Source organism: Delphinus delphis, chromosome 10 (genome assembly GCF_949987515.2).
Source record: "Delphinus delphis chromosome 10, mDelDel1.2, whole genome shotgun sequence".
NCBI lineage: Eukaryota > Metazoa > Chordata > Mammalia > Artiodactyla > Delphinidae > Delphinus > Delphinus delphis.
The window spans coordinates 85,779,270-85,923,448 of record NC_082692.2 but is presented as its reverse complement, the minus strand read 5'-3'; the positions used below and the strand labels follow the sequence as shown (position 1 = coordinate 85,923,448).

General features: G+C 44.7%; 1 protein-coding gene across 1 annotated transcript; it reads left to right on the top strand.

Annotated features, from left to right (window-relative positions):
- The first annotated feature begins 40,482 nt into the window (after nt 1-40,482).
- Nucleotides 40,483-112,300, top strand: RYBP (RING1 and YY1 binding protein). Its single transcript, XM_060022914.1, has 5 exons — nt 40,483-40,529; nt 41,274-41,399; nt 110,923-111,099; nt 111,194-111,292; nt 111,735-112,300. Exons 1-5 carry the CDS (start codon nt 40,498-40,500, stop codon nt 111,985-111,987), a joined length of 687 nt encoding a protein of 228 aa, XP_059878897.1. The 5' UTR covers nt 40,483-40,497; the 3' UTR covers nt 111,988-112,300.
- The last annotated feature ends 31,879 nt before the right edge of the window (nt 112,301-144,179 follow it).

Sequence of the window (144,179 nt, the reverse complement as noted above, 5' to 3'; positions counted from 1 at the left end):
CTGACTTCCAAAGCTAAGTCATAGAAGTCCTGGCAGTTTCTCCTCTGCTCTCTCTTGGATCACTTGCTCTGAGGGAAGCCAGCTGCCATGTCGGGAGAACGCTCAAGCAGCCCTGTGGTGAGGTCCATGTGGTGAGAACTCCAGTCAATGGCATGTGAGTGCACCATTGTAGAAACATCTTCCAGCCCCAGTCAAGACTTCAGATGACAACATCCCCAGCAGATATCTTGACTACACCCGTCCTGAGCCAGGACCTCCAGCTAAGTCACTCACAAATTCCTGACCCACAGAAACTGTGTGAGATAACACTTATTTTTGTTTTAAGCTGCTGGGTTTTGCAGTAATGTGTTCTGCTGCAAAAGGTAATTAATACATTCACCCTCCTGTCTAGAAGGCTTACTCCTTTCCTTTCCAAATTCCCTCTCCCTCAAGGCTGAAGTGAAATTCCTCTTTCTGCCTGGATTCTCCAGCCCAGAGGAGTCTCTCCCTTCTCTATGCCCGACCACCATGCCCATCCTCCTTCTTTGGCCTTAACCAGAGTTAGAAGGAAAGACAGCTAAAGCCAAGCCCGACACCTGTTGTGTCTTTGTTAGTAGATGGCGACATAATGTATCATCTATACCGAGACACTTCTGAGCGTGAAAGGGGGTGCTATTAATAATGATCCTGGGAATCAGCAAATCCAGGACAGTTCTAGGGCAAATAACAGCATTTGGTGACCCCATCTGTAAGAGGTGCCGACACCTCCCCAGAAATAAGAGAGAGAAAAAATTGTTTAGCAGAGCTGAAGTTTTACTTGCCCAGTGCTTGGACGTACCCCCCCCCAAAAAAAAAGCTTGTTTACTTTTATATAATAGATGTTTCCCCCCTGCATATCTCCACCCAGCTAGATAGTGAAGGAGAGGAATATGATTTTATACCAGCCTGATAATTTAAACAGTCTCTGAGCCCTTCAGTCGTGACATGGCAGAGCAGAGGGAGTGTACAGCCGGAATTCCTAGCCCCATCTCCCCACCCCCATCGCTGCAAACTCCCCTCCCACCTCACCTCTGAAGGTGAAAACTTGGGCATATGGGGGATGAGTAGGAAGTCAAAGAGCATCAGGGTCTCCTTTAAAGAATGATTGGTCTGAGCCACTGCCTGCACCGGGGACCGCCGAGGGGCTCTCTGTCCTCCTAGCTTTCTGTAGCAGTGTTCTGGCACTGGAGCCATCTCTAACAGGTGTGGGCCTTATGCCTTGCCCAGGTATGCCCACAGAGGGGCTGAAATCTAGCCAGCGCTTTACTAGGCGAGCCATGAGCCCGGGGGCTGTGTGTGTCAGAAGGAGGCTTTTTCCAGTTTGCACAAAGGCATTCCCTGGGCCGGGACAGACCCTGGCCAGCACCCAGAGTCCAGGGTATTTGCCCAGGGCTCTACATTCTTTGCTTGTGGCAGCTTGTTGGTCCTGATCGCAGGCCAGAACCGATTCCAAGTTCTTTTGGCACTTCCCTGACCCCGCGTCGGGCCCGTGGCAGAGTTTAGGTCACCTGCATGCACTGCACAGGCCACAGAGGGTCAGGGCGTCCTCCTTAGACTCCTCTACACACTCCTCACACCACCTGCACACCATTGCTGCTGGCCCCAGGGACTCGTGGCTTTAAGTCAGAGATAGGTCCCCACCCCCAGGTCCTGCAGACTTCCTTGCACAGTGCCTGGATGTGACCCGCTTACCCTGCTGTTCTCACACTTCTCCCATCATTTTCTGGGTGTTTCTAAATCTCCTCTGCCTAGAGATATCTGATTTTATCAATGGTCTGCAGGTTCTTCTTCCTTCCGCTGCCCTCCCAGGGTAGCATGAACAGGTTTGGGGTATTACTGGGAGTGACAAAACACAGTGATTAAGAGCCATAGCTCACCAGCTCTTTTTCATGCGCTATAGCACACATCATATAGGAAATAAGGTGTGGAGCGCAGTGGGTCCCGGAGAGGATCTGGAACCCCGGAGGGCTGCTCTGGAGGACTAATGGGGTCCCCAGCCACCCATATCCTGCCAGGCTGTTCTGAGAGCAGAGGGGACCAAGTCTCCTGGGGCATTCGGAGGCACTCTGGTTGAAAAGCCCTTCTTAGAGCCGTCAGCCTGACTTTGGTGAGCAGGGAACTGAGTAATTGAGAAATACCTGCCCCCCTCCCAAGAGCCTGACTTTCAAGGCCATTGTGCCCCTGCAGAGGTCAAGAACCTCAGCTTAGAGACTAATGCTGATCAAGGGCCTCTTTATTCGAAAAGATCTTTCTCCTTCCCTGGGGCAGTAAGCCTCCTGGCTCAGCCCTAGTGCTGGGCAGCAGCAAGAAAATAGTTTCCAGGATAAACAACGAGGTCCTACCGTATAGCACAGAGAACTATATTCAATATCCTGTGATAAACCATAATGGAAAAGAATATTTAAGAAAAAGAATGTGTGTATATATTTATAACTGAATCACTTTGCCATACAGCAGAAATTAACACAACATTGTAAATCAACTATACTTAAATTTAAAATTTTTTTTTAAATTTTCTTTAAAAAGAAGAGAAAGGGACTTCCCTGGTGGCACAGGGATTAAGAATCCGCCTGCCAATGCAGGAGACACGGGTTCAAGCCCTGGTCCGGGAAGATCCCACATACCGCAGAGCAACTAAGCCCGTGCGCCACAACTACTGAGCCTGCGCTCTAGAGCCCGCGAGCCACAACTACTGAGCCCGCGTGCCACCACTACTGAGCCCACGAGCCACAACTACCGCGCCTTCAAGCTAGAGCCCACCAGCCACAATTACTGAGACTACATGCCTAGAGCCCGTGCTCCACAACAAGAGAAGCCACCACAATGAGAACCCCGTGAGCTACAACGAAGAGTAGCCCCCGCTCGCAGCAACGAAGACCCACCGCAGCCAAAAAATAAATAGATAAATTTATTTAAAAAAGAAGAAAAAATAGTTTCTAGTGGGAAACTAAAATGTACAGGCATAACATTGGTGAAATAGGATCCCTGATACCGTGGTGATGATGGGACCTTCTCTGGTAGTGGATGGGGGAGCAGGGGTTTGGGGTTGTTGGGTGAGACCTCAAGGTAGCAGCACCCTAAAGTCCAGCTACCTTGTGGCTAGACTGTCTTCTAAAGGAGCAGATTCCTGTTACCTCCAGGGCTTTTGTTTTGCTGAGTGGTTTATGCAAATGAGGGGCCAGCCCGGGGGCTCTGGGTGCCAAGGGGAGAGAGCCGCCCACTCCCCGCCCCTCCCACACTCTCTGCCCCTTCCCAGTCAATACTCATGCCCACATATGAATTTTGTCTGTTCTTGAGCTTCACCTAAATACTACAGCATGTACGTTTTTGTGTTCTGTCGAGTTTCCTTAACTTTATGTCTCTGACACCCATCCGTGTGGCTACGGGTGGCACCAGTCTGCTCTTTTTCCCTCGCTGTGTAGTATTCTGTTGTAGCAAAAGACCCTTAGTTTATTTAGCCCTTCTCCACTTCATTTGGATCGTTTTAGCTCTCACACACAAAAAGGCTGCTCTGAGCATTTTTGTTCATGCCCCTTTGTGGACCTCACTCATTTCACTCCTTATGTGGGATTTTTTGAAAAGCATTCTTATTAAAATAATTTGTTTCTGATAAAAGTCATACATGCTCATTTAGAAAATGGAACATGCAAAAGTGCAGAGTTTTAAGAAAGTCATCATCGATGTACATTCAATCTTGTACTTGGCTGTTTCATTCCAGGTACCCTGAGCATTTTTTTCACGATAGTCTGTGTGAAAGAGGCTTAGCCTCTTTTTAATTCCTTCTGGCCTCATTCCTTGTATAGCCATCAGCTGACATTTGCGATGATTCTGAGAAGGTTTTGCCCAGGAGAGAGAGGAGAGACTGCAGACACCTGCCCTGTCCACCCCCAGGTAGAGGCAGGCTGTCTGTCTAAAGTGAGAAAGCGCTGGGTCTGCAGAGCAGATGCTTCCCTCCATCCCCAGCGGACTGAGCTCTCACAAGTGGACCTAACAAGATGGAAGCACAGACTGCAAACTGGGAAGAGAATGAGAAGTGTGGCTGTGAGACCGGAAAACAGAGTGTTAGCAAATAGGGGAAGCGAGCGAGGAGTTTGGAAAGCTGTGTCAGTACCCTCACTGCGCTGTCTTGGGCAGCGCAAGGCACACGTGAACCATTCCAACGAGTCAGTTCAGTAGGTGCCACGGAGTCACGTTATCCTAACACAGAAAATGACAGGGCAGGCACAAAGCTAACGGTTTCCGTGTCCCTTTTACTCTTAGCTCGTTTCAAATATTGGCAAACTTTTCTCCATCTCTTGTTTGCACTCATTTTTGCTGCGTGTGTTTGATCGTAAACCTAAGCTTCTTGAAGTACCTCTCTGAACTTCTGTTTCCTCCCCTGTAAAATGGCGTGAAGGGTCATTCTTATCTCTTAGAGCAGGGTTTTTCAACTTCAGCCCTCTTGATTGACATTTTGGGCCAGAAACTCTTTGCTGTAGGGGCTGTCTGGAGCATCATAGGATGTTTAAGCAGCATCCCTGGCCTCTACCTACTAGATGCCAGTCAGCACCCTTCCCTCCCCACAGCTGTGACCAGCAAAAATGTCTCCAGATATTGCCAAATGATCCCTGCTTGAAAAGCACTTGTTTAGAGTATCACGTGAGATAATAATACAGGGAAAACACTTGGAAGTAAGGGCTGCCAGGTAAGTGCTGGGTGACCCTTAGCCATCAGTGCTGATGAGAAGGTCCTGGAAAGGTGTGGACTTACGGCTGGGGCTATTTCACAAGCCAGTCTGCTTGTTTATTTATTTCATCCTTATTCCTTTTTGCATCTTCCGTTCTCCCGTCCGAAAGTGCGTGGTTTAAAACGCTTTTTTATTTTTTATGAAAGGTGCCTTTCTACAAGTACCAGAAATAAAACTCAGAGGGACTGGCATTGGTAAGTGGCTTTTGAAACTGGAGAATGTCAGAGAAATGTAAATCCTACTCTTCCAGGAGCATGTGTCTATCTTTTCCTAAGACGTTTCACAACCATTAACTCGTTGGACTCCACCACAGAGTGTTGTAGCTGAGCCCGAACCGAATTCCGATCGTTTCTGTTTGTGGAAGGGCTGGGCTGGTGGGAACTCACAGAGTTAGTATGAGGCATTGGGGTTGGCGTGGGGTGTGTCTTTGCTTATTTCTGGCTGATGGAAGGGAGGACAATATTTGGTGGACTTTGAGGCCTGAGGGACAGAAGATGAGGAAGAGGTGGGATGGTGTTGGTCCTTTCATGTGGCCTTGAGGGATCTGAATGATGAGAGCGGGGTGAGGGGAGCTGGGGAGGGGCATCCTCACCACATGCCCCTCTGCCTCAGACACGGCCAGTTGGGGCTCCCTGAACCCAGGTGCCTTCCAGACAGAAGGGGTTCAAGGCGTTTCAGGTCACCCTCATGCCGGACCTCACTGCCACCAGCAGCAACAGAAAACACCAAGGTGTGTGACTGGGACCTCTTTTCTGATCTTTCCCCAGGGCCCCTAGGGCCTGTTCTCACCTTTGGCTCAGTTTCTACCCAGACTCTGTCTAAAGCTCTACCTGTTTGGGGGACCAAGGGCACCATTCCGAGTTCTGCCATGGGGCCCCTGAGAGCTGAGGCCAGTCAGCCAGTCAGTAAGGACGCCGCTGAGGCTGACAGCCACGCCCACAGCCTGTCCCCTCCTCCACTATAGCCACGCCCCCCCCGCTGTGACCACGCCCGCCGTCTGTCCTCCTGCTCCAGTCACGCCCACTGCCACCGCCCGTGGCTGAAACCGCCCGCCTGGACATTCCTCCTCACAGCTGCCTTCAGCCAAGTGGCTGCCACCAAGTTCCTGAGATATGAGTCACAGGAGACTGTAACTGGGGGGGAATCTCGTGCCAGCTTTATTTGGACGTTGCAAAGACCGTATGATGAGAGGCCAACAGAGCGGTGTACCTGAACTCTAAAGCTTTCAAAACTCTGCATTTGCAACTTTCCACTCTCTAGGCTCTGCGCTCCCCTCTGCGCCCTCCTCTGGGACCTGTTTGTTCTCTTTGAGTGGAAGACAGGCCAGCCGTGAGTACCTGGCACTGTTTTATACCTCAGCGTGGCATTGGGGAGGGCACCTAAAAGACCGCTGGCCCTCCAGATGTAGCTGAGCAGCCCAATGAAACTTAATTGCCCATTCTGTCCCTTTGTCCCTTGGATCCTCACCAGATGCTACGTGCCAGAGCCAGCTCAGCTCTTGAGAACCGTGCCATGCCCCTTGGAAGCCCTCAGTAGGATTTGGACTGGCTGGCCAGCTCCTCCCTCTAGAACATGAGCTCTCCAAGGTCACAGACTGTGTCTGCTTAGTCCTTGTTTACAGGACAGAAATTATTAGCATGCAGGTGTTCTTATGTCTTCTCTCTCACCCCTCCAGTCACAGCCTTGTAGTTGACAACGCATCTCATCTCCCTCTCGCTGAAGGGGAGGGATTCTTTCAGGTTGGTGAGAGACTAGGTTGATCCATCTAATAAAGAAAGTGAGAGAGGAGGGGAGAGGAACGTGTATCAGTGAGTGATTCTCAAACCATCTGCATTGGAACCACCTGGGGATTTGGTTAAACTGCAGACTCTGATTCAGTGGGTCTGGGCTGGAGCCTGAGACTCTGCATCTCTGACAAGCTCCCAGGTGAAACAGATGCTGCTGGTGTTCAGACCACATGCACAGCAAGGGTGTAAAGGAGTGGATAGCGGGGAGGTTTGCACAGAACTGGAGAGAAAAATTCTGTGGAGCAGCTTCCGCATGTGAGAGAAATGGATAGAAGAGGAAGGACTTTTTGGTTTTTTTGGTTTTTTTGAAATAAGCGTTATCACAGCCTCTGTATTTAGCTCTCATCATTCTCAAGAAATGCAGGGACATTTGTTGTTTGTCAGCTGCGTCTATTCCTCAGCTAATAGCTCTGCAATGTCCTCCGTTTGAATGGTGAGCCAGGTTCCGTCCCTCCCCAGCACACGACCGCCAGCGAGGCCAGTGGGGGCTCCTGCTCAGAAATCTGAATCACGGATTCAGGTCCAAAACAGAGAACAGTTGGAGTATTCTCATTCCAGCCGAGGCAGCTAAGTGAGATTTTTGAGCATTTTCTGCTGCCAAGAACCTTCTGGAGTTGCTGGGTGCCTGATGGCTGCAAGCCTGAGTCTTTAGCCTTCCCTTTGCTCTAGTGTACTCTCCAGTATCCTTCCAAGAAATTATCTTTTTTGCCTAGATCAGCCAGAGTCCGTTTCTGTTGCTTGCAATCAAAGCACCCTAACAGATAAACTATTTACCAGCATAAGATTTTGAGTTGTTATTTTGAAATGATATTTCATTTCCTGAGTCTCTGTGTGTGTGTGTGTGTGTGTGTGTGTGTGTGTGTGTGTGTGTGTTAACTAGAAGACCACTTCATCACTTAGGCTGAACCCATGGGTGCTGCCTTTACACAGCTTACATTTGGGGTCCACGCTGAGTACTGTGCCTGAGAGAAATGCAGTAGGTGCTTAATGAATGGGCATGGAAAGAATGAGCAGTCACTTCACAGCGTCTGCGCTGACCCCTGGCATCTGTCAGCTGCCCCTGTGCCTGGGGACATGTTAGATGGCCACCAAGCACTAAAATAGCAACAGCTTATAGGAAAGCGTGTGCAAGCTTGCAGCAGCACTAGCTAATAAACTGCTGACCTTTCCCTTGGATTTTCTTTCTCCCTGTATTTTTTACAAGCAAAGAGCTACAGAAGGTCAGAATGGAGCGAGGTCTTTGTTCCGTCAATATGTGGTGGTTCGATTAAAATATTCCCATTTAAATGAGTAGCACGCCAGCAGTGGTTAAGAATCCTCCTGCCAATGCAGGGGACACGGGTTCGAGCCCTCATCTGGGAAGATCCCACATGCCGCAGAGCAACTAAGCCCGTGCGCCACAACTACTGAGCCTGTGCTCTAGAGCCCATGAGCCACAGCTACTGAGCCTGTGTGCCACAACTACTGAAGCCTGCTCACCTAGAGCCCACGCTCCACAACAAGAGAAGCCACTGCAATGAGAAGCCCGTGCACCGCAATGAAAATCCAATGCAGCCAATCAATCAATCAATCAAATAAAAAAACAAATGAGTAGCACGCCAGTATTTCCACTGTGGCATTTCCAGTTGTGGCAATTACTGCTAAAAAGAGGCAAACACTGTATACACTATAAAGCCCAGCCTAGCCTGTGGAGGCAAAAAGATTTTCATCCAAGTCCATCCCAACTGTGCTGTGGACTAGCTGTCCTTGGGCAAGTTATGGTCTCAGAGCCTCAGTTTCCTCATCTGTAAAATGGGCACAGATGGTATTAGCATCTTCCTCAATGGTTTGTTATAAGCACTGAACAAGGCAATGCATAAAAGGATTTATGTTCCTTAAGGCAATGCATATAAAGTGCTTGGAATGATGTCAGTACTCTGCAAGTGTAGCTATTATTAAAACACATTTTTCACTAAAACCAGCATGTGTAATCCTTCCCTCCCACTCTTAAATAGAAGTCTTAAAAAAAGTTTTTGATCCAATTATGGTTAAAAAAATTATCATATACATGGGGAAAAGACAAAGAAAACATACTACCATTTTAATGTTTGTCTATGGGTGTAACATTATATATAATTTTTATTTTCTTCCTTCAGCTTTCTGTGCTTTCCAGGTTCTTTGGCAATGAGCATGTACATTACTTTTATGACCAGAGGAGAAGCCCTGACAAAGGCTGTCTTTAAAAGAGAAGAAAAATAACTGAAGTAAAGTGCAACATGATTTTGTAGGAACTGGGTGAAAAAAAAAAAAATTCCCAAGTTAGATGGAGAAATAGATGTTTTCTGGTCAAGAGCTTATTAGGAGGGAAATGACATCAATTTGGGTTCACATCAGCTCGAGTGGCAAATCATAATGCAAAATGAAAGTACATTCAGCGGGGCTGAACCCACGCTGGGATTTTGTCTCGTGAATCACCGAGCTAGAAATGACCTCAGGAGGACATGTGACCCTGCCCCCTCTCCTCACCTTGGGAAAGCCGGCCCTGCAACTTTTCAGGACAGATGAGCAACGGTCCTATTTATAAGCCCTCTAGGAACTAACTCTACATACATTACCTTCCTCCTAAGCTCCAGGCAGTCTTGATGTAGCCTCTGCAGGTGTCCCCAACTAGCGGTCTCCACCCCAGTTCTCCTCCTGCCTGGGAGAGGCCTGGGAGTTGGCCCAGGTCCTTCCTGTTCACCATGGGTCCTTGCACAAAACCTAGTCCCCCTGGAAGTGCATTTTGACAGCTGTATAGCAGGGATAGGAAGGACTCGAGAAGATAAGGCAGAGGTGGGAGTTAGATGTTAAATGGGGGAGGAGCGGGGGGCATCTCTTCCGGCCTCAGAGCCCATGTGTTTTATCATGTCTCTATTACCCTGGTGGGAAAAGTGACACATAGCGGAGGTAGCCTGTCTGCAAAAAAGGCGATGGGAATTTGGAGTTGGGGGTTGCGAGCCAGTGAAAAGGAAATGAGGGGGGCCTGGGGAGGGAGGAAGGGAGGGATTGAGGGGAGAGGGTCCAGAGCGGTATAAAAAGCATCTCGGAAGAGCAGTGATCAGCAAGGGCATATGCAGAGCAAGAGAAACCCTGACAGCCGAGGAACTCCAGGACCAGGCTGCTGGAGATTCCCTTTTAGCCGATGCGCTGTGCAGGACTGTCACTCCCCTCCCGTCATCCACAAGCTTTCGGGAACCAGCCTTGTGTCCGTGGTGCTTTGGGAGGCGTGAAGGAAGTGAGGTGGTCCAGGGGTAACAGAGAGCAGGACAGGGGGCGGCAGCCTCAGGAGCAATGCATGATGGTTAAGGACCAGGGAACAGTAGTGACCAAGGCTGCAGCCCTCACTGACCTGAGAAGGTAGATCTTTCTGGAAATCTGTGGAGGTTTTGAAGGAGACTTGTCAAAGCACTACCATGGAGGTTGAAACTGTTTTCCCAGTTTGTTAAAGGAAAGGGTGATTACTGAATTCCAAAGAACCTGGGGCTCTCCAAGGGGGAGGTGTCCGGGTGACAAGTATTAGCAGTGCTCGTATGAGTAGTAGTGAAGAGTATTACTCTTAGCATTGATATTGGTATTGGCATCAGTATCTTTTTTCCTTTGCCTCCCTCAAGTCCTCGACTAGCTCCTGCATCCATTTTCCTGGGGCCAAATCAATGAACCACCAAGACCCTGCCTCCAGGCATGCTGATGAGCATTGCCTGTGGTATCAAATTAAAAGCCCTCCTGAGGTCAGAGAAATACGCTTACTGCTCTCTCCCACCCCTCCCCTATTCACATGCCAGGTCACTCCATCACGAAAGTGATGAAATGAAATTGGCTTGGAATGAATTGCCCTTCCCAAAGCCATGCAAGTCCCTAACCTTCCTAGATGGCTGCCAGCTGAAGAGCTGATTACCTCTTGCTGCTGTGATAACAGATCACCCCACAGTTCAGTAGCTTAGAGTAACAATAAACCCTTAATTCTCTCACACAGTTCCTGTGGGTCAGGAAATAGGCAGTGGCTTAGCTGGGTGGTGGTGGCTTGGGGTTGCTCAGGAGTTTGCCGTCAGGATGTTACCCTGGGCTGGAATCATCGGAAGGTTTGGGGCAGGAGAATCTGCTTCCAAGGTGGCTCGCTTACATGGGTGGCAAGTTGGTGCTGTCAGGGGGCCTCAGTTCCTTGCTCCAAGGCCCTCCCCCTAAGCACACTTGTGTGTCCTCAAGACATGGCAGCTGGCTTCCCCCAGAGTGAGTGATCCAAGAGAGAGGAAGGCGGAGCCACAGTGTCTTTTATGACCTAGCCTCAGAAGTCACACTCTGTCATTTCTGCGGTATTCTATTGGTTACACGGGTCAGCCCTACTCAATGGGGGAGAATCCAAGGGCATAAATGCCAGGAAGTGAGAATCACCGAGGCCATCCAGGGCTGGCTACCACTCCCAGGTGTCAACTGAAACTGACTAAGCTACGGTTCACAGATACACTTGTTGTTTCTTTCTACAGGAATGCGAAATTACCCAGTTTTCAGTTACATGAAAATGATAATCCCACTTGACATTTGTGCTTCATTTCATCTTCTGAGAGCTATTTCTGCTCCATGCTGCAGGTGAGAAAATGAAGGCTCACGGAAGTAAAGTGACTTGCCCAGTGTCCCAAAGTTAGAAGGTTCTAGAAGCCTGGGAACTGAACTTGTGTGTTGTAGCTCCTAATCCAGTGCCCTTGCCATCATACCACACAGCTGCCACCAAGCCTCAAAGACACCACATGTGTCCCCATCTTCCAGGGCAGATGTGAACTGGAGAGCAGTTGTAGTGGAGTGAAGGAAATCTCCTTTTTATTTTTAATTTTTTTTATTACACAGCTGATCCATGCTCATTTGGAAAAGCTACAAAATAAAAAATGATTTTTTAGAAAAGGAAGGAAGAAAAGACATTCCCCCATAATAATACCACCCAGATCTAGCACTGTTAACATCTTCGTGTATTCCCCTAAGAACAAAGGAAACGGTTTTAAAATGCATTACATTTACGGCATCTCCAGGGCTGACGCTGAAGGAAACCCCATCCACTTGGCTTTGCCCGAGGAGAGGAAGGATGTGAAATATGACCTCGTGAGTGCGGTGGGCTGTGTGTGTGTGTGTGTGTGTGCGCGCGCTCTCTCGAGCGCGCTTGTGTACACGCCTGGTACTTCTCTGTCCAGGCCAGGGAGGTTTGGCACACCAGCACTTAGCCAAGTTGCTGGGGGATTTATTACAACCTTAGAGAGTGTTTCTTCAAGCTAGAGGCAGGGCAGCCATGGCTCCGGGCGGCAAAGTGGCTCACCCTCTGGTTTGGTTCAACTTCCTCCAGGCAGGAGAAGGTTGTTTCAGTTTAATTCTATCCATTTGGCCTTCTACTCTGCCCGCTGAGAGGTTGGGGCCCTATGTGCTCCCAGGGCACCGCAAGGCCCCCTTTCATCATGTTCCTTACACGTAAAATGTCTTATTTGTGACCTGCTCCCTTGCCCCTCCCCCAACCAGAGGGTCAGCCCCCAGGAGGGGGCCTCATCTGCCTTGTTCACCTGTACCTACCTCCCAGCACCTGCCGCTCTGTTTGGCAGGTTGTCGTACTCAAAACATGTCTGAATTGACTGCAGGGTTTGGGGGTATACACAAGAGAGTTGCCAAGGGCATTCACAATTCATATCTACTAGGAACTAGATCCTGCTCAAGGGGGCAGTCAGTGTCCCAGGCACCTTCTCTACGTCATCTGTTTGTGACACAGACCCACCAAAGTCAGATGGCCACCACCTGGAGACAGAAGAGGCAGGCCTACATCTTTTCTTTGAAGAACTGTAAGAAGTGTTCCAATGTATTATGCACCTGTCTGTCCCCAACTAGAGAGGTGGAATAAAATTGAGTGAGACTGATGAAATGGAGTCAGTCACAGCTTCTGCAGATTCCATCCTCCAAGTACAGCATCTAGGAGGTAGTGAGAAGCAGCGTTACGAGCAGCAGACTTGGAGTCAGATGACCTGGGAATCAAATGCCGTGTCATCTGCATTTCAGCTGTGTGAGTGGAGGGAGTTTGGTTGACCTCTCTGAGCCTTTCCTCATCTGTGAAATGGGAACAGCAACACTCAATTTTCAGTGTTGAGCTACTTCAGTGAGAGCTGCTGGCGTAGTGCCTCGGCAAACTGTCTGGGTCTGAGTATATATACTTTTCCCTCTGGGAAGATCTCCTTTAACCTTGAAAATCTGAAAGCAGTGCCACCTACACGACTCCTGAAGCTTTTGCATGAGGAGTGCATCGATCAGTTCTGCCTCTGGACAGCTCCCACTAAACTGCATCTCTATTCATGGACGTAGAACCATCTCCTCGTGAGATTAGAAGATGCTGGAGCACAGCTCCAGGCAGTGAGGCTGAGTGGCCCTCCTGGAAGTTCCGGAAACCCTCTCTCAGCACCAGTCAGGACCAGTCAGGGCTGAAGGAGAAAATGAGCGGGCTCTGACTACAGGGATCCCCTTTTTTCTGCTTGGGTTGGGTTGGAGAGTCCCTTCTCTAGCAGAAGTCCAGGTTTGCGGGCTGAAGCTGAAGTCCAAGGTTTCAGACGATAATCCCAGAACCAGGACATTAGGAAGTGCCCTGTGGCTCCCCTGCCGCTGGACTCCTTCCCTCTCTTTGGGCATATTTCCTGTCGAAGGGACTCTGGGTGCTTCAGGCCCTCTCACTGTGGTTTCTTCTCTCCCCATCACAAATTATCGCTACCAAGCATGACTCGCTAAACCTAACTGCTTTGACAATCAGATCCATGTGAAAAAGTCACTGGGTCACAGTTTGCAAGGTGTGACAACTTACGGTTAACTAGGGTCTTCCTGCAGATCCCACCTGAATTCTCCGGGCGGGAGGACTGGAAATCGGTGTCCATCCCGCCTCCGGGGTCTTCCCGTCTTTCCACAGCATCTGGAAAAGCAGTCACAAATGTTAAGTAGTTGTCGTCTTTGTTCGAGACCGGTGTCCTAGCCCCATTTTATGGATGAGAAGTCTAAGAATTTGAGGGGTGAAATGACCTCTCCAAAGTCCCTTGGTAACTTTGTGGCAGAACGTGGGGTAGGGGTGCGGGTACAGATCTCCTGACCCCTTTCCAACTGCCTGTCCCTAGTGCTAGAATCTTTCCACTCAAACTGTGATCTGTAGACCAGCAGCACTGGTGTCACCTGGGAGCCTTTTAACAATGCAGAATCTCAAATCCAACCTGAGACCTATCGAAACAGAATCTGCATTTTAACAAGATCCGCAGTTGATTCATATGCATTTAGACTTTGAAAAGCCCTGGTCCAGAACTCGCTTTTTCCCCCTGGTTCCTTTCCCACTATTACTTTAACTCCAAGGGTCTGTGAACCTCCGAGGCTGAATTTAGCACGATCTCAACACGCAGCGTTCGAGTCCCAGTGTCATTACATGCAGTGCAGTTTTCCAGTGGAAAAGATTTCTACTCTGTGTCTGACATTTTTTCCTTTGCCTTATTTAAAATTCTAAAAAGAAGAGCCTCATTAATGGAGTCCCTTTTAGAATGGGCAGGAGAATCCACCATCTTAAATTTCTAGCAGAAAAGGTATGATAGACACTTAATAAATAATCGTAACTGGGTGGTGAAATGTATGTGAAAGTACTTAGTAAATTATAAAACAGCACACAAATGTTACTGATTATAATTCCTCGGCTGTAGGAGCACAGAATGAGATCCTTCATGAGCCCATTCAGGGTGAAAATGTTTTTCAGGAATATGATGTGAAACTTTAAAGTTTTCTAATTATTTTCATTTTATTAGACATCCAGGGAGCTAGACTTGTGGTTCTCACCCCTGGCCATGCATCGGAATAATTTGGGGAGCTTTATTTAAAAACGTATGACCCGGGGCTCTGGACCTAGATTCTGTTTCTGGAGGTCTTGAGGGTGGGACTGGGCAAGGGTCTATTTTTAAACTCTCCCAGGTGATTCCAATACACAGTAAGATTGGAGAACCACTGAGCTGGAAAGTTGTTATTTCCAGGTTTATGGTAAATATATGCGAGTGAGCATTTTATCCATAATGATGATATGACTGAAGTCCAAGTTTTCTAATTTCTACATCTTAGTGATAATCAGACCACCAGGAGATATAGCTGGAACTGAAATACTAATGGCTGCTGATTCCAAAGGGTATTAAATTGGTAGTGACCATTTCGTCCATCATTCATTCTTTCACCATTTCATGTCCTCGACCAGTTAACATAACAACATCAAGGACTGAGTGAAATCCTGACAGTCTGTTTGTGTACAGACTTGTACCCCAGCATCAACAAACAAATTCTCAGATTCCATGTGGTCTTTACTCCAACGATTAGAGATTTTGACAACGCAGGTTTGAAAGAATATTGATGAGGATTCAGGAGGCCTAAGTTCGAGGGAAAGTTCCTTCCTGCAGTTGTCTGATGCTGAGTCAGTTTCCTGCTCTGAAAAATGAGGGTGTTGGACCAGTGGTTATCGAAGCTGGCTGACCATCAGGTACACCTGGAGAGCTTTGTAAAGCCACAGATTGCAAGATCCTAGAGTTACCGAATCTAGACAGCTTGGGAGGGGAGAGGAGTGTTGTAAAGAAGGAGTTTTAAAAGAATCCTGAAAGCTGATTGGACGATCACTTGTGTTTGGAGCCATTGAACAAGATAAGCTCCTAAGTTCTCGGCTCTGAGAATCTATGACATGACACCTATTTAGCTAAATTCTTTTTTTTTTTTTTTTTTTTTTTTTTTTGCGGTACGCGGGCCTCTCACTGTTGTGGCCTCTCCCGTTGCGGAGCACAGGCCCCGGACACGCAGGCTCAGCGGCCATGGCTCACGGGCCCAGCCGCTCCGCGGCATGTGGGATCTTCCTGGACCGGGGCACGAACCCGTGTCCCCTGCATCGGCAGGCGGACTGTCAACCACTGCGCCACCAGGGAAGCCCTAGTTAAATTCTTATATCAGAGGAAACTGGTCTGGGGTTGAGGCCTGGCCAGAGGGCAGGGTCTACAGGGGGATAAAACAGAAAATAAGAAAAATAGTAAGAGGCCTCATCTTTGACTACCTCCTGTGTGTGTCTCAGGATTTTGTGTTCATGAAGCTTCTGTTTAGGTCTTTGCATCATAGTCATATTGCTCAGTGATGAGCGTTCATCTCATCACGTTACCTTTAAAAACTGTTGAAAAGGTGCCCCTTGGGAACAGTGTTCTTGTAGGGAATAGTCGCTTTTCCTGCTACCCACCGCACCTCACTCCTGCTCTAAGTCTGAGTTTTGTTGTGCAAAAGAATCTCCTTGAAAAGCTGGTTTAAAATACAGATCTCTAGGCCCTCCTCTGATTCTCACTCAGGAGATTTGGGTTGGGTCTAGCAATCTGCATTTTCATGAGCATCTGAGACATCCAAACTGCTTTTGATCTCCCTGTAAAACTTAGTTGGCAGCCTTTCTCAAACTTGCCTTCTGATAAGCATCTCTTGGGTCCTTCAACGAATGAATGGATCAATAAAATGTGGTGTATCCATACAATAGAATATTATTCAGCCATAAAGAGAAATGGCGAGGGCTTCCCTGGTGGCGCAGTGGTTGAGAGTCCACCTGCCGATGGGTTCGTGCCCGGGTTCGTGCCCTGGTCCGGGAAGATCCCACATGCTGCGGAGCGGCTGGGCCCGTGAGCCATGGCCACTGAGCCTGTGCGTCTGGAGCCTGTGCTCCGCAACAGGAGAGGCCACAACAGTGAGAGGCCCGCGTACCGCAAAAAAAAAAAAAAAAAAAGAAAACTAGAAGTACTATTTGATCCAGCAACCCCACTTTTACGTATATATCCAAAAGAATTGGAAGCAGAGTCTTGAAGAGATATTTGCACACTCATGTTCACAACTGCACTATTCAGAATAACCAAGGGGTAGAAGCAACCCAAATGCCTATCGATGGATGAATGGATAAAGAAAATGGCGTATGTACATACATTGGAATATTATTCAGCCTTAAAAAAGAAGGAGGTCCTATCACATACTACAACACGGATAAACTTGAAGACCTCCTAGATTAAGTGAAGTAAGCTAGTCAGAAAAACCAAATAACTGTCAGCTCCACTTATATGAGGTCCTTAGAGCAGTCAAATTCAAGTAGAACGGTGGCTGCCATGGGCTGAGGGGAGTAGGAAATGGGGAGCTGTTCAATGAGGATAGAGTGTCAGTTTTGTAAGATGAAAAAGTTTTGGAGATCTGATGCACAACAATGTGAATATACTTGACACTACTGAACTGCACCCTTAGAAATGGTTAAGATGGTTTTTTTTAAAAAAAAAAAATAGATTGCAGCTTCCATTTCAGGCTCTCTCACTCCCCCTTGGTATGCTCACTCTCTGGCTCTGGCTCTCGTTCAAATCATGAGCTGCCATGTTGGGAAGACACTCAGACAGCCTATGGAGAGACTCATGTGGTGGGGAGTAGAGGCCTGCCAACAACCATCTGGGTGAACTTGGAGGTGAATCTTCTGAGGCCTGCCAACTTGTGAGTAAACTTGAAGTGGATCTTTAACCCCCAAGTCAGGTCTTCATAAGAAACTGTAGCCCCGGTAAACAGCTTGACTGCAACCTCATGAGAGACCGAGGGACACTCAGCTGAGCTGCATGTGATTTGTGGGATGATGGAGTCTTGTTGTTTTAAGCTGCTAAATTTTGGGGGGTAATTTGTTATGCAGCAATAGGTGACTAATACACCATCCAATGCATTTTTCTCAGTTAGATTGCAGTGCAGACCCCCCCCCTTGTTGCTCCAGCTGTAACTCCGCTTTTCAGGATATGAAAGAATATATATACATACACACACACACACACACACACACACACACACACACACACACACACACACACACACACATATATATATAGTGATAGGTCAAATAGTAGGACCCCCAAAATGTCCACATTCTAATCCCTGGAATCTGTGAATATGTTAGGACGCATGGCAAAAGACCATTGCAGATGTAATTAAGGTTACAAGCTTTAAAGTAGAGAAATTATCCTGGATGATCCAGTGGGCCCAGTCGAATCACATGAACCCTTAAAAGCAGAGACCTTTCTCTGGCTGCAGGTAGGAGAGATTCGGCAGAAGTCCAAGTTGGAGAGATCTGAAGTGTGAGAGGGACCCCGCCATTGCTGGAGGGGACAATGTGACCAGCATGAGAATGAATGTGGGCAGCCTCTAGGGGCAAAGACCAGCTCCCAGCTGACAGCCAGCAAGGAAGCGGTCCCTGAGCCCTACATCTGTCAGGAACTGAATTCAGCCAGAAACCTGAACAAGCTTGGAAGCAGTTTATCCAGAATGTCTCCAGGAGGGAATGCAGCCCTGCTGACACCTTCATTTTGGCCTTGTGAAACCCAGAACGGAGAAACCAGTCCAGCCAACTGGGACTTTGGATTTACAGAGGTGTGGGATAATAAATTTGTGTTATTTTCAGTTACTTAGTTTGGGGTAATTTGGGCAGCAATAGAAAACGAATGTAATTATATGGCTATGATATTTATTGGTTTTGAGTACTCTCCTATCAGGTATCATAGCTATGCAGATGTTTCACCATGCTATTTATGATTTTCCACTTATCCCACTGAAGCACTCATTCACTATCTCAGTGCCTCTCTGTACTGCAGGCTTGAGTGTTCCATGCATTGTTTTTCAAGGCTCTCTGGGAAAGACACTCCTTCCTTGGGAGCCCGGCGTCTGGCTGGAGAAAGACTGAGTGCCTGCTGGTTGTTTCTGAGGCTACTAATCAATACTTACCATTAGGACGACAACTCCATGCATCACTAAGCTTTGACCTCTGTGCCCCAGAGCCGTCCCAAGATGCCAATTGATGTACAGGCAATATACATATTCCTCAAATGCAATATCCCTTTCAAAGACTTCCCTGAAATAAATTTTAGAGGCTTTAGCCATGGCAAAATAATGTTGCTAATGTACCAGCAAGCCCAGAATGTTTAGAAAGTGTGCTTGGATGAAAGAAATTGTGTTTATGCTTTCTAAAAAGATGTTTTGGATGGACACTGCCTTTGGACTGATGGCCAGCTGTTCCTGTCTTCTACACAGCTGGGTGGTGCTGGCATAAACCGTCTCTTAAGTCAGCCGTGAAAACAAGTACATACCTGCAAGCCCAAGACCTGAAAGCAAGCAGTTGCCCCCCTCTAGAGATCACAAGGCAGGCCTGAAAGAGCCTGAAAGAGCCGTAACTGCACTTTTCTTGTATCTACAACTTTCGGAATTTTATTTCCCCAGGAGTATGCGTTTTTCAAGGAACTCTTCCTAATGGTCTGCCGTCACATAACATTGTGGTGCTCTGAGCAAGAGGGGAGGATCCTCCTGGTTTCCTGGGTCTGTCCAAATGGGATCAATGGCCAAACAGTTGTTTGGATTAAATCCAAATAGTTAATCTAATCAGGCTTTCAAGAGGCAGTTCTTCTGATGGAAGGAGTCATATCTGAATGACCTTTGGCAGCTTTCTGTATCTAATCAGTGGGTCCCACACAGTTAGCCCTTCTGTGGAACCAGGGGGTGTTGATTGCTCAGGTGAAAAGGGGTTTATCGGAAGAGAAGACTCATGAAACCCTCTTGAAGAAAGGATAGCTGAGCCTCCAAGGCACTGAAATGCCATTAAGAATCCAAAAGGGCTACTGCCTCTGTCTCTTTCTGGAGCCGCCTGGCCTCCCCTCATTGCTTTACTGTGGAATTCTCTGCTTACTAGTTGGTGTGCGCAAGGCTGAGAATTCTGTTAGCCTTGAGTTTACATCACTGTGAGTTCTGTACCCATAACCATCATGATGAACTCCATCCTGAGTCTGAATTCTGATCCACTCAATTTTTAAATTCCCAGGAGAGAATCTGATTGGCTTGGTGTGGTCACGTGTCTAGTTCTGGTCCAATCAGCTGTACCCAGGGTGAGTCAGGGTCACAAGACATGAAGGCCTGGCTCCTCCAGGTGGTGGATAGGGCAGGGAGAAAATGATGCCTCCAGAATTTTTTCTGAACTGGTAATAGAAGATGCCTCTCTGCTACTTCTTTTCTTACCAGTCTGCAAACTTTTTAAGGGTAGAGGGGTTTTCTCATCTTTGTCTTCACCACCATACTTAGCTCAGTGCCTTATATAAAGATGCTCAATAAGTTAAAAAAAAAAAAGTTTTTCATGCCAACTTCCAGTCATATGTACTTCTCATAGTCCTTACCATGCTGGTCTTAACGCATCTGGGTGTTTAGGCAAGAAAAGCAGGGTCAGGTAGGCTGAGCACTCCTGCATTCTTTCTTCTAGCACTGCTTAGCTTAATAATAACTATTATGTATTGTCCGTTTTCCAAGAGCCTAACATAATGCAAAGTGCTTTATACATCATTACCCCATTTATTTGCTATGATAACCCTATAAGGAAAGTGGAGTTCAGAGACGTTCAGTAAGTTGCCCAAGGTCACATAGCTCCAAAGAAGTATGGTCAGTTCTAAACCTAGATCTATAGCCCTGTCCTCTTTTTTTTTTCTTTTACATCTTTAATGGAGTATAATTGCTTTACAATGGTGTGTTAGTTTCTGCTTTATAACAAAGTGAATCAGTTATACATATACATATGTTCCTATATCTCTTCCCTCTTGTGTCTTCCTTCCTCCCACCCTCCCTGTCCCACCCCTCTAGGTGGTCACAAAGCACCGAGCTGATCTCCCTGTGCTATGCGGCTGCTTCCCACTAGCTATCTATTTTACGTTTGGTAGTGTATATATGTCCATGCCACTCTCTCACTTTGTCACAGCTTACCCTTCCCCCTCCCCGTATCCTCAAGTCCATTCTCTAGTAGGTCTGTGTCTTTATTCCTGTCTTACCCCTAGGTTCTTCATGACATTTTTTAAAATTTATTAAATTCCACATATATGTGTTAGCATACGGTATTTGTCTTTCTCTTTCTGACTTACTTCACTCTGTATGACAACTCTAGGTCTATCGACCTCATTACAAATAGCTCAATTTCGTTTCTTTTCGTGGCTGAGTAATATTCCATTGTATATATGTGCCACATCTTCTTTATCCATTCATCCGATGATGGACACTTAGGTCGTTTCCATCTTCGAGCTATTGTAAATAGAGCTGCAATGAACATTTTGGTACATGACTCTTTTTGAATTATGGTTTTCTCAGGGTATATGCCCAGTAGTGGGATTGCTGGGTCATATGGTAGTTCTATTTGTAGTTTTTTAAGGAACCTCCATACTGTTCTCCATGGTGGCTGTACCAATTCACATTCCCACCAGCAGCCCTGTCCTCTTAAACACTGTCTTTGCCTTCCTCCTGGGACAGGAGGAGTTGTGAATGAGGCTGAGAGATGAAGCTAAGAGGAGAGGTGTTGGCTGAATCAATGCCAATTTTGTGAACAAAACAAAGTTGTTCTGTGCTAACAGGTTTTGAAAGCTTTTTGAACATGGCCTTGTACCTTTCATGGTTCTGAGGTTTTCCTACAACTCTTCTTAATTGAGTCTTTCCAGGCTGAGCTGCAGGATTTCAGTAATTCAACAACAAGAAAAGAGTCCTCAGAATTCTCTTCCTTCCCCTTTAAGCTGGGTGAGAAGGTGTCCCCCAGCTTTCTGCTTTTAACCACTGGAAAACATTCCAGGGAATCCGAGACAAGACCTGGATCAGGGCCGTCATTTTTTATTGTGCTTTGCACAGTGAGGGCTAAAATCCAGGCTGCTCTCCACTCATCAAGTCATGTACCCTGGCACCAGGCTGGCTGTATTGCTTAGAGGGAGAGATGCCCTACTCTAATTCACATGCTAGGGCACCCTGTGGGTGCACTGTGGTCCAGAGGCAGCCTCGAATGGATTTAACATTGTTTCAGATCCCCCCCTGCTTTAGGTTCGGATTATGATTTGTGATGATGCCATTTCTGGATAATACCTCTAATCTCTGTATTGGTAAGAGGAATCCAAATTCTTTCTCAAGGGAGAGAGGGGTTGACATTGGTGCCTAGAACTGAGTTTTCACATGCTGGTGGGAAGGCGGGGTCATCTCCTTGACACTTCCCAGCTGGTCTCTCCACCCACAACCCTAATCCAAGCCACAGTGGGTAATCTTAGCAGTCTTGGAAATGGTGGGGAAAGAAACGGAAAACTCAGTTAGCAAAACAACGGGTCCCAGCCTTAGAGCAGGCCAGTGTTAACCCCGAGAGAGGCTGGCTTGCCTTAGAGCTCTTTCTTTCTGAGGAATCTGAAAGTCCTTCCACCCAACCCCCAGGACAGTACAGGCACAGCTAAAGGGTTACATAGTATTTATGCCCTCTTTACTTCTGTTTCTAGATACTGTTAAGATGCCTTTCCAACATGCTGCCATGATTTAAGTTAGGCATGTGTGCTCATCCTGAAATATACACACTGGAATATATTTGGAACAGAGAGAGGATTTTAAAGAAACAGAGAGATGATGAGTTTCAAGATCCCCTTCCTCCTGCCCCTCCACCAGGCTCATTCGATACCTGAAGATATTTATAACGCGGCATTACCTTGGTAGTAACGCATAGTGGTGAAAAAACAATCAATCTGAAGGGACAGACCTGGGTGGGTTCAGATCTTATCTCTGCCACTTACTAGCCGTATAACCTTAAGCAAACTGCTTAAACACTCTAGGCCTCATTTTCCTCATCTGTAAAACAGAGATAATAAGTTTCTTCTCCATAACCTCATTGTGAGGTTCCATGAGATAATGCATGTAAAACAGTGAGGACAGGGCCGAGAACACAGCACCCGTAAATGCCAGTTCTTCTCACGTCTCGAGATGGGAAGCTAAATGCTGGTTGAGAACTTGAACACCTGAGACAGTGTTTGTCATCTTTTGTTGGCGGACCCCCTGTACTCTGTGTGAATGCTTTCGGAATTCGATCCTAGTTCCCAAAACCTTGTCTGCGTCGTTACTCCCACCAGGAAGAAGTTCTGGTTACCGTGACGTGCACTTAGGCGTCAGCATGCCTCTCTGTCTCAGTCTCCAGGCCCCAGAAGTGCAGTGTTAGGCCAGGGAGCTTGTCACCAAGGGTGCAAAGCTGAAAGGAATGGGCCGTCCATTGGACGTACTTTAGTTGCAAAGTTGTGTGGAAAAATGAAATACTGAAAACTCAGGGCACTGGTGGAGAGACAGAGCTCGTGGCAGCAGATTTTCCATTCTTATGCACAACTGCTTCTCTGTCTGGGATAAGACAAAACTTCCCAGTGGCTTCTTTTTAATCTAAGGAGGCAGTCAGTGGATGCCGGGATGAGGCAGCCCTTGGTTAGCTGCTACTAGGAACCTCTGGCAAGTTACTGAACCGCTATATAGCCCAGTTTTCTCCTCTATAGCATGGAAATATTAATAGCATCCACCTATCTCACTTACGTTTTGAGGATTAATTGGGATAATGAATGTAAAGTGTCTGGCACACAGTAAGCACTCAGTAGGTATACTTTGTGGCCAGCATCATCGTAATTATTACCTACATCTTGGTGATACTCAGTATATGATCTGCAAAGCAAGCAGCCTTCTGTCCAAAGTTGGTAAATAGATGGTGGATGTCATATCTCTGTTGTGAATATCAACTATGAAATGTAATCATTCTTTTCAAAGCTCTCTAAGGGCTTGTCCCATTCTGTGAGCTCTCTGGTTTGCTTCCCCACGGCCCATGCTCACCCTATGAAAGGATGCTTTCCTGTGGCAGACACTGCTGCTTACCACCCCAACTGCCTGTCCCCCTTCTTTCTTGTGAATAGAAGACCAATTCTGTTCAGGCAGCCACGTGCCATGTGCCTGGCCCCAGGAGAGGAATCATAATTGGTGTAAGCCATTTCTGGCTGTCCCCTTTGCCTTTATCTTAATCGGTCTAGGAGAAGGCATGTGCTTGAGTTTCCGGTGAGATATAAGGGAAAGTCTCCCACTAAAAGGAGAGAGCAGTGTGGGGTGAGCCTCATTTTGGCCCCTGCTGTCTTCCTTCCTGCTTTAGGTACCGTCAGGTGAGAATGTGATGCTTGGAGGTACAGCTGCCATTTTGTAACCACGTGGTTGTAAGCATGAGGATGACAGAGCAGAAAAATAGCGAGAGGCCAGCTTCTTGATGACACCGCTAAGCTGCCAGGCTGACTCTGGGGATGCTTGCCTCCAAACTTCTGTTTTAGTGTACAATAACTGTTCTTATGATTTGCCCTATTGTGACTCTGATTATCCACTGCTTAATTGATACCCTCCTTTTCTGTTTGCCAAGTCTGGAAAATGACTGCTGTATAAATTCTGCCCAGATATAAAAACATTCAATTCCCATTTTCTTCCTCTATATTTGGATAATCAAGTGTCTTTAAATAAATTCCACTCACCATTATAGTGAAAAGGCTCTTGAAAAGGTCACCAATGACCTCTTGATTGACGTGTCCAACAGCTTCATCTAATTTCACATCTTGCTGAACCCCTGATCCACTGGACAGCTTGACCACTTTCTTATTCTTAAAGTGAGTCCCTTCCTTGGCAGATGTCACTGTTCCTTCTACGTCTCTGGGCCCTCTATTTCCCCTTCTCTTTCTGCCCTTCAACCGGATGAACCCCGACACTTTGCCCTTTGCGTTTTCCTTCTCATCTCTCACTAGGCGCTTTCCCTGAATGCTTTCTCCACTTCTAAGCCGCCACGGGCCTGAGGGACCCCCACATCTGTGTCTCCCATGGAGGTGTTTCCTCAGCATCAGATCCACCTATCTCTCTGTGCACAGAACGTGCCCACTTGGACGTCCCCTCAGCACTATAGACACCATTATTTCTAAACTGAACTATGTCCCCTACAAACTACTTGTCCTTTATGACACACCTCGCCACTCACACTAGCCCTCAGCTGGAAACCTCAGAGTCATCCTCAGCAATTCCTTCCCTCCCAACATCCAGTTAATCACCACCAAGTATAAGAATGTCTCTATTCTCAGGCGTCTGTGGCAGCTTCCTCATGTTCACGGCCGTGGCCTCTGTTCGTCATCTCTGTATCACAAAAGCCTCTCGTGCACCTCGGATCTCTTCCCTTCCCAATCATCTGCATTGCTGTTAGAGTGGATTTTCTAAAAGCAGATTGAATCAGATTGTTGGATTTGAAATTTTCCAAGCGGATAAATGTGTGTGTGAGAGGTGGATGGGTGGGGAGACTGTATCAGCCCATCATGCCCTCCAAATAAAGTCCACACGTTAAAACATGGCACAGAAGACCCTCTAGTCACTCTGGGAACAGACTGCATTTTGTGTTTCGTCTCCTACCGTCTCCCCTCCACTTTCCCTGCATCCTCAGCTCGACCTCCCGGGGACTCCTCTTTCCCTCTGCTGTGTCCTCTGATTGGGCGCCAGACCCCCATTCCCCAGCATTCTGAACTGCTAGCATCCTCTGGTTCTCACATCAAACTGCACTTCTTCCCCAAAGCATCCCCTGAGCCTCGGACTGAACCGGAGTCTCTCATCCTCGGCACGGTTAACGTCCAGGGTTGGATATTAGCTCTTTGCTGGGGGCCGTCCTGGGCACTGCAGGATGTTGTGCAGCGTCCCTGGCCTCTGCCTGCTCGACGCCAGGAGCTCCCTTCCCCCACAGCTGCGGCAAGGAAAACACGTCCAGAGACTACAAGATATTCTCTGGGGGACAAAATCGTCCCACCACCCTCCTTGAGAACCATTGAACTAGACTGAGTTCCCTGCGTATCACCCCATAGCTCCCTGTTTTTCCCCGATCATAACACCCATGGCGCATTTTTAAAATGACTCGTCTGACTGTCTCATCTGTTTCAACCGACTGTTATCTCCAAGAGGGCATCTCCCAGGGCCTGGCACCCACTAGGCATGCAGTGTAGCTTCATGAAAGAGACGGCTCCATGGTGGGAGCAACCTTGCTTGTCCTCTGCCTGGCGCCCAGCATGGTGCTAGCTCACAGTAGCGCTCATAAATATCTGCTGAGTGAAGGAACGACCGAAGGATCCCATCCAAACACTCGTTTCCTTGCGAAACTTTTAAGTCTCCGAGTGAACGTTACAATCTTTTCTTCTCTTTACCCTGTAATATTTTGGGCATGCCCCTGTCCTCCAGCACTCATTCCACTGAATGATAATTACAACCAACTTGTTAAGAAATGTTGGTAGAAATTAAACCATGCTCTCTCTCTTCAGGCCTTTCTCTAGAAACAGGAAAACTAGGTCCATTCCTGTTCCCAGGGATCGCATGGTCTCCCTTTTCCTTAAACTGCTACACCTGTTCTGCCCCCGGCTGCTCTCAGCCACACCCACCATACACCCTCATCCATCTTCCTCGGCTGACTTCAAAGAGGAGTACGGTCTCAGAGCTGCTGAGAACGAAGCACCGACTTCCGCTTGAAGGCCCCCTTTTGCCCTGCTCGCTCGCAGCCTCTCCCGCTGGGAGATGGGATGGGAAAGACCACCTCTGCAGCATGCCCATCCCTGATGACTTGAAACGCAAGAGGCTACAGTGGGCTCCACGCTGGAAAGGAGCCTTGTAGTATTCAGGTGAACAAAGCGGTGGTCAAAAAGGAGAGCAGCCTGCTTGGGAAAAGAGATCAGGAGTCAGAGAAGAGTTGGGTGGCTTTTTCTGCACAGTAGACGGTTAATATGCATTTTTTAGTCACAAAGGCCTGTAGGGAGAAGATGCCGAAGTTAATATTTATATTTGGCACCCAATCCTCCGCATAAATAGCAGCACGGGGGCCCGGTGTTTGGTTTGAGGTCAGCTCCGTTTAAACAGCCAGGCCAGGTGCAGACCCACACGCTGGACCTTTGAACTCACTGTGTAGCAATCCAGATGTTCAGCGGAGGTGATGAACTTGGGTCACTGATGATGAGAGAGTGTGCAGTGTTCTTCTAGCATCTTCCATGGGGAGCCCTGGACAGTAGACTTGGCCCCGAGCCCACTTTCCTCGCTAGAGTCAAGAAACAGTAGCAGCTGCAGTTGTTGCTAGGGATGAGGGATCATCCACTGGGGAGTAGAAATAGCCAGGCGGGGGAGGTGGGTAGCAGGAAGGAGGTCATGAAATTGACCGTGCTCAGCCGCTGCCCTCGTTCGGATTACTTGGAGCCATTCTGCAATGGGAAAAATATTAGGCTTTAAATGACAGCCCTGACAAACATGATCCGTATGAGCAAATCAGTCTCAAAAGCAACTGCTATCATTTATTAATGGAGGACTTGCCAAACTGCATGGTTCTTCTAGGGTTTTCCAAGTCCCACACTTTGCCTCAAAAATGTGCAGAGTGAGAGGGGTTTGAACTTTTTGAATTTAATGCAAAGCACACATGTTGTTTGGGGTTGGTTTGTTTGTTTTTACAGTTGCAAAATATGTTATATAAAAAAGAACCATATAGCAATAAAATGGTAATGTAAACACAAACCCTCCGAAAGGATGCAACATATTTCTAATGAAAGGAAGCAACCACCTTTGCTTGATCCACAAAAAAATTAAAAAGGATGAAGAGGGGCCGTTTCATTCACAGATTGTGGAATCCTACTGTCTACTGCTCTCTGAATGAGTATTTTTGAGGCAAGACTTTAAAAAAACGGGAATTTTCCGAACGAAGCAGCTCCTGGCATAGCGGAAAGGGCGCTGACGTTGGCAGTCAGGCAGCTTGAATTCTGGTCTTCACCGCTGACCCCCTGCTTCCTGGCTTCCACCCCCAGCACTCCATTCGAAGTGCTCTTGTCAAGGGTACCAGTGACCTTCTAATTGCTAAATCCAAAGGGCATTTTTCAGTCCACTTCTGACCCGACCTCTCTTCAGCAGATGACATAATTGCCCACTCTTTCCTCCTTGAAATCCTCTCACCCTGAGCCTTCAATGACACCATCCCATCCCGGTTATACTCTAGCTTTCCCTGTCACTCCCTCTTAGACCCTCTCTAGGCTGTTTTCTTTTCCACCAACGGCTACCAGCAGCTGCCGTGTGCCGAGGTCATGCAGGCTCAGGCTCTGTGTGCATTTTCTTGTCAACTCCTCACAGCAACCCTGGGAGGTAGGGCTTAGTGGTTCCACTTTACAGACAAGGAAAGTAAGGCTCTGAGCGATGAAGCAATCCTCACCCCGGGTCACACAGCTGATAAGTAGCTGGACTGGAATTCCCATCTAGGTTTGTTTGAATCCGCAGTCAAATTCTCAGCGACCACAGTGCCGTTTATCTTCCCCAGGTAGCCCCCTAAATAGGCGTGTTCCCCGGAGCTCTGTGTTTGGCCCCTGTTTCTTCTGTCTGCCCCATCCCTGTAGAGGTTCATCTACAGCCTTCCTCCCATAGCCCCTCTATGACAGCTTCAAAATATAGCCAAAACCTGTCCTGTGCTCCACGTTTCCAGCTGTTCCCAAGATTTCCCCATTTGCATGTGCCACAGTCACCTTGTAGAGGTGGTGATGGTGGGCTCACTAACGACCATTCCATTCCCGATGTTTTACCAAAGTCCGTGATTGCTTAAGGAGTGGGCGCATGACCTGATTCAGCCAGGAGAGATTGCTGGGAATGTCTAGCGATAAGGGGTTATTCGCTCTCTTAAATAGACACATGAAAAGTGGTTCCTTTTCTTCTTCTAGATGATGTTGTGCCCTGTAATACTGGAGTGGTGACAGCCATCAGCAACCATGAGGGGTAGGTTGAATCCAACAAGAGAAGGAGGGAATCTGGGTCCTTAATGACCAGCTGATTGTATCTTACTGGGACAGGGGCTTCCAGCTATGTTAAATAACACATTTTCTCATTGTTTGGATGGGTTTTTGTTTTTGTTTTGTTGTTGTTTGCAGCCAAAAGCACACTAAGTGACACATCAAATTCATCATATCTACGACTCAACTCATTATCTCCACCTCCAAACAGCCTCCCCTCCTATGCCTCTATCTCTGTTAATAGCACCATGGTTGACTCATTCACCCAAGTCCGAAACCTGGACATCATCCTTGACTCCTCACTCTGCCTCACCCCCAAAAGTGCGATCATGAATTACGTCCTGGAGATTCTACTATTGAAAATCTCTCGTGTTTTCTTTCCATTTACCCTCTCCTTGTTCTTTTCAGTTCTTTGCCATTTTACTGGTTTTCTGCCCCGTTTCTCAGTTTGACTCAAGCCACCACCATCTATATTGCTCCCAACGAGACTTTTAAAACTCAGTACCAATCCAGCAACTTCCTTGATTAAAATGTGTCGACAGTCCCCTTGTCTTCAAGATGAAATCCATCCAATCCACACGGTTTCTAAGATGCTTCAAGATGGTGCTTACCTCTCTGAACTCTCACTCCCACCGCACCACACATGCTCTAAGTTCTAGCCCACTGATTTTTACGGTCCACGAGCCAAGTGTCGCTGCATGTGTGGTTCCATGGACCTGGGATGTCCTCCCTGACTTGTCTCCCTGGACAATCCTGGTTGGCCAGTAGATTCTTATGCACCTTGGCTTGCCACTCATACAACATAGCAGGTGTGAATTTCAGGCATGCCAGAAATAGCTTGCCTTATTTTCATCTCTCTCCCCTTGGTTTTTATTTTGAACCCCCATCCCAACTCAGTCTTGGTCCATTTGGTGCTTCCCCTTTCTCTGGCATTGTATCCAAGTTCTAGACTCTCCGGCATTGTATCCAAGTGTCAGGGTGCTGAGGGACCTGTCTGCCTGGTCTCAGGGCATCTGTTCATCACAGGTTGCCATAGAGACATCCCTGGTTTTCTGTTCATGGCCCCTTCCAGTCCAGGAGTCATCTTGGCAATGCCCACTCCATGCTGGGTCCCTGAAATCTCTACAAGGTGGCTTTTTCTGTGCCCGCGTAGGCACCCCTCTGCCTGCTCTGAGGTCTTGCCACCTTCCTGGGGGTTTGTGGACGGACACCCCTGCTCTCTGGCCCTTGCCCTCTCCATCTCGTTACCTCCTTGCCATCTCTCCCTCCCTTAGCATCTGGGAAGTTTTCTTGTCTCAAAAAAGCACTTCCATCTGCTTTCTTCTTCCGAACATTTGCTTATTCCTTACTTCCCCTAAGCTCCCCTGTGGGAACGTGGAGGGCTTAGAATTAGGGAACGTGAGAGGCAGAGACTGACAGGCCTTATTTGCTTGTACTGTATCACGTCGCTTCCTTCAGACAGAGAATTAACTGCTTGGGAAAGAGGAAAATGCCAGGAGACAGAAGAACACAGAGGGACCATTACAATCACCTGGCCACTGCTGCCCTCCCCACCCTGCTGTCATTATTGGCTTTTGGCCCATTTCTCCCAGCCCGTGCGTTCCAGCAGCCCAGGCCCGCCGTGGCCTCCCCTTCCCAGGAGTTGTCAGCACCTGGAAGCTGGCACATGGTAGGTGCCTCGTAAACAGCTGTCAAATCTAAAGCTAAAAAAGTAAGACGAGAGTAGACGTTGGAGCCAGGGAGAGCTGAATGAATCCTGCCAGCTGCCTTCCTGGGGGTGTGACCTGGGGCCAGTTTCCACAGCTCTGTCTGTGGGCAGTAGCCACGGGGAGGCGAGGACTTGAAGAGGAGGTGAGAGACAGTGCTCCTTAACGCCCTGGCGTTTGTACGTCCCCTCCTCCTCACCTGCCCACATTCTGGCTCAATTTTATCGTCTCCCCTCACCCTAGTCATGTGGCCCAAACTTCTGTATCAGACGCCTCTCCTTTGCAGGTGCATTTGGTGAGCCCAAACGTCTGTGCCCTGACCCTTCCAGGTGGGTCCCTACTCTCCCTCCAGTGAATGACTTTCAGGATTCTTGAGTTCCAGGGATTCCGTGTGTGATAAAGTACAGAGAATTTGGAATTCTGGTTCTGCCATGCCCTGGCTGTGGGAAGTTGGACAGGTTTCTGAGTCTCAGTTTCCTCATCCGGAAGATGGGAGTGATGATAACTAGACGCAGGCTGCCTGGGTTCACATCCCAGCCCTGCCACTTTCCAAATATGCAGCTCAGGGCAAGGGACTTTTGTCTTCATTTCTTGTTTATAAAAGAGGCATCGGGCTTCCCTGGTGGCACAGTGGTTGAGAGTCCGCCTGCCGATGCAGGGGACACGGGTTCGTGCCCCGGTCCGGGAGGATCCCACGTGCCGCGGAGCGGCTGGGCCCGTGAGCCATGGCCGCTGAACCTGCGCGTCCGGAGCCTGTGCTCCGCAATGGGAGAGGCCACAACAGTGAGAGGCTGGCGTACCGCAAAAAGAAAAAAAAAAGAGGCATCATCATAGAAGCCATCTCACAGGATTATTGTTAGCGTTCACTGAGTTAACAAACCTAAATTGTTCAGCACCTCGCCTGTAAGCGCTCCAAGTACCTTGGTTATCATGATCCCGCGGTGGCCTCTCTTTAGCTACCTACAAACTCATGACACTTTATTAGTCTGCTTGGGCTGCTGTAACAAAATACCACAGACAGGGTGGCTTAAAACAGCAGAAATTCATTGTCTCACAGTGCTGGAGGCTAGAAGTCCATGATCAAGGTGTCTGCCGGTTTGGTTTCTCCTGAGGCCTCTCTCCTTGGCTTGCAGACAGCCACCTTCTGCTGTGTCCTCACATGATCTTTCCTCAGTGCACATGCATCCCCAGTGTCTCGTCCTCTTCTTATAAGGACACCGGTCAGATTGGATGAGTTCCCACACTAACGGGCTCATTTTAGCTTAATCACTGCTTTAAAAGCTCTCTCTCCAAATAGTCACATTCTGAGGAATTGGGGGTTAGGGCTTAACATATGAATTTGAGCGGGGGACACAATTCAGTCCATGACAACGTGTAAAGAAACCCCACCATTAGACGTCTGTTCTTCGGGGGAGCCTCTTTCTTAACCTAATTCTTGATTAATGAATCCCAGGGTGTTTGGGTTGATGGGATTTCTTTCGTGGTTTAGTAGAGAGACCCCGCTCTCAGAGAAGCAGGTTTTGAAGCTCCAATTTAAAACCTGCTCATGGGTCTGAGGGTGGCTGTGAGGACCAAGAGTGCAGTGTGGGTGAAACCCTCCACAATCTCCACATCCCCAGGTTTTTGCCTCTGACCTAAAAAGACAGAACTAGATGGATCGTCTTGATTCTCCTTTGCATCCTCAAAACTCTATGACTGTGATTCTAAGGGTGGAAATTCAAGCATCAAGAACAAGCTGCTGGGGAAGCGGTTTCTGGGCCCAAGGCATCAGCAGATATTGTTGAATCAATGAAGGAAACCACGCCCATCTTAGGGAAGCTCCCACTCCGCATCTTCCCAAGGCCCAAACTGCAGCAGTGCCCGTGTGTATCATTCAGTCCCTGGGTTCTGGCACATGGGGCTTGTCTGCTTTGGCAAGAACTCCCAGTAACGTGGGCCCATTAACTAGGTGTGCAAGGGGCAGAAAACCTACTTGTCTTTAAGAGGACCCGGGGATGCTCGGTCAACAAAGACCACTAAAAAAAAAAAAAAGACCACTTGAACTTCCACGTCCGTCCACCTTCCTCAGGCTCCCTCCAAAACCGACTGGTTCTTTTTCAATGCAAGGTGTGCTCTAGAAGCAGAGATGAAGGGATGGAGTCGGAAAGTCAGACGCCGACTTTGAATTCAAACCCTGTCCCTGGCTCTGGGCACATCACTGACTCGGTTTCTTCATCTGTCAAATAGGGTCATAGTAGTTCTTGTCTCACTGGATCATTTGCAATTTCAATGGGGTAACAGGTGTAAAAGTGCTTCATTCATTCCACCAATAATTTCTGAGCTCCTGGTACGTGTAGGAGCATCTCCTACACTGTTCTAGGCACTAAGGATACAGAATGAAACGAAGCAAAGCCATCGTCCTGAGAGAAATTAAATTCTAGTGGAAGAGTCAGGCAAAAACAATGCACCATGCGGTGCCAGGTCATGATAAGGATGTAAAGAAAAATAAAGCAGGATGAGGGGATGGCACTGACGGGGTGATACCATGTACGATGGCTCAGTCGGAGAGGTCCTCCCTGAGGAGGGAGCATTTAGCAGCCACCTGAACCATGAGAGACACGGAGCCATGGGAATATCTGGGGGAAGAACAGGTAGAAAGGCCCTAAGAGGTGGCTGCACTTGGCAGGAAACTGCAAGAGGCCCGTGTGCCTGGAGCTGAATTGGGAGTGGATGAAGTCAGCGGGCTTTGAAGACTAGGGTCAAGATTCTGGATTTTAGGGAGTTCCCTGGCGGTCCAGTGGTTAGGACTCTGCACTTTCACTACCGAGGGCGGAGGTTTGATCCCTGGTCAGGGAACTAAGACCCCACAAGCCACATGGCGCAGCTGAAAATAAAAAAGGATTCTGGATTTTATAACCTCTAAGCATTATAGGTAATGTTTAGCTATTAATTCCATTTAGCTCGCGAATCTCTCAGGAAAATGTATGATTTATTAATTTTTTATGCACTGTGAGGTTGGAATAAAAACAGAACATTTACTCTGTCATCTCAAAATTGATTAAGAAGAAAAGATCAACATCCATGATACATTTTATATTGACATAATAAAGAATATTAAATGTAAAGACAGAAGGAAAATGTTAGAGGAAAAAAAGAAAAGATTCTGGATTTTAACCAAAGTGTCATGAGAAGTCATTGGAGGATTTTCAGCAAGGGGAGTGACTTTGTCATCTACATCTTAGAAGGATCCTCTGGTGGCTGTTTGGAGAAGAGACTTTAAGGAATCATGGTAGTCACCAAGCTGATCGCCAAATATTTCCTGCACCTCTCGGGCACATGGTGGGCTGCACTTCCTGTTGCCAACTGACCAGTGAGCTGGGGGCAGAAGTCCACGAGTGTCATTTCCAGGGCAGGCACTCAGTTGCCAGTACGAGACCCTCCAGAGTTCCTTTTTCCTCTGTGTCGGCAACCAGTAATGTTGGAGGTGAAGCCTGGGTTGCAGGGGGAGGAGACCGAAAAGAGCTGCAGCTGGCCTGCAGTGGGCACATCACTTCAGCAAGAAGTCAACCTTTGTCAGGATAAATCATGAAGATTTGGGAGCTGTACCATAACCTAACCTAACCTATCCTAACAGGTACCAGGAGCAAGAGAGGAAGTAGGGAGCCAGTTAGGAGGCTGGAAGGTGATCGCAGCTTGGACTGGAGTGAAAGCAACAGAGAGGATGAGGAGTGGTCAGGTTCAGGATATACTGAAGGTTAAGTACAAAGGATTTGCTGACGGACGGGAGGTAGGGTATAAGGGAAAGTAAAGAGTCACGGATGACTCCAGGGATTATGGCCTGAGTAACTTACTGAAAAGAGCACCCAGGACAGCACAGGGTTACCCACAGCGCCAGGTGCACAGCAGAGCTACAAAATGCTAGCTCTTTGCTTAGTACTATGAAGGGAGCAGGCAATGTAGAATGTAGAGGCTTTGGGACCTTTTCAACCCAAAACAATCAAGAGTCAGATTTATTGAGGCATAATTTACGTACAGTGAAATGTGCTCTTTGGGGTGACTAGGTATGAATTTTGACAAATTCGTTTTGTCTTGTCACCACCCGCACAGTCAAGATGTAAACTGCTTCCATCACGCCCCCAATTCCCTTTTTGCTGCTCCTCCCTTTGCACCCCTGACGCCTGGCAACCACTGATCTGTTCTCCATCCCTGTCGTTTGGCCTTTTCCAGAATGTCACATGAATTGAATCACACCCTGTGGGACCTTTGGAGGCGGCTTCTTTCACTTAGTTGAATGCATTTGAGATTCACCCGGGCTGCACAGATGTGTCAATAGTTTATTCCTTTTCCTGGCTGAGTGGTATTCCATGGTGTGGAGGTACCTACCACTCTTTGTTTCCCATTCACCAGCTGAAAGACATTTGGGTTGTTTCCAAATTTTGGTGATGATGAATAAATATCTGAGTACAGGTTTTTGTATGAACATATGTCTTTATTTCCCTTTGTAAATTTCTAGAAGTGGGATTGCTGGCTCATATGGTAAGTGTATGTTTAACTTTGTAAGAAACTGTCAAGCCATTGTTTCAGAGGACTCATACCGTATTGCACTCCCACTGGTGTTGTTTGAAGGCGGTTCCATGTCGTCCCCGGCATTTTTGATTTAAGCCATTTGAATGTGCAGTAGTATCTCACTGTGGTTTAATTTGCATTTCCCTAATGAATAATGATGTGGAGTGTCTCTTCATGTGCTTATTAACCATTCATGCCTCTTTTTTGACAAAATGTCCATTCAGATCTTTTCCTCATGTTTCACTAGGTTGCTTGTTTTTTAATTGTATCCTAAGAGTTCTTCATGTATCCTGGATACAATTCCTTTATCAACTATGTGTTTTGCAAATGTTTTCTCCCGGTCTTTGACTTGTTTTTCATTTTCTAAAGTGTCTTTGAAAGAGCAGAAGTTTTTAATTTTGATGAAGTCCAAGCTACCAACTTTTCCTTTTATGGGTCATGTGGTTTTTTTGGTATCATATCTAAGAAATCTTGCTCTATCCAAAGCCACAAAGGTTTCTTCTATATTTTCTTCTGGAAGTTTTATAGTTTTAGGTTTTACACTTAGGTCTCTGATCTGTTTTGTTTATTTATTTATTTATTTATTAACGGCTGCATTGGTTCTTCGTGGCTGCGCACGGGCTTTCTCTAGTTGCGGCGAGCGGGGGCTACTCTTGGATGCAGTGTGCGGGCTTCTCATCGCGGTGGCTTCTCCTGTTTCGGAGCACAGCCTCTAGGTGTGCGGGCTTCAGTAGTTGTGTCATGCGGGTTCAATAGTTGTGGCTCACAGGCTCTAGAGCGCAGCCTCAGTAGTTGTGGTGCACTGGCTTAGTTGCACCGAGGCATGTGGGATCTTCCCGGACCAGGGCTCGAACCTGTGTCCCCTGCATTGGCAGGTGGATTCTTAATCACTGCGCCACCAGGGAAGCCCTCTGATCTATTTTGAATTAATTTTTGTAAATGGTGTGAGGCATAACCCAGGGCAAATGTGACTTGTGATACTTCCTACTTGCGCAAGAAGCAGATCAATAAAACTTCCTATCTCTGATGAGCACATGCACAGGTGACAGTGTGGCTCATTGCAAAATCTGGTTAAGGTTCAAACACAGACGGTCAGGGAAGCTCCACCTCTTTCTGACTCCGGGGCTGCTTCTTTAGAAGTTAATCCTGTCTTCAGTAACAGCTCCACAGATGTCGCCAGTGATCTCAGCACAGGCCTGGGTTTTTCAGTGAAATGAGCTAGGTTTTCCTCAGTTCCTAAGATACTCCAGGTAGTTAGATGCTTCAAGACACAATGTTCTCTCTTAAACCACTGAAGGAACATTCAGTGCAAAGTAGGGCATTAAAGCTTTGCAATTACGATCAAAATCTTAACCTTCCTAGCTTCCGTCCTTCGTGGGTGACTTTTTCAGTCACTAAGTGATACTGTTTTTTCCTTACTGTTCCCCTCAATAACACCATCTTGAGAAGTTTCATTACAATTATTTAGATCTTGGTACACTTAAAACATCAAGAATAAAACTGGATGAGGAGAGGGGGTTAGGAAGCCAACAGAGAATTGTCCACTTGTGATTTGGTCAACTGAGGACATTCTAAGCAAGGCAAGTACCGTCTACTATTGCCACCGCTCCATTGAAAAAGGAGGATTTAAGTTACCCAACCCTACAAGAAAAGAAAAAACTTGGAAGGACGTAATCTCAGAATAAAAAATAGTCTTTGCTGAGAACCAACTAATTGGTAATTTACTTGAGTGTAGGAAAGTATTCATACATTTCCCCTTTAGTTTTCTCATTTCACTGCAGGTTGGTGAAAACCTCACCCCAAACCACAGTTTGGACTCAGACCATAGGAAGGTGTAACATGGGGGGGGGGGGTGGAGTAAGCCCTAAGGTATCTGGAGAAAGGCTTTTTTTTCCTCTCACTTGTGCATAATACCCTTATTGGGTGTTGCTGAAGTTCAGAGCCCCAGTCTTAGTGTTTAGGTTTTCTGCCTGGAGTAGCACTTGCAAATGTAAAGGCAGGAGGAAGCTGAGTTGATAACGTTCCAGACCCTTCCTCTGACAGGCACCAGTAGGTTTTGCTTCTTTCTGGAGTATAAGAAAGGGGGGAAGCTCTTTTCGAACTGCCCTTCCCTGTCCAACTCCCAAGCTAATCTAAAGATCCTCCCCCTGCCTCCCTGCTCTAAGGGGTCTGTCTCTCCCAGTCCCTCATTCTTGAAGGCAGACCAAAGACAGTCCCAGGCAGACAGAGAGACTTGGTAAACTCATCAGTGGTTTCCATGGCACTCAGGATAAAGACCCTGCTCCCATCTCAGCCCACCCTGCCGTACAGGACGTAGCCAGGGGCTACCTCTCTGGCCGCATCTCTCCTCTCTCACAGGGCTCCTGGCACAGCTGCTCACCTCTGTCTCCTCCAAAGCCCCACATCCCTGAATGCTCTTCCTTTCTCTTCTCCTAGGCAATCTTGCCTTGCTTCCCGTACTTTGTAGCATTTGTCACAATCATAATTAATTACTTTGATGAAGTCTGCCTGCTGAAGTAGAATGTAAACTCCAAAAGATCAGGAATTAAGTCTATCTTGCTTATCTGATCTTCCCATCCCTGGCATGGGGCAAGGCATGGAGTTGCTGTGCAATAAATTACTGTTAAATGAAAGAAATCCTCTTTGATGCATGTTTACCAGGCACTGTTCTAGGCATTTATATATCACAGTGTGTGTGTTTTGGAGGGGGGGTGGGGTGTGGTGAGGAGAAAAGAGGAAAAAAAATCCTTGCGGTTACAGAGCTTATATCCTACTGGGTAAAGATCTGCTAAACAAGATAAGCAAACAGCATGGTATGTCAGATGGTGATAAGTGCAAAGGAGACAAAAGAAAGGCAGTTAAGGGACACACAGGGAGCTGGTGGATGGTACTTTTAGATTTGGTGACCAGGAAAAACCTCACGGAGAATGTGACTTTTGAGCAAAGACCTGAAGGAGGCAAGGCAGCTGAAAATGTGGTTATCTGGGAAAAGAGCATTGCCAAGCACAGGGAACAGCAAGTGCAAAGGCCCTGTGGTGGGAGCACGACTTGTTCCTGGAAGAGCCCATGTGACTGAAGTGGAGTGAATGAGAGGGAAGGAGGCAAAATGTCCAAATGTGGTCTTTTAATCTGCCCTGTGTATCCATGGACTCATTTACACCAGACATTTCTTGGGGAGTGCTTCTAACCAGCGTCTGTTCTAAAACCACGGGTTTCTCGTAGATTTTAAAGCAGTAGCACCCTTCCTTCCAATGAAATACGAAGTGGAAGTTCAAGATAGGAAACAGAGGAGCAGCAAGGCAGCTCTCTGTCAACTCCCACTCATCCCTTCACCCCACACTGGTTCAAGGTTACGCTGTGGAGGAAGATTTATTCCCCACGCAGCTCAGGTTGAAACCGCCGCTCTAGGATCATCGTCTGAGGCTCTGCCTAGAGTCATGCTGTTCTCCAGCATGAAGGAGTCTTGTCTGGCTCCTGTAACTACAAGGAGACTTCCAGTAGATATTTACGTCCAACATGTGAACGAACTTAGAGCTTCTACAGTTACAACCACATGGTGATGTGTGGGTCTGATATGTTCCTAGAAACTAGTTCTCTATTCTGGAACTTCTTTTTTCTTCAAACCAGTTTTTAAACTTTGTCTTTTTTTGAAGAGATAAAACAGGTCAAACACACACACACACAAATACACTAAAAGAGTCAGTCTCCTATGGATAACTAAGTGACCGTGTATTGGCAATGGAATTTCACACCCTTAAGCAAACAAAAAATGAGTTACTGAGATAGCCAACAGTATGGATGAATATCACAAATATTTTGTTGAGCAAAAGGTGCCAGCCAGACACTTCAGTCCATACCGTGTGACCCATGTGTACGATGTTCAGGCAAAGCTAATCTGCAGGGAGAGGAGTAAGTCGCCGGAAAGATGAAAAGATTCTGTATCTTGATCCAGATGGTGCATGCAAAGGTGCAGTGGATACACATAAAAATTCACGGAGCTGCAAAACAATTCGTGCGTTTTACTCTTGGTAAATAGTAATGAAGTCCGTCTCCTTCCCACTACCTGTGGCTTCCAGCTACCCAAGTTTCCGTCCCACAAGGCCACTTCTTCAGCCGGGATTTCTTAATGCCCCTTTTCTCGCAGTACCTTCACGCTAGGGGCAGAATCCTGGGAGCATGCCAGGCAGACATCAGAGGCCAAGGCTGCAGGCACTGTACCATGGCTTGTGTGCATGCCCCTTGCCTTCCTCTGGCCTCTTTGGCCCTCCTCTTCCTCCTTTCCTCCCTGGAGGGTTGCGGGAGGTGGCTGACCCTGGCTGAACAGTGTTGTTCGTGCTGGCCCTCCTCTTCCTCCTTTCCTCCCTGGAGGGTTGCGGGAGGTGGCTGACCCTGGCTTGAACAGTGTTGTTCGTGCTGGCCCTCCAGGGTGTGCCTGCCTGGGAAGGACAGCGTGTGCTTATCAAGCTTATCCCTTGACACATTCCCTCCCTCTTTAATTCTCTCCCTTCTGATCCCTGGACTGATCCTAGGACTTCTTGCTCCCTGGGCACTCTGTCTCAGGGAAGTGAGCTTCCCTGGTCTACTGCCCTGGAATGCTTCCCTTTTATGGGGCAGTCTTGACAGCAACCCACTTTGTGTTTGCATATAAACTGGGGGGAGGGGGGCTGTCTCAGTAGAAGCTGAGGGCCCGTCTTATCTTCCCTCCACACCCCTATCCCCACCCCCCAGCTTCTAGCATTATCCCTTGAGCCTGTCCCTTACCCCACCCAGGGCTTTAGCCCAGCCAAGCCTTTTATCTTATCATCTGTGGTTTTCCCCCTACCACGATTCCCCATTGCCTAAGGCCAGAGGGGCCTGAGTCACGTTCAAGTCAATTTGGCAAGCGTCCTTGGAGCAGGGCAGAAAGTAAAGGGTACTACTTGTTCCTCGCCTCTAAGAAGCTTCTGAAGCAGGCGAAATGGTGCACAACCCAGGCCCAGTTATAATCGTTCTCAACCCACTACTTTGTGTTGGTCCTTCCTAAGTGCCAGGCGCTGACCTGCCTGCTTTTCGTGCATTACGTCTCTGAATTTTCCAAAGAACCTATGGAGGATGATTATTAGCCTCATTTTGGAGATGAAGGCGCTGAGACATAAGGCTTAAACCGTTGGCATGTGGCTGCCGGGATCTGTACAGCAGCTTCCCTAGGGGAAACGCCCTATTTAGGCTCTCGGGGGGTTCAAGCAGGAGCTGAGTGTCGGGCCTTGGGGGACATTGAGCTGCGCCACACCCTTTCCGCACGTTCCCTCCGGCGTCAGGGGCCTGGGAAGGGGCTTCGGGGCGGTGTATCGGCTGGAAACAGGGACTTCACGAGAGGCAGATACAAAGGTCCGCGTGGCAGAGGAGCAGAAGGGCGCGGGGGAACCCGGGCCAAAAGAGGCCCTGCCGGCTCCCGGGGCACCGCAAGCCTCGAGGCGTTGCGAGCGTCGCGGCTGTTGCAAGCCCCAGCGGCGCGCGCAAACTGCGCCCAACTACTTCCCCGGGGCGGCTTCGGGGCCCGGGGCCCGGCGACAGTCCCACGAGGCGGCCGCGCGAGGCCAGAGGCCCAGACCCGGCACCCGGGCGCGGCCACGTGCGCCCCGCCGGCCTCGCACGCTCCACCGCGCCGGGCCGCAGGGCCACCGGCAGGCACGCGCGCCCCCAGCGCGCACACACTCCCGGGCACGCACACCAACGGCCCGGCCCACGTCCGCCACGCCCCGCCCTCCCCCGCGCCCCGCCCCCGCCCTCGCGGCGCCGGCCGCCGCCTTCCCATTGGCCGCCCGGCGCGTGACGCGCGGCGCCCGGCCCCGCCCCTCGTCAGTCACTCGGCGGAGGCGGCGCTGGTGGGGACTAGTCTCGTCCGGAGACTGGCAGCGGCGGCGTCGGCGGCGGCCGGAGCTCGAGCCCCAGCGGCTGAGGGCGGGCGCGGGGGAGGGAGGGGGGCCGGTCCGCGACGACTCCCCGGACGGCGTTTCTCCTCCGAGCAGCGCCGGTTTCGGCTTTGGGGGGGGCGGGGGTACAGCCCATCCATGACCATGGGCGACAAGAAGAGCCCGACCAGGTACCTGCTCCGAGCCGAGGGGGCGGAAGGGGAGGGAGGGCTGGGGGCGGGCGGGGGCCGGCGACGACTAGGCCCCGGAGCCACCCGGGGCGGGGGGAGGCGCTGCTAAGATGGAGATCCGGGGGCGGGGGGAGGCGGCGGCGGCGGGCGGTGGCGGCGGCGGCGGGAGGCGGTGTCGCTCCCGCTCGGGGCCGGCGGCCGTGCGCGCCGCAGCCATGGCGGCTCCTCCTCAGCCGCCCTCCGCCGCCGCCGCCGCCGCCACTCCTCCCAGACAAAGGGAGATTTAACCAGGTGGGGAGGGAGGGAGGACGCGAGCATGGGAGGGGAGAGGGAAGGAGCCGGCCCACTCCCTGCCGCCGGCTTCGGGCTGTCCCTGCGCGCCCCCTCCAGATCCGGCCCGCGGCTCCCCTCCCGGCCCCCCCAGCCCCACTCAAGTCCACAAGTCCGCCCGCTTCCTGCGCCCGCCGCGGCCCTTCCCGGGGCGCCGCCGCCGCCTACTGTGCGAGGCAGCACGGCCCGGGCCCGGAGGCTGCGTGGTGCCGGTGGGGGCGCCCCGTTCCCTCTCCCGGTTCCTCTTCTCGGCCCCGAAAAGGGTGGGTGGGTGGTCGCCAGGGCGAAGTTTCCAGCGCCGGATTCCTGCGAAATTACGACGGCTCACCAGCGCCTGTGTTTTGCTGTCTCTCCCCCTTTTTCCTGCTCCTTGACTCTTCCCTCCCCTTTCCCCCACTCCTCACTCCTCTGAAGGCCAAAAAGACAAGCAAAACCTGCCGCAGACGAAGGCTTTTGGGATTGTAGCGTCTGCACCTTCAGAAACAGCGCGGAAGCCTTTAAATGCAGCATCTGCGATGTGAGGAAAGGCACCTCCACCAGGTACTTGAAGATCTGTGTTACCTTTTGTTATAGGACTTTTTTTTTTTTTTTTAAAGGCGGGGTTATAGGGTTGTGAGCTCTACTTTCTGCTTTCTTTCCAACTTGTTGATTACGGCTTTTTCTGTACGTGCCGGGTGGGGTGGGGGGGATGATGTCGGTTTGGGTTGTGTATATTTCATGTTGGGTGCAAAGCCTCATGTTCACTGATTTATGGGAGGGAATTTTTCCAGGTTTCGTCTTGTTTCAAACAGACGCTGGATTTATTTGACACTTGTATCCATTGGCTTATTGGTATTGGCTCCAAAAGAGAGGAAGCTTTGCTATGGATTGTAGGACATTGGACCTTTTATTTTTGCCATGTGCAGAATGTTTTTAATTTGCCTGTCGTGAATTATTCTTCTCTTCCCTGAGAAATTTGGTGGTGGTTGTACAGTAACGCGGTGGTTGTGCTTTTCCTGTCTTGAACTGCAAATGTCTTTTTTTTGTTTTCCTTTCACTTGAAGATAAATGCTGGGGTTTGATAAAGAAAGTGCATTTTTTGGAAGACTGAACTGTCAGTGTGTGTGTGTGTGTGTGTGTGTGTGTGTGTGTGTGTGTATGTTCCTGATTAGCTTATGAGAAATGGTGATGGAGGACGATTTTTGCAAAATGTAGAATGAATAGCGTGATTATACTGAAGTTTGTGTTTAGAGCTTTATTAAAATGCAAAGAATGTTGAAGGAATTCCTCATTTTAGTGAAGGTGGTAAACTGCGTGGTATCAAAACGAGTTGAACTACTCCAGATTTAACATTTAGATATTCTTGAATGAAATGTGGAAGCTGATTTTGTAGTCTTCCGGTCATCTTTTAACTTGTAACTGGAATTTGTTTCAGTGATTAGAGTTTGAAGTTAAAAACTATTCTTTATGTCATTTAATGGGCAGACATGGGGGGGGCTGTGTGTGTGTGTGTGTGTGTGTGTGTGTGTGTGTGTGTGAGTGTGAGAGAGAGAGAGAGAGAGAGAGAGAGAGAGAGGGAAAGCAAGACAGAATGAGTGAGTTCCTTGGGGATCTTTAAAGTTGATTGCCAAAAGTCTTATTTCATCAGGTACTTGTTTTTGAATTGGTGGCATTCCAACATGACCGTGTAGTAGCACTGCACAGTTCTAACTGGTTATTGTTCTTTGGCTAAATGAATGTGTCCTCTTAGGGTTTCATTGCTTTATTTATACCTGGGAATAAATAGGATATTGGGCAACTTTGTCCAATTACTGGTGGAACAGTTCTGTGAATTCCACTAACTCTAAATACTGAGACTTTTGAATAAAAGTATTCCAGAACTAAAAAGTACCTATTTCCCCATAGGTACTTTTTAAAGTAAATTCATATCAATATTCTGTATTATCATAGAGCAGATTTAGTTAAAATAAGAAACACTCATTGGGAGCTTAGTAGATTAGTAGATTCAGATTGGGAGCTTAGTAGATTTTGTTTTGCTATCTAAAACAGGGAATTCCATCAAATGCCATGAAAGTTTAGAAATGTATTTGTTATTTAAAGCAATAGTGATTGTATTTTATTTGAGTAATGTTTTTTTACATGTAGAATCCCTCAGAGGCCAAACCTCTTTATTGTGGTTTTGCTTTGAGTGTTACCGTAGATGATGTTAAAGTAAATGACTAGGAAACTCCTAAGAACTTGAGAACTTTACTGGTGAAGAGAAACTTAAAGCAGATTCAGTGTACATCCAGTGTATTGCTGGGAATAATTATCTCATAATAAAGTGCATTTCAGTTTCTACACATATAAAAAAATCTGACTCATCAGCTCTTTGGAAGCACGTGTAAGGTTTTGATTTTAAAAACAATATAGATGTTTAAAATTTTTTCAGAGTCACAGATGACAACATTGGAATTGTTTTTTAACAAATATATTAAATTACTAATAATGAAAATGTTTCAGGAACAGGATACTCACCTACTATCTTGAAGAGTGTGACTTTTTTAGGTCTGTGGTTGTGTAGAATTTGAACACAGATTTTAGAGATCTGAGGATTTAAATTCTTACCAACTTATGATACTTTTACATAACTTAATTTCATCTTGGTTATTGTCAGTATTTTCATGTGTTAGATCTGGAAGTCTTTATAAAAGATTATGTTCTAGAAGTCATTGATCAAAAGGCAGATAACATTTGGCTTTCTTATGCTGTGGATGGGTTTCATGTGAAAGGGTGAATTTCACAGATTTTCCTCCTGTGTTATCCAGTGTATTAACTGTTGTTAATTTTTCTGTGACACTAGTTACTACTGCTTTGTTTTTTTCCTGGGCCTTTTTTGTGTGTGTGTGTAATTTTCTTGATACAACAAAGATTTGACATCTGTTGCCTTGTATAGTTTTAATCAGACTTGGTATTGATGACAGTAGAAAACTTGGTGGGTTTTGGATACTGGGTAATAGGCAAAAATCAGTGATTTTTAGAATAAGTTTTAAGTAATAAAAGGACTTCTAGGCTGTTGTCTGGCATAGAAATTGGGTTTTATTGCTCTGAGCTGATGTTTTGTATTACAACAGCCTCGCTGGTTGGGTAGCCAGTGGTAATTCTGGAGTTTGTTCATCACTGTTGTCACTGTCGTTGCCATCATCTATCTACCAATCAAGCAAGGAAGTCAGCTTTGAATTAGTGATAGTTCAATAGGACATAGAACTGTATTCTTTGAGAATAGAACTGATACTCCTCAGTTTCATTAGGAAAATATTGCCACTCATCCAAAGAACATTTATTAAATTACTAGGGTGTGAAAGAGTCTGCTGAAGACATTGGGGATAGGAGGAGGGTGTTAAAAGGTTGGTAAGACATGTATAGGAATGGCTGTAATCCAAGTTATAAAGGCTCTGAGAGAGGTATAAATAAAGTGCTGTGGGAGGTCTGAGCAGTCTGGCTTGGGCATCAATTAGAAGAATTCCCCCTCCCCTCAATTCTTCTGGATAAGAAGAATTGATTTCTACAGAATTACCTGCCATCTTTCACTATTATTGCCATGTGTACTAGATAAATTTAATTCTGTGGGTGGAGTCATGAAAGTGTTTCAGAAGGTCTTTTCTTCTTTCTGTAGCAGCTTAGAGCAGAGGGTCAGAAGCTCGAAAGGAACGTGTTAAGGGAAGAAGGAGACAACACTTAATAGGCTACTTGGAGGTTCACGGGGCAGTGGAGAGCTTTATTTTGGATGTATTACCAATTTTGTTTTGGGTCTGTTTATTTCTTAAATACAGTCCTTTTTCCGCCTATACTGTTCCACTTTATACCCTGCTGGTTGTTTTTTTTTAATAGCTTTATGGAGACATAATTTATATACCATATGATGCATCAACTGTATAAGTGTACAATTCAGTGATTTTTGGAAATTTTAAAAAGTTGTACAGCCATCACCACAAACCAGTTTTAGTACATTTCTGTCACATTGAATGGCTTCCTCATGCCTGTTCTGTGATACACTTTTACGAAGTCTTTAACACTAGAGCATGGAGGAGGCACCTGCGGCTGAGAAGTTCGCCTCCCCACCATGCTGATGTACTCTGAGCCTTTCAAGGTAGTAAATAAAGGAGTGTCTATGGAAGGTGGTGGTGAGTGGGAAAGAAACACTACCCCTTCCCTAGGTGATAGCCAAAGTACTATTTCCCAGCCCACTTTGCCTGTCTCATGAAAGAGGATATCAGCTTTTAAAAGGAAGAAAACCAACAAAACCACAAACTCAGAAATTTACCTAACCGTTGTTCTGCTAAGTTGAAGTTTTTTAGTATTGGGCAGAGTAACTTCCTAGACATGGTGATAAATGAAGTATATTTTACTTCTGGTTTTGTTATTTCTCTGAATGTAATGATCTCTATTGTAAAGTTAAAATTACTGAAATATTGCTGCATTTCTTCTTGATTAGTGGTTCTTCGATAATAGTGCTGCACTGAATACTATTCCCCTGAAAAATGTACCATATTTAGAGTTTATACAGACAAGTAAAAGTGAAGAATTTGCTTTAGATGTGTAATAAGATTGTGTGGCTTTAAAAAAAAAAAAATTCTGGTACTCAGGATATTGAATGGGAAGTTGGTAGTACTCAGTTGTTTGTGTGTAAAATATTTTCCTTGTCCAGGAACTCCCTGATTCTTCGCAGTTGTAACTTTGGACTTTTTCTCCTCTTAAATTCAGATACCCTGATAGTTGAAAGTCTCTTGACTAGTCATGAAGTACTTTAGAAGTTTTAGGGGAAAACACACATATTTAGTGAAACGTGAAAGTTTTGATCTTTGCTGGAAGCTTCAGAAGAGCATCATCCTGTGGTACTTTTCGGATAGGAAACCTCCCAGGAAGCAGAGGGGTGCCTGACCTAGAGAGGAGCCAGGCCCTTCCCCGCAGTTCTGGGTCACTCGCCACAGTGGTTCTGTTCCTTAGGCCACACTGGCTTTATTGTAGTGTTTGTCTTTTGTAAAATTTCTCCATAAAATACATAGAAAAATTACCGGTCCTCCAAATCATCAAACCTTGTCAAACCTTTCGGCCTCGTAGCTGATACAAAAGCGGGTACAGGTTTAGAGATCACTCTTACCCAGAAACGGAGTGATAATTTATTTTGTGTTTGCTGTTACACTGGACTTAACTGATTTATTAGTACTGACTTGATCTTACGTATACTTGGTGACCTTAAAGTAAATTACCTGGGTAGTTGACAAGTTTTTATTGAGCACACAGACATCTGGGCTCTGGGTGTACAGTGGTGTACAGACAGATGAGATCTTTGTTCCCGTGGAGCTTAAAGTACTATGGCGAGGACAAGAAAATAAACAAGCGAACAGAAGAATAAGATCATTTCAGCTAGAGACCAGTGCTCTGAAGAAATTAGAGCAGAATAGGGAACTACAGAGTGGTGAGTACTGGGCAGAGCGACTGCTTTGTAGGCAGTGTCGAGATACGCATTTGCCTTTTTAGGAAACACTAAAGCTGCTTTCTTTTGGAGCAAGGGGATAGTTATTTCTGGAGGTTTACCTGTGCCAGTTAGCTCATTTGGTGGGGGACAGTTTAGAGTTTGAGCCTTTCTGCATAGGCTGCTCAACTTTTAGCTACACATCGTAGACTAAAGTCTGGCCAGCTAACGTGCCAGTATATCCTGTTGCAGTTGACCCTTGAACAACTGGAAGGTGAGGGGCGCTGATACCTACCCCCCTGTGCATAGCTGAAAATCCACGTAACACTTGTCCTTTGGTATCTGAGGGGCATTCGTTCCAGGACCTGTCACGGATTTCCCTGGCTGCTCAAGTCCCATAGTTGGTCTCTATATCTGCAGTTCTGCATCTGTGGATTCAACCAACCACGGACTGTATGGTACTATAGTATGTGTTTATTGAAAAAAATTCGTGTATACGTGGACCTGTGCAGTTCAAACCCATGTTGTTCAAGGGTCAGCTGTTACTAGGATGGGAGGTTTTGAATGGATTCAGTGTGTATTTTTTCATGCGTCATGTATTTATTGTGTGCTTCCGTAGATGCTGAAGAAATTCCAAGTGGCTGTAGCTTATGAAAATACTTACTAGCACTAATTCGGTTCCTTAGTACTTTAGGAAATGGTGGGTCTCCAAAAGTCTCCTTTACAACTTAAAGTAAAACATTTTACAGTCATTGTGGTTCTCATTTGCCCTCTTGTCCCATCGCCAGGGCCTTTTCTCTTTGCGACATCTTCCTTTATACTTCCTAACACTATCTCCTCTCTCGTTTTTTCTTTTTTTCTTTTTGCCTGTTTATTTTATTTTTATTTTTGTGCGGTGTGCGGGCCTCTCTCTGCTGTGGCCTCTCCCGCTGCGGAGCACAGGCTCCGAATGCGCAGGCTCAGCGGCCATGGCTCACGGGCCCAGCCGCTCGGCGGCATGTGGGATCCTCCCGGACTGGGGCACGAACCCGCGTCCCCTGCATCGGCAGGCGGACTCCCAACCACTGCGCCACCAGGGAAGCCTTGCCTGTTTATTTTTAAGTAAACTTTTTGAACTGTAGCATACATACAGAGAAGTGCACAAATCATAATTGTAAGGCTTGATGAACTTGCACAAAGTGAGCATACCTGTGTAACCAGTACCCAGATTAAGAAACAGAACATTACCAGGACCCCAGATGCCCCTTGTTCACGCTGCAGTCACTTCCCCTTGAACTTTATTTAAGTGGAGTCATACAGTATGTACACTTCTGGGTCTGGCTTTTTTCACTCATTGTTATGCTTGTGAATATCCATGTTCTGTGTGGTTCTTGTGTAGTCAACCACTGCTGTTTTATCCTAAGAATATCTTAGAGCTTAACTCTACATACAGACCCCTAACACATTCGAGAGATGGGATCTCTCTGCACCTTCTGTTCATTACCTACACAGTTGAACACAGTCATCTCCTCCCAGCAGCAGCATAAAATCCACACATCATTAGGTGAAAGGAATAAAACCTGGTGTGTGGAGTTTTCTGGAGTATGCAAATGGAGTAAACTTTTGGCTCTCATGAGTAATATTGTTCATTGGTCATTTATATTTCAAGGCACTGGTTGAATAAACAAGGAACCTAACAAACTTGTTGAAAAGATAAGACCATAAAAAGATAGCCAGTGGTGTGAATACCATGGTAGGCATGGAGTGAACGGGTACCTGGTAGAGACCCTAAGTGCTTTTTAGAGGAGGTAGAGACAGTATATGGGGTGTGTTGGGGAAGGCCTCACTGAATCTGAGGTTTGAACTAGGCCTTTTTCGTTCTTGGATGTAGGGTTTCTTGTACAGGTTGATACAAGTTAGTTAGTTCTTTGCCTCCTCCTACCTCCTTTTTAACTGTTCACTCTCCTTAGATGTCACCCGTACCTTTCCACTTCTGTTCACAGGCTGGTAATTCCCAGATACTATTTATTAACCACCTGTCACCATCCCCATGTACACATACATGTGACAAACAGATCCGACTGGTTCTTGGGCCTCTCCATTTGGACAGCTTAAATTATCTCCTGGTTCTCATTGCTTCTAGGTTAAAGTCCAAATCCTGAGCATCACAAGGGGCTTCATGGTCCTCTACCGTTTCTTTAGAATTTCTGGAAGCAGCCTGCCACCACCCTGTCTGCCCTCCACACACAGCATGTGTGTGTTTCATACCGAACTGCTTGGTGTTTTCCTAGCATGGACCATGATGTCTCATTTCCATACCTTCACACGTTCTTTTCCTCTGGATTTCTTCTAAAATGCTCCTCCTTCCTTGTAGCCTGGCTGACTCTTACTTGTCTCTGGAAGCCTTTTCCAACGCCCTAAGATCATGTATACCTCTTCATAACATTTGAACCGCATTTTTGTTTGATTACCTTTGTTATGTTTCCACCTTTTTTTTGAGGGCACGATCTTTCTTTCCATATCTTTTCCTATGTCTGTTACAGTGCCAGGCACTTGGTAGGGGTTCACTCAATGTATGTAGAATAGATGAAGACTGGAAGTTTGGAGTCGCCTTTAAAACTGTTGCAGCTAAGAGTTCTGATACGTATTGCACTTTAGGGCTTGCGTCTTGTCTGTAAAGTTATTGGATTATGGGAAATTTGTCTTTATAAAGCATGTTCTTAAGAAGTAGTATTCTCATTTTTCTGATTTTGTTTTCTAAACATGTTCTAGAAATTAAACACAGAGTTTACAACCTTGGAGACCTTGGGCCATGCATTTAAAGTACTTCCTGGAGTGGTTTTGGGCTTCAGAGCTTTAGCACACTTAACTAAATAACAGTGATGACTCTTTTTCCTTTTTTGTTGCCCATTTGGTGATTTAGGCTGCCAAAAGTCATGTCGAAAAGTGTGCTAATAAAGCAGAGGATCAGTCACGTTGTGGAAACCAGTTTTGAGATGTGATAAGGAGCTAGGTGGGTGCACTTGTAAGCTGGCACCTAAAGGGAGTTTAAAAATGGCTACGGAACATCTTGGGTGTTCTTGGAAATGTTTTGCTATGCTGTTCATTGTGTTAAGGTCTGTTGTGTTTTAACATACCCATAACTTGATAGTTGTACCTTATACGTGGTATACATTACTGTTATTTGGATTAATTACTGCTGTTAAGTCTTGACTCATTCTTTATGTGGCTATCTTTTCACTTCTGTGCAGTGATTGACACAGACTGTGGTGCCAAAGATGAATTCTCAGTAAAGGCATTGCAGATAAACTCCCGTGTTACTCAGAAATCATAAGTACGGATTTTTCTTGACTTAAAATGGGGTTGCATCCAGATAACCCGTCATAAGTTGACAATACCGTAAGTCAAAAATGCATTTAATACGTACACCTAACTTGCCAAACATCACAGCTTAGCCTAGCCTACCTCAAACGTGCTGAGAACACTGACAGTACCCTATAGTTGGGCAAAATCACCTAACACAAAGCTGGGTTTTTTTTTTAATTTTTTAAATTTATTTTTGGCTGCATTGGGTCTTCGTTGCTGCGCTTAGGCTTTCTCTAGTTGTGGCGTGAAGCCTTCTCATTGTGATGGCCTCCACCGCTGCAGAGCGCAGGCCCCAGGCACACGGGCTTCAGTAGTTGTGGCTCGCGGAGTCTAGAGCACAGGCTCAGTAGTTGTGGCGCACGGGCTCAGCCGCTCCGCGGCATGTGGGATCTTCCCGGAGCAGGGCTCAAACCCGTGTCCCCTGCATTGGCAGGCGGACTCTTAACCACTGCGCCACCAGGGAAGCCCACAAGCCTATTTTTAACAAAGTGCTGAATATTTCATATAATGTATCGATACTGTACTGAAAGTGAAAAACAGATTGGTTGTCTGTGTACAGAATGGTTGTAAGTACATTGGTTGTTTGCCCTGCTGATCACGTGGCTGACTGGGAGCTGCGGCCCCTGCCTCTGCCCAGCATCACCAGAGAGTATTGTACCACATATCTCTAGCCCAGGGAAAGATCAAAATTCAAAATTTGAGGTGTGGTTTCTACTGAATGTGTATCACTTTTGCCCCATTGTAAAGTTGAAAAAGCCATCGTAAGTCAGGGACCATCTGTAGTTGAAATCACAAGGTAAAACAGGTGAAATTTTTATTTTTAAATACAATTAGGTCTTTATTCCTCCTCTCCTTTCCTCTCTCTGTCAATTTAGAAAATCTATTTAAATTATCCTTTGGCTGGGAAAAGAAACTAGGAAAGGGGGATGTAAAAGAAGCATCTTAAAACTTGCTCAAAACATTTTCTCTGTAATTTCAGATCATAAGCAATACAATTGAAGAGGAAACTTTGATAGCCTTTGGGAGGGACAAGAAATTAAGGGTGATACAGGATGCCAGTTTCATCAGCTTATTGGGTCTTAAACACAAAAGTGCATGGTGGTTACTCAGAGGGCGAAAACAAACCTGGTGACTGTTTTCTAACAACAGATCAGATTTCATATGTAGGCTATGAGTTTTTGATTAAGTAGGTCTGGGGTATCCTGAGAATTTGCATTTCTTACAAGTTCAAGTCCAAGGTGATGTTGATGGCTGCTGGTGTGGGGAGCACACTTTGAAGACTGGTTTAGATGACCTTAAATTCTCCTTTAAAGAGAAGCCAGCCACGCTTCCTCATGAAGGTGAAGATCGTTTTTGATGTCTGTTATGGAAAAATTATGTCTTAGTATTTTGAAGTGAGCTTAAGAGAAGTAAGTGATCAACGTTCTAGGAACCATGTTTTTAATCCAGAGCTGGCATTAGAGGTGATTCCTTAATTAATAAATATGTTGTGTGAAGTACAGGAATTGATAAATTGGGGGACCATATCAACTAAACTATTTTTTACATCCTAAAATCAGCAGTTATCTTGCATTACTAACACTTGGCTTGAATTTCAGACGTTTATTTTAAAAACCTATTTCTTTGCAACGTAAGTTAGAGAGACAGAACCAGGTCTTAAAATCAGTGAACCAACATTCCAGTAAAATGTTGGCAAAGAACATGAACAGGTAATTTATGAAAGAACTGCAAATTAAGTTAGGAGGTGTGGGAAATGTATACAACCTTCCCATTATTCAAATAAATACAAAACAAGGTAACATTTTTTTGCAAGTAAAAAATTAAAGATTAAAAAAAAATTTTTAGTGAGGCTAGGAAATAGGCATTTTTACAGACCCTTGGGTGGGTGGTGTGTAAGTTGATTTAAATTTTCCAAAGGCCATCACAGCAGTTGGTAGCAAATGCCTTTAAAATATTTGTATCCTCTTCCCCAACAATTTAATTTACAGGAATTTGTGTGATCTGCATGTGAAAATTCTGTGTTATGTATATTAATTGCATCGTTATTTTAACAAAAAATGAAATTACTTATATAGGAATCAACAAGGAATTGTTAGAAACTATCGAATAGCCATAAATACTTTGCACCTCTTAAAAATGGTTTGAGATCTCTATCAAGTGGTGGTGGAAATGTAGAATGGTACAACTACTCTGGAAAACAGTTTGGGCAGTTTTTTATAAAACTTACCATGTGACCTAGGAATTTCACTCCTGGGCGTTTATTCCAGGTAAATGAAAACTGACATTCACACAAAATCTGTTCACAAGTATCCATGGCAACTTTACTTGCAATAGCCTGAAACTGGAAACAAAAATGTCCTTCAGTATGTGAATGGTACATCCATACCATGGACTGCTACTCAGCAGTTAAAAAGGAAGAAACTATCAATGCATACAACTGGCATGGATCTCAAAGGGCCCTTATGCTGAGGGAAAAAAGTCAATCTCTAAAGGTCACCTACTGTAGGATGCCATTAACATTCTTGAAATGACAAAATTACAGAGAGAACAGATTAGTGGTTGTCAGGGGTCAGGGATGGCGGGGAAAAGGAGGGAGATGCATGTGATTGGAAAAGGGTAGCAAGAGGGAGGTCTTTGTGGTGATGGAACAGATCTGAATCTTGATTGTAGTGATGGTTTCATCTATCTACACGTGTGATAAGATGACACAGAACTGTTTACATATAGTATACCGATGTAAATTTCCTGGTTTTGATACTGTACTATAATCAAGAAGATGCAATTTTGGGGAAATTGGGTAAGGGTTATTTGGGACCTTGTACTATTTTTGCCACTTCCTGTGAATCTATAATTATTTCCAAATAAAAATTTAAGAACACATTTAGAAATAATATTTAATATAAGAAAATGCTCTTAATATATTGAAAGAAAGCAAGTTACAAAATGATGAACAATATAATCCCACTTGAAATAATATTTCATACCATTTCACCTAATATACATACCTAGAAGTAATGACTGATCAAAATACTAATTCTGCTTGGTGGGATGATGGGTTTTTTTTGTATGTGTGCTTTTCTGTGATTTCTGTAGTGTGGATGAGTTGGTATCAGTTTTGCGGTTGGAAAAACCAATTTTCACAATAGGAAATTAAAAAAAATCTAATTCTAGAATATTGAAATTTAAGTAAGCAAAATCAAATTTTAGATTAAGGGATTTGAAAGTTTTGTTTATATTGGTTACACTAACAGTATTAAAACAGCTGTTATTATTGGAACATATCTGTATACTCTAAAATATGTTGTGTTTGTAAATTTAAAATTGTTTTGTGCTCTTGTATAATATCGCTTATATGTGGAATCCAGAAAAATAATACAGATGAACTTATTTGCAAAGCAGAAATAGAGACAGTGATGTAGAGAACAGATGTATGGATACCAAGGGGGAAATGGGGGTGGGATGAATTGGGAGATTGGGATTGACATATATACGCTACTATGTATAAAATAGGTAACTAATTAGAACCTACTGTATAGCACAGGGATCTCTACTCAGTGCTCTGTGGTGACCAAAATGGGAAAGAAATCCAAACAAGGGGTGGATATATGTATATATATATAGCTGATTAACTGTGCTGCACAGCAGGAACTAACAAAACATTGTAAAGCAACTATACTCCAATAAATATGGATGAAAAAAATACTAAAACATTTAAGAAAAAAATGTTTTGTGCTCTTTTTTTTTTTTTTTTTTTTTTTTGCGGTACGCGGGCCTCTCACTCTTGTGGCCTCTTCCGTTGCGGAGCACAGGCTCTGGACGCGCAGGCTCAGCGGCCATGGCTCACGGGCCCAGACACTCTGCGGCATGGGGGGATCCTGCTGGACCGGGGCACAAACCCGTGTCCCCTGCATCGGCAGGCGGACTCTCAACCACTGCGCCACCAGGGAAGCCCTAACTGTATTCTTTTGATTCAGAGTTATTCCGTCATTATTATTAGCCTAATCAGGTTACGTGTGATGTAAAAAGTTAATACAAGTCTGTGTAGATTAGGTGATGTATTTTGCTTGTTGTGAAGTTGAGTGTTTATCTTTCTGTTTCTCGGTTAAATATACCCATAAAAATGGGCTAAGAATATGCTATATACGCCGACTGCCTTAAAATCAGATTATTTGAAGTGCTATTCGTCTGAAGTGCTGTTCGTTGCTTGACTTACTCAGAAAATTAAACAGTTCTTTGAAGGAACATTGCATGCCACCATTGAAAGTCAGTGGTGAGAGGCAGTTTGTGAATGATTGACTCTCCCAGTGCGGTGGTGCAGTGCAAGGCAGTCGTCTCCTGGGCAGAGTCAGGTGCAGCATATATCATCAGGTGTTCATTCTTTGTGTTCTAATATGTAGATTCTCCTTTCAGTGTGTGCATTGCTGACCTTTTTCTGGTTTCTTCTTCAATTAAGAAAATTGAGGAAGTCACAGGACATCCAATTTGTTGCTGGGTACCCTGGGACAGAATGTGTGACAGTAAACTATCAAGTCATCTTGACACAAGTACTTTTGGTGTGCATCGTTGAAGCATAATTATAGAAGGGAAGTTATGTTTTGGTGCTCAGGACCGAGTGATGACAGGGGGAGGTAGGTGGAATGTTCTTTGCCCCTTGGTTTTCTCTCTGCCTTTTCGGATAGTTTTACTTTGGCTCAGCATGATTTGCCTCACAGTGCCTCTCTTCCTGTCTATATAGCCTTTACCCTTATATAGTTAAGGGCTGTAAATCTTACACAAAGAACCCATCAGAACTCCTACGAAAGACTCATCATTTCTGATCTTGGTGATGTCTTACAACATGAAATTCTGCTTTGGTATTTGTTTTTCTTTATTGAAGAGTTGTGAGGTTTGTGGAATGTAGCTATCCTGATTGACTTTGGGGATGAAGTTTGATGTAATCATGTTACAAAGATGTCTACTGTTTTGGCAGGGGCAATCTTAATGCCTAGGATTTCTTAAAAGTTTCACTATACACGCTGTCCGCTACTACAGTTATATATATTTTAAAAATAATATATTGTAAAATATATATGTACAGATTTGTGAGCTAGGTTGGAATGTAAAACTGTGGGTTGCAGTTAACACTTGAAATTCCCTGAAATTCACAGAACTAGATGATGTCTATGTTTCCTCCAGTTTTGAAACACTGTGATTTATGTCAGTTTTGTTAGCTTTTAATATAATGACTCTTGAATATCATGATGCCAAATAACTTGTCTTAAAATATATAGAAAATAATGTATTTGTAATGTCTTACCCTCCACCCCCAAGATATATCAGTAGATACACATTTCAGAATCTCGAAAAGGAAAACTTTGTTAAAACTTTTTGGCATTGTCAACTTTATGTGTAACTAAATAGTTTCCTATTTAAGTTATAGTTAATCTTTTTATTTTTAAATTCTTCATTTATGGGTTAATAAATCCTTGTCCCTGATTTTCCCAAATAAATTAAGCTCACTGCAGACTGACCAAAACACTAGATTCATTTAATCTCCTATTAAGGATCTTTAAGATAAGGGCTTCGAGACAGAACACCTGGTGTGGAAGATGAATTTTTTTTTTTTTTTTTTTTTTAAGTACAGACAGGTGTCCTGCAGCCTTAGGGGTATGCTTATTTGGTCTTTATTATATCGTTTAATTAAAAGAAAGACTCTGTAGAATGGATGAACAGCAAGGTCCTACTGTATAGCACAGGGAACTATATTCTTACCTCTTACTGTTGCCTAGGAAATGCCACCTTCTGCTTCTAGACATAGCTCATGTCAGATCTTTTGGGAATCCTTTCTTGATTCTTTTTTTTCTGTGATCATTGAAGCAGTTTGTATGCATCTCTAGCATAGCATAGCATAATTTTTGTACCGAAACTTCTTGTTTGCGTTTGTTGCCCCAAGTTTACATTTGAAGCCCTCATGGACAGGTACAGTGACATACTGTTATGTCTTCAGAGGCAGGGTCTTCTGTGCTGCTGCTGTTGTATTCTTCATGAAACCCTTTAGAGTGTAATCCATTCTCCTAATCTCCCTTTTAAGAATCCTGTTTCCTTTTTAAAATGATTGTGCTGTATATTGGTTAACCCTCTCTGCAAATGGGTATGTCCATTTAAAAAAGAAAACACCTTGGTAAATGACTTGGAAATACTGCTAACCCTAATTTACTTCCTCTCTTTAGTTTCTAATTTTACATTACTCTTTGCATAGTCTGTTGTTACTGTTCTGTTGTTGCTGTTCTGTTGTTACTGTTTAGATAGGTCCCTTGATTATCTCCCTTTCAAGTTGATACCTGCTTTTCTGCTCACAGCTGAGACAACAATTGATTGCAAAATAGAATTCTTCTGAAGCAGTATCTTTTAAAAAGGTGATCCTTCTCAGGAGAACTCCTAAAGAATGACCTCCTCTTAAATTCCATTCTGCTTGAAGGTTTTAGAAACAGAGCTATCTTTAAAGGTTTGTAAAACAGTGACTAGAGGGTCTACTAGGCTCAAGAGTATGGCTTAAGGAGGATTAAAATTGACAAGATCGTGAAGTCTTTATTTTTCTTAGAAATTTTGCAGCTACATAGGACTCAGAATGATTGTAATTCTCTTAGCAAAAGGATGTTCAAGAGGTAGGCTAGAGAATTTTTTGAATTGTTTAATAATTTAGACATGTTGGAATTTTACCTATTATTTTTCAGGAGTGAAGTCCCGGATCTTTCCCTTTCAGCTGGTACTGTTTTATAAACAGAGCCTCTGAATTGTTAGTATTTTCAGAAATCTTTGATCTAATAATGAATTTCATGTGAGTAATGAATTTCATGTGAGAAGATATTTTTCCTGATGAATTGGGATGTTTTGGTAAAAAAGTGAATTTGTTGCTTTTTTTTTTTTTTTTTTTTGCGGTACGCGGGCCTCTCACTGTTGTGGCCTCTCCCGTTGTGGAGCACAGGCTCCGGACGCACAGGCTCAGCGGCCATGGCTCACGGGTGCAGCCGCTCCGCGGCATGTGGGATCTTCCCGGACCGGGGCACGAACCCGTGTCCCCTGCATCGGCAGGCGGACTCTCAACCACTGTGCCACCAGGGAAGCCCTGTTGCATTTTAAATAAAACTATTAGCTATTAATAAGCACTTAATAACTATAGTGTGAATTTTGAGAATAAACAAATTATCATTGAAAATAGAGACTAAGGTTTCTAAATAGATGTTAATGTAGAAACTTCTGTAAAATCAATACCTAGTTTTAAAGAATATTTACAAGCAAGAAATGTCTTTACAAAATTGAATAAATTTAGTACACAGCAACCAAGCTGTTCGGTAGATTGGGAAACTTGCTAAACTTAGTATTAGAGTTAATCCTAATACTTAATCAATTTATGCTAACTTGACGAGTCATTGTGATCCTCTTGTGGTTTTGAGAGGTGTATTTTCAGAATTAATTTTGTTCGTAACATGCTCACAGAAAATTGGTATAAGGATATTGCTTTGTTTTTCTCAGTGACCAATAGAATCTTTAAAGTGTCCTTTTTAGCTTTGTTTTCCTGTCCCTGGAAGTTTGTTTTATTTCCAGTTCAGTGATTTTGTCAAGTAAACAGGTCCTGATTATCTTTTCCTATTCCCCTTTCCTTTATCCAGGCTCTATAGTTTTCTATGAAATACTGCTTTAGAAATTGTTTGTAACTCTTGTTCAAATGTCTATAAAGTAAAATTCAAATTTACAATAGTTTTTATTCTCCAGCTTCTTAGTAATAGGCAATGTGGTGAAGTGGAAAACCTTTCAAAGTCTGACATAATGACATATATATTTTTGTGTCATTTTAACTTTTCTAACCCTCGTGCTAATGAATGAGAGTTTCGATAGGTCAGAGCTAACTCTAACTTTGACTTCATGGTGGTGTCTGCTACTGTGAATTTCATTTTAAAACACTTTTACCTTTATGTAATTGAGTAAACCTATCCGGATTGTAGAAAGTAAGGTATAGTATGTGGTTTTCTTGTGTTCTTTATATTTTCCTTTAAAGAATAGGCTTTTGGACTTAACTGATTGTTCTTTAGGGTCAGAATATTTGTAGTGTGCAGATAAATCAGACTTTTTCTATAGTTCTGTTCTTGAGGATACAGTTTGACTTTCAGTTTAGCAAATATTTGTGGAATACATTTTATTACCTGTGAATGAACACTTTTTCAATTCTTTCCATTTGGCTGCATTTAGAATCAGAGGAACCAGTTTAGTTGGCCTCCCCTGCTTCTGCTTTATGAGATGAAGCACAGTAAGAGTGATGAATGCAGAACATTAGAGCCAGTTTTCAGTTGTCTTATATGATTTAGAATTTCCTCATCTAACCCCCAAATTCATTTTAGCTTCAACCTTTTTATCATTCCCCGCCCCCCCCCCCCAAGAAAAATCCCCAAACAAAACACCAAACAGCAGACCCTGGAATTAGAACACACGAGGCTTCTGGCAAGTGGAAATTGATACATACTTTTCTTTGCTAACCTCTGGCTTTTCAAGACTCATGGATTCAAAAGTAGGGAAAGAAGTCCCAACTCTCCGTGTCCAGCCCCATGAGAAGTTTTAGGTGACGTGAAGCAGGGAAGAGCTAACTAGATAACTGACCGTTCAGTAAATTCAGCCTGGCTGTGTTTCGTTCCTTTCATATCTTTTCTTGTGCTGGACATGAAATTGTTTGGATCAGATACTGGTGTGGAGATAAGAAGAGTAGGATTACTCTACTGTAGGGAGTGTGAGAAATAGCATAGCGACCCCAAATACACGACACGAAGCTGTAAACAAGCTAGATTTATGACCTCTTCCAGTCATCAGGAAAACCACTTTATGCCTTGGTGAAACTCTGGCAGTGCAGATTGTTCCTGAAGAGATGCATGTTATAATTTATAGGATGTGTTTTGTGTGTGTGTGTGTGTGTGTAATGGCAATGATGGTATTGATACTAAATTTACAGCTAAAATGTCAGGCTCTATTGCCAGTTAAAATTACTAGGAATGGAGATGGAGTATTTTGAAAATACTTCGAAACTAGCGAGAAGATAACTGCTCTACAAGAGGATCTATTTGTAGCATTTCTAGAATGTGTTGTCAGATAGTACTAAACAGCTAGATTTTTTATCTCCTGATTTTAAAAGATGATAAACAGTAAAACCTGTGTAAATTTTGTACACTAATGTATAATTTCTGTATTAACTCTGTGTTACTTAATCCTTTGTATTATCTAAGAGAAACCAAGAAGTATTACACTGCAGTCAGGGAAAAAAAGCACAGCATCTTGTCATCTGTGTTTCCTTCTCAGTTTTATTAAGGTATAATCGGCATATAAAAAACTTCACATTTGAAGAGTAAACTGGGAAACCACCACAAAGAAGATAATGATCATATCTATCACTCCTAAAAATTTCCTCTTGCCCCTTGGTAATTGCTTTCGCTCCTTTCTGTCTCCAGGCAACCACTAATCTGCTTTCTGTCACTATAGATTAGCTTGCATTTTCTTGAATTTTACACAAATGTAATCATACAGTATGCACTTCTTTGGGTCTGTTTTCTTTCAATCAGCATGCTTATTTTGAGATTCATCCATGTTTATTACTTCTGATTGCTGAGTAATATTCCATTGCATGCATATTCTGCTATTTGTTTATTCTTTCATCTGTTGATGGACCTTTGAGTTTCCATTTTCTGGCTCTTACAAACAAAAAGCTGCTTTGTACTTTGCTGAACAAGTCTTGGTGTAGATGTATACTTTCACTTCTCTGGAGTACATACCTCAGAGTAGAATCAGTGGGTGTGTTTAATAAACTGCCAGACTTTTTTTTCAAAGTGGTTATATTATTTTAAATTTCCAAAGCAGTGTATGAGAGTTCTAGTTGCTCCACATCTTGCCAGCCTTGATGTGGTCAGTCTTTTTAATGTTAAGAGGGCTTCTGATGGTATCTCATTGCGGTTTTAATTTGTGTTTCCCTAATAACTAATGATGTTGAGCGTGTTTTCATGTGCTTAGTTGCCATCTGTGTATTTTCTTTTTATTATCTTTTTTATATCTTTCCTCCATTTTAAAATATGGTTGCTTGACTTATGAATTGTGAGAGTTCTTCTAGATTCAGATACATGTTTTGGAAGTATATTGAAGAGCAGATATACTAATTTTGATGAATTTTAATTTCCTTTTTCTTCTATAATTTTTTGTGTCATTTAAGAAATCTTTGCCAGAGATCACTAAGATTTTCTCAGATCATCTTCTAGAAGTTTTATAGTTATAATGACTACCTTTAGGTCTTTAGTTTATTTTGGGTTAACACTTGTATACAAATTTTGTAAGGGTGAAGTAAGTTGGGTTTTTTTGTTTGTTTGTTTTACATATATGGCTATCCAGTTGTTCTAGCACCATTTATTGAAAAGATTATTCTTTCCTCGTTGAATTGCATTGGCATCTTTGATGAAAATCAATGGACTGTGTATTTGTCACTCTATTTTGTTCCATTGATATGTTTGTCTTTCTTTACTACTATCTTAATTAGTATAGTTTTGTAATGTCTTGGAATCGGGGCATACAGTAGATGCTCACTATCCATGGGGATTGGTTGTAGGACCCCCTTTTGATACCAAAATCCGTAGAAGCACCAGTCCCCTATATAATATGGCGTATTTGCATGTAACCTGTGTACATCCTCTTGTGTACTTTAAATCATTTCTACAGTAGTTTTACTATTTAACACAATGTAAATGCTATGTAAATAGTTGACGACGTATGGTAAATTCACGTTTTGCTTTGTTGGATTTTTTTTCCCCAAATATTTTTGCTTGGTTGCATCTGTGGATGTGGAGCCCTTGGATACAGAGGCAGGCTGATAAGACTTTTAATTTTGCTTTCAAAGTAATTTTCATTATTTTAGGTCCTTTGCATTATCATATAAAGTTCAGAATCAGCTTGTCGATTTCTACAAAAAAGCCTGCTGGGATTGTTGTTTGGATTTGTTGAATCTATAGATAAACTTGGGAAGAAATGGACATCTTAACATTAGATTCCATATTCCAATCCTTGAACATGGTGTAGCTATCCGTTTACTTAAATGTTCTCTCAACAGTGTTTTGTGGTTTTCAGTGTGCAAGTCTTGCATATTTTTGTCAAGTTTATCACATTTTTGATGCTGTGTGAATGTTGGTACTTTAAAATTTTCAATTTCTGGTTGTTTGTAGCTAGTTTATAAAAATACAGGGTTTTTGTTTTGTTCTTTTCAGGTTCTGTAGTTTTTTTCATCGATGATCTTGTCTATGAATTAATAGTTTTACTTTTCCAATTTGGATGCCTTGATTTTTTTTGTTTGTTTTTTCTGACTTGCCTATTGCACTGGTCATTTGTCCAGTACAATGTTGAATAGAAGTTGTAAGAGTGAAAATCCTTGTATTGTTCCTGATTTTTAAGGAAGTAAAGCATTCAGTCTTTTACCATTAGGTATGGTATTTAGTTGGGTTTTCTTTTGGTTGGTTGAGGAAGTTTCTGTTCTGGTGTGCTGAGAGTTTTTATTGGGGAATAGATGTTGGACTTTGTCAAATATAGTTACCCCCTGGATTTATTAAAACAGTTATACAGGTTTTCATGTGTAATGATGAATTACATTGGTTGATTTTTTGAATTTTAAACCAACCTTGTATTTTTGGGATAATCTCATTTTGTCATGATGTATTCTCAGGGCAATAATCCATGTTGGATTATTTTGTTAAGGATATTTGCATCTGTGTTCACGAAGGACATTGGTTTGTAGTTTTCTTACCTTATATTTGTTTGGTTTTACATTCAGGCTAATGTGAGTCTCATAGAATGAGTTGGGAAATGTTCCTTCTCTTTAATTGTTTGAAAGAGTTTGTATGGAATTCGTGTTATTTATTCCTTAAATGTTTGGTAGAATTCACCAGTGAAGCCATCTGGGCCTAGAGTCTTCTTTATAGGTAGTTTTTAACTACAAATTATATTTCTTTAAAAGGTGTAAGAATATTGAGATTACTTCTTTCTTCCTGCACAAACTCTGACAGTTTGTGCCTTTCAAGGAATGTAGAACTTTGTCCATTTCAGTGAAATAAAGTGGCTTATAATATTCCCATATCATCCTTTTAATATCTATAACACCTGTAGAGATGTCACCTTTTTTTTTTTTTTTTTTTTTGTGGTACGCGGGCCTCTGCTGTGGCCTCTCACGTTGCGGAGCACATGCTCCGGACGCACAGGCCCAGTGGCCATGGCCCACGGGCCCAGCCGCTGCGCGGCATGTGGGATCTTCCCGGACCGGGGCAGGAACCCGTGTCCCCTGCATCGACAGGCGGACTCTCAACCACTGCGCCACCAGGGAAGCCCGAGTTGTCACCTCTTTTATTCCTTATTGGTGATATGTGTTTTCTCCCTTTTTCCTGGTGTGTCTAGTTGGGCTTACCAGGATTTTATTGATCGCAGTGAGGTTTTGATTTCACTGATTTTTCTTTGTTTCTCTTTTGTATTTTGTTGATTTCTGTTTTAGTCTTTACTATTATTATACCTTTCTAGTTTCTTAAGGTATAAATTGAGGTCAGTGATTTGAGAGCCTTCTTTTTTAAATACAGGCGTTTGATGCTATATATTTCCCTCTCAAGTACTATTATAGTTACAACCCATAAAATTTGATAACGTGTTTGCCTTTTCAATCAATCCAAAATACTTTTTTATCCCTTTAATTTCTTTTTGACTGATGCATTATTTAGAATTATGTTACTTAGTTTCCAAGTGTGTGAGGATTTTCTAGGTATCCTTCTCATTGACTTCTGGTTATAATAATTATCTCAATTTTGTTGTTAGGGTGTCTAAACATTTAGAATAATGTCTTTTTGACGAATTGAGCTCTTTGTCATTGTGAAATGACCCTATTTATCCCTGGTAATTTATTGCTCTGTTACCTACTTTGTCATATATTAATATAGTAATTACAGCTTTCTTTTGACTAGGGTTAGCGTGGCATACCCTTTCCCATATTTGTATCTTTATTTGACGTGGGTTTCTTACAGACAGTAGGTAGTTGGGTTTAGTTTTTCTGATCAGATATCACAACGTTGCCTTTTTAATTGTGGTGTTAAGACCATTTACATTAAATGTGATTATTGATATTATTGGTTTTAAATTTTAACTACTGTCTTACTATTTGTTATTTTTCCCACCTATACTTTTTTTTTTTTTTTGAGTTTATTATTTATTTTTGGCTGTGTTGTGTCTTTGTTGCTGCACGCGGGCTTTCTGTAGTTACACCGAGTGGGGGCTACTTTTCCTTGGTGCGTAGGCTTTTCATTGCAGTGGCTTCTCTTGTGGAGCATGGGCTCTAGGCACAGGCTTGAGTAGTTGTGGTTCACAGGCTCTAGAGTGCAGGCTCAGTAGTTGTGGCACATGGGCTTAGTTGCATGTGGGATCCTCCCGGACCAGGGATCGACACTCCCTGCATTTATTGGCAGGCGGATTCTTAACCACTGTGTCACCAGGGAAGTCCCTTCCCACCTATTCTTGATACTTCGTTCCCCCTCTTCTTTTGGTTTGAGGTTTTTTTGTTTGCTTGTTTGTTTTTGTTTTTTTATTTCACGTATGTCCTTTCTTACCTTCTCAGCTATTACTCTTCGGTTGTTGTTGCTTTAGTATATATACATCTTTTAACTTAGTTTACCTTTAAGTCATATTACACTTCTTATATATAGTATAAGAACCTTATTGTAGTAGCCCTTTTCCTGCACCTAGCCTTTACACTATTATTGTCATAGGTTTACTTCTGCATGTGTTGTAGTCTCTCACAATTAACTTTTGCTTTAATTTGTCAAGTTACCTTTTAAAGAGATTTTAAAATATAACGAGAAGTTTTATATATTTTCCCAACATATATTTTTGGTGCTGTTCATTCCTTTCTGTAGATCCAGATTTACATGTGGTAATATTTTCCTTCTGCCTGAAGGACTTCCTTTAACATTTCTTGTTAGTGCAGGTCTGCTGGTGATTGATTCATGTTATAGTCCATAAACAGTTATTACGATCTTCGACTTCCAACATTTATGTTGTCTTTGGAAGTCTGTGGTTTGGTGTGCTTGACAGGTAGACTTCTTATTTGAAATGAGGGGGTTCGGGGCGTGAACTTTCTCTTGACATATGTTTCCGTTCTTCAACCCATCTAATTTCCCCCAGTGGGAAGTATGTAAGAGTGATTGGTGTTTTTTTTAAGTTGCCATCTGTATCACATCCATAGCACTTCCTTTCCCTTTGTAAGATGTCCTTTGTTTTTAGAATCAATCCTTTCATATTGATAACTCGTCTTGATGACTTTCTCTATAGATAATTGTGGAGCAGCTGGAATACTTTGACAGAGGTAGAATGCTTTACATGTCTTTTTGAAGCTTATCTGATTGGTTGTACATTTCTGTGCATTAGAAACATACTGTCTAGTGATGTGGAACAGCCAGTCATCTTGTCTTGCAGAGTTGAGGTTTGATGAAGCTGGTTATATGAGGCTCTCAGAAGGCCATCTAGAAGGACATGATGAAAAGAGTTTTTGAATGGAAAACTGAAATGATAAAATATTTTAGAGAAAATACTTAAGAAAATAGATGAGAATTTTTTAAAAATCTGGTTTATTGAGTATTTGTATATAGTAGTATCAAACCTTTTCATGTATTAGGTCTGAACTTGGTCTTTTAATTACAAACAAGGAAAAGAATATTTCCTCATCCTAAAAGTACCACTTGGCATTCACGTCAGCAGTGTAGGAATTCCATTTCTGTGCATCCTTATCCTTCTCAGTACTTGGTATTGCCAGTTGCCGTTTTGTGTAGTAGGTTGTAGTGGTACCACATTGTAGTTTTTATTTTCATTTCCCTAATGAATAATGATAAGCCTCTTTTCATTTGCTTATGTAACTCACCCATGTATCTTTGGTGAAATGAGTTTAGAGGTTTTTTGCCCATTTTAAAATGTTTTGTTTCTTTGTTATTTAGCTTTTAGAGTTTTTCATGTATCCTGCATAACAGTTCTTTATCAGATATGTGTCTTGCAAATGTTTTTTTCTAGTATGTGGCTTTATATTTTCCTAATAGTGTCCTTCAGCGGGGAGGGAGAATTGGAATGAGTTGGTTAAAAATGTACGAACTTCCAGTTATAAGAGAAATAAGCACTAGGGATGTAGTGTACAACATTATGACTTTAGTTATCACTGCTGCATGATACACGGTAGTCCCCCCTTATCCATGGGACGTACTTTCCAAGACCCCCAAGGGATTCCTAAAATTGTGGATAGTACTGAACCCTATATATACACCATGTTTTTTTCTATACATACATACCCATGATAAAGTTTAATTTATAGATTAGGCACAGTAAGAGATTAACAACAACAGTAATAAAATAGAACAATTATAACAATATACTATAATAAAAGTACCTGAATGTGGTGTCTCTCACACACTCAGAATACCTTATTGTATATATTTAATGCCTTTTTCATCTTGTCTTAGCATGCATGGTGGCCATAACTTGTGTAGTTTGAGGTGTGACAGCAAAACTAGCATAAATTCTCTTCCCCCGACCCCTTTTCACACATTGATGGATAAAAGATGCATTCTTGCGCTAGATCTTAGCAACCTCAGCAGACAATTTTTTTTTTCTTATTGAGTCAAGAACTTTCACTTGTTTACTTAAAGGAAGCACTTTATGGCTTCTCTCTGACACATTCAAATTGCCAGCATCACTACCAGCACCACTATTCTTGTGCTGTGTGGTAGTTACTAAGTAAAATAAGACTTAACTTGAACGTAAGTGCTGGAATACTTTGATATTCTCTCAGACAACCAGGACAGCTACTAAGTGACTCACGGGTGAGATATACTGGACAAAGGGGAGATTAACATGCTGGGTGGGATGGAGTGGACAGCACGAGATTTCATCACATTACTCAGAAGGGGCCACAATTTAAAACTTACAAATTGTTTATTTCTGGAATTTTCCACGTAATATTTTCAGGCCACGGGTGACTGAGACTGTGGAAAGTGAAACCGTGGATAAACGGGGACTCTATTCTATAGGAAAGATAAGAGGGTAGATCTTAAGAGTTCTCATTGTTTTATTGTATCTATATGGTGGATGTGAACTAAACCTGTTGTGGGTACTCATTTCACAATATATGTAAATTAAACCATCATGCTGTACACCTTAAACTTACACAGTGATGTATGTGAATTATTTCTCAATAAAAGGGGGAAAAATAATGTCTTTCAAAGAGCAGACATTTTTAATTTTTATGAAACCCAGTATATCAGTGTTTTTCTTTTATGGCTTATGCTTTTTATGTTTTATCCAAAGAATCTTTGCTTAAACTGGGATCATAAAGATTTTCTTTTATGTTTTATTGGCAGCTTTATAATACGTTTGAGGTTTTACAATTAGGTGTATGATCCATTTTGAGTTAATTCTTACATATGGAGCATGGTATAGATTGAGTCTCTTATTTTTTGCATATGCACATCCCAATTTTTTCTGCACCATTTGTTGAAAGACTCTTCTCTGTCGAATTATATTGGTGTCTTTGTTAAAAATCAGACGTGTGGATATATTTCTGCACTCTGTTTTTCCATGGATTCTGTGTGTCTGTCCTTTTGCCAGTACCATACTGTCTATTGCAAGTAGTCAGCATAAATCGTGAAATTTCAACTTGGTACAGTTGGCGTGAAATCAGGTAACCTTCAGCTTGGTACAGTTGACCTTCTGTGTCCTTAGGGTCCGCATCCATAGCGAACCAAGCATGGATTGAAAAAACATTTTTTTAAAAAAACACGATTCCAGACAGTTTCAGAAAAGCAAAACTTGGAGTTTGCTCCTTGTCAGCAGCTATTTGAGTAGCATTTACTTTGTATTAGATACTATAAGTAATCTAGAAATGATTTTAAGTGGGGGTTTCTGGGACCACTCCCCCGCCGACGCCAAGGGACAGCTCTACTTTTTCAAAATTGTTTTGACTTTACTAGGTCCATTGTTTTGTCGTCTAAATTTTAGAATCAGCTTGTCGATTTCTGTGAAACTTTCTGGGATTTTAACGGGATTGCATTGAATCTAGAGATCAGCACTGCCCAACAGCAATAGAACTTTCTGTAATGATAGTCATGCTTTGTATCTACACTGTTGAATACGTGGTAGTCACTAACAACATGTGCCTATTGACTTCTTGAAATGTGGATATTGAGACTGAGGAAATGAATTTTATTTTTTTAAATTTAATTTTATTTTTGGCTGCGTTGGGTCTTCATTGCTGCGCGCGGGATTTTCCCTAGTTGCGGTGAGCGGGGGCTACTCTTCGTTGTGGTGCTCTGGCTTCTCATCTCGGTGGCTTCTCTTGTTGTGGAGCACAGGCTCTAGGTGCGCAGGCTCCGGTAGTTGTGGCGCATGGGCTTAGTTGCATCGCGGCATGTGGGATATTCCTGGACCAGGGATCTGCATTGGCAGGTGGATTCTTAACCACTGCGCCACCAGGGAAGTCCGGAAATGAATTTTAAATTTCATTTGATTTTAATTACATTGAAGTGTAAATAGTCATGTCACTAGTGTCTACTTTATTGGGATAGCTCAACTGTAGATCATTTTGAGGAGAATTGAGTTCTTAAAAATACTGAGTCTTCCAGTCCATGAATGTGGTGTATATCCCCTATTTAGTTGTCTTTGATTCTCTTGTCAGTGTTTTGCAGATTGCAGCATACAGATCTTGCACATATTTTATTAGATACATCTATTGCAGGTGTTTTAATGCTGTTGTAAATGGTACTTTTTCATCTCCAGATTTCCAGTGGTTCATTGCTAATATGTAGAAATAAAATTGGTTTTTGTATTCACTTTTTTTTAAGAATTTTTTTGGTATGTTCCTTGGGATTTTCTGCATACACAGTCATGCAGACTGTGAGTAAAGACAGTTTTATTTTGTCGTCTTAAAAGTCTGTTTGCTTTTTATGTATTTATTTTTCCCCCTTATTCCATGGGCAAGGACCATGGGCAATGTTGAAGAGAACCCGTAGTTTGCTGCCTTTTTGAAAATTATTATGATGAATGGATGTTGAATTTTATTAATGCTTTTTTACTGCATTTATTGAGATACAGTTGTGTTGTTGTTGTTGTTTTGGCCACGCCTCTCAGCTTGTGGGATCTTAGTTCCTGGACCAGTGGATCGAACACAGGCCCTCTGCAGTGAAAGAGAGGAGTCCTAACACTGGACAGCCAGGAAATTCCCGAGATATAGGTTTTTTGTTTGTTTGTTTTTTTTAATCTGTTGACATGGTGAATTATTTTGATGTTTCAAATAGTGAAACAGTTTTGCATTCATGGTATAAGTCCCACGTGGTCATCATATTTTATTATTTTTATGTATTGCTGGATTCAGTTTACCAGGAATTTGTTAACGAGTTTTGGACCCATATTCGTGAGAGAGATTGGTGTGTAGTTTCCTTGTGTTGTCCTTGCCTAGTTTTGGTATTCTAGTAATGCTGGCCTTTGGTATTCTAGTAACACTGAATTGAAAAGTGCTCCTCTTTTTTTTCTGGAGGAGGTTGTGTAGAATTCTTTCTTAAATTTTCGGTAGAAATTCACTAATGAAGTCTTCTTGGCCGGGGAGAGGGAGGTTCTTCTGGTTTTGTTATTTTAATTGCTGAAGGTTTCTAAGTACAAATCAGTTTATTTAGTAGATATAGGTCTATTTATGTTCTCTTTCTTCTTGAGTGAGCTTTGGTTGGAAAAGTTCCTTGACACATAGTTCATCTAAGCAGTCAGCATTAAGCGTAAAGTTGCTTGTAATTTTCCCGTATGCATTTAATGTTCATAAGAGTTGTAGTGATGTCTCTTCTTTCATTCCTGATACAGAGACTTTTTCTCTTCTTTTTTCCTTGGCTAATATGCTAACCCCTTTCAAAACTTAAGAAAAAACATAACCCTACAAGCTAACAGAAAAGTACAAAAGAATAGTAAAAAGTACCTTCGTACTCTCCACCCGTCGTTAATAAATGTTAGCATTTTTTCCTACATTTGCTTTGGGAAATTTTAATTAAAATGTTTAGTGTACATTAGTTGGGATTTAAATGGTGAGTACACCACTGTTACTGAAGCAGATGTATATATCATTCACGTGCATATTTTCCTGTTTTTAGTACGTGTTTGTATGAATTCATTATCAATATAAACCTTTTTTCTTTGTTTGGAAAATCAACCTAAATGGTGTACAGTACCTGTCTTATATCTTATTTTTTTCACTCAGCATTGTTTGAGATACATCCATGTTGATACTAGATCTGACTTGCACATGTTAACTGTTATGTAGTATTTTATTGGGTAAAATAGCTTGTCTATTCTTAGATTTCTTTTCCTTTTGTTTATTACAGGTAGCACTGTTGGAAGCATCTTTGAAATTTTTTCTTGTGATAAGTTTGTGAGTTTCTTTAGATTAGAGATTTTTAAGTGGAATTGATGGATCATAAGATACGAGCTTCTTCAGTATTAAGAATCACTGTCATCCCTGGGTATTACCACGGGATTGTTTCTAGGACCCCCTGCGGATACTCAACTCTGAGGATACTCAGGTCTCTTAAATAAAATGGCATGGTATTTGCATATAACCTACGCACATCCTCACATCCTCCCGTGTACTTTCTAACATCCTCCTGTGTACTTCAGGTCATCTCTTAATACCTAATACAATGTAAATGCTATGTACGTAGTTGCTGTCATGCTACAAATTAAAGTTTTGGGTCTTGGAAGTTTCTAGAAATTTTTTCATTTTTTTCTAATAGTTTTGGTCAGCAGTTGGTTGAATCCATGGATGTAGAACCTACAGATAGAGGGCTGACTGTCTATTAAATTGTCCTCCAGACTCTTCTTGCCAGCAGCAGAATTCCAGTTTTCCTTTGCGCTTCACAGGTGATGCATTTTACACATGGAATGTTATAGCAATCCTGTGTCAAGCAAGTCTGTTGGCATTATTTTTCCAAAAGCATTTGCTGACTTTGTGTTTCTGTGTCACATTTTGGTAATTCTTGTAATTTCAGACTTTTTCATTATTATATGATGATGATGGTGATCTGTGATCTTTGATGTCACCATTGCAAAAAGCTTACAACGCGCTGAAGACTCTGATGGTTAGCATTTTTTAGCAATATTTTCTAATTAAGGTGTGTATATATATATATATATTTTTTTTTTTTTTTTTTTTTTTGCGGTACTCGGGCCTCTCACTGTTGTGGCCACTCCCGTTGCCGAGCACAGGCCCCGGACGCGCAGGCTCAGCGGCCATGGCTCACGGGCACAGCCGCTCCGCGGCATGTGGGATCCTCCCAGACCGGGGCACGAACCCGCGTCCCCTGCATCGGCAGGCGGACTCTCAACCACTGCGCCACCAGGGAAGCCCTGTATATATTTTTTAAAGACGTTAACACTTAATAGACTACAGTATAGTGTAAACATAATTTTTATATGCACTGGGAAACCAAAAAGTTCCCATGACTCACTTTATTGCTGTGCACTGAACCCAGAATATCTCCAGGTTATGCCTGTAATATCAACACTTGGGTTATCAGATTTAAATTTGAGAAGGGAGAATGGAATCTATAGGATGGGAAAGGATTTTTCATTGTTTTAATTTACATTTCCCTTATCAAGAAGGTTAAACATCTTTTCATATGTTTGTTAGCTATTTGAAATCCTTCTGTATTTGTTCACTGTGTTGGAACATTGAGAGGGTTTAATCTTCTGAACATACTTCTCTGAGTTTGAACTTTGGCATTCCTTTCTTTTAGTTCCTTTAGCATCTCTTCCCATGTTTTGTATCCTTTTGTCTTTAGTTATCTGTTGAGTTCAGGGTGCAAAAGGACTACAGTATGTGCCCATTTTGCTTTTCTTTTTACTGTTATAACTGTCAGGTAATGTTACGGTTTTTCAAATGGCTACTTTACAGCTGCACCTTTCTTTGAAATGGGCAGGAAGGCTTCCCCACCTCTACCTCCTTTTCCTGGCAGCTGTCCATTCCATTTGAAGACTTGATGGTGCCATCAGTACGTCACCAGATTCCAGGGGCTGAGCTTCACAGGCTTTCAGTGAGGGATAGTAGGTGAAGGAAGGTGAAATTAGGCACACAGAAGACAGGTAGAAGCAGAATGGCAGTTTATGGTGATAGTTCTTTCTGCTAACAGAATGCTCAGATATCCTTATCAGATGCACTTTGTTACATGTCAGGGTGCTAAGGGGAATCCAGGTTAGTGATTTGAACTTGCTTGGTAAACCTGGAATTCATAACAAAAGCTGTGCCTGTTTGTGTGTCTTACAGTTTTTTAAAGACATGGCTTATACCACACTGTAGAAAATACCTTTCTGATTGATAAGATTGTTTTTGTTTTTGGTGAAAATTTTAAGTCTACTTCCAGAGGTGGTTTTATGTTGCTTGGTATAGAAGTTTTAAGTGCTGAATTTCTTTCATACCTTTTTTCCTCTGGTGTTTAGGAGTCGAAAGTTAATGATTGATTTTGATCACAACTTTTCTTCTGATGAGGCGGTTTATGCCCCATAAAAAAGAATCATACATCGCAAGACTTAAGCATAATGCAGCTTCAGAATATGTGATTTATTGGTGTTCCACAGAAGAAGTAACGCAAATATAGTGCCTTGATTTTTTTTTTAACTTAAAAAAAACCTTTATCTTGAAATTCTTATAGGTTCACAGGAAGTTTTAAGAAATACTACAGAGAAATCTGATATATCCTTTTTACCCTGTTTTTCCCAGTGGTAACATCTTGCATGACTAATACCACTTCCAGAAAATTGACACTGATACAACCCACAGACTTTATTTAGATTTCTGTAGTTTTACTCAGACCCATATGGTGGTAGGTGTGAAAGCATGCATATTCGCTTCTTTGTAATGTTGTCACACGTGGTTTGTGTGACCACCATCAAAGTCAAGGTACAGAATTGCCATCACAAGAGCCCCTCAGCTACTCTTCTACAGCCACAATTATCTCCGGCACCCCCAGCCTCTCTGGCAACGACTGATCTGTTCTCCAGCTCTGTAATTTTGTCTTTTCAAAATGTTATATAAATGGAGTCATACATATGTAATTTTTTGAAATTGGATTTTTTTCACTCATCATAATTCCTTTGAGATCCATTCAGGTTGTGTGCATCAATAGTTCATTCCTTTTTATTGCTAAGTGGTATTCCATGGTATGAATATACCACAGTTTTAACGTTCACCCTTTGAAGGACATTTGGGTTATTTACAGTTTTGAATAATGAACAAATAAAACTGGTCTAAATGTTTGTGTACTGGTTTTTATGTGAACATAAGTTTTGTTTCTCTAGGATAAACGCCCAAGAGTACAATTACTGGGCAATGCTTTTTTCTTTCTTTTTTTTTTTGACACTACACATAAGACTAGATAGAATATGTATGCTATGTTAGAATTTTCTAAACATAGTGTCTTAAATGGGAAACTGCTACTATCTTGAGTTTTCTTTAATTCCAATACAATTTATACTTGAAAACAGTCTGTTGTCTAATTGGTAAATAAAGAATAAGGAGTGAGAATATTTTGGAAATTAGCTTCTATATTTAAAAAATTTGGAGGATTGGGTTAAAGTTAACAGCTTTATTGCATTATTTACTATACAGTTCACCCATCAAACAATTCAGTGAGTTTTAGTGAACTTATGCAGCTCTACAGCCATCACTAAAGTCCAGTTTTAGAACACAGCACTTCAGAAACTTCCCTTGGGCCTGTTTTCAGTGAGTCCTCACTCCAGGCAATCATTGATACGTTTTTAGTCTCTGTATAAATGTTATGGCAGTGGAATCATTCACTGTATAGTCTTTTGTGTCTGGTTTCACTTAGTATAATGTTTTTGAGGTTTGTCCACCTTGTTTCATTATTGCTCTGTAGTATTTCGTTTTCTGTATTCACCAGTTAATGGATTTAGGATCGTTTCCAATTGTGGTGGTTATAAATGTTTGTGTGGTTATTATTATTATTTTTTTTTATGTTGTGTCTCTTGAGTAGATAACCTAGGAGTGGATTGCTGACTTGTAGTTGTATATTTAACTCCAAAGAAACTGTCAAAGGGCTTTCCGAAGGGGTTATACCATTTTATATATTCCCACCAACAACATACAGGGGTTCCATTTTCTCCATATCCTCACCAGCACTTGGTTGTATTGTATTTTTTATTATAGCCTTTTTAGTGAATGTGTTGTGGAACGTCATTGTGGTTTTAATTTGTGATTCTGAAATCACTAACGAAGAGCATCTTTTCTTGTGCTTACTAGCCATTTGTGTATCTTCTTTGGTCAGATGTCTATTCACATATTTTAGCCCCTTTTCAAAAATTGGGTTGTCTGTGTTTTTAGAATTGTAAGAGTTCTTTCTATGTTCTGAATGTATGTCCTTTATCAAATATATGTGCCTTTTCATTTTCTTATTGATGTCTTTTGAAGAGCAGAAGTTTTAAATTTATCTTTTTCATCCTCTTATAGAAAAATATTTTTTAAGAAGGCAGTCTTACTAGTGAAAAATGATATATTGTGACCTTTGTTAGTCTGTTTCTAAAATGATACTGGGTTCCTGACTTGATTATTTTCTTGGTTTTTAGCTTTTTTTACCCAACAATGAAACAACAGCTTATAACATCTGTCTATATTTTTGCCCCAGAACCTTCTGAATGTATTATAAATCTTGTGTGAAAAGTTAGGTTTTCATCATTTTACTTTATAGTGAAAAAGCAGTAAATAATTCTACCCTTGGCATGTTCAAGACAGTTTCTTGAACAACAAGTAATTAAGCTTGATTGAGATACACAATATATATTAAAACTAACACCAAATGGCGTCAGATTATTAGAAATTCAGGGTAGTGGGGAACAGGTGTCTATGTTTGAGCTCTTTTTCTTTATTCTGTTTAGAACTCAGCAGAAGAAATAAAATGGCTTTTTAGTTTCTCCTTTTGTAACTTTTTAATGTATATTTTATTGATGCAGCAAGCTTTTTTGAAATTGCCATCTGGAGATCAATTATACAACAATGTAATTCTGGCTTGAGAGTGTCAAGTTTTTATCATCCTTTTTCCTCTCTGCATATCTCACTTTTGTCTTAGTTTGACGTTGGCTCACTAGTAATAACTTACTAAAGTGCAAGGTAGATCTTGAGTAAATTTTGTTTAAAAAAAAGAGAAAACTTGACGAAGGAATGCAAGCAGTACACCTAATTATGGCATTCGAGTTGAATTTCCTTAGCCACTCATCATCTTCATATGCAGAGGGCAGCAGAATGATAACACTTAACTGAAAGTGAACTTCTCAGGTGGATTTCAAGATGGGTACAAGTTGAAGGTTATTTGAGTACTTTTTCCACTGCTTTGCATCAACCATCTTTTATGAATTTTCCCTGTGCAGAACAGTCCTAGCTTTGGGGCAGTGTGTCATCATGTATGGACAGCAAGCTATATAAGAGACTCTGATAATGAAGATCAGAAAACAGAGGGGACTGAGAACACCTTTCAGATAGGACACATTAGTATGAACTGTGTGTGCACTTCCTACCTCATATGCATATTTTTGCCAGTAAAAGTTAGAATTTTTCTGGGTAAGAAGAAAAATGACACACCGAAAGTTGGTGTAAGATGGGGGAAAAGTTAGTAGGAGTTTAGTTGTTGCTTCACTGAGTGCCTCTTAGAGAATTCGATGAGGGAGAATGTGCCTGGCATCCGGAGTGCTGGCAGAGTAACTTGTTAAGCTCTTGTGCAGGATCATTCCCATCAGAGGATTAGCTGTGCCCTTTTGGAAGTCGTCTACTTTGTTTTGCATTGTACACTGTGCTGTGGAGGTTCATCTTGTAGACATGGAGCACCTGTTTGTTCAAACAATTAACTTGGTGCAGTTTTTCCCAGCATAGTTGATAGCACAAAAGTGAAAATACAGGAAAGTGTTTTAATAAGCATGCTATAATCTTTTAAACATCTACTCTCTTGGAGGTTGCCAGAAATGTATTTCAAGTACGAAATAGTTTTCAAGCCTTCTATGGTGATGGGTCCTGCTGAGTTAACCACAAACTTTCAGTTAGGCTGCAGTTAGCCAAGCAGCAGTTAGCTAGCTATACAGGCAATCTGATCCTGTCCCCTTGTTACCTACCAGGGTTTTTGGCCTCCTTAATCAATAGAAGTTGATCAGAGGCCAGACAAATTCAGGCAAGGCTTTATTGGGGCCCCGGCAGCAGCAGGGGGGAGTGGGAACAAACAGCAGGTTCCCTTGCTTGTTCGCTCCCGGGAGGGAGGGGGGGCAGGGGGTGGTGAGCTTGTTCCTTCTATGGAGTGAGGGTAGGGGTGTGTCCAGGGGTTGGGCCAGAGGGATGGCTTAGGTGTTTTGCCCGCCCCTTAGGTGGTGGTGTGTGCAGGGGGCATGCGAGCAGCGCCCTGCTTTTGCTCCTGATGCCCTGCTTTTGTTCCAGGCTCTTCAAAAGTGGCAGTTGGGTTTTTTGGTCTCTTTGTATCTTTTGTCCAGAATTTGCCCCAACTGCCAGGCACGCAGTTATTTTTAGTCCCATATTTTTAGTCCCAGTTTCTTTGTATTTTTTTGCTGGAGGAGAGGTGTGTCCAGGTGCAAGCATTGCAGCACTGCAGCAAAGGGTCCCAGGTCCCAGCCTGTCTCACCCTTACCAACTTAGTCTAGTAAGCTGAGGGCCCTCCAACCTGGCTTGGATGCCTTCCCTCAATTACAAACCAGGCTGCATGTTTTGCAGACTATTGAGGAAATGTGGAGAGTTAACAAGATGACTGGACTTAACTTCCTGTCTTTAATTCTCTTCCCCAAAGTGATGGTGTTGCTCTGACTGGCTGCGTTTTCACTGTATGACATAAGGTTTTCTTCGCAGCATTTAGGGCTGATGATGAGTTTCAGTTTTCTGTTTTTGAAGAATATTCTCTGATACACTTGTTTGTCAGTGTCAGACAAACGCCAGGGAGGGTTTTTGGGAAAGGAATTTTGATTTGACCAGGAAACTTGTACTGGTAGATGTCTAGGCTGCTCTATTCCACTTAAGCACGAACATGCATAAAGAAAGTGAATGTGCTAACAAATAATGGAATCCCATTTGCTGCAATATAGAAAAAATGTTAGATATTTGTCGTCCTTTATTTGCACCATTAGTATAGCTGCAAAAAGGTCGATGGGGACCCTTCTGAATCTCTCGAGTGGCAAGAGTGGCCCATCCTCACTGTCGCCTCCCTGCAGATCTTGGCCTTTAAAGCTGCCAAGGTGCATATGTCATCCTGGTCACCTGTGAAATGATTTCATGGGCTGTGGAGGACCCTCTTTTTACAGTAGGTTCTAGAGGTAAATACTGAGGTGGCTTCTCATCACAGATTTACAAATTGGCTGAATCATCTTAAGTTTTGCTATTCTTCGTTGGTCTAGAATTTGTCATGTGGGCTAAAGTTGACTGATTGCTCATTTCACTCATATATAAATTATACTTAAGTTTGTGTTCTGAGGTGTCTATATAGTTTAGAATATACTTTAAAGTTTCTAAGTGGATCTTGTCAAAAGTTAAGTAATAACCACTTTTAAAACCCATGGCACCTTGTAAAGCAATTACACTCCAATAAAGATGTTAAAAAAATAAATAAATAAAATAAAATACAGGTTACTGACCAAAAAAAAAAAAAACCATGGCACTGTGAAAATAAATGACTTTGGCTTAAGCCAAGTAAATTCAAACTTTCCTCATTCTGAAGGTATAAATAAGACGTGAGATGTTATGAAAATTGAATTTGTAAAATATTTTCTTATAGAAGCCTTAAAGATGGAATTTGTATTTTATTTTTACCTTTAATTTTCAAGAATTACTACAAAATTAGATATCTACAGGTTAGAGGGTCTTAGTGTATTTCTCCTGATAGTCAGTTTTTCACTGATGAGAACAACAGTGTCACCAATAAGTAAACAAATCTAAAAGGATTTTCAGACTTTAAAAAGTTGACATTGAAATGCAACCAGACAAGCTTAGTTATTACAATGTGTGTTTCAAGTGAATATAAACGCTGAATTTGGGAAGCATTATAAAGTAATCCTTCTTCTTCCCCGTCGTTGCAATTGCTAATTATCACTCCATTATAAATCCTTTATTTTGAAGTGGTGTATGTCAGCTGTAAAGAGGACGGGTAGTGAACGCAAATGCAGAGTGCCTGCAAAGGCCTGAGCTCCATGCAGCCTCTGCCTGAGCACAGGGTGTGACTCTAAACTTTTCCTGGCTTTTGTTTTCTAACCTATCAGATAAAAGGCTTATATTTAATAGATCTCTGTAGTGCTTTCCAGCTCCAAATCCTCAAATTTCATGGGTTGTAATTTTTTTACCCAGTTTTGTTCTAAATAAAAACATCATCTGATATGCTTAGCAATTAAATTATTTGCAAATACTTTACAGACCGTGGAAACTAGCATATCTTGCTGCCTTTCCCCCTTTCGCCTCTGAGAAAAAACTATAACACCAATGGAAATTCCTTACCGTCTACTAACTTTCAGATAAGAGCAGAAGCCTCAGGTTGAGTTTCTATACATTCTGTATTCAGTGTTAGAATGCCTGCACAGAGTTCTTAAACCCAACAGACTTCCTTAAATGGTTCTGAAGAGGATTAATCTCTACTGCTCTAAGGCTTCCATTGGAGATAGTGAATTACCTTCTCTCCCATGCGTTCAGAGCCATACGTGTGTGTGTGTGTGTGTGTGTGTGTGTGTGTGTGTGTGTGTGTGTGTGTGTGTGTGTGTGTGTGTATTCCTATCTATATCCTCGGGGGACTTGAGAAAATAATCAATGAAATGACTTTTTGGTGTTCTGTGGTTCAGGTTGAAAAAGGCTGTGGACACTGTGATGTGGTATAATCAATTCTTATGTGAATTTACAAATGCAAAACAAAACCCACAGCAGAGATGTTCTTTGTACTTGAGACTTCACCACCTGGCATATGCTTTTAGTTTTCCAGCAACCCAAACACTTGGTGAACACCTACAGTCCTTTCTGTTACCGGTGATCATGTGCTTTGGCTGCCCAAATTATTCGGCGTTCCCCGCACTTACTTGTTTGTCTCTCCCCTTGCATATATTTCCCCCTCCTCGGAATATTCCCATTGAATATCCCTCGGAATATTCCAATGGTCAGTACCATTCTTGGGCCTCTCATAGTTTTCTCATTTGTGAAATTGTTGTTTTGAGAGAATTGCTTGAGGAGGATGTATGAGCAAGTGTGTTGAAAGTGAGAAAGCAGCAAAATAGAAGTGTGAAGTGTTAGTGAAACCGAACAGATTCTAAGTTTGAATTGTTGAGAGGTTTCTAGGTCTCACCACTTTTGTCAGTCAAAGAGGTTAATACATAAGGTCTTGCATACAGTGGATGTTCAGTAAATACTTGTTGAGTCAAGGAAACAAGTGAGGCTTGGGGAGATAATGAACAAGAATGACACTGTGGCTTGGACTGGGGTGCAGAAGAGTGTTCCAGACAAAAGGATCCTCTGGAGTATGTCTAGAAGTGTCAGTGCTTCCTGGCAATCGATTGTGAAGGTAAGAACTTTAGATCCGGCTCCCAGTGCACGGCTCCCAGTGCACGTGGGAACTCGTGCTGATACTTTGAGGAAGGGAGTGGTGTAAATCAGTGACAGAGAAAGAATGAACTTTGACACTCTTGTGGTAAACTAAAGAAAGGACAATACTAGAGGCCTGGAGGTTTGTAGTAGAAGTAGCTCAGGTGAGCTGTACTTTGATCCACAGTGGGAGGTGGAATAATAACCATTTATTGAGGGACTCATGATATGCCAGGTCTGGTACGAGGCATGTACTTTTATCTTTACAGCAGCCCTGGAGACACCTAGTGTTACTTCCATTTTAAAGATGAGGATAGACATAAGCCATCCAGAACGTACGTGGTGTTAGTATGATGTCCTAACTCGAGTTGCAGAGAAAGGCGTTACACGGCAGAGAAAAGCGCGGGTCAGGTGGAAGCTGGGGCGGGGTGAAATACTGCCTTTAACGTGTGGGCGTCTTGAGGCGTTGCCTTTACAGATTTGGTGGAGAACTACCACCCAAGCTGGTGCTGGCAGCTTGGTGAAGCTCGTTTTGATTTCTTTGGAAACATTACGTGTTTTTGTTCAAGTTGTTTACTAATTATTATTTAAAAGTCAGACCTTTATATGTTTGTTCTGTTATCCGGAACATTAGCCTTACTGTGAGGAAGGATCTTTAACCACTTTGGAAATGCATACTCCCTGTTTTAAGGAGATCATTTGATGAATGAATGATGGTACCGTATTGTAAAAATTTTGAATTGGGGGAGAAAAATAACAATTACTACATATGTTTGAAAGTAAACCGAAGAGCTCTGTCCGGTAACTAACTTGACACTTGAGTAACTTAACTACATTAACCACCCGAAGAAGAAATGAAAGTAAAATTTTTATCATTCTAATATTTGGCTGTGTCCACTGTTTCTGTTGTTTTATATGCCAAAGCCCCTTCCTTGGACAGATGACGTTTCCCCCTCTGATGTCGTCACACTTCTTTGCCTTATATAGATCTTACAGGTTTATACACAGCAGTCCACTTTATTTAAGCTTTCTGTTCCTGTCTGCAAGCCTCCTTTCTAATTGCATTTCTTTCTGAAATGCCTTATATCAGCTTATCAGCTTCCTCCCCTCAGTAACGTTACCCCAGAGATTTGAATCAAGTAGATTCCTATAATATCAGGAGGTGCAGCTATGCTATAGGGAGTCATAATGATTTATTGCAGCTTGCTGCTAGTATTCCTTTGCCTATTTTATTCACCAGTCTACCGAATGCACTGTTTAGCTTGATAAGATATTTTCGTTTTTTTACTGTGTATGTTCTGAATGTTTTTATTTATAGGTCTAGACCATAATGTCCAAAAGGGAACTGTGAAGTCTTTCATTTGTACGGCATTGAGCTTAGTCTAGTGTGAACAGGCTCATTTCTTCAAAAAAACAAACAAACAAACAAACAAAAGGTTTTAGTAAGAAAAAAATTTAGTGTTTTTTGTGTGTTTTAAACTACACCAATTGGGTGAAATATAAAGGTACAGAATATGATTTTAGGAATATGAAATTGCTGAGTTTATAGAAACAGTTTTTAAGTACCACATGAAAAGTATTGTATTTGTAAAAGATGCCTGATGTATTATAAAATAATTTTGACTTATTTCTGCCAGTCCAAAGATTTATATTAAGTTAACGTTCTAAACACAAAGACATACTGTTGCCTTAGTGGTGGTGATGGTGAAACAGGACACATTTCCAAGAATGCAGCCATCGTTAAAAGAAGGACTTCCATTGGATGGCATTTTTAAGTCATCTCTTTTCTTCGACGTGTAATTTTCGGGAAGGAAATAAAAATCTGAATGAAAAATGTTTTTTATTTCATCAAAAAGGTGGAATGAAATATTCTTGTTCCTGGATTTAAAGAATAAACATTTCATGTATGTTTGAAACTTAGAAGTTTGGAGGTGAGAGGCATTTTGCTGAGCAGACCTTTTTTTTTATTTCATTAATTCCTTCAGGACTCACCTCAAGACACTTGATGTTAGGCTGACAGTTCAATGTTAGTTCAGGCACAGTGCCCAGGGTTCAGCCTGTAGCTAACAAAAGTAAAGGCATTAAGAATCCCAGTAATCCACTGTCACTCACGTCAGCTCTGTATGTTCTGGCCAGTGGAACTGGGGAGAAATTGGGGGCATTAAGTGGGCTAGACAACGAAAGGCACTTCTGCCATTGATGTGAGACTCTTTAAATGGAAAATGACTTCAAATAATGGTGCCAGGATGGTGTCGTTTACAGTTGGCCCAGGTTCATCTTAGAATGGAAAGTTCTTGGAGAGAGCTAATTTTTCTCATTGTGTCACCTGTAATTGTTCTTAAAATGGCTTCACTTTTAAAATAGAGAAGGTGAAAATTGCATCGCATCTTTTGAGATAATTTTCAGCAAATTCTGATTTTTTTTTCCTTTGTAAAACTGCTTGCTTAAAATCTTTATGCTTTGTGCATCATCCTCATACTCAGGAGATACGCACGGAAAATCCAAAGTTGCCAGTGTAATCTAAAATTACTCATAAGTTGCATTTAATTTTGAATTATTATAAACATTATCTTTGTATATAACCAGAATTCGGGGATAGAATCCTATTATTACAGATAACATCGACAAGCAATTTTCTTATATAACAAACATAAGCTATAGGCAAAATCTCTCTGCTTAAACTCTGGCAATTTTAATAGCTCAAGGGTTGACCTACATTGACTTGTGTTTGAGTTCCTAAGACTGTTTTGATGCTTGCAGCTTCAGGAGCAGGTTTGAATGCCCTCCTCCTCCTGTTCTTGGCATCCTGCTGTCTAATATTCTCTGTTGGTTTCTCAGACCTTTTTGCCTGAGACAGCAAGCAGACACGAATCCAGTGGTTTCCCTTTCCCTGTTCTTTTTCCTTTTTTTTTTTCTGCTGGTGTTGTGGGTTGGGGGGAAGCTTCTCTTGGACAGAAGTCACCCTTCTTGTTTTGTCTGCCACCTTAGGGATTTTACTCCTTTCCCATAGACAAGAGTTTTGAGTAGAGTATTCAAGACTGAACTTACTTTCAGGCTGGTTTTTTTTATTCCAGCTTAGCACGTCACTCCATCCCCACCTCATTTTTTATACCAACTTGCTTGTTTGAAAGGGTGTGGAAAGAATGAGTGTGGTTCCTGCGACTTAGCTCCTCAGATATGTCTGGGGACCCCAGCAGTTGGGTTAAGTCTAGGAGGAATCGGGGGCAGTGTCTAGCAGTTAAGGAAGGGCTATGAGAAACACAAGGCTATTTCTGAGAGGCTTGTTAGGAGAGTATCCCTAAGAAAGATGGTTCTCCATGCAGACGTCACGTTAGTCTCCTGGGGAGCACAAAACCTTTGCATAGGTGGGCCCCATCTCGGACCCATTAAATCATTGTCTCTGTTGGTGGGACCAGAGCCTCATTCTTCTTTAAAGCCTCCCCTGTTGATTCTAATGTGCAGTCAGTTCTGAGAGTCACTGATCTAGTGGTAAACATAGTTGGCTATCAGTGATATGAATCTGGTAGGATTGCCTACCAAGCTGTTCATTTCTTTAGCAACTTTTGTGTCTCTTGGTATTTCAGCATATTCCTGTTGTTGAATTTAACTTTTCATTCAGCTAGTGAATTTTACCTTTCTGGTTAAATAGCACTATAGTAGACAGTACAGAGGGTTTACAGTAGCTGAGCACATGCTCCCTAAATAATAGTGTTGATCTGGCTCCCTGCCTGTCCTTCTGGCCTCATCTTCTGGTGCCCAGTCTCTGCAAATCTGCCACCTTGCTCTTCGCATTACCATACTATCTTCCTTCCAACTACAGGGCCATTTTCCATACTTTGCCTATCTGAGACTGTCTGTCTGCCTATCTGAGGCTGCCTGTCCTTGACTCTTCCCTCCCCCCATTCTGGTTAACTCCCTCACCGCCCCCCCAAAGCCACTTTTCTTTGAATGTGCCCTTCATGTTCCTGTCTTTTGGAATGCTTTCCTCAGTTGTAATTTCCTACGTATGTGTGTGATTATTTGCTAGTTTGACTCACTATTTAGACCTAGCTCTTTAAGAGCAGGGATCAGCCTGTTTTTACTCACCATGGAGTATTTCTAGCACCTAGCACAGTGCTTGAGATAACAGCGTGTGTTGAATGAATGAATAAAATGCAAGGTAACTGGACACAAATTCCATTAGCTTGTATATGTCTATAGAACCAAATAAATAGGAGAGTTGATAGGAACTCAGAGACTTCTGAGGCTGGAGATACTGAGCAGCATACGGGCTTTATCTTAAAGCCTTCAGGAGTGTTGTTTTGAGGATTCTAGAGCCCCATTTGGGCTCTGCTATGTTTGCTCTGGGTTTGGAAGGGAGAGAAATTGTGCTGGGTATGTGTCCCTCCATGGGCTTTGCAGGATGGACGCTAAAGGGTCACTGTGGAGAAATAGTGGTTTATAAAGAGTGGTTATTTTTAGAGAAATTGTTACTCAGTAGTAGCAAAATTTATGGACGTAAGTTAAGTAGTTACGACTTTTCTGGGCACCTTTTTTTTTCAAGGAAATGGGGATAATTCATACCTTTTTAAGTTTAAAATTGGCAAGCAAACCAGTTGTTCATTAAATCACCTGCTTATTAATTGCAGATGAGTCTTGGGATACATGTCTAATATTTAGGAGTGTATTTTCACATATCTATGAATATTACTTTCAGAATATTTACATGAATTTTATAAGGAAGGCAATATTATGGGATAAAAGGATCAAGACCACTGTACCCAGGAGTCAGAAGACACTACATAACAGTAAAGCCTTTGGCAGACCGCTAGGTATCTGCATTTCATTTGTGTCATCTGTAAAACAGAAGAAATTGAGCTAAGTATTTTCTCACAGGGAAGAACCAAGAGAACATGGTTAACTACTACTCTTTTTTGTCTGGACTTAACTTCACAGCTTAAAAGAAAACGCCTTGTAATACATAAACCAAGGAAAAATAGGTAATCATAGATGGCTCCCCACCCCCCATTAATTCCTGCTTTTAATTGTCCAGGGAATAAAATACATGGGGATTCACCACTGTTTTTTTCGCTAATGACCAGCCTTGCAGGAAGCCTAAGGCTTAAGCTCACTGGAAAGCATTAGCAAAGCCACAGTATTCATGGCAGTAAAATGAAGGCCTTTCTGTGATCTTGGTGGGCAGCTCTTCTGAAAAGTTTCCAGGCAAAAATCACCCTCCATCGCCTATCATGTAGAACTTTAGGGGGGTCAGTTTGGTACCTGTACATGTGGTGAGGTGGGCTCTCTAAATAACAAAAAACGAGACTGCCTGCAGCTGCCTCTGCTTGTTCACTTGACAAGGGGGTCGTTGGCCTGGTTTAAGTGCCGCAATTGTCATGCCTTAGGACTTAACCTCTGTATCTGGTTGCTGGCACCCAGGCCCTCATCAGAAAATTCCTCCTCCAGCTCATTTTGTTCAGCTTCTCCCAAAAATTGTTCCCCCCCCCAAAAAAAATTACTGATAACAAAAGATTAGAGAGACTGAACAGTCCATTTGTCCCTAAATTCTCTCCCTTAAGGATCTAGTGGCCCTAAGTGGAGACTGTTGCCCATTGGTTTTTAGAAGTACCAGGGAGCCATGGGAAACTCAGCCAAAATTTGAATTTCGAGTAACTAGAGTGACAGTGTCAATGCTGTATATTCTTTTTCCTGGTCCTAATTTTCTGCTCTGGTTTTCATTAGTATTGATTTTTTTAGATATATAAATATTTAATCTGTGGTTAAGAAAATTTATAATCCACTGCCTCCTTTGTGGTATACAGTGGAGGTAGAATAATGGTTAGAGTTTTGAGAAAATGTAAGTTTTCTTAAAGCATTGGATTTCTCTAATGTACTTAATATTTTTCAGTTTTTAAAGAATTTTACTTCAGTATGGACTCTAAATACATTCACAGCTTTATGCTAAGTATGTGTAAAATATTGAAGGCTTTAAACAATATCTCAATACGTAGTATACTTGGATTCAAACTGGATCCTTACCTGTCACTAGATGTCAAAGATAGGATAATGAGGTCTTCCTTAAATGCTCTCAGCCACCAAGCAGGAAAACTGCGTTAACCAAGTGAGTGCAAGACTTTATGTATAATTTCCCAGTGAGTACCTGGCTACCCATTTGTGGCAGATGGATCTTGATCCTGTTATTTTTCCTGTGGGGGTTTTCAGGGTCATTGATTGGCCCACGAGACCGATTGCAAGCACTGTCAGTGATATTTCCACTTAAGAGAGGACATTTAACAGGAGACCTTTACTGGGGGAAAAAGATTTCTACTGAGAAGATTAATGGGTCTATAATTTTAGAGACAGAGACAAAACACTGTCTTAAGGCAAATTAAACAATGAAATTGGCATTCCCTTTAGAAAACATTTCACTGGCTTCTTAGAAAATTTTCATAATACAAGAACATAAGCAAATGGTGTACCTTCCAGCCCTTAATTTTTTTCATTGTTGTTCTCCCTTTTTTTTTTAACTATAAGAACACCTGCTTACCGCCTAATAGCAGTTAAGTAGACAGAATTAAGTTATTTTAGGCTTTCTCATAATTGTTTTAAATATAAGAATCATGGTCTTTTGTCATTCAGAGGATTCAGATGTAATAAACTTGAGCTCCATCATGTAGAATCTGAATCTCAGAGAATGCAAATGACTGGGAAAGGTTTGAACAGCTAGTCACAGAGTATAAGGACTAGACTTGGGAGTCTCCTGACTATTATATTGTTACAAGGGCTAATTTAATAGGATTAACCTCATTTTAGGCATCCAGTGGCCCAAATATGTTGAGTTTGCAGAGCTGCACGCTCTTTTTTAAAAAAATAAATTAGGAAACCTGTCACTTGAGGAATTTTAAAACGAGAGGATGTGATAATGGCAATAGTTGAAGGTGAATTGTATGATTCCTTGTTGTATTGGTTAACTAGTATGTCATTTTTACTACTCAAACCGCTTACTTGTTTAATGATAAATTTATTTTCTGGGAACATTACCACCATCGTTCTCTTGCCCTTAATATCCTGACTGAAACAAATTTACATTTTTTCCAGTTTGACAGGAATGTGTGTGTCTTTGTTCTTAGAGCTCTGGTGTTGATGTTGTTTTAACTTTGGAATGGCAAGTCTTGTTCTCTTATGAAAAAGCAGCTATTCTAGTTTCTGTTGCTTTTTTATTAAGACTTGCATAACATGCAACCTATGGGGAAGTCCTTTGACATACAGACACTGAAAGCTTTGGATTTGCTTTAGTGTGAGAAACCGTATGCTCTCTGTAGTCTAGACTTGTAATCGGCAAACTGGCCCACCACCTGTATTCTGAGCCTGGGAGCTCAGAATGGTTTTACGTTTTTAAATGGTGGTTTAAGTGTCTACGTAATCGTCTTGATTTTGCCTCTTGGCCTGTAAAACCTAAAATAGTTACTGTTTGGCCTCTTACAGAAAAAGTTTGACCCCTGGCCTAAAAGAATGCAATAAATATTATTGATAATATTTAACTGAGTATCTGAAGAGTTGACTAGGAGGTCAGAGCTGAGTTACTTATATTAATTAAGATTCACTTCTGGCTTCCTTGAATTAACCATTATTCCCTCTAGAGTAGATCTGATCAGAATGTATAACGGTAAAGGTTTTGTAGAAAATCAATGTGTTTAACATGGAACATGCATCCTCTTTCATAGGCATTTTTCTTTACTTTTAAACTGTTATCTGTTTGAGAAATGTGGGAAGCAGGTGTCTGTTTGAACTATCTATTGCTGTGTAACAAATTATCCCCAAAGTAGCAACTTAAAACAAATGTTATCTCACACCTTTTTCTCTTCAGTTTTATTGATATATAATTGACACCTGAGTATACACACACACGTATATATAGCACTGTATATGTTTAAGGTGTATAGCATCCCTTGACTTACATATATTGTGAAATGATAACCACAGTAAGTTTTGTTAGCATCCATTGCCTCAGATACCAAACAAAAGGAGACAAAAAATTTTTTCCTTATGATGGGAACTTTAAGATTTACTCTCTTAGCACCTTTTACCATAGAGCAGCAGTGTTAACTGTAGGCATCATGTTGTATATTACATACTCAGTACTTATTTAATTTTATAACTGGAATTTTGTACCTTGTCAGCACCTTTATCCAAATTCACACACCTTTTAAAGGGGTTAGGAATCTGAGGGTGGCTTAGCTGGGTGTTCTGGCTAATGAGGTTGTATCAAGGTGTTGGATGGGGCTGCAGTCATCTGAAGGCTTGACTGGGGCCAGAGGATCTGCTTTTCAAGATAACTAGTCCTTACATGACTTGGCTGAAAGCCTCAGTTCCTTGCTGGCTGTTGGCAGGCAAGGCAGGAGGTCTTAGCTGCTCACCACATGAACCTCTCCTTAAGGCTTTGTAAGCGTCCTCAACACATGACTTCTGGCTTCTCTCAGTAGTCCAAGAGAGAATGAGGAGGAAGCTGTACTCCCTCTTTATTCTCAGCTCAGATCACTTAAGTCATATTCTGTTTGTTACATGCATGTCATCAAGTGAAGTGACAGAAGGAAGGTACAGGAGTATGTATCTTTTGGGTGGAATTAGGAGCACTGGTTTATTTGGGTGGTGTATTTGTGTTTATTTCGTTGGTGTCATGGTGTGTGTGTTTGAAGACCATGTGCTTTTGGGGGGTGTGGAACTTGTGTGGGGTGGATTTCGGGGATTGCTCAAGGGGCGTGGGTGGGCATGTGTATGTGTCTGTCTGAAGAGGGGTATGGTGTGTCTGAGATGAAATTGAGACAAGGTAACACTGGGATGCTGTTTTTATCAGGAAAGAAGGCTGACTGGTGGGAAAAGGTAGGCTCTTCACTCTCCCAGGCGGGTTGAGATTTCATTTGGAGGCCTCCAAGAGAGGCTACGTTTCTGCTTTTGGAAGCTGCCTTTGCCGTCCATGAACTGGGATTATTTCATTACACACACACATACATATATGTATGTATATACATGGATTTTTATATGGATGGCTTTTCTACACAAGCCTGTGGAATTTGCCTCACCCAGGCTACCCCATTTTAGTCTGCCCCGATCAATTCAGTCAGGGATCTGTTTGAGGTATCACCAGTACATTTTCAAACTGGGCCATTGGATTCAGTTATGAAGGAGATCGAATAAATCTTTTTATAAAGTCTTATTCCCTCATGTTGAAACATATTCCAAAACATTTCTATTTTGAGAGGACTTTAAAGTGCAGATTTTGAATTCAGGGCTATTGTCCAAGGTGTCACAGGAGAAAAGAAACACAACATCCTGTAATACTAGACATTGGTGATTTTTCTTAATCTTCAAGATAATATTTTACAGAGGCTTATATTTCAAGAAAGAATAAAAACTATTCTTGGGTCACAAAATGCTTACCATTTATTAGTTATGGAAATTAATACACAAGCAGAAACTCAGTTGAAGAATAGATAAGCAAGTTTAAACCTATACTCTGTGTTAATTCTTCTCTAATAAATGGTAATGATGGGACCAGGGTGGAGAGGGAAAGATGGGATGATTCTTGGATGTGGGTGTTCTGTCCGCACCGTACTGCGAATAATGTCGGTGACTGTATCTATAGAAAAAAGGTAGGATGGCATTTATGTGTGGCCATGTTCAGTCATTTCCATTTAGCTAAGTTTATGGATACTGTTCAAGGACTGATTCAACTTAAATTCAGCATTTGCAATTTTCATAGTTGATAAAGGAAAAGTCAGACAGCTTCAGCAGTAACATCCTGAGATTCTGAAAGTCCCAGATGGAATCTTAGCCAGTCATCCCTGTTGTTCTTGTTTGTTTTTATACAAACTGGTATTTGCCGGACCAGTTGTAACTGTGGGATCTACAAATCTGAAATTGCACGCAGACGTTTACTTGTTTGTGCTTTTTTCTGAGTAGGTTAATAGTTAGCATATTTGTAGAAGTTTCCAAGAGGTACCCATGTACTCACCCAAGTTAAGAACTACTGAAGAATATATTTGCGATACACGTAGTGTTCTTTATCTCTGTTTCCTCAGCACTTAGCACAGTGACTAAATATGTCCCAGGGATACAAGCTGGTATTTTTCTGGGAAAATTTTATTACTATAGATGTCTCATGATTCCCTTTATTAACCCATGTTTTGCTTCCTTTCTCTTCTTGGGCCCCAGGACCTTTTAAGGAGAGCACTTCTCTTGGATCATTTGGAGAATTTTTATTTTAAAGGCACTAGATAGACACGTGGTCTGAAGCTTTTAGGGGATAAGTATTAATGAAATACTTAAATATTTTGGATTAAGTGGGAGTAGAGGGGAAGAAATCAAAGCAGACCTCAAAACGAGAATATTAAGAGTATTTAAAAATTGATTCAGTTTTTTTAATCCAGTTTTATTGTTAAGCACGATGTCTTTTTACTGCAGTGGTAGCAGTGACTGTGGACAGGCATAGAGTGGTCCAGAGGAGTAAATCACGTCACACCCTGTTTTGCCTGCTCTGTCACATTCCCATATTTTAACCTTTCTGACATGGTGGCACATATTAATATTGTTGACATCTCAGTTGGCGTTGGAAAGTAGAGGTGTAAAAATTTCCCTTTGACCTCTGGTAAGATTAAGAAAACGTGACATCAGTTGGGGCTTGGAGTAGATGCATAAGAGTTTTAGTTATGCACTGACCCTTCTGCTAAAAACTGGGAAAATTTTTTAGGAGTCTTGGTTAGGCACTTACCACTGTGTGGAGAGGCAAATTAAACCCAAATTCTTGAGAAGAGATTACTAGCTTTCCCTAAGCCTATTGCTCATCTATAAAATAAAGGAAATTTTTCATTATTATTAAAAAACAATTACTTTGAAACTAAGCAAAGGAGAGAGAGTAGCCAGTGTATTCCAGCAGCCTCTGCAGGTGTTCTCCAGTCTCTGCATTCTTGGATGGCAGTTATGATCATGCAACCACAATAAGATTACCCTGGGAATTGTAATGTGTGAAATGCATAAACTCATTACCCTATTGGTTGCTAACTCAAACTTTTATCACAGACACATAGCACTTTGGGGAATTAACTTTTATTACTAGAAAAAAGGAGAAAACAGTGAGCCACATCTTCCTTTAGGATAACAGAAAATACTACCCCCATCCCGCTCTCCTCAAAAAAAAAAAAAAAAAAGAGCACCAATCCTCATACTTTAATTTAGTTCGATGGTAAGACAGATGGAACATGAAAAGGACACCGTATGAAAGTTAGAAATTCAATGAATGTAATAGGGAAAATAGCAAAACCAAAGAAGGTTCTGTGATCAAAGCAATGTGGGATCATTGGGTAAAAACAATGCTATGCAGATTCAGTGTAGAGCTTTTTGGTCTTCAGTGTTTACCGTCTGTTGTGAACTCTAAAGGGGATACTAGGACGTATAGTTCTCAAATTTATTTCGTCAAGAAACACCTATTTCTACCTCACCAAATACTACTTAGCAACTGCTCTAGGTCACATTATGACTACAAGTCCGAGGTCTTCAAAAGCTTGAAAATCCTGTTTATTCCCTACATTTCACTTGAAACCTCCTCCCCCTTAAGCATATTTTTCATCACACCAACTGGATGTATTTTCCCCTTTGAACAAAATTCTGATACACTTCGTACCTTTTGGGGTATTTATCCTGCTGAATCTCATTATGGCCTCCCTGTCTTTTTCACCTTTATTTTCTTGTAACATCTAGTTTGGGGCCAGTTTTGCATTTACTAGACCCTTAAGGTACGCGCTTGAACCCCATCCTCCCTGATAAGGAACAAAAGTGAGAGACAGGCTTCTGGTTTTTTCGAAGCACCATTGATTTCCTCTCTTGGCGTCTCGCTGTGCACCGGCAGTGCTGGGGCTTCAGGCAAGATCCTGTTGACCAAGAGATGGGGTTTTCAGGAACTTAGAAAGAGTGTGGCTCTCAGCCCCCTTGTCCAGTCTAGTCTCTGCAGCCTGTGGATCTTGAACTGTGGGTAACTAACTTTTCACAACTCAAAAATTGAGTGGAGGTGTCGCTGTATGCTGTGCCTCCCCCCACGATTGACCCTCTTGCTCTCTTTATCACTTCTTCTATTTTAAACATGTTCATATTTTTGTTAACTCTGTGGCAGAGTTTGTATAGTTTTGCCAAAACATGATCAGCAAGCTGTTCATCATATTCTTCAGTAGTTGAGAAGGTTGAATGAAGCTAGTTCTGTTAAAAGTACAATAGAGAAGATAAATTGGTAGTATTATTTAGAGTTTTGTGCTTTTCTAAAAGTTCTGAATTGAATTTGCTAGCTCTTTAGGAGTCATTTGTTGGGTAGGAAACACCTCTACCCTGATGAAGATTTTAATGGTTAGTCCTGATGTCCTCACCCGTATCCCTGCCAATCAAGAGTATTATTTTCTAGCTCCTGTTTGAAGGGAAGGGTTTTGGGCTTGATTTACTATTTTCTTGTTCCCAGGAGTTAACATTTTCTCCTTATAACATGAGTATGACTACTGATGAGTTTTTGTCTTCCTGAAGTTTTCCTTACTAGATTTTAAGTTTGGCATGTGCATGCATATTGAGATTACATGGCTGTGGTTTATTTGTTAAGAACTGTTAGGTATGGGAGGAAGTTTTAAATGTATTTTTTATGATTGATGGATTTGATGCAGTAGTAACTTATGTAAGAGAACAAGTTCCTTCAAAAGACACTTGGAGGGCTTCCCTGGTGGCACAGTAGTTGAGAGTCCGCCTGCCGATGCAGGGGACACGGGTTCGTGCCCTGGTCCGGGAAGATCCCACATGCCGCGGAGCGGCTGGGCCCGTGAGCCATGGCCGCTGAGCCTGCACGTCTGGAGCCTGTGCTCCGCAATGGGAGAGGCCACAACGGTGAGAGGCCTACATAGTGCAAAAAAAAAAAAAAAAAAGACACTTGGACAAGGCCCTGAATTAGTGGTCAGAAATTGAATACATTGTAATCTCCTTCTGAAAGAATTGTGTTCTCAATTCTAGCATGTTATTTTACGTTCATTCCAGTTTCCCAGAATGAGGTCTGGGTATGGGTGTGGATGGCTCTTAACAGGAGGAACAGTGGACAGCTGCTAGGTAACAGAGATGGCATGAGTATAGGACACTATCATTGATCGACACCGTGAAAACAGCTGTATGGGCTTTACAGGGCTAGAGCAGGTCTGCCCTTCTCCAGGGAATTTCAGTTTAATAGCCTAAAGTAACCAGAAGAAGGTTAAATTAAATTGTTTTCCATGTAGTCTTTAATAATACAAGGAATTGGGAATACAGTTTTTAAAAACCTTTAAAAAAAGAACTATTTGGCAAATTCGCTCATGACTGGTGGTGCTCAGTAAATGTAGTATGGCAATTAAGGCTTGTCTTTTTTTCTTATTGAATGATTTTTTTATGTAGTATCACCTCTCTGAGGCATATATTGGTATGAAACTTGGGGAAGCATTCTTCTGTTTTTACTAAAACCAAAGTTTTGAAAACTTGCATTTGCTTTGTGACTGCATACAAAAGTGTGTGTGTGTGAATGTGAAAACCAAAATAGCTCTGCTATACTTGCCCCCTCCAAGTGTATGTTTTGCTGGTTCCAACATTTTATCTCGCCTGTACTGGGAAGAAAGTAGGAGAGGTATTGGTTGGCCAAAATGTTCATTTGTTTTTTTCTGTAAGGTGGCTCTAGTAGTGCTTAGTTGTCTTTAACTTGGTTTGAAACAATTTTGTTAGATTGAATTGTGACAGCTATCATATCAGCGTGCATTAAAAAAAAAACATCAAAATTGGTGAATTTTTGTGTAGTCATTTTAATATTGAAGATGGAAGAAAAGCAACCTTTTCGGCATATTATGCTTTATTATTTCGAGAGAGGTAAAAACGCAACTGAAACACCCAGAAAGATTTGTGCAGTGTATGGAGAAGGTGCTGTGACTGATCGAACGTGTCAAAAGAGGTTTGGGAAGTTTCGTGCTAGAGATTTCTTGCTGGACGATGCTCCACAGTCAGGTAGACCAGCTGAAGTTGATAGCGATCAAATCAAGACATTCATTGAGAACAATCAACATTATATACCACGTGGGAGATAGCTGACATACTCAAAATATCCAAATCAAATATTGAAAATCATTTGCACCAGCTTGTCTGTGTTAATCGCTTTGATGTTTGGGTTCCACATAAATTAAGCAAAAAAAACCTTCTTGACCGTATTTCCACGTGTGATTCTCTGAAATCAACTGAAACGTAACAGAAATGTTCCACTTTTAAAACAAATTGTGATGGCGATGAAAAGTGGTTGCTGTACAATAATGTGGAACGGGAGAGGTCGTGGGGCAAGCGGAATGAACCACCACCAACCACGCCAAGGGCCGGTCGTCAGCCAAAGAAGGTGATGTTGTGTATATGGTGGGATTGGAAGGGAGTCCTCTATTACGAGCTCCTTCCAGAAAGCCAAAGATTAATTCCAACAAGTACTGCTCCCAGTTAGACCAACTGAAAGTGGCACTGGGTGAAAAGCATCCAGAATTAGTCACCAGAAAACGCATAATCTGCCATCAGGGTAACGCAAGACCGCACGTTTCTTTGATGACCAGGCAAAAACTGTTACAGCTTGGCTGGGAAGTTCTGATTCATCTGCTGTATTCACCAGACATTGCACCTTCAGATTTCCATTGATTTCGGTCTTTACCTCTCAATGGAAAAAAGTTTCAGTTCCCTGGAAGACTGTAAAAGGCACCTTGGAACACTTCTTTGCTCAAAAAGATAAAAAGTTTTGGGAAGGTGGAATTATGAAGTTGTCTGAAAATGGCAGAAGGTAGTGGAACAAAAGGGTGAATACATTCAATAAAGTTATTGGTGAAAATGAAAAATGTATCTTATGTTTCTACTTAAAAACCAAAGGCACTTTTTGGCCAACCCAATATTTTCTCTCTTAACGGGAAAACTGAGGCTGAAGGCTGTGGTTCTTATAAATCATTCTGCAAATTGGTAAGAGAACCAGCAGTAAAATTCCATTTTCTTAACATCTATGACTCTTTTCACTAGACCAGTTACATTCAGATTAAGAAATGCAGCAAGCAGATTACCTCCGTAAATATTGCTTTCCTGTGACATCCTATTGTCTGATATCAAATCCATTATTCCAGTTCACTGAACCCTTTCAGATTTCCATTGTGTCATCCAAGGTGGCAGGGATCCATGCAGCTCACCTTTCTAGTCTTGCCACGTGTCTCCATCTAATGCATTGATTTGTACAGACCTTTATATCGTACATACACTCTTACTCGTCTGGATCAGCTGGGTAATTTTTAAGAATTAGTTGATAGTAGGTTCTTGAAAAGCTGTTTATAGCTCAGAGTCAAAATGCTTTTATTCCATTACTCTGTACCTAAATTAGACAAGTAGTTGTCTTTACTTTCATTCTCTTCTTTCTGAATCCTTGTACCTCAGTTAAGACCTCAATTGAGGTCTTAACTGAGGTATCTCAGTAAGATATTCTCAATAAGATTATTGAGAATTATTGTACCTCAGTAATTATTGTACCTCAATAAGATGTTCTCTGGGCAGGCAACCCAGCAGGCTTCTGGTTTATTTTTAACTTTTTTTCAGTGGACACAATTTAAACACAAAAGTAGAGACATCAGCCTCTCTGCCCATCACTCAGCTTCCACACTTATCGTATTGGCAAGCTTCTCGATCTTCACAAATACTATAAAAGCTTATTGTTTCCGGGAAACCATCAACTGCATTTGTGTAAAAGTGCATCCTGGACAAAAAGTTGGCTCAGCATCTTTAGTCATTGGGGAATTGCAAGTTAAAGTCACATTGAGACGCTACTGTACATGCACTAGAGGGACTCAAAGAGACTGACAGTAGCAAGTGCTGTTGAGGATACGGAGCAGTTGGAATGTCCATACTTTGCTGGAGGAAGTGTAAGACGGTACGGTCACTTTTGAAAAAGAGTTTGGAAGTTTCTTGTAAAGTTAAATATATACTTGCCATAGGTTTTTTTAGCCAAGAGAAATGAAAACAGGTCCACACTAAGACTTGTATGTGAATGTGCATGGCAGTTTTATTCATGAGAGCTGAAAACTGCAAACAGCCCAAATGTCCATCAGTAGGAGCCTAGGTAAACAAAACACACAGCAACAGGGATGAATGTCAGAAAATACTTTGATCACTGAAAGTAGCCATACGAAACAACGAATATATACTGTATAATTCCATTTGTGTGAAACTGGAGGAAAGACTCATTCAGTCCACAGTGAGGGAAAACAAATCCGTGGTCTCTTAGAGCTGGGAGTGAGACTTGTTTGGAAAAGGACACTAAAGAACTTCGGTTGGGGGTGGTGATTGCACTGCTCTATATGTTTGTCAAAACAAACTGTACCCTTAAAACCACGTGCGTTTTGTTGTGTAAATTGTATCTCCTTAAGATTTGTCCCAGGCAAAGATTGTCCAAGTCAACAGAGCTCAGCAGCGGTTGCTATTTCTAGCAACCACACCCCCAACCCTACCCTTTTTGGGATGTTTGGATGGCAGGTGATTAGGCATCTGTAAGCAAGCAGGCAGTAATTTTTGAGATCCCACTCTTCTTTAGTGCTTTTGGAGCCATGGAGAGGGCGCGATAAAGTCAAAAGGAACAGTGTTGTCGTTGCTTCCCTCCACCACAGGCTGTTTACTCTTTGGAACATGCACTCAGCCTTGGCTCTTGTACCCTTATTCCTTATTCCAGAGTCTGAAATCTTTTCCCTTTCCCTCCACAGAATGCCAGAAAAATACATTGTGTGTTTTTAGAGGACACTTGTCTAACTAACTGGAATCTTATTCCACCTGGAATTTTCACCTCTCGCCACAAAATGTTTGATGATGAAGTATGTCTTTAGAACACAAAAGTTTTCTGTTAGTAGAGGCAATAGATAAGGGATTACATTCTGAGAAAGTGTACTCCTTATGATATCCAGAGCTCTCACTTGCTTAGCTATCACCCAACTTTTGTTCGTGGTTATGCTGTGTGGAATATAACGCTGATTGTGATAATATGTAAATGATTCATCACTTCGAATGATTGTTTTGTTCCTTCTCTAGCTGGACTGTAAGGGTTTTCTTTGAGTATAGTGCTTAGGAATGTAAAATAGTCCAAGGAACATTGGATCCTAAAAACTTCTAGACTTTTTGGGATCAAGGAAGGGTGGGGGCTTGTCAAAAGAACTCAGCCTGAAGGAAGAGCTCCTAATGGCCAAAGCTGGAACAATTTAAGCAACAAGATAAATTACGATAGAATTGGATTTTAACCCATAAGATAAGATAAATAGCCATGAATTCATACTGATAAAAATAATTGAATAAATGAATGAATTTGAAGAGACAGCTCTTACTTAAAGAAGAATTCCAGTTAATAAATGTGGAAGACCAAATCACCATGGGGCCAAAACAAAACAATGGCAGCTTTGCGCAGTCCACGTTTGAATGCTGAAGTTAGTGGGTGAAAGTTTGAGAAGAAACAGCATATTGGTATATAGAGTCTCAAGGTAACTCTTTTAAAGTCTTTTATTTAATAGATAATAACTTTAAAGTGGAGAAACCTGACAGACACTACCTTAGTCACCTGGTCATGGTTAACATCGGGGATAAGACCTGGAAACATCCGGGACCCCTTACTGTGATGCAGTCAGGAGAACGCACGTCTTTGCTTTGGAATCGTCAGAATGTATAACCTCATTCTGGTCATGAAATAAACCCAAGTTGAGGGACATTTCTCCAGAACAACTGACTCTAGTGCTCATCAGAAGTGTCCAGGCCGTCAAAGACAAAGAAGCTGAGGAGCTGTCAGAGATAGGAGGAGACTAAACGTGAGGAAAAACAAACTGCAGTGTGGATGCCTAGATGGGAGGCTGACGGAGACAAGGACTTTCGTGGGGAAACGAGTGCGAATCCAAAAAAGTGTCTGCTTTAGTTAAGAGTATTGTATCAGTGTTAACTTTTCTGGTTTTGATAATTATCCTTTGTTTATATAAGATGTTAACATTAGGAGAAGCTGAGTGAGGGGTATGTGGGAAGAACTCTGTGCCATTTTGCAACTCTAGCTTAAGATGAAACATTTAAAATTTTGTTTTAGACTTTAAAAAAGAAACCTTGCAAAATCTCCATTGTACTTCTGCAAATTAGTGAATCAGATGTTCAGCAGATCTTTGATGACAGTGCACTTGCAGCAATGTAGTTTAAGAAGAAAAAAGTCCCTTTCAGACAAAGACATTTCAGAGTCATTTTTGGCACACACAGGCCTTACCTTGTTGGAAACTTACTACAAGGCATGCAAATTCGCTTACTTTGATGCCAAAGGGAGATGCTTCAGAGTGGAATACCAACTTGAAAAAAAGTGCCTGTAACAGAATGATGATGCAGATACGTGTGTGTATGCAGTATACCATCGTCCCAGTTTAAGTATCCCTTTTTATAAGCTAAGGATTTAGATACATCTGTGTAACTGGAGAGCTTGCTGGTAGTGTGAGAATCCCACTTGATTCCACAGTACTTACTCTGGTGATAATGTGGTTTCTCTAAGGTTAAGTAAGCAGACTTATTAATTATGTCATGCTATGTGAAGTCAGTTGTTACTACCCATAGATCTTTTTTACTTTGATAGAGAAACAGAAGACCAAGAGCATTCCTGAAGGACTTAGGCTTGACTTCCTAAGAATTTTGTCCTAATTCCCTAGCCCTAGATATTTAAAAATACAGGCACTGCAGTACAGAATGTCATAGTCTGCATTTTTCATACCTGTATGGTTGTGAGTATAGGTGGGGTATGTTGAAGTAGTTGAGATATTTGAGGTAAGAGGAAAGGTGGAAGGGTGAAGGGGCACATATGTGATCTAGTGAAGGAATGGAAGAGAAACACTTCGTTTGGAAGGGCACCTTCTTGACTGGCAGATTCAGAGACCTGTTTTCAAGTTCTCATTTGCTGCAGTTTTCAGTATTACTGACTACTTCATGAAAACTTTCTCCGGCTCTCTTTTTAGTGTTTTCCTTTGTTTTCCTCACTTTCACTGGCTCCAGTTGGATTCCCTTTCTTCTCAAGGTTCTTTGGGTTGGACCATGTGGCTTAGTGGAAGGAGCATAAACTTAGTGTAAACTGCTCTAGCCTATTGGCTCTAGGACCTTTGAGTTTTGATTCCACCAAAACCATCAAAAACTTGTGAGAATTATGAGGTGATACATGTAAACATTCAACACAGTGCCGCCTCATAGGACGCATTTCATCATCTGTTAATTTTCTTCTTCACCTCTTACAAACTGGGAGCTGTTCTATCTCTGGGATAGATAGTTATTATATTCATTGAGAACCTCTCATGTGTGAGGCTTTTTGCTTGGTCTTGGCAGTATAAAAGAAGAGTTATACAAAGTCTCCCAGTTCTGAGGCCCAGAGAAACTGTTTAGTATTAGAATACAACGTAATGTTACATGCTGATACAGCATCTGCTGTCTGCACCACATTGTTAGACCGTACTGTCAGGGAAACAAGTAACTATTTTGAAGCAAGTTTGGAGAGTATAGCATAAAATGTAAAAGGTGGGGACTGCCTCAGAGATGTATATAATCTTGTGGAAAGAGACAGATAAATAGGGTAATATTATAATGTAGAACATTAAGTGGTAGAGGTATGTCACGGTCGTTTGGGAACCCTGAAACTCTGACCACCAACTATTATTTGCCAGGAGAAGTTGGGAAAGCAGTGGCATATGAGCTGGGTCTTAAAGTAGGTATGAGTTTAGCAGATGAAGTATGAGAACTGACATTTCAGAAGCTAAGGGGTGAGCAGATAGGCAAATACAGCCATTGGTTTTGATATCCCCAGAGGTCCTGGAACCAGTCCCCCTCGGATACCGAGGGACAACTGTATTGATGGCATACCTCAAAATATTCTCACATTTATTTAAGTTTCTATTCCTATCCAAAAAATTCTAATTATTTTCTGGAATCCTGAGAAATGTTCCATCCATAAGTAGCAAATATGACCAACATTTAATTCAAAGATTTACTGTATTGTTTAAATTGGTATATGGATTCCCATCTTCAAGCTGTGCCACACTGTCCCCCTGTCCCAGCACAACAAAGTCATGTATACTGAGTTGAAGGAATTCTCCAAGCCAGTGCTCATGCCTCTAGCCAGTAGCTACTGGTGGTTTCAGAGTCATCACCTTCATTTACATCTAATTTTTCAACCATTTGAAGTAAATAAAATACCCTAAAATTTTCCTTCCCTTGCTTCAAATAAAGACTATGATTAACCTGAAATGCCTGAAGTATAAGATGATATTGTCAGAGTCGTAAATTGTGTAGAGACCATTAGATAGTCTTCCCTCAAGCATCTGTTTGGTGATTGAACTGACTGGTCTTATGGTATTATACACAGAAGTTGTTTTACATTTTACCTTGGGTTTTTCCCCTAGAAAAGGCTCTGCGTATTAAAATAATGTTACATAAGTTCTTGAGAGAATGATATGTTCCTGACCAAATGTGTGATGCTTAGCTATGTAGAATTACCAAAGACATCCTGTTTAATCATTGTAACTGATCTATCTTATGATGGGTATATCTCCGTGCTGCTATGCAGTGTACAACTTTAATAAAACTTGCAAAATGTTTGAGAGGAGTGATCATACAACTTTATTTAAAAAAACAACAACAGGGCTTCCCTGGTGGCGTGGTGATTGCGAGTCCGCCTGCCGATGCAGGGGACACGGGTTCGTGCCCCGGTCTGGGAAGATCCCACATGCCGCGGAGTGGCTGGGCCCGTAAGCCATGGCCACTGAGCCTGTGCGTCCGGAGCCTGTGCTCCGCAACGGGAGAGGCCACGGCGGTAAGAGGCCCGCGTACCGCAAAAAATAAAATAAAATAAAATAAAATAAATAAACAACACAGTATCAGCATATTAAAAGCTCTCAGGATTCTTCTTTCCAAATCCTCCCCTCTTATGACCCCAACCAGTTAGAATGATGAATATATTATATATGTTTTTGGTAGATATCTTTGGATAAAATTCTGATGGGTCAAGTGCTATTTTTTGCTGGGCTGCCTTCCCATGTTTGTAAATGTTTCTACTCCTTTATATTATATTCTTCTGTAGACCAGTGTTTCTCACCTGGGACTGATTTTGCCACCCAGGGGATATTTGGCAGTGTCTGTCAGAACTTGGGGATGGGGGCGCCACTGGCATGTGGTGGGTAGAGGCCAGGGATGCTGCTAAACATCCCACAGTGCATTAAGCACAGCCCCACAGCAAAGAATTACGAGTTCTAACATGCCACCAGCGCTGTGGTTGAGAGACCATGCAGTAGACATCCTTCCAAAGTGATGATAGGCTTTTAGAAAGTTTTGACTACCAGCGATTTAGGAAACCCATTATAATTTGACCGTGAACTAGCCTGTTTGTTGTAACTCTTATTTTCTAGTACATGTTTTTGTTTCGTTTTAAGGATTAGGTTTGAGGGAATCCTTAAGATTACCTTAATTTAGTCCAACCCTCTAATTTTACAGGTGAGAAAACCAAGACCTGAAGAGGGCAACTGGTTTGTTAGATCTTGGATTTCTTTAAATTATCTAAATAGTGTTTTTGGGGGGGGGGTTCCCTCTGAAGAATTACAAATTCTTCTGTGTGCTTTGTAGGTGCCCAGTTTTGTGACATGAACTGTAATTTCAAAATGGTTACGTGCATTTTAAATGGGATCTCTGACAGCTATAAAGGAATTTTCAGAGCAGATTGGGTTGCTTTAGTATAGTTTCTTGGAGAAAGACTTGATACATCATCAAGTTTATTTGCATCTGAAGATATATGGTTTGCGAAGAGATTTGTAGTGTCTTGTGATCCTTCTTAAAATCATTTGCATGATTTATAAGGTAATTTTGTGTATCTTCTGGGGAGATTGGGAGAGGTCATATCAAAGTCACTAAACCAGCAGTGTAGTTTGTAGAATGTACTTAACACAAACTTGCCTGTATGTTAAGAACAAATAACTCTATTGTTTTTATTAAATATTGAATACAAGTATCTGAGCTGAAGGAGCCATAGAGATTGCTTACTTACTCTATTCTGATCTCTTTTATCAATGAGGAAACTGCAGTCTGGAGAGAGTATGTAATTCATCCAAGGTCATGGAGTTAGATTCTAAAATAAATACAGAAAGCAGAGGAGAGAGCTGAGGCACCTCAGCCTGCTAAGTCCTATGATCCAACTTGTGTGACAGGGAGCAGCCCAGAAAACACAAGGGACCCTCAACAGAGATCTTGGCCGTTGAAATCTAAAGCGTCATATTTTATCAGCTTCTTGGAAAAGAAGCATACACCCATACTCAGAGTGCAGAGCGCCTGCCTTGGCATAGAGTAGACACCAGGAAAAGTCTGTTTGATGAATTTGGAAACATAAGCCCAAATGCCGGAGGTGAAACCAGGACAAGAGACAGCACGAGGAATGTTACATCTCTCTCTGCTCCTTTACTCAGATGGGCTTCCGGAAGTAGGGATGCTGGCCCAGAGAGTTGGGATTTGGTAACCTACATGGACTTCTCCTCCTCAAGGAGGCGGGCGAGGGGAGGTGTGTCTCCACCACTTCTGTAGTCACAATACAGCAGCTACTGTAATTCTCACACTGCCTCAAGCGTGGCAGCGATCCTAACACTGCTCAGAAGAAATCCTCAGCCAGCAAAACACCTTTCCAGTCTTAACACCAAAGTCTTTTACTGTAGAATAAAATTTGTATTGAAAATTTGGAATGGCAGGTATCGGAAAGAAATGGCAGTTAGCCATCTTCAAAGAAGGTCCATTTTGAAAACAATTTAGGAAACATTTTTCTTCACATGATGTCAACTAGTCCATTCTTTGTCAGTGGATTTACTTTGGGAGAAATGCTGTGAGAGATCTAAAGGGCATATTTATTATGGGACATTTACTTTTAATACTTGAATGACCACAATGAAATTCTGTTATTTTAGGCACCACAGGGGAGAGGAAATGGAAGGAAGCCAGATTTATAGTCTGTGGTTGAAATACTTTTAAGCCTTGTTCTTGAAAGTTGTGCTTGTGTTTAGGAAGTTGAAAATTTTTTCTTTTTCTTTGAAATGTTTTCTTAAGCTGCGTTTGGAGGTGATGCTGCTTTTCATGGTGGTGGGTTTTTTTTGTTGTTTTTTGTTTGGTTTTTTTGCAGTTTTGCTGAGCAAGAATTTAAGCTTGAGTTGTTTTAGAAGTTGTCTTCTGAAGAAAACCTCTTCTTTCTTTACCTGTGATGAAGCAGCAGACTTGCACAGTAAAATATTTGTCATGGTCCTAGGGTAGCAGCTCTCCAGCTTTTTGGTCAGAGGATCTCTTGCACTGTTTAAAATTATTGTGGACCCCAAGTAGCTTTTGCTCATGTTGGCTATACCTGTAGATACTTTCCACATCAGAACTTAAAACTGAGCAATGTTTAGAACACAGGAATATACAAACATACATTTCATTAGCTCTCAGAGCAGTGATGTCACGTGTCATTTAGTCTTTGGAAAATGAAAAGGCAAGTATTACTGTGGAGGTAATTATTATAGAAATAGTTTTCGCCTTGTGGACCCTCCTCAAAGGTTCTTGAATACCCCCAGGAGTCTCTGGGCCACACTTTGAGAACCAACCTGGACTAGGCTCTCTCTCCATTGCTGCCAGCTTCGTTTATAAAATAAGGGTTTTGTTTTCAAGAGCCTCAACCACTTGTAGCTCCTTTTACTTTCTGAACATATGTTCCGGAGTTGCAGAAAAGTTACAGTGCCGACAGTTACTGGTGCTCAAGTACTTTTTAAGTAAGTGTGTTTTCAGAGCATAAGAGACATTTGAATATATTGATAATTTTGAATCTGTAGTAGAACATTTCAGATTGTGCTGTTAAGGATGCTTGTGTTAGTTCTCTTGGAGCCAGTTGTTTCTAACCAAGTTGTATCTGGTGAGTTTGTGCAATACCACGTATAGTATCGTAAAATTGAAGTCCGGTAGCCTCCCCTAAAGGCATTCTCTTTTAAAAGGAATATCTGCAAAACCAAAATTCTGTCTGAAGTAATGCAGAAAAACTGACAGCTAAGTCAATGAGGATCCTTAGTGCTGCCTCTTCTCCCAGCCAGCATGATTAACTTAGGACACTAAGCTACGTGAGGGATTTCTGTCTCTAGAGCCATTTCCATAGGGCAGAGCTTAGCAGCTTCTTTTATTTGTAAATATTTCCATTGCCCTCCCTGTGTCTGTGGAAGGGTAGTAGATGCATCTACAGCTGGAAAAGTTAGTGCTTTGAAACGTAGATATTACTTTTAAGGGGAATTATTTTGTGGAATAGCTGCATGTTCTGTGTACATGTACTATGACGAGCTAAGAGAACTTTACCTCCTTTAATCTTGATTTCAGCCCTGATATATTAGTTGTGGTCCCATTTCCATTTTGAGTAATTTACCCAAGCTCAATAGCAGAGTCTGGATAAAGTCCAAAGGCTGTCCTAACTCCAAAGTCTGTACTCGCCCTATTTACCTGTGAAGGTGAGGATGGAGAGATAAGTGGAATAAAGGGGATGGCTTGACGGTTTTTTCTTTTCTTTTTTTTAATTTGATAGTTGGAGTCCGAATTAAGGGGGAAATTTTAGTTTTCTGGTACAAGGCAGAGTGGTTCTCCTGAGTCCAGGATGTATATTGGCAGCAAAGAGTAACCTAGAAGATGAACTCAGACCCCTTCAGGCCACCCAGTGGCTCATTGTAGAAGATTTGAGAAATTTCATGAAAACAGGTGTTTACATGAGAGGCCAAAGAACTATTTAGGAGAGAAAAGAACAGCAAGAAAAGATACTATTTGGGGAGCAGAGAGAATTTAATAATGCCACGCAGTGTATGATTGTAGCAGTGAAGGCCACAGGGTCATAGAAGTTTCGTATTACCCTGGTGTAGCGTGGCCTGACTCTGTGGCAACAGCAGCTCTGGGGAAGGAAGGCCATGAGTATTCATCTTTCCAAAGCAAAGCCAGCTAGGTCTGAGTAATGTTGAAGTGAGCCTAAATCAGCAAGCTGAAAGAGCATCCTAGTCACTGGGACTGACAACTAGTACAAGGTCTTATGTTTCCTGCGTCAGGGAAGAATCTGACTGGAGCTCTTTTTGTGGTTTCATCCCATAACTGAACAGATGAATATTTGTCCATTGGTCTCTTAAGATGATCAGCTCTTTAAAATAGTGGCAAAGTAAGTGCTTACCTAGAAACTCCCTGGGAACTTATTTACGAAACTAGATTATCTGCCATATTTCCTCATCTGTTATTCTTCATTGGGCTGGATTGACTCACCTGGGTGATTCTTAGTAATAACTGTACTGTAACAGTGAATCAAATATGAAAAGGTACAGAAATTTTCATGAGATTAAAACCCTTTGTTACAAAACTCTCAGCCTAGCATGGTACACCTGAAAGACTACCAGACTAATTGTCTCTGGTGTAGTTGTAAATCCTCTCTCTCTTTTTAAACTGAGAATACTAGTGGTTGTGTAACATACCTTTTAGAATTGTTGAGGATAAAGTGAGGCAGTAGTTGCTAAAATATAAGTATAGGTGGAGGGGAAAGAGCCCTAAAGTAGCCTAATTACTTCAAATCTGTTCTACCTGTGCATGTCTAGAGTTTAAAAGAAGTCTTGTGTCACCCTTTGAGATCTCATGGTCATTGATGTTGGAGCCAGAATCCTGACTTCTGTGTTCACAGCATTTCTCCTCTGCTTTATCTTTGGTATGTAACTTACAATGGGTCAGCAGCGGGTGGGTAAAATGAACAGAAAGCAAGTTGCTCTTGTAGGGCCTCTTTTCTGTTGCGCTCACCGAAGCCAGGAGCCAGTAGTGTGTGGTTGGCAGTGTTGCTGGGACAGACCCTGAATCTTAACGCTTACATGGCCTTGGAGCTAAATACAGGCAATAGCTGGCGTGAAAATGGATTCGCAGCTTCTTTTAACTTGGAATACATATTGTATGCAGACAGAGATCAGATTTATTTACCCTAATTATGGCTTTAACAGGTACTTCTGCAAAGAAAAAAAGTTGTGCAGTTTATAACGCATTTTACACATTTGGCCCACCCGCTTCCCTGAGGTTGTATTTTCTATTCCCATTTCATTTTCAAAATATTTTAGTCGGTAACGGCTGTGCAGAGTACTCTGCTGTGTTCCCAGCTGGTGTGTGTTTGTGTGCGTGCGTGCGCACGTGTATCGGGGGCTCAGTAATACAGAAGTTCAGTCATTGGTGGGGAGGTAAGATGCATCCTAGTTAGTCCAATGCGCATGTGTAGAATAACCTTTTGACTGGAGGGACGGGGAAATGGGTCATGTGGAGAAGCCTCCTTTTAATTACAGAGCCATGATGTGATCTCAAAGACTCGTGGGCTCCTGGTAGAGTGAGCTAAATGGACAGGCATTTTCAGAGTAGTTCAGTCCTGGAAATTGCTAATTTTTCAACCAACAGATTGCCAAGGCGAGGAAGGGCTTGGTGGGGGAGGTAAGGGCGATGGCAGAACTCAAGGGCAGTGTCAGTTAACTTGGCAAAGATGTTTTGTAAGTTGCAGGGTACTTTTTTTTTTTTTAATGGATAAGTTGATTGTGTGATTTCAGAGCCTTTAGGGTATTTTAACTGAAAATGGAATTCCATAAGTGGACAAAACACACAAATGTTAGTTTAGGAAGAGCTGGACATAATCAAGGAAAAAAAAGATTTGTTATTGCTCTTTGTTGCCTGAACTACGAGAAGATGGCTTTGTCCTGTTTCTCTTTGTGGGAGCTGAGATACAGAAAAGCACGTGAGAAATGATCACAGATTTCAGGTTCCCCTGAGCACACAGTGGAGAAGGAAAGTGTTGTATGGGGGAAACATATGGTTTGCCCATGTTCCCCCAGAGCAATCCAGGAAGATAGCTTGTTTTTTGCTCTCATTTGTGTTTGTGTGAAATTTTTCGTTTTCAAAAATTAAGGATGTCCCTTGATAAAGATTTGCTTCACTTTGTGGAATCAGTTCTTCTCTGAAATATTAGCTGTTCAAATGCAAATAAATAGACAAGATTTCCTGATGATGTCTATTACTGAAATGTCACAGCGGATTTTCCTTTGTAAACTCTATTGGAAAAGCAACAATAAAGGTATGAAACAATTTTCAGAAGCCTAAAAATTTTTTATTAAAAAAATACAGTTTTGAAGAAGATAGCAAAAAACTTTTGTTGGCAAACGTACTTATAAAGGAAACCAGGCCCCATGTTACATACTGTATAGTATTTCTGGTCAAATAGGGCTTTTTGTTTGTCTGTTTTTGTTGGTGGTGATTAATGGGCTTTGAGGTGTAGTCACCAGAAGCAATAAGCCATGTTCTTTGATCTAATGTTTTCCCCTGTATTGAGAAAGCTGTTAATTGCTAGTTTAAGATTTGTTAGTTGGGAAACTTAGGTAATTTTGGAGAACCCCAGACTCTCAGCTCCGTATTGAAGAATTGACGTCCTGCAATATGCTGGAAATTCTGCCCATTAAGTGAGCTATATACAGTGTGTTGTATGACACTTAAAAGACTGCACTGAGCAGTGTAAATCTGTGGGAAGTAACTATTTCTCACTGATCAGCAGTGTTAAATATCATGATAAGGGTTCTTTCCTTACAGGAAATGTTAAAAGACATTGGAAAACATACTTTGCCATCTCCTCTCCCCGTGCCCTTTTCTCTCCCCTTAAGGGCAACCAAGTAGTCCTCTTCTTACCCCAGTGAAGATGGTGGGGCTAACGAGAGTGCTGGAATTCTTGGGCAGGTATCTGTTGAAACCGTAGCCTGAGTTGACCTGGGTCTTCCACCCCTAGTACCCTGTGCCCCCTCCCCGCCCCCCGACACGCACAAACGGTGGGGAGACTCATTTGAAGTTACTTTCATAAGAGGAGTCTTTGGGAACTTCCCTGGTGGCGCAGTGGTTAAGAATCCATCTGCCAGTGCAGGGGTCACGGGTTCAATCCCTGGTCCGGGAAGGTCCCACACGCCACCAAGCAGCTAAGCCCGTGCACCACAACTACTGAGCCTGCGCTCTAGAGCCCGTGAGCCACAACTACTGAGCCCGTGTGCCACAACTACTGAAGCCCGTGCGCCTAGAGCCCGTGCTCTGCAATGAGAAGCCCGCACACTGCAACAGAGTAGCCCTTGCTCGCCGCAACTAGAAAAAGCCTGTGTGCAGCAATGAAGACCCAACACAGCCATAAATAAATAAATAAATAAGAGGAGGCTTTGAAAAGTTCAGGTGGATCTGGGTTAAAAAATCCCAGTTTAGCCACTTACTGTGAACCTTAGACAAGGTTCTTGATCTTTCTGCTTTCAGTCTCCTTAATTGGTAAAACAGAGACAATCAGTTGTGCTCTGGAGGATGCTGTGCTGACTCTGGCTCCGTAGTGTGCCTGTCCTGTTTTGGCTGTGAGGTGGTCCTGGCCTGCTGCTCGACGGCAGTTCACAGCATCTAACCTGGAGAACGCGGCCAGCTGGGGTGCGGCGTGCGTGGCTCTCCGTGGAGGTGGCACGTTCCCATCCTCATGCCGTCAGAATGCTCCGGCCTGGGAATAAGTAGGGGACGGATGGCAGGAGCTGCCACAGCAGTTCTGGCAGGGTGGCACCTTTGGAGGGTCTCCCCCCGACGACCCTTCTCACTTCTTCACCTTCTTCAAAGGTACGCATTGTGTTCAGCAGCAGTGCACCATTTCAAAATGAATTCGTTGCGTTTCCCCACCTCACCCCGTTCCCTGATCCGAGAAGGACTGTGGGGTTTGTTGGGGGAACTAGTTTGAAAAAACCACTCTAATAATTAAAATAATAGATTCCCACCTGTTGGTGAGGGTTTTTGTGGGGAAGGAGCAAGTGATGATGGAAGAATTACTAGGTTGTTATTTGAGGACGCTGAGAACACAGACGTACTTGTGGAACAAAACAGGTGCTTTTAGCAGACATCCCATATTTCTTGGTAATAATCTGATCCCAGTGAGCCTTGGGTCCTTTTCATTTGTGAAGTTTCAGTTTGGTTGCCCATTAGAGAGGAAGCACACTTCTTTCACTATTCTAGTCAGACATCATTTTCTTAGGAACAAGTGAGGACATCCGTGCGGTTGTGCACACGTGCTGCATTTGAGGTGCAGTTTATGTCACCGTGTGTGTGTATACATACTGTCCTACAGATGCTGGATTGTGGTGCGTGCACTGAAAAATTCTGAGGGTTTGCTTGCCCTGCTGAAATGTTAGAGAGTGGTCGTCCACGGGAGGAGTACGAGACAGGCACCTGGCCTGTTGCCCATGCTTTGCCCATGGCCTCGGCAAGCCGCCTGTGAGGGGATAATCCATCTTGGATCAGCACGGCGTCTGGGTGGTTGAGAGCCGCTTGCAGGTGCATCAGGTGCCTGCCATTAGGGGCTGTTTGTGAGACAAGGGTGACTTCCTTTCCTCTTTGCTCTCCCCTAGCTCTCTGTTCTGCTGGTAGTGCCAGCTGCTCACCAACCCAGGTACCACTTCTGATGTCCATTGCTTCAGGATCTCTCCTCTGATCTCTCATTCCCATATTCTGCCAATATTCTGCCAATAATCCCCCAGTACCTAGCATCCCTCCCATCTCAGAAGAAAGTCTCTGTTCCTTTCCCAGTGCTTTGCTTTTTTTTTAATTTTTATTTTATTTATTTTTTTATACAGCAGGTTCTTATTAGTCATCAGTTTTTTACACATCAGTGTATACATGTCAATCCCAATCCCAGCACTTGTTCTTTTTTTTTTTTTGCGGTACGCGGGCCTCTCACCGTTGTGGCCTCTCCCGTTGCGGAGCACAGGCTCTGGACGCGCAGGCTCAGCGGCCATGGCTCACGGGCCCAGCCGCTCCGCAGCATGTGGGATCTTCCCGGACCGGGGCACGAACCCGCGTCCCCTGCATCGGCAGGCGGACTCTCAACCACTGCGCCACCAGGGAAGCCCCCAGTGCTTTTCTTGATTGTATGCTTTCTCTCCTTTGCCCCATGGCTAACCCCTCTCTTCTGCCTGCCTTCAGTCTTTCTCCCTCTTCAGTGTACAACATGATTTAAGCCTCCTGTTCCCAAGGAAATATCCTCAAACCCTGCTGACCCCTTTCTGCAGTGGCAGGGCTGTCCTTTACCTCAGCACCACAGTTCTCAAAAGGGTTCCTGTTGGCCGCCTCTAGATTATTCCTCTGACATCCTGTAGTTCCTTCCTCTTTGCAGCCCTGATAGTGTGTGGCTTGCTCTCCTGAAAGTCGGCAGTTGACTTCTTGATCACCAAAGCTTGGGCCCTTTCCTCAGTCCTTATCCTACTTTGTCTTTCTCTGAAATTTTCGTTTATCCTTTATTCATCCAGTAGGTAATTTTATTGGGTACCTGGTACTGTGCTGAATGCCATAGAGAAGGCTGATTAAGACACGGTCATGCCATTCAGGAGTGTACATTTGATTGACAGTTACAGTGCGGCGTGCTAACTGACATCATAGAACTCTGTAGGACATGCTGGAGTGAGGCAGGCCCCCCTAACTCAGACTGGGTGGGCCTGGTGATGGGGCCGGGGGTGGTTTCTCTGGGGCAAGCGTCTGGTGTGCCACGTGCCGTTGGTTCTTCTCGCTGTTGCAGGTGGTCTTGGACTGGTGTCCAGTTGTCTTCTCTTGTCAGACTTCCATGCAGTGAAGTACACATACTGGCTTAATTGAAAGTCTCCCTCAAGGTGTAGTTTTTCATAAAGTTTTATTTATTTAGTTAGTTAGTTTTCACTTGGCTGAGTTATTTCATTTTGACACCTGAGTATTGGTTAGTATATGACAGTTTGTTTAAACTCTGATTTAAACTGCTTGGTAATCCCTGTAGACAGCTGGTCTGTTTGTGTTCCCTGTGAATACTTGTGAAATAGTTCGTAGTGGTGATTATCTTCTCTGTAAGTATTAACAGATACACTTCCTCTTTGAAAGAGAAGAATGTGTTAGAATGGCTGCTGCTGCCTTTGTTAGAACCTGTGAAAAAAGAATGTTACCTTTCACCTTTCACTTGAGGGGCGGGAGTTTAGAGTATTAAGTACCTTCCTCCCTTTATCTCGGGGCACTTCACATGTTTGAATCCCTTGCTCAGTGGCATGTGAGGCTGCTTGTGGTCCAGCCTGAGGTGACCGTACCCGTTGTGGGCTTCGTCGTATGCCGCCGTAACCAAGGGCTGTGTTTGCTGGAGACCAATAGGAAACTTGCTCTGGGATTGCTCCTTTGTTGGTGTGTTTCCTGCAAAGCCACACTATTGTGGAGCCAGCACTGAGACACTCAGAACAAACCCAGTGTCTTCCCCTAGCAGGCTGGCCTTGATGAAGTCAAGGAGTAGGTGTCTGTCCCCTCCTCGTCCTATATTTCTTCTTCGCCACATCACACCTCCTCCCAAGAGGTGCTTCAGTAACTGTGCTTAATTTAGGAGCCAGCGTGTCCTGTACCTAGCAACTCTTTTTGTTTTCTTGAAAAAAAAAATGGCGGAATTATTTAAGAAAAACTTCTGTTTTGTTTTTCGTAGGCCTTTTTTTTTAATTTTTTTCTATTTCCATTCTTCCACCGCTGGCTCTCTCATTGATGAGGCAGACCTTGTCTGTCCAGTTATTTTTCTCTGGCCAGTGCCTTCATCGTTGGGAACTGAGGGGGACGTGGGGTCTGAAGGGGATCATTACATCATGGCAGGTGGTTGCTTCACCTCATTAATAACCCACTTAGATATGTGTTTTCTACCTTGTACTTGGAGAATTTATTATATTGTAAGTGTCGATCTAGATGCTAACGTCTTTGAAAATTAATATTGTATAGAAATAGCGCCTAGGTTTTCCTTTCTCCCTTTGCCATTTGGGTCCGAATGGTCATGCACTGTGAGAAGCGTTTGGCACCGTTTAGAATTTGTAAACAATAGTGCTAAGAGCCAGTGTCAGTTGGAGACTGGTGCAGACATAATGGTTTATGGCACAATGAATGTATCACTTGTCTAAGATGTTTTTATAGTGACTTTGTCTTCACCCCCTTGGAAGCTCGTATGAACCACAGTTACCTTTTATTGCTCGATACGTGTTGTCTGTGCCAGTCACAGAGCAGCAGGGGAGCAGACCAAGTCGGAATAATTAGATTGAGGAGTGAATGTCACACTTCTAATTTCATTCTCTTTTCAAGGGATTACCAGTGTCCATTTAATAAAATGAGATTAACCCTCTGCGGCAGAAGTATTTGAAAGCTGTCAGTCAGTATAATCTTGACAGCTCAAAAGAAGCAGTGTTCTCAGAAGCTGCTTCTCCTAGAAGCAGCGTCATGTTTTAATTGGCTGAAAGTCTTGACTGCACAGGGATATGTATGTTTGCGTGAGCGCGTGTGTTTATGTCATTAAAGGTGGATGTACGGAGAGTGGATTTGAAAGAGGAAAAGTTTTATGGACTTAACCATACTATCTGGAAATAATAAAACACCATATAATTTAGTTTGAGTTGCTGGATACCAGTAATAGAATACCTAAAAATTATGAGACCAAAATTTTAAAATTAAAGAAACAGTTAAAAAGCAAATAATGAAACATCTTTTCTTGAATGTTTTAGAAAACCTCGGATCAATTCTCAGCTGGTGGCCCAGCAAGTGGCCCAACAGTATGCCACTCCACCACCCCCTAAAAAGGAGAAGAAGGAGAAGGTTGAAAAGCAAGACAAAGAGAAACCCGAGAAAGATAAAGAAATTAGTCCTAGTGTTACCAAGAAAAATACCAACAAAAAAACAAAGTAAGTTCTTCGGTAACTCAGTACAGTACTATGTTATTTTGCAGGTGAATCAAAGATATCTTTTAAATGCCTCTTTTTCTGTCTCCCCATTTAGACCAAAGTCCGATATTCTGAAAGATCCTCCTAGCGAAGCGAACAGTATACAGTCTGCAAATGCTACAACAAAGACCAGTGAAACGAATCACACCTCAAGGTATTTGAAACTAGAGTGAAATACCACGTCGCTGCCCTGATTCACCTGCTCATAATCAAGAGTCAGGGGTGGTTTTGTGCCTGTGGGTTTGTAGGCTAAGAAGGGGTGGGGTGAAGAGCTGGGGCAGTGGGACTGTTAACTTTCAAAGTACATGCACATAGATATGAGCTGCTTTTATATCACTGAGTCCAAAACAGGAGAAAGATAAATTGATCATAATTTTGCAGTGATCCGAAGCTTTGCTAACTGATTGGCGGTTTCGTTTCTTGCTACGCTTCTTAGTCGGCAGATATGGTAGTAAGCGCTGGTATCCGTGCTGGCGTTTTAGATTCATTGCCACAGCGTCATGCAGTCTGTGTGTGTGGCGGGGTGATGTTGGGCCAGAAGTCCTTTGCATCCGTAGCCGATTTCATGGGCTCTTCCCCTGTGGTGTTGCTTTCAGGCCCCGGCTGAAAAACGTGGACAGGAGCACCGCACAGCAGTTGGCAGTAACTGTGGGCAACGTCACCGTCATTATCACAGACTTTAAGGAAAAGACTCGCTCCTCCTCGACCTCCTCATCCACAGTGACCTCCAGTGCAGGGTCAGAACAGCAGAACCAGAGCAGCTCGGGGTCGGAGAGCACAGACAAGGGTTCCTCCCGTTCCTCCACGCCAAAGGGCGACATGTCAGCAGTAAATGATGAATCTTTCTGAAATTGCACATGGAGTTGTGAAAACTATGAATCAGGGTATGAAATTCACATCCTCCACCTGCCCATGCCGCTTGCACCCCTGGAGAATCTTCTGTGGACATCGACCTCTTAGTGATGCTGCCAGGATAATTTCTGCTTGCCATGGGCATCTGGCCCCCAAGGAATTTCGCACCCTGACGATTACTCTTGACACTTTTATGTATTCCATTGTTTTATATGATTTTCCTAACAATCATTTATAATTGGATGTGCTCCTGAATCTACTTTTTATATAAAAAAAAAATCTGCTGTGCACAATTTTCCATGTACATTACAACTGGTTTTTGTTTTTGTTTTGTTGGGGGGAGTGGGGTGGGAGGGGGAGGGAGCTTTTATTTATTGTGTTCACAGACTCCATCCTTTCAGCATATCCTTTTAAGTTTAGTTCTTTCTTCCAGTTATACTATGTACTATCAGTTTTGATATAACTATATATATATAAATATAAAATTATATATAAAGGGTTATTTGAAACCAATCCATGGCAACGCTGGTGCTTGATACACTGTGAAGTGAATACAACATTGAACAGTTACAGATCTGGGACAGTCCCTTCTATGAAAGTGCTGAAATTAAGTTAAAATCAGTCTTACGTGAAGTATGTTCCAACCCACGTGGGAACTTGACTTTCTCATCTGTCTAAAGAGTACTGGACGATAGAAAAATATATATTTTTTAAACAATGTGATCTCAAATTAAAGACTGCTCCAGATAGCCTGCATTTGCGATGGAATAACTGACAAATCACAAGTGGTTTAGTTGGGAGGGCTTTGATCAGTCAAAAGTAACGAAACTAGCTCCAGAATGCCAAGTATTCGTGTAAATTACGGTTACATGTTAACATTGCTGTTCTTACATAAGCATTCATGAAAATATGGTATTCTGTAACTCGAATTCCATCCATTTTCCAGACCTCTACTCATGTCTGAGGTAAATTGATAAATTGTCTCTTAGTTTTAGGATTCAAACTGTGTAACCTGTATTTTTCGTCCATACAAGAAGCAAATCCTTGTCTCCACTTTGCATGTGGTGTTCTGTTTAATGGAACTTTGTTTGCCTCACTTCCCCTCGTTTCCCTTACCCTACCCCTTCAGTTGTGAGAATTCTTTTTCTTTCTTAAAATCTAGTCTTGTTGTTTTACTGAACAAAGGTTATCAACCAGTACATCCAGTCCCCACATGGAGCTTTTCAGTGTTGGGAGACATGTCTCAATTCCCTGCTGTGGGAAGGAACTCAGTGGTGAATAAATGGTTGAAGTGCTGGCAGCCAGAGTTGCAGGGAAAGCTCCTACTTCCTGCGAGCCTGTGATCTTTTTCTTCCTCAACATAAAGATGGCTTGAGTAAAACTCTCTTTTAAAAAAGATTCTTTTCACTCTCTCTTTTTAAAAACTGTCTTGCAAAAACAAACAAAAACAGGGGGAAAAAAAAAGACCGCTAATATGAATCCACCCCTCCTCATTTTAAAAATGTTCTGTTTTGCTTTGTTTAGATTTAGAGTCTGTCTTCTCTTTGACTCTTACATTCATATCTGCAGAGTTAATAGACTTGAGAGTCATTTCAAGCATGGGAACTTGATGTCACCTTCCTTTATTTGACGGTACTTCTGGGAGGGCAGCAGATTAGTAATGAAACGCCACATTTTGGTGTGAAAAACCTGGTTTGCTTAAGAATAGAAGTAACTTCTGTCTGTGGAGGCAACAAGTAAACAGAAAAATTAACAGCTTGATTTGAGTAGCCAACAGGAAGGCTCCTTTCACATTTACATTAAAACTATTCCTTAGTCACTAATGTACCATCGTTTAAATTCTGCTCTCAAAGGTATAGATGATAAAGCAGTGCCACTTGTTGCTGTGGTCCTGTACTCAGATGCACGGACAGTGCGCCCCCTCTTTTCAAAATACTGCTTTCATCTGGGATGCAAGCTATACTTACCTTTTTAAATACATTTTTAAAGTATTTATTAATGAACCAAAGGAAATCAGATGCTTTCTGTAAGCATCAGGATATAGAATACATAGTGATTTGACTATGAATTTTAAATCCACATTTTAATATTAGTGGGGTATTGCAAAGACATTCCTTCTAAAGTTTTAATATTCCTTTTATTAAGGGTCTCAGGGAGGGTGAATTAGTCAGCCATATTTATTTTCCAGAGGTGTAAGGAATTGCTGTTTTTTAATTAACTTTTTAAAAAAATTTAAAAGTCACCAAACTCATGTGGGTTGCACTGCTTTTGAAACCAGTAAGTGTTGGTTTGCACTTTGTTCAGAAACACTGTGTACTTTTTCAAAATTAGTTTCATGTAAAGTGATTGGACCCCGAGATTAGTGGGAAAAGCTGGTTCACCAGCTACTCAGAGGCTGCTAATTGAGTCATTGCCAATGTCTTGGTTTTTCAGTTTTGCCTCCATGATAAAGAATAAATTAAAGAATGGGGAGGGGTGAAGGAAGGGGGAGGATTGCTTTAGAACAGGTGAGAGGATGAAATGGCCATTTTGGTAGAAACTGCAGCGCATGGTGGGACTGCTCTCAGCAATCAGATGTTCTTGGGCCCATCCTTTAGCTGCTGTTGTGTAATTCTGTTACGGTAGTGAGGTGGTAGGTACTTTAGGCTTTTAATTTCTGAAATTGATGACGTCCCTCAGGCATGTATTCTGGAAATGGAATTCCTGTAACTTTCTGCATTTGCCCTACAATTAGTAGGCAGTGTGTAAAAACACTAGTGTAGGTGATAAAGATACATATTAAAAGAGAACCAGAAATACTTGGTATTCAGCGGCACAGTAAGCAGGTTATAAAAACAAACAAAAGCACAGTGTTACGCTTGCAAGTTTCCATTTGTTTTAATACCACACAATCCTTCACACTCGTGCGTGCGCGCACAGAGCTTATCTGACCTGCTCTGCTTGAGTCATGCAGTTCAAAAAATAATAATAGTAATATTAAGGTAAAGACATCTTGACACCCACAAAAAATTTTAATCAAAATCTTTCAGTTTCAATCTGGATATTCAAAACATTGGCAGAAGCTTCTGTGAGTTTAGTTCCACTAAGATGTTTCACCTGCCTTATCAAGACCATTCTCAGTCTACTTTTTTAAGCTACCGTATCTTAAATTATTGAAAATTTATTAATTGCTGAATATATAATAACCTTTGCTTGTATGTAACCGAAAATGGTTTAAGAGCCAACATTTAGAGTATGACAATGGAGCTGAACAGTTTTTAATGCGCAAGCAGTTCTGTTCTTGTGTATGACTTGTAACCTTAATTTACTGTGTAAAGATGGTTACATTATTTCCTTAGCTTTGTTTGTTGGAGACAAATAGAGAATGCTTGTTAAGTATGTCAAAACATAATCTTACCTTGTGAATTTTTGTTAATGTATTATACGAGCTATATTTTTCATTTGCTCAGAAAGACAGCTTGTATAACGCTTTTGGAAGTTCCTGCTCTGTAACGTCTTTAGAGCTGACAGTCTGTTAGGTTTGTTTTTTTTCTTCATGCTAAAGTGTCGGTGGTTTTGTGAACTGGTCAGAAATTCACAGGTCTTAAATGTTTGGGGGAAATTTATATTGGACACTGCTCTTTGTCTAGCAAATAAAAGATGTTAATATATTCCTGTTACTGGCATGTGCACGACTATGTTATTAGAAGCCACTTTATCGTTTTCCTGCTTTAAATAGAAATGTCTATTTATGAATTCTGCTTGTAGTTTTTTCACAAATAAAATAGTAAAATTTACATTGAAATCTTTATTTTTGTCTGTGTAGACTTTAGCCCGTAGGAAAACCGTTAACTTTTGTACTCAGATTCTTCACTTGTGTAATATTCCCCGTAGAACAGGAGGCCAAGAACTTGAGTTTATCGTATGCTGAAGTTGATTTGGGTGTCTCAGTGCACGGCTCAGAGCTGCAGCAGAAAATATAATGGAACCAAAGAATGGCCGAACTTTGGAAGAAAGCGAGCTAGTGTCTGTAAATGCATCCTTTGAGGTAGGTTGCAGTGATTTAAGGAAGGAAGTGGAGATGATGGGTAACGATGATTAATTCAGTGCATGACTGAAAACCCTCAGAAGACAACCCATTTCTGGCCAACTGCAGTTAGGTAAGTTGTGACTCTGACGTAAAGGAAATGCAGTGTCAAACCTAAAAGCCCCACAAACAAAGCCGGCTTATTGCCCGGGGCTAGGGAGACTGCTGCTGAGACAGTCACTTCCAAAGAATGTGGAAGTCACTTACAGCACTCCTAAGAGTCATCTGTGATTACTGTTCTTTGGCCTGAGTCTGCACTTGAACTAGCACGGAGAGGAGGAGAGTATAAATGGTGCAGGACTGTAATTGGAAATTGGGTTTGTCCTGGTAAAAGAAAACTTAGCAAACTTCATTCCTTTTTGTCTTTGCTCTTGGCTCCTCGGGAATCTTGGAAAGGATCTGGAAGGATCGAAGAGCAGGGAGCAAGTGGTGTGTCTTTGATGTTTCCCAGGGCTCTCAGATAAGTGATGGGCTGTACCCTGACCGGTCAGCTTTCCTTGAAACCTGAGGAGTCCTTTTTGAGGGTCCCTGCTGCCAGTGACACTGGCAGCACCTTTTGAGGAGAACGGAGGCTGCTTCCCACACCAGATGGAGGTGTACCGCAAGATGTTGGTCCCTACAGTGAAAGTGCAAGGATGTCTTTTAGGAAGAGTGGATTCCTTCCGGTTGTGAAGATGAGAAGAGAGGGGAAGGCTTCTTCCCTCCTGTCTTTAGCTAAACCCCAGCCTTGATACCGCATGTCCAGACCCCTACTGAGGAATACCGTGGCCGGGGTGTGACACCATCGAGGTAAGAAGCTCTTGCTGAATTAATCTTGGTCAAGGGTAGGATGATGTCTTCAGCCAGGAAGTGACCAGGCCGTGCTCTGCTTTCCTTGTCCTGTAACATGGAAACAAGGGCAGCGAGGAGAAGAGGGCTGTCAGGGAGGCCCTGCATCTGTTTCATCCTTGACCTCCCAGCAGTTCTGAAGAGCTCCTCTGAAATTTTAACATCATAGCAAGGAAAGCTTCAGAGCCATTGTGTTAGGCTTAAACGCTCTTGATCAAGATCTTGTTTGTTAATCGTCAAGAGAAGCCAGGTTCTAATCTGGCTGCCCTTAATGACGTTTGTCAGGAAAGGACAGTCTTCATCCCGGCAGCCTGGGCTCTGTAAGCACAGTGGAAACGAACTACTGAATACTGCAGGGAAGGCTCTGATTTCTCTAGAAGAGATCGTAGGCCATGTCTAGAGAGATTGAAGGGAGGGGGCTCAGGTCTGGGTAGACCCTAGAGTGAAAGTAGGCATCCAGCTGTTGTGTTCTGCCTGGTCAACCTGCCTTCTCTCCAGGCATAAACCGCAAGGCTGGGGCGGAAGCCAAGCTGTAAGGCATCCAGTGCCCGGTTACACATCCACCGTGGTTCTGAAAAACAGCGAATAGGGCAGAGTGTGGAGACAAGGGCACGGGCTGAAATTGGTGCACGGGTGCTTTTGACCTGGACCACCCACCCTGTTCTCCCCACCTCGAGCTTGTGCCAGGCATCACAGATTGATCACGGTACTGTTTTTCAGCTGAGTTCAGCCTCTGAAACCTCAACACAGCTCTCAGGCATCCTTACCCACAGCAATCAGGGAACCCTACAAGGCAGTTTGGAATCAACCGTTCAGTTGTGGAGCACTTGCTGGAGCCATAGGGATTCCAAGCAGAAGGCAGCCGAGAGGCTTGAAGGAGTCCGGAAAGAAGAGAACAAAATACCCAGCACCAACTCGGTTTTTCTTTTTTCTTTCTTTTTTTTTTTTTTTTGCGGTACACGGGCCTCTCACTGTTGTGGCTTCTCCCATTGCGGAGCACAGGCTCCGGACACGCAGGCTCAGTGGCCATGGCTCACGGGCCCAGCCGCTCGCGGCATGTGGGATCTTCCCGGACCGGGGCACGAACACGCGTCCCCTGCATCGGCAGGTGGACTCTCAACCACTGCGCCACCAGGGAAGCCCCAACACCAACTCTTAACACAGTTCACAACGGGACCAGAGGAGGAGGCTGACGTTGAGCACTGTCGCTTTGAGTGCCAGACCAGCGGCCCGCCCTGGAGGCTGGAGCAGGACCTGCCCAGGCTGTCACACCGGTTCTGCCAACTCGGGGACTCTCAGATGACAGGGCAGAACACCAAACGGGTGTGATTCCTGGAAGCAACAGGATACACCTTTGGAGCCAGAACTGGGTGAGACTCCCACCTCCACCTGACTGGGTGACCTTGGGCAAGTCAGCTTCCTCAGGCTCATTTTCCTCACCTCTGAAGAAAATTTCTCTTGCCCTGTTCCCGTGGCCCAGTCGTTGCTTGTATTTTGTTATGTTTCTAATAATGGAGAGCAAAACTTTTCCGGAACGTTCATTATAATGCTTCATGATGTTAACACCAGGAATGAATGAGAAGGGTTTGTTTTGTTTTGTGATTGTCTTATCTTGTTTTTAAATATCTCCTTTATCTATCTGTCTGTCTCTCTCTCTATCTGCCACTTCCCACCATGGAGGCCACATTTGGACCCACGGTAGCTTTGCAAGGGGATCGCTCGTCTCACCTTCAGGTACCAATTAGTTGCAGAGATAGGAGCATTCAGAGCTGTAAACCGGAACTCCCACCACAGAAGAGGGAAGGTTCTGGCGCTGTAATTGCAGATGGGGAAATCCTCCTGGAACATCTGCGTGCCAGCATTGTGGCCTTGGCGGGGTGCCGGCTCTCTCCCTGTGGGTTTGTCCACCGTCACTTAACCAGGGAGGATTTAACAGTCTGCTCCGGCTGTCAGCCGTGCTCTTGAATCCTCTCTCATCTTAGTCACACTCCTGCTTAAGTGAGTCATTCTTGACTCCCTGGACACCAGAAGCCTTTCTTCCTGACAGCAGGTGAGATGCTGGCAGCCTCTCGACGGGGACCATCCACTTCAGTGCCTGCGAAAATCCCCACCGCCCGGCGACCCAGACATCTGAAGATTTTGCTTAAGAGAGTCGGCCGCCACTGGAGGGAGGTGTGCCGGGCTGGCGGGCCCAGCATCAGCCCCACTCCGCCTGAGCCGGGCCCCCCCTCGCCCCCCCTCTCCCGGGCACCGCTGCCTGGGAAAGGCTGGTGCTGCTGGAGGGGAGTGAGGGGCGGGGGCAGGCCGCTTGGCGCACAGGAGGAGCGAAATTCACAAGACCAATTCCGGAAGCCTGGGGTTTGGTGACGTAGTACTTCAGCGTGAATTTTCACAGTAAAAGCAGGACCTCAAAGAAATTTCACATTCTCCGTATACTCTGCTGCCTTGACGGGTGCTTCTGTTGAAAAGTTTGAGGAAGCCAGCTGTTCTGCTCCCAACCGCACAGAGCCTAGCCTGAAGAGAGGAGGGAGAAGGCGGTAAATATATATTCGACAAGGCGTGGGCTCCAAGGCCCTGCTACGGGCGTTTTCTGGTCTCCGGCAGTCGGCAGATAGAGCCAGGGCCTTCTCTCACACATCCGCCTGAGTGCCTCTAAAAAGCCTGGCACTCAACCACGTGAAAGCCGGCCTGTAACTTCCCTCTGTTCTTAGCTGGTCTCTCCCGCTATGAAGCCATCCCCCCTCTCAAAGCCCAGCGTTGACTCTGCTGCTGTTTGGTGGTAAAGGACACAGTTCCAGGACAGCGGCTAGCCGATACCCTCCCCCCCCCCTTCCCCACTCCTCCCCACAAGGAAGGTTCTGGCTTCGCCTTACAGTTCTCCTGGAGAACAGGCTCTCCCACTCCAGGGCCACCAGTCCTGCCGGGAGCTCGCATCCCAAGAAGCCACAGGCCCTGTGGGAAGAGCGGGATGGTGGCCAGCCTCCCGCCGTCATGTTGAAAGACTTAACATTTTATTTCCTGAGTTTTGTTTGGATGGCTTGGCTTCTTTTCTCTTTGTCAGATGTCAGCCCACCCTGGAAATGACAGTCTGATCTGGCCTCCCGCTAAACCACTGCTGTGGACCGTACACAAACAGAACTGTCCTTACGTCTTGACAACACTCGCTCAGTGTCACAAAGGGCACAGCCAGCCTGAGCCCAGGCCTGTCTTATCAGAAGGGCCAGAAGTGCGTATAAGAACAATAACATCTGCCAGTTATGCAGGAGAGACCCTTAATGTCCTTGAATGATGAGAGGGAGGCAAACGTCCTTGAGCTTTGCCTGATTCCTCAAGTTTTCAGCTTGGAACTTGAATGTGATGGCTGGTCCTCGGTCATCTCGGCCTATGAGGTCAGCTTAAGGATGGAAGCTACACAGTAAGGATAACAAGAGCTGAAAGACAGCAGCCTGGATGCCCTTCCCAGCTCCTGACCTCTCACAGGTGAGACCTCAACTTTTATTTAAGCCATTCTGTATTGGTTAGGCTTCTCCAGAGTAACAGAACCAACAGGAAATGTACAAGTTGACCCTTGAACAACACGGGAGGGTTAGGGATGCAGGCCTCCTCCCCATGCAGTAAAAAATCCAAGTATAACTCACAGTCGGTCCTCTGTATCTATGGTTCTGCAAATGCAGATTCAACCGACCGGAGATTCAACCAATCGCAGATCGTGTAGTGTTGCCGTATCTATTTATTGAAAAAAATCGGCATATAAGTGCGCCCGACTAGTTCAAACCGTGTTGTTCAAGGGTCAAGTGTAGATAGATAGATCGATGACAGATATGTATATCTATATATATCTACCTATCTAGAGAGATTTTTTATAGAAATTGGGTCACGTGGTTATGGAGACCAAGAAGTCCCACAGTCTGCCACCTGCCAGCTGGAGAGACAGGAAAACTGGTGACTTGATTCAGTCTGAGTCTAAAGGCCTGAGAATTCGGGGTCTGATTGTGTAAATCACCTCAGTCTTCCTTTTCTTGCTTTACTCCCTCATTTTGGCGGAGCTCATCCTCCAGCAGCTTCCTGAGAAAGAGTGTATGTGTAGGAGGCATATTCTTTGAGTCCTTTCCAGACCAATGACATGTTTATTCTTCCTTCACACCTGCCTGGCACAATCTCTGGGTTGGAAGTCATTTTCCTCCCTCACAGCTGGTGACGCTCATGAGAAGCCCAAAACCGGCTGGTTCCTGACCTGTGCGCAGGACCGATTTTTTCTCTCTAGACACTTACAGAACTTTCCTGTGTCCCCAGTGTGCTGATATTTCATGGCTGTGCTCTTTGTGTGGGTCTCTTTTCACCCCTCTCCCGAATGCCCAGTGGACCCTTTGAAACCCCAAATTTGAGTCATTCAGTGTTCAGAGATTTCCTTGAAATATTTTGCTTATGACTTCCCTTCATTTACTCTCCGTTTTCTTGCTGGAACCCCTGTTATTCAGATATTCAGAGAATCACCTCCTCTGATCTTCTTGTGATTTCTCTTTCGTGTTCTATCTTTTTATGTTCTTGTTTTTCTTAGAAAGAAACATCCTCATGCTATGGGTTGAATTATGTCCCCACAAAAGATGTGGATGTCCTAACCCCGGTGTCTGTGAATGTGGCCTTGTCTGGAAATAGGGTCTTTGCAGAGGATTGGGTTAAAATGAGGTCAGTAGTATGCGCCATAATCCAATATGACTGGTGTCTTTATAAAGGGGGAAATTTGGACGTAGAGACAGACATGCACATAGGGAGAATGCCACGTGGAAATGAAGGCAGAGATTGGAGTGATGCTTCTACAAGCCAGGAAATGCCAAAGGTTGCCAGCAAACCAGCAGAGGTGAGGAGAGAGGCAAGAAACAGACTCTCCCTTGACAGTCCCCAGAAAGACCCAACCCTCGCCAGCGTCTTCATTTTGGACTTCCAGCCTCCAGAACTGTGAGACAATACGTTTACGTTGCTTTAAGCCACCCAGTTTGTGGTACTTTATTACAGCAGCTCCCAGAGACTAACACACCTCCTCTTTGCCTTCCAGTTCTTCTATGAAGCTCATTTCTTCTGTCATGTTTCCGATTTCCAAGAGCCTTTTGTTGTTGTGTTTTTTCTCTGTATATTTACTTTGTCACATCCTCTTCTTATATCATGCCTGTAGTATATTCTCTCGTCTCTCTGAGAAAATTAATGATGATTTAAAGCTTTTTTTCCCCAGAAGTAGTCTCTGTTGTTCAGGTCCTTGTTCTATGCCCTGTTAAAGGCTTTCCTCAGGTGTCTCCTATTGAAGAGGGGCGGGCTGAAAAGCTGAAACACCAAGCCCAGAGCAGAGCTTGTTATCTGTCGAGGGATGTGCTGGCGCTGTTTTTGGGGAAACGCTGAATGTAAATGTCTTTAGGTCTGCCCACCTCAGGAGTCTCAGACCCTTCCAAACTCCCGTCTGGAAGTAAAGACCGACCGGGAACAGTCTGGGGCCTCAGTCCTCATCAGGTAAGGCCATGCATCATCTGCTTCACCTTCTTGGGGGAATAAACCTTCATGCTAGGGTGGAGTCGGGGAGGAGAGGGCACCCTGCCTCCAGGAGTGAGAGGTGGGCCCAGCGAGCCCATCTGGGAAACCATCCACTTCTTTAACAACTTGAACCGGTTCTCCTTATTATAAAGTCAGCCCTACCCTTCACCTCGACTTCTAGAATTACATGAGGAACAAATTCCTGACCTTTGGAAGGATTTGATTGATTGCTGGTTTGCAACTTGGCCTAAGATTTGGCTTTCTTAAGGCGGTGGCCACCTACGCATCTATTTCCCAGCTTAAAACCTTTTCTTATCGTTGTCTCCTCTTCATTCTGCCAGACTTGTGTGTGTTTGTTTTGTTTTTCGGGTTTTGGTTTTTGTTTTTTTGCTGAAACAAAACAAAAAGCCAGCCAAACAAACAAAAAATACCCCCGCCCCCAAACCCTAACCAAAAAACCTCGACTCTAGTTTAGATGGTATGCCAAGAGGGAACAAAATGATATGCGTGTACAGTTTTTTGGGAAACGCTGAATGTAAATGGAGATGGAGATCTTTATGCGAAAGCCTCAAGGTCTCTTTTTTTTTGTTTTATAAATTTATTTATTCATTTATTTATTTTTGGCTGTGTTGGGTCTTCATTTCTGTGCGAGGGCTTTCTCTAGTTGTGGCAAGTGGGGGCTACTCTTCATCGCGGTGCGCGGGCCTCTCACTGTCGCGGCGTCTCTTGCTGCGGAGCACAGGCTCCAGACGCACAGAGCTCAGTATTTGTGGCTCACGGGCCCAGTTGCTCCGTGGCATGTGGGATCTTCCCAGACCAGGGCTCGAACCCGTGTCCCCTGCATTGGCAGGCAGACTCTCAACCACTGCGCCACCAGGGAAGCCCCTCAAGGTCTCTTTTTAAAACTAACTTTTACCTTCATGATGAAAACACTCAACAAACTAGGAGAAGAAGACAACTTCCTCAACCTGATGAGTCTCAGTACTGGCCAGGGAGAGAGTCTAGGCGGTGGCTGGGACTACCCCACCTGCTACAAGGAGATTTCCAGGCGCGGCTGGAGAGAAGTGAATCTGGGATGGCTGCCAAGGGATCATGGTGCGCAGGGGAGCTCACTGGCACAGCTAATGGTGGGGAAGGGCTGAGCCTTGGTGCTGGGGGCCTACTCCCTACTGCACCGTTCCAGTTCTCGCTAGGAAAATGAGGCCTCTCCGGCTTCCTCGAGGCTGAGGAATGCCATGTGGTACGCATTACCCTCCAAGTAACAGGCCATTTACCTTCCCCAAGGCCGGGAACAAACAGACCTAATTGATGTAGCCACTGGGATATTGTATGTCTCTCACTGTGGTCCCAGGACTGGAGACCCTCTTCCTTTTGCAACTAGGATAACATGTTGAAAACATGGTGGTCTTCAGTCTCAATGGAAAAAGCAACAAAACCACATTTTAGACGGTTTGGGGGGGGTTTGAAGTGGTTTCTGGTTAATCCCAGCTGCATCAGGCCATCTGAGAGGTTGGCTACAACTGGGGGCTGCTAGAATGAGGAAACGATTTCACTAAGCTGGCCTGCGTCTACATTCCCAAACGTGGAGTTCAAGGATTCATCTTGGAGAAAATGAAACAGAAGCTTCCAACAAAGGGTTCTTGGAAGTCGGTGTGTAATTAACCTTTCTGTGTAACGTGAGATTTCTCAACTAAATGGAGGGGAGAAAAAATAGATTCGATTTTAATAATTAACAGATACTTGTAAACAAGTTCCAGTGTGCTTTATAGAGTATTGATTACCGTATGCTGGGGGTACTGGTCGAGAGGCACGTCTCTGATCCAGTCTGTCTCTTCCCTTTAATTCGGGTTTTCTCCTGTACTTTACAAGCAGGTTGGGCCGGGCCTGGCTCTGTGTGGGAGCGTCCGCTCGGCTTCTGGAGCCTGGGGCCCGGTTCCGGTGTCTGGCCTCATTTCATTTGTGACCTCGGGAACTTGTCTCCAAGCCATAATTGAACTCCCATTTGACCTCAGTTTCCCCCGGAGCCGATTCCCTGGGGACAGTGTGCTCTGGGGACCCGACAGGCTGTAGGAGTTGCCACCTGCGCCCTCCTGGGCAGAACGCAGCCTCCGGACAAGTCTTATTGGGCCCCCAGGAGTTGCAAAGTGTTGCTGCGTGTGGATGTCATTTGTGCTGTAATAGCTTTGCTGGGGCTGCCGTAATAAAGTACCCCAGACCGGGTGGATTAACGACAGAAATCTCCCAGTTCCTCAGGGTTGCAAAACCAAGGTCAAGGTATTGACAGCGTTTCCTCCAAGGTCTGTGAGGGAAGGGCCTGTTCCCGGCCTGTCTCCTTGCCTTGCAGGTGGCCGTCTTCTCCCAGTGTCTCTTTGTATCATCTTCCCTCAATGTGTGTCAGTCCCTCTGTGTCCAAATTCCCCCCCTTTTTTTTTTTTTTTTTTTGTGGTACGCGGGCCTCTCACTGTTGTGGCCTCTCCCGTTGCGGAGCACAGGCTCCGGACGCGCAGGCTCAGCGGCCATGGCTCATGGGCCCAGCCGCTCCGCGGCACGTGGGATCTTCCCGGACTGGGGCACAAACCCGCGTCCCCTGCATCGGCAGGCGGACTCTCAACCACTGCGCCACCTGGGAAGCCCCAAATTCCCCCTTCTTATAAAGACACCAGTCACACTGGGTGAGGACCACCCTAACAACTTCATTTTAACTCCATCATCTGCGAGGACTCTGTTTCCTAATAAGGTCACATTCTGAGGTCCTGGGGGTACAATTCAACACATGAATTTTGAGCGGACACAGTTCAACTCCTGAGGACGCCATGGTGCTACATTTGCCGTGGCCCTGTCTATCCACTGGTGCCTCTTACTGGGTGCCTCTCACTAAGTACATTCCCTTCTGGCTTCTGTACGCTTTTGGGTTTTGTGCCCCTGCCCTCATTTAGAAGTTCGTTCGTTCATTCATGTGTTTAATCGAACATAACAGTGCTTACTTTGAAAGATTGCTCAGGGAATTCCTTGGCAGTCCATCGGTTAGGACTTGGCGCTTTCACAGCCAGGGCCTGGGCTCGATCCCTGGTCGGGGAGCTAAGATCCCACAAGCCATGTGGCGTGACCAAAAACAAAAAGATTCCTGAGAAAATGAAATACCATATTTACATTTTTCGCTTCATGTCTGACACATAGTAGGTACTCAGCCACACTGATTCATCCATGCACTTACCGATATTTATTAAGCAGCCCTAAGGCCAGAAATGGGGCTGGGCTGAGCCCGGAAAGCCAGGCAAGGTACCTGCCCCGATGAGCTTAGAGGAGGGCAGACTGGATCCAGTAGCCCCAGGAGAAGTGTGTGAACCAACACTGGTGAGTGTTCTGCTGGGGGTCCCAGGGAACCTGGGGCTGGAGCAGAAAGTGTTCTGTTCAGCTGGGGGTCCCAGGGAACCTGGGGCTGGAGCAGAAAGAGAGGGGCAGGAAGGCACAGGTGGGCGCACAGGGCAGGCCTGCAGAGCCTGTGGCCCACAGGAAGGCAGCTGAGCTTCCTCCCCGTGTCCCGGGTGATGCTCTTGGTAGTGTTTCAGCAGAGGTTGACAGAATCAACGTTGTGCTGAGGGGATCAGGTTGGACTGGGGCAAGAAGAGATTCCAGGAGAGGTCCTGGCAAGCTGCAGCAGGCGCCCCAAGGAGAGAGATGGGAGCTGGGCCTGGAGGGTGGTGGTAGAGACAGGGAGGGGCGGTCGGCTTTGAGAGGTCAGGGGTAGAGTTGGCAGGACGTGGGGATGGGTGGGTGGGCGTGGGAGGGAGGAACCAAGGAGGGACTGGCTTGCAGAGCCGGTGGGGGCAGGGGGGTGGCTTCCCTCTGAGAGAAGCAAGAGGGTCTGGTTGGTGGTGAGCTGTTGCATTTCAGGCAGAGGAGTCTAGACTCAGTAAAGCATGAAGTTATTGTCAACCGTGTGCTCGCTCATTCCACAGCTATTTATGGAGTACTTGTCCAGGGCAAGAGCAGTGCTTGTTGTCAGGGATACCGCAGTAAACAAGGCAGAGCTTTATCCAGTGGACATTCTAATGCGGAGATAGACAACAAGCATGGGAGCACATAGATAATAAGGTCCTTCCAGACTGTGATAAGGAAATGCAGCCAGGCGAGGTGATGGGAGAGGTGAGGGGCTACCTAAGTTGGAATGGACAGGAAAGGCCTCTCTGAAGAGGTGATATTTGAGCTGAAGCCTGCATGGTGAGAATGAGTCAGCTATGGACGAATCTGGGGAAGTTCTTGGTGGGCACAGCATGTGCAAAGGCCCGGAGGAGGGAGACGAAGCCTCAAAATGAGGTTGGAGTGAAAACCAGGGGCCAGGTTGCTCAGGGAATTACAGGCTAAAGGAAGGCACTCATAATTTCCCTGGGACTGTGGAAAGCCAAGAAGCCTTTAAGGAAGAGAGGGCCAAGTTTAAGAAAGCCAAAGAGGAATTCTAGGGACCCTGCCTCTACGTTTCTCTTTTTGCTCAACTTGGTTTGAATCGTTTGTGTCACTTGCAAAACTGTCTTGATGAACACATCTGGTAAGAAAAATCTTTCTTGGGGGGCATGTGTCAGGATCTGAGAAACACAGAATGGCAGAGCTGAATGGAGCCACAGAGCTGAGCTGGGATAGTCGAGTGCAGACAGCTCCCCTGGAGACTGAGGGGCGCCAAGACCCAGGCCTCTATTATCTGCAACAGCTGCTCTTTCATCGGCTTTTCATGTGGGGGTCTGCGTGCTCGTCCAGTCGTGCTGTCCTTGCCTGAAAGAGTTTGGAAACCACTGAGCCAAGTGTGTGATGGGGAAACTTTTACAGATGGGGAAACTGAGGCTCGGGGAGATTAGTGAGTGCCTGAGCAATACAGCTGGGAAGAGGTCGTTCCAAGAATGGGAAGCAGGTATGCAGCCCCTTATTCCAGGGCTCTTTGCAGTGGAGAAGGCCGACTGCCACAGAAGCCCGGGGTGGGGCCTTTTGCTCTGAGGGCACAAGGCTGTAGCTTGGAGGATGCCCTTCCTGGATGTGGCCAGCCAGGGGCTTGGAGGAGCTGCAGCTTTGGCTACATCCCTCCCCAAAGAGGGCCAGGACCATACACCCAGGACCAGGCAGTGCAGCCTAAAATAGGGATTTGGGGCATAAGCTTCGGAATCAGGGCTGAGTTCAAGTCCTGGAACTGCCCCTGGCTTTCTGTGGGATGCGGGCACATGACCTAAAATCTCTGAGTCTCAGTCTCCTCATCTGGGATAAAAGGTGCAGCAGCCCGGCAGGATGTGGTGAGAACAAAGTGAGCCTGCACACCGAGCATGTAATGTGGCACCTGGCACCCGGCAAGCCCTGAATTAGCTCGCGCTCAGCTACCACCACTTCACCACCTGCATTCCAAGGCTCACACTGCAGGGCTGGGGACAGGAGGCCCCCAGAGGCAGAGCCTCAAGAGGGCTGGACCAAGGCTGGTCTGTCAATTGCATGAAAATCCCACCTCACGGGAAATTTCCGTTGGAAAGGAAGCGTGGGAACTCAATGTTTTCCCACTGAAAGGAATTGTGATTTCTCCTCCTGGCGTGGCTCTTTCTCATGGATCAGAGTTGCAGCAAATGCTGTCGCTGTTCTCAAGGATTTGTTTTATTTTTATTTGTGTGATGAACGATCAAAATAAATAGACTGTGTGATTTCAAGGAACTAAAACAAAAAGAGAAAAACCTGCCTTGTCATGTTCTAGATTCTTCTTCTGCCAGGTTTCAGGCACCGGGGGCTTCTTGTTAGGGGCGCAGACATGCTTATTGCATGATGTTCCCAAGGCTCAGAGGAGCAGACTCAACATTCAAACGCATCTTTACTCCTGTTGTAATTTAAAAATAAATAGAATGCTAACATTTACTGAGCTATTTCTATGCACCAGGAACTGTGTTTTATATATATTCTCTTGATCAGCTCCCCTCCAAAGCTAAGGATTAGTCTTATTCCCATTTACAGATTTGACAGTTAAGGCTAAGAGAGGGCAAATGACTTGTCCAAGGTCATGCAGAGACCCTGGAGGGAGGGTAGGGCAGCTGCAGGGCTCCAAAAAAAGATGCTGAAACTCTTTCTGGCCTTTGTGCCAGTTGAAATATGATGTTGTGTTAAAATCTGATGGCTGTGCCTTTCTGGGTTCCCAGGGCATCTTGGCAGAATACCGACTGGCTACAGCCCAGAGTACTAAGGCCCTGAAAAACTGTTTACTTCAAAGAATAGTGGTCTCCCTCAACATAAAACCTCCTAAACTTTCAAAGTGTGATAGTCAGATTTTGCTATGATGATGCTGCATGACAAACAACTCCCTTCAAATCTCAGGAGCTTACAGCCATAGCCACACATGGATCTTGCTCTTGGGTCTGTGGCCTTCTGGGGTAGCTCTGCTTTAGGCTCTGGGTCTATTGTCAGGTATGTTCCAGGTGTTTCTTTGTTCTGGAATAAGTGGTTACCCAGAGGATGTCTCATGGTAAATGGCAGAAGCACAGAAGACCAAGTGAAATGAAGCAAAGACATTTAAAACCTCTACTCGCACACACTCACTTACACTGTGCTGACCAAAGGCAGTCAAATGGCCGCACACACCATCAATGTGGGGAGATGTACAATGTACTTCTTCTACCAATCCCATCTGCCATTCTAAGGCGACTGACACCAAGGCCACCTCGCCTTGCTGCAGTGGGCAAAGGCTTTGCCTCTTCTTTCTATGAGGATAAGGCTGGAGATTTCCCAAAGGAAATTTACCAAAGACTGAAGGAGGAAACAGAGAGGCTATAGTGGACGTCTGTTGGTTCTACTTGCCAAGAATCCATTCTGCTAGTAAGTGGTTCTCGATTTCGCTTTGGTGAGTCCCTTGCCTCATTCTCAGTCTCTGTGATTTGGGGGTAGGGATACTGTCCTCACCTGCCAACTTCAGGGGTGGACACCTGATCCATTTCTGGCCAGTGGGAACACTGCATCCCCTTAACCAAATGATTGGTTCTGGGCTGGTCATGTGACCCAAGCTGGGTCAATGCAACTGATACTCAGGACTCGTGCTAGAACTATTAGAACAGAGTGTCATGTTTCCAGAGATTCCGTGAAGTAGAGTAGAAGACTGAAGCCTTGGGTAGTCATCTTTGTACCTCTGGTACTGTAAGGTGAAGCTGACACCGAGGAAAAGAAGACCAAAGGATGAGACAGAATTGCGAGAACATCATTTGAGCATCTGGATCCAGCTGTGCCTGAAAGCCCTAAACTCTACAATAAATTCTTTTGGGGAATGGAAGTGGGCTTAAGCCATTTTGAATTGGACCATTGTCCCTTGCAACTGAAAACACCTTACTAGTTCAGAACTAGAGCTAAATGTGGTAGAGTGAGATGGCTAAGACCAGCCTTGGGTTCAGATGCTAGCCTTGCCCCTGAGAGCTGCGTGGCCTTGTTGAGCCTCAGCCTCCTTATCTGTAAAATGGGAATAGTAACAATCGGTTTGATGATCGTTGTGCTGCTAAACTATATAAAACAGGTTGTCTGGGTTTGGCAAGTTGTTGGTACTCAGTGAATGGTCGATGTTGTTAAAACCAGAGGATTCAGAAGTAGGCTTCCTGTCCTCCCTGGGCCAGCGTCCAGCCTCACGGTTTGTTTGTCCGCAGATCCCGCAAGTCACACGACAGCCCTTCCTGTCGCCTGTGGGAGGATGGGGTTGGCACGGGCTCTGAGCTGTGGCAGCTGCACCCTCTCTCCGAGAACCTCCCTCTCGCCCGTCCTCCCGACCCATCCTCCCAACCCATCCTTCCAGCCCGTCCTCCTGGCCCACAGGGCTCAGCATCTTGGAAATTCTGCTGTCCCAGCCCCACAGACCCGCCCTGGCTCTGTGCCTGGTGGGGAGGCCTCTCCCTCTCCAGAACCACAGGCTCTTAGAGACGGGGAACTAGGGAGCCTGGGAAGTCCTGCTCTGGTGGAGGGAAGATGGAGGCCCTCAAGGCTCTTCTAGAGCCAGGAAGCGCACACCCAGAATCCGGACCCTGTTCTCCGTCACCGCCCTGCCCCCCCTCCCTCAGCTCCTTCCCTGAGAGGGAAGGTGTGGGACTTCGTCAGCACGTGCCCACGCAGGGGTCACTGACAATTTTAGGGCACATGCCAGTGAAGGTTTTTAATATCAGCAGCTTTGTATTTCTTGGGGTAATGATCCCCACCTGCCCCTTCCACAGGAGAAAGCCAGTTCGACAGGAGAGCGGTTCCTGTCTGCTTCATCCCTGCTGTGTTTCCAGAGCCTTGAATACTGCCCAAGACACAGTCAGCGCTTCATGAATGTTTTGTTGACTGAATCAGGGAGTAACAGGGTAGAGCGAATACATGGCCAGCGGTTCTGGTTCTCCCCACTCAGAGCTCAAGTTCTCTGTGGAAATCCATCTGAGTAGGACGATCTTAGGTCGGTTTGAAGATAAATATTAAGGGATGAGCGGCAGCGTGTGTGTGTGGAGGTGGAAACAGCGGTCAGGTGGAGACTGGCTGCCTGGAGCCAAGCGATGCCGGATGACTCAGACCCCATGTCCCTTCTAGCAAAATACTCTGTGATTCTTTGTGGGCTGAAGCCAGAAGTGGGCCCGCCTCTCCCAGGTGTATTAGTTTGCTGTGGCTGTCTTAACCAATTAACCACAACCTGGCTGGCTTACAGCTACCGAAATGTATTTTCTCACAGTTCTGGGGGCTGGATATCTGAAATCAAGGTGTAGGCAGGGCCACACTCCCTTTGAAGGTTCAGGGGACGATGCTTCCTCACCTCTTTCAGCTTCTGGGGCGTGTGGCCACGGCACTCCAATCCCGGCCTCTGTCTTCACATGGCCTTCTCCTCTGTGTGTGTGTCTTCCTCTCTGCTGTCTCTGAAAAGGATACTTGCCATGGGATTTAGGACCTACCCTGGTAATCTGGGGTGATCCCATCTTGAGATCCTTCCTTACGTCTGCAAACACCCTTTCCGCCAAGGTTCCGGGGCTTAAGACTTGGACTTATCTCTTTGGCGGCCACTGTCCAGCCTATGACACCTGGGGTCTGGACCCTGTCGAGCACCGACCGCAGTCCTGCAGTGTCACCTTCTCCAGGGAAGCCCAGCTATGTCCCAGAGCCTCTCAGGGGTGACAGTCTTGGGGACATTTGGTAGGGTCTGAGTGAGGAGTAGCAGACTCCTTCCTGGGGCGGGGCTACCTGGGGGCAGCCAGCATGGGCCCCTCTTCCCTGGCCAGCAGTTCTGAAGAAGGGGGAAGGGAGCTGGGCCGGGGGAGGATTTAGTCCCCGGGGCTTCACTGAGGCACGGATCTGTTCATCCACCTCTCTGGAGTCGCCTCGCCCCTCTGCAGACGTTTGTGAATATGGCTTTCTGAGTGCTCGTGGCAAGGCAGAAGGGATGGGAGCATCTGCGTGAGGAACGTGGCTCGGGAGCCCCACAGGCCTGGACGCTAACACGTCTGTGCTGCTGTCACTCAGCAAACATTCGTAGATCACCTACTAGGTGCCAGGCAGTGGAGAGAGAACACTGAAGCACACAGAGGCCAGCCCTCGCGGGGCTGGCAGCCGGCCAAAACGAGAGCGAAAGGGAACCTATAGCTAAAATGATGACGAACTTTTATCACTGCTAGCCAGGAAACAGACTGAGTGTGGAGATGGAGCATGAGTAGAGGGGAGGCCTTTCAGAGGAAATGGAATTTGAACTAAGACTTAAAGCTGGGAAAAAGCATTCCAGACAAGGGAACAGCATGTGCAAACGTCCTGAGATTAGAAAGAGCCTGGCACATTAGATAAATGGAAAACTGTCCAGTAGGTTGGAGTGTAACCTGTGGGGGTGAGAGGGGAGGAGGTTAGCAGGAGATAAATCCTGCTGGGCCTGTGGGAGGAAATTTGGATTTCATTCAAAAGATTTTAAACAGGTTGTGTCGTGACGAGTGAGCTTTCTGAAGGATCCCTCTGGGGAACGGGCAGAGAATAGACCACAGGGCAGGGGTTGGTAACCTTTCTCTGTAACGGTCCAGAGAGTAAATATTCTGGACTTTGGGGGTCATCAGATCTCTGTCGTGACTTACCGGCTCTGCTGTCCTATAGCACAGAAGCAGCCGGAAGCAGCTTGTAAGCAACCAGGTGTGGCTGTGTTCCAATAAAGCTTGACAGAAACAGGCAGCAGGGCTTCACTGGTGGCGCAGTGGTTAAGAATCCGCCTGCCAATGCAGGGGACACGGGTTCGAGCCCTGGTCTGGGAAGATCCCACATGTTACGGGCCAGCTAAGCCCGTGTGCCACAACTACTGAAGCCCATGCGCCTAGAGCCCGTGCTCCGCAACAAGAAAAGCCACTGCAATGAGGAGCCTGTGCAACACAACGAAGAGTGGCCCCCGCTCACCGCGACTAGAGAAAGCCCACGCGCAGCAATGAAGACCCAACGCAGCCAAAAATAAATAAATAAATAATCAATTTATTTTTTAAAAAAACAGGCAACAGTTGGACTGGCCCGCAGGCAGTGGTTTGCTGATTCCTGTTGCAGGGGGACCGGCGTGGAAACGAGAAGAGCACTGTGGCTCTGAGTAAGTGACCTAACCTCCCCGAGCCTTAGTTGTCTCATCTGTAGAATGGGCACACCTTACCTCAAAGAAACATTTGTGAAATGTCTGAGTATTAATGGAGAGAAAGGGCTGAGCGCAGAGCCTGGGCTTGTGGTTGGAGCTGGACACATGGTGGCCCCACACCGGCGGCTGCTCTCTTACCGCATGGAACCAGGTGGTTGAATGTGTAAAGCGAAGGCTTGAAAGCATGGGGTCAGTAGCGTTAACCACCTGCTGGTCGTCGTGGTGCTTCAGTGGCTGATTGAAATGCTTGAGCATGGAATTGCATGAAGCTGGCGGTGCCGTGGGTCAGAGCCTCTTCTTCAGTGGGGACGACGTTCCTTCTGCATGTTTTCCTCCCTTTTCCTCAGTGTGGCATCACTCACCTGCCATGGCCAGCTCCTGCATTCTCTTCCCCCTTTGGGGAGATATCTTTGTAGCCACAGCTGCCACTATGCTGCCCCTCTGGGCTGCAGATGGGGTTTAACTCCATAATCCTTGTTCATACCTTCCTGTGCCTTTTTTTCCCCCTCTCTCATCATGGGAGATTTCTCGACTTCTCTTTCCGGCAGCTTCGTTGGAAAGAAACTACGGAGAAAGGTAAGGGTCTGTTTTTCTTGAAAATCCTGGCTGGGGAAGGGGGAGGTAAGACAGAAAAGTGTATGGGAGAGTCTGGGAGAGCCCCTTTACCTTATGCTCTGGCCGATCCGGGGGGACGGCTCAGGAGAGACAGGGAGGCTCATGTGGGGCCTTTACCAGCATGTTTCCCCTTGCTGTTGGGGGTCATTACCATGGGCACTGACATCGGAGAACATGTACTTCAGGGTAGGGCGGGGCTCCTCCTGAGGTACTGCTGGGGGGGACCCTGTCGTGAAACTCAGAGAGGCAGAGGCGAGGAGACTGCACGGAGAGACAAGGAGTGTGGCCAGGACATCAGGGCAGAAAAATGGGTGGTCCCCAAACCCAGAGAGAGAGAGAGATGACAGATGGAAGAATAGAGCGATAGATGATAGACAGATAGATAGATGATAGATAGGTAATCGACACGTAGATACTTAGATACAGAGCACGTCTTCTCTGTGCAATCAAGTGACAGCCATTCATTCGACAGCAAAGACGACTCGAGCACCAGCCATGTTCCGGGCACTGTCTGGCATGAGGACGCTGCGCCGGGTGAAACAGGCGTGCTCCCTGCTCTCACGGTACCCTCAGTCTGTTGTGAAATCTAATGCCCTGGGCCAACAGAAACTATTTTTATTCCTCTGGTTATTTCCTAGGGTGAATCACCCAGCAGCCCACAATTACCCCATCATCAACCAGAAGAAGGCAGAGGGCAGGGCCTGATGGCCTGGTATCTACGTAAGTGAATTTTAAGAGGCTGACAGGCATCCTTGAGCCAAACCAGGAAGGTATGGAAGCCAGACCCACCTAGGTTCAGATCCCTAGCTCTGCCCCTTAGTAGCTGTGTGATCTTGGGCAAGTCACTTGACCTCTCTGAACTTCAGGTGCCCCATTTGTTTATTGGTTATTGCAGGTGTTGAGGATATAGCAGTGAACAGGGCAGACAAAATCCCAGTCTTTGTGCAGTTTACATTCTTGTTGGAGGAGACAATAAACAAATACGTGAATTTCTAAGACACCAGTTGGTGATGAGTGGAATGGAGAAAAGTAAGGCAGGGTAGAGGAATGAGGAGTACCAGGATGTGGGTGAGGCGTTTCATCCGAGCGCTTGAAGGCGGTGCGGGAATGAGGCAAAAGGCTGTCTGGGGGAAAAGCATGCCAAGCAGTGAAAAAAGCAAGCGCAGAGGCCCTGAGGTCACCAGAGACTTTCAAATGTAATTAACTTAATGATTTTGAGATGGGAGATTCCCCAGGTGAGGCCAGTTAATCACGAGGGTCGTCATTAAGAGGGAGGCAGGAGATTGGCGGGATAGAAAGCAGCATGAAAAGGGAAGCGAGAGGTTCGCGTGATCGAAGGAAGGGCCACAAGCTGGGGAAGGTAGCTGGCCTCTAGAAACGAGAAAAGACGAAGCACCAATTTCTCCACTGAGGACTTCAGAAGGAGCTCAGGCCTGCTGATACCTTGATTTCCTTTCGACCTCGGACCTCCAGAACTGTAAGAGAGTACGTTTGTGTTGTTTTAAACTATCACGTTTGTGGCAATTTCTAACAGCGTCCCGAGCAGATGAATCTAAGAAGTAGCTCCTTTTTTCTTTGGTCAAATGGAACAGTGGTAGCTCCTGCCTGAGGGGCCGTAGAATTGGGGGTGCGGGGAACCCAGCAGCCCCTTCCCAGGCAGGGGAGCTGCTCAGAGATTGCCTGTTGACCTGGCCACTGCGGAAGAGATCCCTCCCCTGGTGTTTCTGGGGGCCAGGAGTGAGGTCCTTCACTCTGCCCATATCCCTCCCCAGCCACAGACCTAGGGCTTCTTTTCCTGCCCCGTCCCCCTGGAACTCCAGGTCCGGCTCCCCTAGCTGGTCCGCGTGGCCCCAGATGTCCTGCTCTCTCCAGCCTCCAGGCCTTTCACAGGGCGTCCCCTCTGCCGAAGCCCCCCGAGCTGGCATAGCCTGGGCCTCGGGTTAGCCCTACATGTCTGTGACCCGTCTAGTCCTTCCTCATTCCCTCCTCTGTTAAGTGGAGGCATGTTCACCCTCCTTAACTCAGCCCTTAGCACACCCTTGGTATTTAAAGGCTTATCTCCTTCTTTGCTTTCCCCTCTGAGGGGAAGACAAACAGCCTTTATTGCGTGCAGTCAGGGTCGCTGTGAAGAGCTGCGGAGGCCGTGGCTGATCGAGTAGGCTGTGAATAGTACCGTCTGGAGCCGTGCAAGGTGGTGGCCACTGTGCTAAGTGACCACTTACTCACCGCAGTGACCTGCAGGGTGAGGTTAAGCCCATTTTGCAGACGAGGAAGCTGGTGTGGGGGAGAAGGGACGGACTCTCAGCTCCCTCAGCCTTACGTTTGTAAAGCACTGACGGAGCATCTTGTCCAGTCCTCTCCAGGACTCGGTGAGATTGATGCTACCGTCACCCCCATTTAAGATGGGAAAAGTGAGACTCAGGGGAGAAGCCGCTGGCTGAGCTGCCAGATTCAGACATGCGGGTCTGCCCAGCTCCCGAGTCGGAGGTCTTAAGCCTCAGGAAGAAATGACTGAGGAAGGAAAGGGTCAGGAGGGGAACTTGAGTGCCTTGGCTGTGCCCTGGAGGCTGTTTGATCCTGCTTGGTTGGAATTCGCAGCTACAGGTGGCTCTGAAGATCCAGTGAGGCCGCGTCGGCAGCACTTTGAGAACAGGGCAGCAGCATGGGGGTGGGGAGTGGGTGTTTCTGGGTTCACACCCCGCTGCTCAGCCTCCTGGCGAAATCCCACCCCTCGGTCTGCCCTGGCTCTGAGGCAAGCCTGGCGTTTTCTCCTGGCGCTGGAGGGCCTGAGACCCTGGGCCTTTCTGGAAGAAGCCCCTGCCCTACCACGGCTACTCAAAACCCCCGGGCCCTTGCCTCTTCCCAGGAGAACCCCTGTGAATTTCCTCCTGTTTTTACCTCCCTGTCCCTCGGGGGCCAGGCCCAGTAGCTGCAGTGGCAGCAGCAGCTGGTGTCCACAGAGAGTCTGTTGGATCCTTTGGGGGCCCAGGGGGCATCTCAGGGCCGCCAGCGAGGGCCTGGCTGGGCTCCGTCAAGGGTCTGTCGCCAGGCTGAGGGGCTGCTCCCAGCGCTTTGGGGCTGAGCTTCCCGGCTTCCCTTCAAAGATCTTCACTGATCCCAGTATCGCTCCTGTGATAGGAATGCTCACGTTCTCGGTTGTTTACTGGGTGCCAGGCCCTGAGCTGCAGTCTTCATCTGGATTGGTTTTTTTTTTCTCTCATGAGAAGCTTATAGAGTAAGAGCCATGATTGATATTATTCCCTTGGTGGGCGAGGAAACCACGTATTCAGTAAGTAGCAGAGGCCTCTGTGAGCCCGATCGAGGTTCTACCAAACGGCCTCCGACTAGAAATACCTGATTAACAGATGAGGAAGCTGGGGCTCAGGAAGGTAGAGTGCCTTGGCCAAGGTCATGAACTTTGCCCCTGAAAACCTGCGGTCCAGTGCCTTGCGGGAGAGTGAGAGGGGCCTGGGGTTCACTGTTTCCCTGGGCTCCCGTGGCCCCAGGAGGGCTGTGCTCTGGGAAATGCCCCGGGCCCGGGCTTCAGTTTCCTCAGCTGTAGAATGGCCTCGGTAACAGAGGTGCGCCTGGCAGACTCGCGCTCTTTCCTAAGCTTTCCCCAGCCCTGTGCTACGAGGCCTGCGTTTTCTAGGGCCGTGTGTGGCCCCCGTCCAAGCCCTGTATATAACCGGCAGCCCGGGGGCCCAGCTGGCTTTCCTCCTTCCCCTCCCCGCAACGAGCTCCTGTAATGGGTGTCCTCTGGGGGGGTTATCGGCTCAGCATTTTTACAGGTTCCCCCCAGTTCCCCTGCCCCTAATAAAGGAGCTGTAAGACTCCAGACACACAGCTCAGAGCACGTGTGCCTGTGGCCCAGCCCCGGTGAGGCGGCTAAGTAACATGCAGAACTTTCCACCTGGGCCCAGCCCTGGGCAGGGCCTGTTCTCTTCTCCCGCTGTTCCACAGGAGCCGCTGGGTACCCTGGGCTGGGCCGGCTCCCTGTAGGGCCCCTGACGGTTCTGGGACAAGTAGGGACTGTGTCTGCAGGCGGTCTGTGTGTCACAGCCCCCGACGCACAACCAGGGCCGCACGGTGAGGCAGGGCCCCTCAGGACTCCAGTTACAGCTGCGCTCAGCCGGGCGCCTGGCTAGCCTCCACCGGGCGGGCCGTGACTCACAGACGGACTTGGCTACACCCAGTCACCGCTGTTGGCCCAGCCGGTGTCAGTCGGCCAGTCCGTTGCTGCTTTCTGTACAGCCAGGGCTGCCCCGGGCAGACACGGCCACTCACACTGTGGGTCACAGCCGTGGTCAGCGGGCCTCCTGCCAACCAGTCGGTCAGTCAAGGCCAGGTCGGTCAGCCCACCTCCAACAGCCCGCCAATCACCTGCGTCACCTCATCCTCTGTCTTCCAACAGCCCATCGAAGTCAGTCAGCCAGCGAGCACGTTCCCGTCAGTCAGCTGGTAGGACGTTGTCTCACGGCCAGGCTCAGCTGTACAGGCAGGCGGGCATCCGTCTGTCCGGTCCGTCTCGGGCCGCCCACGGCCGTCAAGGCGGCTGGACGGTCACTTTTCAGTGACTGAGGCAGGCAGTCGGTCCACTCAGCCAGACCAGTCAGTTGGGCACAGTTTCTATCCATTGAACATTGAGTCACCGGCAGCCATCGTCCGTGGCCAGGTCGGTTCCAGCCCCAAGGAAACACCAGCCAGCCGGTCGGTCAGTCTCCAAGAGTCAGGGGTGCAAGCAGGAGCGCCAGCCAAGGCCCTGGGGTCGCAGGCAGACATCCAGTCGTCTAGTCAGTCCGGAAGAGACGACCCCTCCCCCAGCCAGAGTCCTTCAGGCAAGATCACCGATCAAGGCTGTTGGGTAGGGGGTCGCAGTCAGTCACCCAGTCACCTGGTCTGGACCAGCCACCAGCCACACGGAACTAGTCAGCCACGGGACTCAGGCAGTCAAAACAGTAAGTCCCGGGAAGTTCCTAGTTATCCATTCAGTCTGATTAGGCAACCAACCCGCCAACTACCCAGCACCAGGCCCATCGTTAGGAGCCAGTCAGTCACGAAGTCCCTGAGTCAGTGCGCCGGTCACCCCGCCCCTTGGCCAGTCAGGCTCCATCCATCAGCCCAAGTTCGGGCAGCCCAGCCAGTTGTAGCTCATTGCAGGCTCCCACGGTCTGAGGCCAGGTCCATCCCAGTCCCAGCCAGCTGGCCACCATCAGTCAGTCACTTAACCTTGTCCACACCGAGGTGTAGGCCGGCTTCTTACAGAACCAAATGAATCACTAGCAAATCCGAGAGAAATCCTAAATCAAACCCCAAACATGGCTTAACCGCCTTCAACAGTGTCCAGAAATAATGGTCCCAAATCAGCCTTTGTTCCTGATTTGTCAGGAAGGGGGGTGGTGAGGGGCAAGGAAGCTGACTTTGGACTCCAGTGGAACCCACTTGTCAGGCAGAGAGGCTGAAGGCCAGTGGGAAAGGGCAGGAGACCCTGGGACATGTTTCGACCCGCACCACCTCTATGCTCTGGGGGGTTTTCTCAGAGCAGGGAGCACCCCAGTGCTCTTCCCAGAGGAAGGGGGGGGAACAATGGGAACAGGAGATGCCCCTGACACCCCTGGTGCCCTCCTTTCCCTCGTGCCTCTCCCCACCTCTTGTTCACCACTCCCTCCTCCATCCTCACCTCCCACCTGCTCTGCCCAGATCAACGCCCACCCCTCTCCCGTTTTCAGATCCTGTCCTTGACATGGTGCCCCTCACCTCCCCTACGCGCGCGCGCGCACACACACACACACACACACACACACACACACACACAGGCATGCACACCTCTCTCCTTTGCCTGCCTCCAAGTAGCCCGGGGTGGAGGACACTCAGACCCCCGCTGCGCCCTGTCCCTCCCTTTCTGCTCTCATGGATTCTGCTGCCTGGTGATGCCCTTATGAGACCCACTCCTGGCATGAGCATCGGCGCCAGGTTGCAGCTTTTCCTGCTGCAAAGCCTCGTCCTCCCAGCTCTCCTGGAGGAGAGGGATGACAAGGAAAAGCCGGGGATGGTGGTGTCCTGCTCCCTGAGTTCCTGTGCTGGCCTCAGGCTTTCCCTGGAGCCAGGCAACGGTGCTCATTACTGGGCAAACGCTGGCTCCAGTCCAGCTGGGGCGTCAACCAGGATTTCTCAGCCCGAGGGGAGGAGTGTTCATCTCGGAGGCTGCTTCCTGCTGTAGTGGAGCGTGCTCCTGGCAGGGCGGCTCTGGACCCCTTCTAGCACCTGGGCTCGCCCACTTACTGGCTTGTGACAACACTGGGCACAGTAGTTGGTTTTCAGAGATCAGATACTACCTCCTAGGGTCTGGGTGGGGATGAAATTAAGAAAACATGGAAAGGGATTAGGTCCCTGCTGACTTGGGACTAACGTTTTCCAAGCAGGCAAACTGACGGCCCAGGCCAAAGGGGCTCCTGGAAGATTCTTCCCATGGTCCTTCTCAACCTGGTTCCACACACCACACAGCGGGCCCTGTCATCAGTTCTAGTCGCTGAGGGCTTCCCGTGTGCCCAGCGCCGCTGGATGGGCTGTCAACCTTTTACTCGCAAAGTAACCCCACGAAGGCCGTGCTTTTGCTGTGCCCATTTTACAGAAGAAGAAACTGAGTTTCCATGAGCTGGAGTCATTTGCCCAAAGCCACAGTGGTGAGCGGCAGAGCCAGGACTGTCCGACTCCTAAGGCCCAGGGGACGCCTCCCCCTGTACTGAGAGCCACATGCGCACCCCATGCGCTGGCCCCCAACGTTTCATTCTGGTCTTTCCTCCCCGGAGAAGCCTCGCTGTCAGCCTCCCTTTCTTCCTGACTCCCCTTTCTGGCTCCCACTCCCCGGGGCTCTGCTCTCTGCTTCATGTTCTTCAATATCTGTTCTTTTTAAGAAATGGAACCTCCAAATACTAGGTGGGCACATGACGCCCTGGGATCGAGATGACATTCCCCAGCTGCCCTTGCAGCGCAGTGTGTAGCCTGTGTTAGGGCTGATAGGATGCAAAGTCGGCCTGCTCCTTGACTTCAGGATGGCTTTTCTGTGAATCAGAAAAAGCCTTTGGTTGTCTCGGCCTGGGATCCGGTGGCCCAGGGCTGGGCCAGTGGCTGGCTCTGTGTAGATTGCAAAGTGCAGCCCCGGGACCTGAGTGTGGACTGGGGTTTCAGTCTCCACTCCCACCGTGTAAACCAGTCCTGGTGCCGGGGGCAGCAGGGGGATCAGTCCTCAGGTCCAGCCCCAGGCACAGTGTGAGGGGACTGTGGAGTGCTTGCCCGGGAGCTCTGGGGCCTGGGACTGTCCTTACTCAGCTTCTCTCCCCTGCCCCTCGGCCTTTCTTCCCCGGCCCTCCCCGGCTCCCTTCCCTGCCTCTCAGCTCTCCCCCCTTCCTTCCTTCCTTCCCTCCTCCTCTGGTGAATTCAGGTGTGCAGGAGCCGCCCTCACGTCTGCATGTTCTGTAAGATAACCAAGCCCCAGCCTGCATGCTCGTGGGACGGGAGATCGTCTCGTGGTCTCAGTCCCCATGGAGCCTTCCCAGCATCTTTCCTGCAGGGTTTGTCTGCACGATAGGGCCGCCTCCAGCCTTTCCCCACCCTGGCCGCCTCATCGCCAAGTCCAGCCCATCCTTTGAAGTCTCCCAGGGCTGTTCCTTCTAAGCCACAGTCAGGTCTGGCATTTGTTGGTATCAGATCTGGGGGATCAGTGTCCTTAGGGACCCCACGGAGAGGCCATCATCTGCTCACTCCAGCCCCGCCCACCACCCTGGGGGTGCCCGGAGCACTTTCCCATTCCCTCCCCTTCCTAGGCAGTGTTCCCCTCTCTTCCCTCGGGGGAGCCCAGCCTCATCTTCTAGATTTCACAGCAGCCAGAGGCTGTCTCCAAGCCCTGCAGTCACCCCGAAGGGCCTGGCTGCCTGCTGGAGCCACTGTGAACCAGCACAAACAGCTCTCCTCCCTTCTGGTCCTTCCCGGCAGCAGAGACAAAACAAACATACATAAACAGAGGTCTCAGTTAAACATCTCCCCACCCGCTTCCTTCTCTCTGCTCCCAAGTCCCTGTTTTGCACGCCCTTGATCTCCGTTGAGCCTTGCCCCCTGTCTGGGTGTAGGTGTGGGAGGCAGCCCCTGTGTCCTGCAGGGGATGTGCAGCGGGCCCACGTGGGAGCACCGTTCAACCAGGTTCCCGCCAGGACCACCACCCAGCCGTCTAGGCTCTCCTGACAGCCTCCACTTGGACAGTCTCCCGGTTTAAAGACAACTCAAGCTTTTCTTAGGAAAGAGCGCTAGGGGCCTTTGCGGAGGGGCTGGGTGCTTGTTTTCCTTATCCCAGTGACGCCTCCCTCCCCCACCCCCCACCAGGCTTCTGCTCCATCTCGTAGGTACCTGGTAGGATGTTTGCTGACGAGATTTGCTGACCTGGGGTGGGTGAACAGTTGAGCAGATATCAGTGGAGACAGAAGGCCCTCGGGAGACTGGGAAGGGGGACATGGCAGCCCCAGGGACACTTCAGAAACTCTGGTTTGGCTGAGGAATTTGGATATGAAAGGAATGTAGGCAAAGACTGGGAGACACAGAGAAGCTGTCCTCTGGGTGTGCAGGAGGTGGTAGGAGAAAGGCTTCCGGCGTCCACATCGCCACATCATGTGAGCCTTGGTCCAGACAACAGGAATCTTAACAGCAGCTCTTTACGGGCCCCAGCTTTGCAGGGGGTGAGGGTTGTGTCTTAATCTGTAAACTTGCCCACTAGCAATAAGGGCCTAGGATCCCACCCAGTGCCTCCTGAGATGAGGCTGCCCTGTAGGAGAGATTTCTCGAAGGGACCGTCTGGTGGCCTCCCAGCAACGTTGCTCCCCTTCCTGTCCCCAGCAGCTCCGTGGAGGCCTTTATTTCGATTCACGCTTGGCAGTGATGAGACGTTTTGCAGGGCCTGCAGGGTGGAAGGCAGCGTCAGAAGCCCTTAATTCCGAGAGGAGGGGGCTTTGCAAAGACGGTTCCTCCCCTGCTGAGTGCAAACCCACCATTTCCCTCGCTTCCAGGTTCCAAGTAGGAGGGGCAGGCCACAGTGTGAAATGCTCTTAGAGGAATCCTGCGGCGGTGACAAGGTAGAAGGAAAAGGCAGAGGGTTCCCCACTGCCCTCGGGATGACATCCAAATGGCCTGCCTGCTGGATCCACAAAGGCCATCCTCATCCCGCCCCTGGGCACTGCTCCAGCCTGTGCCCTTGTCACATGCAGCCTATTCCAGCCACTAGAACTTCTTCAGTCCTTGGAACAGGTCTCCTGGCACCCCAAGCTACCCCGTCTTTAGAGAACACTCTTCCCTCCCATTAGCTTTTAGCCAACTCCTATGCAGCCCTCAGGACCGAGACGTCACTTCCTCCAAGAAACCTTCCCAGAATGCTTCAGGGGAGGGGCAGTAGTTTATAACTGCTAGGAGTTCAGGCACAGTTGGGTTAGACTCCCACTTACTGGCTGTGTTAGTTGCCTAGGGCTGCTGTAACAAAGTACCGTAAGCTGGGTGATTCAAAGAACTGAAATTTATTGTCACATAATTCTGGGTTCTTGAAGTCCAAAATCAAGGCATCAGCCCAGTTGATTCTTCTGAGGGCTGTGAGCTGTTCCGTGCCTCTCCCCTAGCTTGTGGGAGCCTCAGGCATTCCTTGCCTTGTAAATGCCCTTCTCTCGGTGTCTTTGCGCTGTCTCCCTTCTGTGTGGTCTCTCTGTGTCCAAATGTCCTGTTTTTATAAGGACAACAGCCATATTGAATTAGAGCTCAGCTTAATGACCTCATCTTAGCTTAATCACCTCTGTAAAAAGCCTATCTCTAATTAAGGTTGTATGTGTTCTGAGGTACTGGGGCTTAGGATTTCAAGGTATCTTTTGGGGCAGACACAGTTCAACCCCTAAAATTACTCTGTGACCTTGGGTGTGTTACCTAATTTCTCTGAACCCTGTTTTTCCCATGTGTTCCACGAGGGTTGTGAAAGGGAAAGGCATTGCTCCAGGATGCTGGGGACTTTGGCTCAAGGCTTTATTCCACTGACCAGCTTTGTGACCTTGGGCAAGTCCCTTCACCTCCTCTGAGTCAGTGATCTACTGCAGCCAACAAAGCACTCCCAATTCTAGGGGCTTAAAACAACAACCATCATATGTTTTGCTCACAAATCTGCAATTCGGGCAGGGCTCGGTGGGGAGAGTTTTTCTCGGTTCCATGTGACGAATGCTGAAGCGGCTTGACTGACGCTGGAGTTAAGGTGACTCATTCGTGTGCCCAGCAAGTAGATGCTGGCTGGGAGCTCAGCCAGGGCTGGGAGCCAGGGACCTCGGTTTCTCGCGTGACTCTCCATGGGGCCGCTTGGTCTTCCTCACAGCATGGTGACCGGCTTCCAAGAGTGTAGCTTGGTGACCACGTCAAGCTCCCACAGACTCAGGATTCCCACAGACCTCGCTCGTGCCACTTACTTGTCGTGTCCCCTTGGGAAAACACTTACCCTCCCCGAGGAATCAATTCCCTGTGTGAAAACGGAGTCTGAGAGTGGAT

Coding starts and splice junctions, on each gene's coding strand:
- RYBP (XM_060022914.1), top strand. CDS start 40,498: ATGACCATGGGCGACAAGAAGAGCCCGACCAG. Junction 41,400..110,922: donor AGGAAAGGCACCTCCACCAG/GTACTTGAAGAT, acceptor TGAATGTTTTAG/AAAACCTCGGATCAATTCTC. Junction 111,293..111,734: donor GAAACGAATCACACCTCAAG/GTATTTGAAACT, acceptor TGTTGCTTTCAG/GCCCCGGCTGAAAAACGTGG.